The following is a 144,179-nucleotide window of genomic DNA, read 5'->3' on the forward strand; positions in this document are numbered from 1 at the left end:
GTGTGCGGCACCATTCCTGGGCAGGCTGCACTTTCTTTTGTGCTGGGTGGCTCTCCTTCCAGAGCACACTCCTTGCACGTGGGGCTCCCCTATGAGGGGGACACCCCTGCATGGCACAGCACTCCTTGCATGCATCAGCACTGCGCGTGGGCCAGCTCCACATGGGTCAAGGAGGCCTGGGGTTTGAACCGCAGATGTCCCATGTGGTAGATGGATGCCCTAACCACTGGGCCAAGTCTGCCACCTTCCCCACTCTTTTGACCCTTTCAGTTACTTTTATTGATATAATCTTCATTTATGGACTCTCTTCCAGGCTTCTCTCTCCTTTCTTTTCTTTTCAGGCTCTAGCACACCCTTTAGGATTTCCTGAAATTCTGGTCTCCTTGCTTAGAAATTCTCTCAGTTTCTGTTTTTCTGTGAATATCCTTTCACCCTCATTTTTAAAGACAGTCTTGCTGGATATAAGATTCTTGGCTGTAAGTTTTTCTCTTGTAGTATCTTAAATAAATCAGACCACTGTCTTTTTCCTCCATGGTTTCTGGTGAGAAATGTTCACTTAATCTTATTGGATATCCCTTATATGTTATGCATTGCTTTTCTCTTGCTGCTCTCGGAATTCTCTCTTTGTTTTGGCCTTTGACATTCTGATGAGTATGTGTCTTGGAGTTGGTCTATTTGGATTTTTTTTTGGATGGGAGTACATTGTGCTTCTATGTCCTTCAATAGGGTTGGGAAATTTTCTACTATTATTTCTTTAAATATTCCTTCTGCCAATTTTCCCTTCTTGTCTCCTTCTGGGACACCCATGACATATGTTTGCATGCCTTTTGCTGTCATTTAGTTCCCTGAGATCTTGTTCAATTGTTTCCATTCTTTTCTTCATCTCTTTTTTTGTATGTTCACTTTCAGAGGCCATTTCTTCAAGCTCACCAATCCTTTCTCCTGCCTCCACAAATATGCTATTTTATGATTCCAATATTTTTTTTTAGATTTCCTTGATTGCACTTTTCATTCCCATAAGATCTGTTATTTTGCTTTGTATGCTTTCAAATTCTTTTTTGTGCTCATCCAATGTCTTCTTAATATCCTTAATCTCTTTAGCCATCTCATTGAATTTATTAAGGAGATTTGTTTGAATATCTATAGTTAGTTGCCTCAACTCCTTTATGTCATCTGGAGGCTTATCTTGTTCCTTTAACTGGGCCATAGCTTCCTGTTTCTTGGTGCGGACTGTAATTTTTTGTTGGTGTCTTCGCATCTGGCTTACAAGAGTATTTTTTCTGGGTACAGTTTTTCTCTTTCAGTTTGGGGCTTCCTATCATTTCTCTGTTGCTGGTTGTGCAGTAGGAACCAAGCATGTAGTTGGTGCTGTAAGCTGTGGAGGCTCAAGCTGCCCTCATTGCATCAGCGACCAATGATGCTTCTTCCAACTTTCTCCTTTGCCAGGGGTAGGGACAAAGTCACAGTTATGTGGAATAATCCATGTTCAGGCCTAGACTGTAGTTGTCCAGAAAGACTGATGAAGCTTCACATTCCTTTCTCCCCTCCCTGGGGCAGGGATGGAGCTGCAGATGTGAGCAGCAATCTATGCAGTGTGGGTCCAAGATGACCCCAGTTGCCCTCATAGACTTCTGATTTTCAGTCAATGCCAGGCCAAGTTCTCTGCAGTTATTTGTATAGGCTGATGCAGGGCTCCTCAGCCTCCTCCGTACCATAGGCGGGGCTGAAGCCTTGGCTAGGGCTGTAGGCTGATCTGCGTGAAAGAACCTGGTTCCTGCCAGCACTGAGAGTTTCTGTCAGCCTGACTTCCCCTCAGGCTGGGGCAGTCAGAATGGTGGCTACTGGCCTCTTTCTGTCTTGGGCTGGTTCTCTCCCCAGCTGTTTCCTGGGTTATCTCTTAGCCAGTCAAGTCTCCCAATCAGTAGCTGAAATTGGCAACCAGCCATCTCCTCCTCCCCTGTTTCTGGGAAATGGAGCTTCCAATTCCCATCACAGAGCAGCTCCTAGGGTGGCTTGTGCTGCCAGAGTTGTATGGTCACTGGCCTTGGCAGCTTGGCTGGTAATTTCCCAGAGTGACTGCCACAGGTCCCTGCAGCTTCCTTCCTGCTGGAGGTGGCACTGGGGCTAGACTAGATCTGCAATATGATCTGGATGGGAAGAAACTAGTCCCCATCAGCACTGGGATCCTCAGTCCACCCCGCTTCTGCTCATGCCAGTGGCAGAGTTAAGATGGTGGCTTCCAGCTTTTTTCTAACATGGACAGGCTCAAACCTTAGCTGTTCTCTGGATCACACTGTAGCCCACTGAATTTCCTCATCAGTAGCTGAAGTTGGTGCCCAACCGTCTCTTCCTCCCCCATTTTGGGGAAGTGGAGCTTTCAATTCCAGCAGTGGAACAGTCCCGAGGTGGCTAGTGCCTCCAGTGGAGGATGGGCACCAGCCTTTGGGGTGTGGAGCCTCTACTTACAAGTCTTCTTTGCAGATGGGCAGTTTCCTCCTTCCCCTCCTTCAAAGACATTTCAGGATGCTGTTCTGGTCTCCTGGAGCCCCCAAACAGGTTCTTCGGCTAGTTCCAGAGAGCTCTGGGTGTTTGCTAACTGCCCTATAGCAGGAGCTGACTCTAGGAGATCCTTACTCTGCTGCCATCTTGCTGGTTCTCTTGGTCCTGGGCTTTTACTTAGTGTAAATTCTTGATGACTATTCCAAACTCCTTAATTGTGATGTTTGCTGAGGTCTTCTACTTCTTCTAGCATTAGTTTAAGCCTTACAAAGCATGGTAACTACAAGAAGGAAGTAGATATATGGGACCCCCTCAAAATTAAATACTTTGTGATTCAAAAGACTGTCTCAAGAAGGTAAAAAGGCAGGCTACTCAATGAGAGAAAATATTTGGGAACCACATATCTGACAAGGATTTGATACCCATATTATATAAAGAGATCATACAATTCAACAATAAAAAGACAAATGACCAATTGAAAAATGTCAAAAGTCTTGAATAGACATTTTTCCAAAGAGGAAACATAAATGAACAAAAATCACATGAAAAAAGTTCAACATCATTAGCAATTAGGGAAACGTGAATCAAAATTATAATGAGCTATTTCACACCTAGTTGAATGGATATTATTTTAAAAATCAGAAAACTATTTTAAATGCTAGAGAAGATTTGGAAAAAGAGTAACACTCCTTCCCTATTGGTTGGAATGTAGAATGGTATATCTTTTGTGGAAGACAGTTAGGCAGTTACTCAGGAAGCTATATATGGTTCTGGCATATAATCCAGCTGTTCTGAGACTAGGATTATATTTAGATGAAATAAAAGCAAGGTCCAATCTCATATTTGTGCACCAATATATTCTTAGTAGAATTATTTGCTGAACATAAAAGATGGGAGAAATTTCAAGTGTCCACCAACTGTTGAATGGATTAAAAAATGTTTTTTATATGTATGATGGAATACTGTTCAGCTGTAAGAATAAGTAAATTGGTTCAGTATGTGACAACAGGAATGAACCTTGAATACATTAAGTTGAATGAAGTAAACTAGATACCCAAGGAGAAATATTGTATGGTACCACTAATTTGAAATAAATAAAATGAGTAAACTCATGGAGTTAAAATCTAGAGTATAAGTTACTAGGAGATAGAATGAGGGTTTGGAAGGGGGAGCTGATGCTTAATATATCTAGAATATTGAATAAGTTTGACTTTAAAGGTGTGCAAATATATAGAGTGGATGGTATGACATTATAGTGAGTATAACTATCATTGCTGATTTATAAATGTGACTATGGCTGAAAGGGTAGGCTAGGGACATAAATGTCAGTTGAAAGGAAGATAAACTAGGCTCTTATAACGTAATGAAATTGGTGGTATGAAAGGATTGTGGTTAATAAATATACAAGAATGATCTTTTATGAAATAGAACAACTGTTTGTCCGTATTACAAAGTTTTAGAAATGCATTGATACATTGGAAAATGCAACAAATGGACTATAGTCAGTGGTAATATTTTAATATGCTTGCATCAGTGGCAAAGAAGGTACTTTATCACTGGGAAGGGTTAACAATAGGGGAGCATACGGAGTATGGATTTTTCTTTTGGAATGATAAAGTGTTCTAGAAATGACAGCACAACTGTGTGAGGAAACAGAACCACTGAATGTCCACTTTGATGGATTATTCAAAGCATGGGACTGCATTACACAGAGAACCCCATGGTGGATTATGAACTGTGGTTAACTGTGCAAATATGAGAATGTTCTATCATGAACCATAACAAATGCTCAGTATATGGTGCTCATAGTAGGGTAGTTTGTGGAAAATACACTGAATATAAGCTATAGACCATAAGAATTAGTAATATTTTGTTAATTTTCTTTCATCATTCATACCAAATGTTGCACAACAATCAAGGTACTGGTGGTGTGGCCATGAGTGGGGGTCCTGTATGTTATGCATAGTTGTTTTGTAAGCATACAACTTTTCTAATTAAATAATAATGAAAATAAAATTGTTATAAAGCCCTCATTTTTAAAAAAGAGTGTGGTACTGGCACAAGGGCAGACATATAGACTAATAGTATTGAATTGAGACCTCAGAAATCCAACCCCGCTTTTATGGTCAACTGATTTTTGACAAGGGGGCAAAGAACACTCAATTGGTATAGAAATGTCTATTCAATAAATGGTGCCAGAAAATGACATCTCCATTTACAGAAAAAAATAAAAGTATCCCTAAGTCATGAATTTATAAGAATATCAAGTCAAAATGGATCAAAGACCTAAATATAAAAGCCAGAACTATCTAATTCTTCCGAAAAGACAATTATAGGGAAGCATCTCCAGGACCTCCAGTCCTATTAATTTCTCTCTTATTACCTGCATAGCAAGTCTGCATTGACTACCAGCTTTTCTGTATATCTATTGACCTTTGGCCAAAGCTGTGTAATCTATTAACTAAACATAAATGGTTGTTAATCTCCACAGGCCCAGAGTTATTTCAGATGTTTAATCCTGTCTGCTTAGTTTTGTAGTTACAATAAGACTTTTGATTTGCACCTGATTTGGGAGAGCCTGGATTGGAGAGAAGGATTTGATGGTGCAGCCTGACCAAATAGAATGTGCTTACTTGACCAGCTCACCATAAGAGTTGTCCACACCCCAGCAGATTTTGGACTTATTGGCACCTCCCAATTTGTATACATTGTTGGTAACTTGAGACCTGAATTGAGCTTGTGTCCTCTGTGACTTGTGGTGGAAGTACAAAAATGTCCATGCCTGATATTGTCAGATCCTTGCAATGCGTAATGTTCTCCCCCTATTGCTTTGTTTTCTCCTTTTCCAGTTGTAAAGCTCTTACCTAAGTGTAAACTGCTTGACTCCTGTGAGTCCTTTCGGCAATCAAACACTTAAGGTGGGTGTGTGTAAACACATGACTTTAATAATCCTTATTTTTCCTCAAATCTAAATTCAATGTCCATTCCTGTATTTTCTTCATCATCAATTTTCAATTTCAAATGTCTTACACTCCTTTAATGTGCTCATAATTTTATCTCACAATTATTTCATGATCATTGACAGTATTTCTCATATATTCATCTCATCATTGTTCAATATAATCAGTTCATCTCACACTTCATTAACTACCCTTGCTCTTTGTGCCTGCTTTACTAATAAGGCAAAATCAAAACTCTGCCTATTCTGGACCCATCCTCACTGCTGAACATGGTTTCAGAATAAGGCATGATCTTGCTGACTGCTTTAACTTAAATTTATGGTCTAAGAGTGCAAGTGGGCCATCAATAACATCCCTTTATCTATAAGACTTGATTCCTTTTTCCCTCAAATTCCAGCAGCCTTACCCTTGCACTCTTAGTTTATAAATACTAATGCTATTTTAATTTCAAAGTAAGAGCATACATAAGCTAAGGTTAACAATTTCACACTATCAAATATATAAAACAAATATATCTGTACCTACAGACTGTCTTCCCTCCAAATATCTTGTTAAAATAGGTGAACTTCCATTGTTTCTACATAAAACCAATCTGTTCCCAGGATCATAAACTCAAAGACTTGGCTCCTTCAATTATTCTGACTCATCCATGGACCATAAATATTACTTCATCGTTCTCACTAGCCTATACACATCTTAACAATAAAGCATTATATTTCTCCAAATACATCTAAATTAATCTTCACTAATTTGTAGGAAACTTCTCATATGGATTGTCTATTCTCCTGCCACACCCTTGCAAATCCATTCACTGTGACATAGTGAACACAAGGTGTACACTGGAACAAATATGGACCTTTAAAAACCAAAAATAAATGTGATTGTGAATTTTGTCCACGCTGGGGGTTCCTTGCAGGACTGAGATAAAGATTGACATTCATTTCACCCATCTCAAGATAGAGCAGGTTTACAGGTGGCACTTGGTAAAAGCATTTGAAGACATACTCTACCTTCAGTAAGCAACACATAATTGTCAAGCAGCAGGGAAACTTACAAGCCTGGACAGGACAAGGCTGAGGAGTAAGATTCTTATTGGAGTAAGGGCCTTGTAGAGCTAACACAAACCCTGGGTTATCCAGGGTTCTTGTGCATGCCCAGTACTGGAGACATCACCCTAAGACTGCACTTCTGGCTGATCTTTAGGACCCACAAAAGAAGGAGGTCAAGCCAGAAGAGGAGACAGCCAGGCTTTTTAAGAAGGAGTGCTGCAGCTCAGAACCAATCTGCAAAGAATGGAAGAGGTTTTTTAGTATTTTTTTCAACTCCTGGCTTTGAAGGAAATATGTCACTCACTGACTGCTGAGATAGGGAAACAGGAACCTCAGAGATAGCACATGACGATGAATACAGTTTTCAAAAATAGTTGGAAATGTCATAAAACAGACAACTGCAACCACATGTACATACATGCAAACATATTTATGACAAAATAAGAACGATACTCATAACAATACATGCATTACTTCTGCAGCTAGACGCAAGGCCTTATTGGTATTTATAATTACTATTTTTTTTTCACTGCTCATTCCATATTCCCTTTGCCCTCAAAATAAACCTCAATTGGGTATGGTTATTAGTCTGGTGGGATAATCTAAATATTCATTTTTTCCTGTTTGTTTATCCTTCCTTTATTTTGCTTTTTAATTAGAGAGGTTGTAGGTTTACAAAAATGTCATGAATAAAATATAGAGTTATCATATGCCACCCTATTATTAACAACTTGCATTAGTTTAGTACATATTTTACACATCATGAAAGGTCATCAACTACAGAAGCATTCACAATTTGCATGGTGTAGTACTATGCTTGCTTGTTTTTATTTTCATTCTACTAATGCATATACAACCTAAACTTTCCCCTTTTTAACCATACTGACAACTACTGTTAAGTGCTATTAATTATCTTCACGTTGTATTACCATCATCACCATCCATTAACACAATTTATGATCAAACCAATTAGAAATTCTGTACAATTCAAGCATTAGCGCCTCATTTCCTCTGCTCATCCCATCCCTTGGTAACCGATATTCTAGATGCTGACTCTGAGTTTGCTTGCTCTAATTATTTAATAAAAGTGAGATTATATTAATACAATATATGTCCTTGTGTATCTGGTTTATTTCACTCAATTTGATGTCTTTAAGGTTCATCCAGTTATGGCGTGTATAAGAATTTCACTTCTTTTTACTCCTGAAAATATTCCATGGTATGTATATACTAAATGATATTCTCTTTTTGTTTGTTTGTTTGTTTTTCTTTAAAGTCACAAGAAAGCACAGATTTTTAAAAAATAGAAATCTATTGAAATGTACATCACTTTTGGGAAACCATATGAAAACTTGATTCCCCTCTCCCAATAAACTTTTCTCAGGCTCAAAAAACTAGAGATCACCTCCAGAAAAGCTGTGTATTAAATTCCCTGACGCCCCAAGATGTGCTTGTGGAAAAGTTTCACCGCAGACTTGATGGAACTGTGCTTTTACATTTGAAACAAGAGCGTATTTGTCAAAGGGGAGCTGTACAGTGTTTGAGCATGGAGCAGGGTAGGGTCAACGCCCCAGGACTACCGCCTCCACCTCTTGGGACTTGGGGGACGGGAGCAAAACTCCCCGGGCGCGGGTGCTTAGTTCTGCTAGTCCTGCGCGCAGCCGTCTGGCCTGGCTCCCAGGTCTGCCGGCTCCCACGCGTTCCCGCACAAGTGCGAGCGCGGGCGCGGTCCACCTGGCTCACGTGCGCTTCCGGCAGGTTCTCCAGGCTGTAGTCCTGTCGCTCGTGGTTACGGTAGGTGTGCTCCAGTAGTTCCTAGAAGGCGGCGGGGCGGCAGGGCAGGGGCACCAGGGCAGCTCCAGTCTGGGGTGGGCGACGCTTGGAGGGTCCCACGCCAAGCCCAAGGCGTGCTCAGACACTGGAGGCCTGCGGGGCCCTAGGCTGAGACTCAGCGCCCTGGGCCGCCCTGGACCCCCTCTCCCCCCCGGGGACTCACCGCCCCTCAGCAGGGGGAGGTCGTGCCCTCCCCCCCCCCCCCCCCCCCCCCCCCCGTCCCCGTTCCTTCCTTGACTTTGGGGAGCCCTGGAGCGCCCTGGCTCGGCCTTCCTGCTGCCTCAGGTCCCCGCATGGTCTTTGGCGGGCAAACAGCTCTCATTTCCCCGGGGCCAGGCGGCCGGTGGCTCGGTCTGGCAGCCACGGAGCAGGAAGAGGGGGTGGCCCAGGGGGTGGGCGGGGGTGGAGGGAGGACTCCGGTGAGGCCTGGCTCAGAAGGGCGACCTCTACAGGACGTCCCGGGGGCGGACTAGACAGACACACCCCCAGCCCAGGCTCCTGTGTGTGTTGGGGGAGGGGTCCCTTTAGTCCCCTGGTACCTGCGGAGATCCTGGAGAACCAAGGTCAACACTAGGGACAGCACCACCCCTCCCCTTCCCTGAAACCAACCAGAAACCAACTGTGGAGCTGTACCAGGGAGGCCTGCGTGCAGTAGGGCCATGGGGACCGAGCCTCAACCTCAGCCAACAAAGCCTTGCCTGCAGGAATGTCAGGTGGGTCTCCACCCACACCCCACTCCTCTCATGGAACGGAAGTCCGCTAGTAAAATAGGGACTCAATAGACGGATCTGGAACCTGCCAGAGTCCACATGGGCATCAATAACCCCCAAAATGGCTGCTGGAAGACCCATCACCCACAAGATCTTGCCATTCAGAACAAAGACTTCCTCTGGAAGCCAGAAGAAACCCTGGATATTCCCTAAGGACTTTATGGTTGGGCCCTTACAGGGAACTGATGGGTGGGATGATCACTCAGAACAGCAAGCAGCTGGAATCTCTCTCCTGCCATTAGCAAAGGGGTGGGATAATTTAGAGTTCAAAAGGCAGGCACAGAGCTAAGTGCTCTTGCTTTCCCACTCTCTTATCTCTGGTCCCATACCTGCCCTCTGTGCACTGCTCTCACCATTTTTCCTCTGACATGTGGCCATGCAAGTAAACCTGGGGATATATAATCTATAATGGGAAATTCTGTAAATCAGCCCTCTTTATCACTTTTCACCCCCTTCCTCTCTACCGGGGACCCCTGATCTGTTATTTTCTCCCATTACTCATCCCTCCCTACCTGAATAAATTACTGGCCTCACTCACGCAGCATGTTCTTGAAACTTATTTCTGCAGCATAGCCAAGAACCTAAACAAAATCTGGTAACGGAACCAAGAGGGTGGCATTTCACAGGCAGCACTGTGGCTTCTCGGTGGTGACCCTTTGGCTGCTGTGAGTGACCAGCCTCAGGGGCTCCCTGTGGGCTTTTTGCTCTCAAGACATCTTGGTCTCTGGACGCTGAGGCCAGGAGGCCCATGGCAGGAGAGGAGGCCACAGGGACAGGATCCTTCTGGGGGTAGAGGGGCCTGGGCAATCGGGAAAGCTGGCCACAGAGAAGGAGTTAGGGGTGCCACTCCTCTAGAATGCTTTCTTTGCAAGAATTTGAGAAGGGTTGGTGTTAATTTTTCTTTAAATACTAGGTAGTGCTCCAAAATGTATTCACCAAATGCAGTGCATGTCCCATGAAGATGAAAGAGGTTTTTGATATGGAAGGAGTGGGGTGAGGGGGTTGGAAGGTATATGGGGACTTCATATTTTTTTAATGTAACATTTTTAAAAAATAAAGAGAAAAAAAATGCTAGGTAGAATTCAGCAGTGAGGCCATCTGGTCCTGGGCTTTCTTAGATAGAAGGTGTTTGGCTATTGATTCCATCTCTTCTTATAAGCTTGCTGTGGTTTTCATTTTCTTCTTGAGTCAATTTAGGTAATTTGTGTATTTCCAGAAAAATTTCCATTTCATTTGGATTATATAATTTGTTGTGTATAGTTGTTCACAGTATTTGCTTATAATCCTTTTTATTTCTGTAAGATCAGTAGCAACATCACCATTTTCATTTCTGATTTTAGTTATTTGTCTTTCCTTTTTTTCCTTTGTGAGTCTAGATAGTCCTGTTAATATTATTGATTTTTAAAAATAACCAACTTTTTTATTGTTTATTCTCAAGTGTTTTTCTACTCTATTTTATTTATCTCTTTTCTAATCTTCCTTCCTTCTGATAACTTTGGGTATACTTTGCTCTTTTTCTAGTTTAACATGTCAAGTGAAGTTCTTAATTTGATATCTTTCTTCCTTTTTAATATAGGCATTCACAGCTATAAATTTCTGAGTATAACCTTCACTGCATCCCTTATATTATAATATGTTTTGTCTTGGTTTCATTCATCTCTTAAGTATTTTCTGATTTCCCTTGTAAAGAAGAAATTACTATGTGTTACTTACCCATTCATACACTGTTGAAACTTGTATTGCTTTTGGCATTTGTAAATAATGCTGCTATAATGCAAATATCTCTTCAAGACCTTGCTTTCAAAACTTTTGCATTTATACCTAGAAGTGAGCTTGCTGGGTCAAATGGTAACTGTGGTCTCTAAAAGCCTTTGTAAAAGAATATATCAGCTCCCTACTTCCATTTCATTTTCTGTAAAATGCTGGAGAGCTCCATGGACATTTCTAAAACTATTGTTGCTGGTAGGATAAATCTGATAAGAACTTGCTAATATTTGTGAGATTTCCTTAGCAAAGCCTAATAAAAATAGTATATCATTTTATTCATTATTTCTTTTTGTCACTTAAAGGTTTTAGACTCATTAAATGAGATTTCAAGATTCGAGTACTTTGCTCAGCTTTGTAAGGCAGAAATAAATGCAAAGTCCCTAGCTAGAAAGAAAGATTTCTTTGAATCCTGTTCTTTAATTGAACTGACACAAAAAACCTGTCCCAAATCAATGACAGAATGCTGAATCCAGATTTCTTATATATGTAATGTAAATAAAAGTATATTATAGGACATATACTGTTTTATATCCATCATGTCTTTATTATTATAATATTTGGTCCTTTAATAATGAGTTTTGTTCACACTGGAATAAAAACTAAAGAAATTTAGAGCTGATTTTTATTCTTAGCCCTTGTAATTTAGGTATGACAATATATTGTTTTCAATTTTATCTCTTCTGATTTTCTGAGCAACTGAATTTATCCAGAAAATTTTTACACATTTAAACCAGTAAGATCAATTTGAGAAATAACCAATATTGTTCTAATACTTTCCTTTTGTGTTATGGTAAGTACATAGGCTTTGCTAATAGAAATAAAATTCCACTTAATAATTCCTACATTAAAGAAAAGTAGCTAGCTCTTGATGGGACATCACATGGAGCTGGAACGTTTTTAAACACTTCACCCAAAGTGATTTATAGATTCAATGCAATCCCAATGAAAATTCCAACAGTTTTCTTTGCTGAAATGGAAAAGCCAGTCATCAAATTTGTATGGAAGGGTAAGGTTCTTCAATAGTCAAAACCATCTTGAAAAAGAAAAATGAAGTTGCTTGACTTGAACCTCCCAAATTTATAGATTATTACACAGCCATTGTAGTCAAAACAGTATGGTGCTGGCATAAGGAGAGACATACTGACCACTGAAATTGAATTGAGAGTTTCAGATGTCAACCCACATATTTATGGCCAACTGATGGATCACTGGGGATATAATAGTTTCTTTAAAAAATGGGCTTGAGAAAAATTGATGACCATGTACAAATGAATGCAGGTGTTTTTGTACTTCTCGCCATATACAACAATCAAATCAAACTGGAATGAAGACCTAGATATAAACCAGAATTGAAAGCTCCTGGAAGAAAAACACAGGGAAACAACTTCAGTATCTTTCATTAGGCAATAGTTTATTCACTTCTATACTCAAAGCACAAGAAAATATTAAAAAAAAAAAAAAAAAAGGTAAATGGGACCTCCTCAAACTTTAAAACTTTTGCACCACAATGGATTTTACCCTGAAAGGAAAAGACAACCTAGACAATGGGAGAAAATATTTGGAAACCACATATTGGGTAAGAGTTTAATATCCAGAATATATAAAGAAATTCCACATTGCAACAATAAAAAGGCATATGAGCCCATGGAAAAATGGGCAAAAGAATTGAACAGATGTTTTTCCAAGGAAGTTGTCCAAATGTCCAGATAGCCCATGAGAAGATGCTCTCAACAACATTAGCCATAAGGAAAATACAAATCAAAACATAATGTTTAGTCTTCTAATCCTTGAAGAAATATGTCCTGCCATTAACTTTAGGTCTTTCTTGATTTTTGCAGCAATGTTTTATAATTTTCTGTGGACAAGTCCTTTACATTGTTGGTTCAATTTGCTCCTAGATATTAAATTAATTTAGTGGCTATTGTAAATCATGTTTTTCTTGGTTTCTTTTTCTGATTATTAATTAATAGTATATAAAAACACTACTGAATTTTGAGTGTTGATCTTGTACCATACCATTTAGCTGAATTTATTTATTAGTTCCAGGACTTTTTTTTGTGTGAATTTTCCAAGAATTTCTGTATATTGGTTTATGTCATCTGCAAAGAGGGAAAGTGTTATTTTTCCCTTTCCAATTTTAATGCTTTTGATGTGGGCTATGGGTGGGAGGCTCTTTGTCTCTTCAGAGATAACCTAAGCTGTCTGTGACTTGTGGGTGTGAGATGGTAAGAGGCTGCAGTCCTGCCCTTAGTGACCATGGCAATGACTCCAGTCCCAGGAAACAGTTTAACAAAGCAAAGTCTATAAACTTTAAATATTCAGGGGAAATGCAAACCAAATGTTCTAAAAGCTTATCTAGAATGTATGAAGTCCATGCTAAAAGCTTACCTAGGATGTGGAAGATATATATGCTAATTCAAGCCTATTGAGAACTAAAACAAAAGAACCATTTAACCTTTCCTCTCTGTATAAAGGAAACTCAAAGTCTTGTTCGGGGCTTGGGTTTGCAACAGGAAGCTCCCAAACCCTGCCGGCCATCAATAAACCATTTTTCCTTCTCAAAATCATTCTTGAGTCCTGGCCTTTCTATATGCAAATAATTGAACCTCTCTCAAATTCTACAACATTTTTGGGGGCTCTCCCTGGATTGCAAATGAAGGCCAGAGATGGTAGCATTTTGCTGCCCCTTCCAAATCCCTGAGGAAGCTGGGAGGACTCGGGTGAACCCCAATCTGGGCACCCCTGGATTAAATTTAATCCAGAAAAGATGTGGGCTCCACCAGAATCTTCCCGACAGAAATCGAGGGCAATGGAAGATCTGAAGAGAAGGATTCTGGGAATGAAAAAGAACTCCAAACATGGAAGAAGGTAAGACTCCCCAGGTGAGCACAGTCTGGAAAGCCCTAGCTTTAATTGCTAGGAGAGGGAGGCTGATTACCTCCCGAGAGAATCCTAGTAGCCCCAGAAAATTGGGGTTAAGCCATTCTCTCTAGGTCTGGAAAAAAGAGGAAAACTGGGGAAAAGCCTGGGGTTTTGGGTTTGTCAAACTGCATGTTAGAATCTGGTACTGATCTTATATCCACTGAAAGAGTGGGGGCTTGATTATAATAGGAAGGACTGTTTATAGGTTCAAGTCCTAATGTCCTGGAAATTGGTCTGGATTTTTTAAAAAAACTTGGTTACAGAAAAATGGATCATCTTTTCTAGTGAAGCTTGGTCTGGGTGTAAAGTTAAACAGTGAAAAAGAACTAGCTGGAATCTTTCATTATGGTGCTGAATTGCAAATGAGTTGTCTTTATACTGAATATTAATGTTAAGTGTTCTCTCTAAGGTTTGTGATGGCTGTGAGGGCAACCGTGCTGGAAAAATATAGAGAGAGAAATTGTGGGTCAGATTAGTAACCATTGTGCTTCTGTCTGTGTCAGCTAAATGCTAGTGTTGAAGTTGTGTGGTTATGTAAAGTAGAATGTACTTAAGCTGGAACCCTCCCTTGCCATTGGCAAGGGGGTGAATTGATTATGGGACAAAACTGTGGAGTCTGGATGTTTGTGCATGCTCTGCTGTCTCATCTGAGTCTGCACCTTTGCCAGGGCTTGGAGGCCATCTGTGTCTGTGCCACGCATCCGGGTCTGTTGGGGCTGCCCCAGTCAGGGTGGCTGGGTCCCCATGAGGAGTGCCAAATTTGAGTAGGTTCTGTCTGCCCATTTTGGCAGAAAGCTGGAAAGGGGGGAGTGGCTTGCCCCTTTCCAATGAGTCCACACCTTCTATTCATAAGCCACATTCCTATTTGATTGTTGTGCACTGACTGCCTGGAAGGGGAAAGGTGAAGGAGATGAAAAGCAGAATCAAAATAAATGCAGTAAAGTTCCCTCCCTAGGGTGTCAAGGCCAAAAATTACATTTGCATTCTGCTCAGCTTCTTTACTTTTCCAAATCTCTTTCTGTGTAAGACTGTAAAAATACTTTGAAATGTTTTACATCTGTAAAGTTGTCTGAAAAAAAGAGGCTATCATTTGAAACAATAGACCTCTAAGCACTTAATAGTCTTTTCAATAGTCTGGCTAAGAACTTCAGGCTTGTGAGACTATAGAGGAAAAAAGGAAAAAAAAAGAATGAAGTGCCACTTTGAAATATATGTTTGGCTTTTGTCAGTTGCTGGCACCTAAGAATTCATGGTAAAAAGGTAAAAACATAGTTTAAAATGAATCTTTAAATGCCAGTGCTCTCTTGCTGGTGAATTAAATGCATACCTTGTAGATGAGAATTTGTTCCATTACTAAGAAAGGCAGGACTTCAAAGAATTGTTACTAATAAAATTCTTGTAGCTTAATAAAAGTATCCAATTCACCTTAAGGTTAAAAAAATTAATAAAAATTGTAACTAAGAGTTAAGATCATTAATAAATGCATTTATATTATAAAACAGTGGAAAGATAGTAACTGAAATTATAACTGGTTGAATATAGCCTGAAACTATTATTGTAAGTGTAAATTGTAAACTAACCTTACCTTTGTTTATGGTTACTTCAAGCCTAGCCTCACCCCTTGCCTTTCCCTATGGTTATTTCATAACAGCTCCTGTCCTACTGGTATTAGTAACCCTGCTTTTTCTCATGAATCCAAGTATAAATGAAATTGCTGCCTGGTGGAATTCTTAGCCCTTGGGTTTAAACGACCACTGGAGTTTTCTTATCTCCAAGGACTGGGGTGGAAAAAAAGGGGAGGGGGGAGTCTACTGCCTTGACGGTCAGTGTTCCTAAGAGTGACAATTCATGAGAGAAACAGTCTGTCTCCCTGAGGCTTCAAATAGCCTCAGTAAATATACATAGAATTAATCTTGTTGCTTATCCAAAATTCTGCTGAATTCAAGGTAAAATATAAAGTTCTGAAACAAAAGAAAATTGTGTTAAAACATTGGGAACATTTTGGTTACAAGCCATTAGTTAAGAAACAAAATTCTTGTGTAAAACTGCATGGTCATAGTGTAAAACTGCACAGTCATAGTGCAAATTAAGAAGAGTTTCAGGAGTCTTTGAAATGTTTTGCAGTCACATTTATTTTGTAAAAAATGAAAGTTTTAAGTAACTAAAGTTATGTTTTTGTGTCAAACTATTCATGTATGCCTATTTACTCAAATTGTTGAATTTAAATATGCAGTTATATAAGTAATATATATTTCTGAAACCCAAATTAAGCTAAACAGTATATAAAATAATGCAAATTATAAGTAACATCAATGAGTTGTGTTTCTGTGTCTAACTCTATTTGTGCCTACCATTTGCTCGGTGTATGTCTTCATATATCAGGATGATAGTATCAAATTAACAAGTGAGAATTCTTTTTTTTTTTTTAAGATTTGTTTATTTATTTAATCCCCCCCCCAGTTGTCTGTTCTCTGTGTCTATTTGCTGCGTCTTGTTTCTCTGTCCACTTCTGTTGTTGTCAGCGGCACAGGAAATGTGGGCGGCACCATTCCTGGACAGGCTGCACTTCCTTTCCTGCTGGGCAGCTCTCCTTACAGGGTGCACTCCTTGCGCATGGGGCTACCCTACGCGGGGGACACCCCTGCATGGTGCGGCACTCCTTGCGCACATCAGCACTGCGCATGGGCCAACCCCACATGGGTCAAGGAGGCCCTGGGTTTGAACCGCAGACCTCCCATGTGGTAGACGGATGCCCTAACCACTGGGCCAAGTCCATTTCCCTGAGAATTCTTAAAAGAGCTCTATTCTAATTGTTAAAAATTAAATATGCAGTTATATATGTGAATAAATATTCTTGGAGCCCAAATTAGACTAAGCAGGATGAAAAGGTCATATAAAAATCTGATTACAGAAACTATTGGGAAAGGGCCTCCTCTTTGCAAGGGCTTTGATGGCAAGACTAGGTGTGGCAGATTAAACCTATATACTAGGCTAAGGAATTAAGAATCAGTTTGCCCTGTAATTTCCAAGTTTAAGCCTTTTATCAGCCATAAAATGTAAAAAAAACAAAGATTAATTTAGTTTTCACATAAAGGAAGGAAATATTGATGAATGTAACCTGGCAGCCTACTGCCTTAGTCTCCCACTCCCAGGTTAAACAGCAACAAAAGAAACCAACTTAAGCCAGTCCTATAGGCAATAAAAGAGATGCCCAAGAAAGAGCTAAGTCAATACCGATTCAGCACTAAATTCCATTCCTTATTTGACAAAGGGGAGCAGGTAAAAACTAGAATAGTTGGAATGTGATAGAGGAAGCAGTTAAATCACAAACTTTTGCACAGGAAAGTTAGATCTTCTCAGATAGGCTGTAACTTCTGAAGTATCCAATCTATGGAAAAACAGAGGAAGAGCTTGTGTCCTAGGCTTAAAGGTATAAATTGTGTCATTTTTCTTTGTTTGGGGTGCCAGCCATATTTTCTGGTTCTGTGCCCCTTCTTACAAGATTGAGAATAAATTCTTTTCTTCTCCACAATCAGGTGAGCCTTATTTTCTTCCAGAAGATTTCTTTCCAACAAAAATAAAAATAATTAGTGGCTCTGTTGACAAATTTCAGTAAGTAAAGTCCATAAACTCTGTGGAGAGATGATTAAACTAATTAATTAATTGTGTAATGTGTTTTGAAACCTGGTAGTCAATGTGCTTTTTAAAAAAATTATTCATTTTCATAACTTAAAGAAAAAGTTTTAGCTTCCTGAAAAAATAAAAAGAGAACATTCCTTGCATAAACTATAATGGTTTCAATTTTATTTAGCTTAAGTGTAATCTCCCATAGTTAACTTATAAATGAAATTAACATATGTACAAAATCTTTAGAGTAATAAAAATTTAAGTTCATGTTAATAAAATTAGCTAAAAAAGATTGTAGATATGCTCTCAAAGAAATAAAGTAAATTTCTTTGATTAGTAAATATAGCTTAATAAGTTTATTGAAACATAAGGTAACTAGTCAATGTGGTTGTAGTCAATTATAAAAAGTTTGTAAAACATCTTCCAAACTGAAAATGTTTAAATAGTTCTAGTTCTAGAAGTCATTGTTAACTAAAACTTGAATTAGTATTTGTGGCAAGAAAAAAAAAATCTTCATGATAATAAAACCTGTCTGAAGGTGCATATTTAAATAAATGGTAATAAAAAATTATCTTGATTCTATTGGGAATCTTCAGTTTTCATTTTAACAATGAAAAATAGTTTTTCTCCCTCTATTACTAAAGTAAAATACCTACTATTATCTTCATGGTAAAATTGTATAAGTAAACAGTCATTTAATATGATGTGTTGCACTAACTTGTTTAAAATACATATATAAACAAGGAATAAACTTAAACATTGTCAAACTCTTTTGTGCATTCAAACCAGGCCTTGAATACATTGCAGGTTGCCTCTCCATGTGAGTTTTTGGCTAGGCTGGTCACTGACCCCTCAATTAAAAATATTTGCTATATCAGCCTCTGGTTCTGCTCCTGAAGTCAATGGAAACTATGTTGCTGTTTCAAGCTCCTGCAGCAGCCAATGCTAACTCAGTATGGATCAACAATGCTGCGACTTGCTCACTGTGTGAAGAACATGCTAAGTGGAGCCATGATACCAGGATACTGTAAGTAAAACTTAAGCACAATTGGCATTATGGCCTGCTCCAATGGAGAAATAACATGTAAAGTATTATAAAGCTGAAACTTAAAACTATTAATTGCAACTCTGAATCCTTATGCATTAAATGATACACTAGTTAATATTAAGTGCTGTACTTTTATTCTGCACTAAATATATGCCTAATAATTATGACGTTATCTTTTCTATTTTGGATCAAGTGTAAAAGTATATTAGACATGTTAAATTCCTAGTAAATTCATTTTCTAAACAGTTAATAAACATGTCTACAGAATAAAGTGGTAATCTCAGCCAGGGTCAATCAACTTACTACTCTACTGTACTCTACTGTGTAGCAAAAATGAAGCTTGCTTACTAATAATGAGTCACCTATTGAACAAGTCAAAATTACCAGAAATTGTACAATTAAAACCAAAATGTAAAAAAACAAAAACAACAAAAAAAAAAACCTTTATTCTGTAGTTCTGATCACTCCCACAGCTGAAAACTAAGAAAATTTCCAACTTGGTGTACTAATCCTGAATGAAACCAGTTGCCCAAAGGATGCCAGTTCACCAGGAGCATCTGACAGAGCACATGAGTGCCAATCATTAAACAGCTTGAAATGTGTCTTCAAACAAAGCTAAGTATCTATTGCAATTTCTCTCTGAAAATAAATAACTTAGAAATATATATATATACTGTTCCCACCAGCTTTTAAAAGGGGGTGCCATCTTTATAAGCACCTAACCTTGTCTACCTCTGTAATCCAATGTCCTCTTTTAAAAATGAGTATTCCAAAATTTTAATTGTTTGTTTCTTTCAGAGTGAACATCTTATTAACCATATGAAAACTTCATCCAACTTCATACAGAAGGCCAGATCTATCTTCCTTCAGTTAAAATAAGAGTTTTACACCTTGTTAGGCTATGACTACAGCCCATGGCCAGCAGGAAGCAGTTACAGAAAAGAGATCATCTCCCTTCAGCACCCCTTTAAGAATAAAGGTGTAAACTCTTTAAGAGTAAAACAAAATTAATAGATGGATCTGGAGCCTGACTAGAAGTCCACGTGAGTGCTGGTGGCCCCGGGATGACTGCAGGGGTCCCCCAACCCAGGATTCTGCTGTCCAGAATAAAAACTTCTAAACTTCTAAAAACAAGGTCCTGGATGCTACACTAAAGATTGATAAGTAATTAATCAAAACAACAAACAGCCATCCACCTCATAGCTCCAACAATAATTATGCCAAAGCTTAGCAAGGTAAACTTTGGCAAAGGGGGGAAATGATGTGGGCTATGGGAGGGAGGCTCTTTGTCTCTTCAGAAATAACCGAAGCTGTCTGTGACTTGTGGGTGTGAGACGGTAAGAGGCTGCAGTCCTGCCCTTGGTGACCATGGCAACAACTCCAGTCCCAGGAAACAGTTTAACAATGCAAAGTCTATAAACTTTAAATATTCAGGGGAAATGCAAACCAAATGTTCTAAAAGCTTATCTAGAATGTGTGAAGTCCATGCTAAAAGCTTACCTAGGATGTGGAAGATATATATGCTAATTCAAGCCTATTGAGAACTGAAACAAAAGGACCATTTAACCTTCCCTCTCTGTATAAAAGAAATTCAGAAGTCTTGTTCCGGGTTCAGGTTTGCAACAGGAAGCCCCCGAGTCCAGCCAACCATCAGTAAACCATTTTTCCTTCTCAAAATCATTCTTGAGTCCTGGTCTTTCTATACGCAAATAATTGAACCTCTCTCAAATTCTACAATTCTTTTTACTTGTTTCTCTTGCCTAATTTCTCTAGCTAAACTTCCAGGACAGTGTTGAATAAGAGTGGGGGCAGTGCAAATCATTGTCTTCTTCCTGATCTTAGAGAGAAAGCTTGTGTTTTTTCACCACAGAGTATGTTTTGTTAGCTTTGGGTTTTTCATAGATGTCTTTTAACATGTAGAGGAAGTCTCCTTCTATTCCTTATTTACTATGTGTTTTTATCAAGAAGGGTGCTGGATTTTGCCAAATGCCTCTTCTGCATCAATTGAGATGGTTGTGTTTTTTTTGTTTGTTTTTATCACACACACACACCCCCTTTGTGGCTTTTTGCATGCTGTCTGCTCTCTGTGTCCATTCACTGTGGGTTCTTCTGTGTCTGTATTTATTTATTTTTATTTCCCCTCCCCCCTTGAGGCTTGCTTGCTGTCTGCTCTCTGTCCATTTACTGCATGCTCTTCTGTGTTTTTTGCTTGTCTCCCTTTTTTTGTTGTGTCACCTCACTGAGTCAGCTCTCTGCAGCACTTTGGGCCAGGTGGCGCTCTGCAACACTTGTGGGCTGGGCAGCTCTCTGAAGCATGTGGATGAGCTTGCCTTCACAAGGAGGCCCTAGGACATGAACCCAAAGCCTCCCATATGGTAGAAGGGAGCCCAACTGATTGAGCCACAGCCACTTCCCAACTGAGTATTTTTTTTCTGTGTTGGTTTATTACATTTATTGATTACCTTATGTTAAACCACCCTTATATACTTGTGATGAATCAAATTTGATCACATGTGTAATTCTTTTTATGTCCTGTTGTATTCAGTTTGCTAGTATTTCAAGTATTTTTGCAGTTATTTTCATAAGGTGTATTATCTGTAGTTTTATTTTGGTATCTTTATCTGGTATTGATATGAGGAATATAAATGTATGCAGAGTAAAATATAGTCTTATGTAATTTTAATAACTATTATATAAAGAATAACCTTGGGGAATATGAATGTATGCTTTGGCCTGATAGAATGAGTTAAGGAGTGTTCCTTCCTATTCAATTTTTTTGAAAAGTTTGAGCAGGATAGGTATTAATTGTTATTGGACTGTTTGATAAAATTCCCCTTTGAAACCATCTGCTTCTGGGCTTTTCTGTGTTGGGAAAATCAACAGAGAAAGAAATGAGATGAATTTCTTTACTTTATTTACTTAACCTGTATCTCCTTAACCTTCTTTACCTAACATTTCATCAATACTGTGAAGAATGAATTTGTTAGAGAATCTCCTTATACCCTGAAGAGCTCTGGTTGCTCTTCTTTGTAGATTAGATATTACTGTGGGAACTTCTGCCATCAACTGGATCCCTCAGACCAATAGGAATGACCAAATCCTATATTGGCAGGAGCAAATCAGGGGCATTTATCACACACACACACACACACACACACACACACACACACACAAAGAGCTTGTCTACCATAATGGAGGGTAGAGTCAAAGTGGAAATCAGAATAGTCTGTCTTGAAGAGACCTATGGCATTGATTTGTTGATCATAGGGAACCTAGAAGTAAAATAGATACACTATATAGTAATTTCCTATTTGCTGTATGTAAGCAGAGGTATTCTAACTCAAGCAAATAAAAGTCTAACTTGAATTACACACAAAAAAAGTCATGATCCCTCAATCAATTTCCATACTTGACAAAGCTTACAAAACCAAAATCCTTTGAATGAAAGATTTATATAGTTTATTTTCTGGCTTTCCTATAGGAACATATCACTTTTTACCAGGGTGTCTGTGCATTGGGGAAATGAAAATGCTCAGACATTTGGGGTATTGATAAACACTGGCTCTGAATTGATTTTAAATCTTAAAGATCCAAAATATTACTGGAGTACAGTAGTCAGGGTAGGAACTAATGGACCCGAGGTGATCATTAGAATTTTAGATCAGGTGTGTCCAAAGTGGGTCTAGTGGGTCCCTGTACCCATTCTTTGGTTATATTCCCAATTCCAGAATGTAAAGTTAGAATAGACATACTCAACAACTGGCAGAATTCCCACATTGACTCCCTGATCTGTGGAGTATGAGCCTCTAACAAGGAACATATTAAACCAAAAGAAATACCACATTCTTTGAGGGATTGCAAATGGCAGTGTCCCCAGTCAGTGTCCATCAAGTCCTTTATGGGGACTTGATGGATGCAGGGTTGGGTGATTCCCACCATATTCCCATTTAGCTCCCCTACTTGACCTGCACAGAAAACAAAGGGGTCTTCTAGGATTACAATGGAGTATCATAAACTTAATCAGGTGGTGACTTCAATCACAGCTGCTGTTACAGTGTGATATCATTGCTTGAGACAAGACATTTCTGGGTACACTGTTATGAAGACTTTGAGCTGGCAAAAGCTTCCTCTCAATACCTATTAATAAAGACCAGTAGAAATAGTTTTATTTCAGCTGTCAAGACCAGAAATACACCTTCATCATCTATCTCAGAGGTATATTAACTCTCAAGCCCCATGGTATAATCTAGTCTGTGAGGACCTTGATCATCTTTCCCTTCCACAAGACACCATACTTCCCCATTATATTGATAACATAGTGCTCACTCACTGAACCTAGTGAGCAAGAAGTACCAATTACTATATACTTGCTGTTAAAGTCATTTGTGGGTAAGCTATCAATCTAACAAAAACTCAGCGCCCTTCCACCTTATTGAAATTCATAGGCATGTGGGACATGCAAAGATATCCTTTCTAAGGTGAAGCTTGATCTAACTGCACCTACAACCTGGTGAGCTGCAGAAATGAGGGGTCTAATGCTAATAAGAATTATTCCCTTTTATTATGAATATGTTTGTATATATACATACAGTAAATATATTTGTTTTATTCCTCCTCTGATCCCCTTGATATATAGCTTAAATTTTAATAACCTTGTGTTACAGTATTTAAGTTGAAGCACATCAAGGGTAAAATTGAATATCACCCAAGGACTTGTACCTTCTTCTGTAGAAATGGTGAGTATGCTTCTGGTTGAACACAAGACAATTTATTAATCAGGTTAGGTAAAAATATAACTTACTGTGCTTATGTAGAGATTAAGTACAGAATAAGGAGGGTGTCAGGGGGTTCCAAGAAGACATCAGATGGACCGTGTTAGATAATTTCATGCATCAGCTCTCTAGGTTACAGTGTCCATTGTTTTGTGAAGCAAGCACTGGCCTGCTTGTTACTGTTGCTGTAGTTCTTAGATTTAAATCATTTTTCAGTTTATGGTATCTGTGGCTGATTATATATACAACAGCAAAGGAAATTGCCTTCACCAATGAGAAGAATATCCTCATCCAATCAATTGGATTCCTTAAAGCAAGAATGGGGATTTCAGAAAAAAGAAAGAAAAACGTTTAATTCTCCTTCAGTAAACCCACTTCTAAGGAGTTCAACAGGACCTTCACTGAGTTTATCAACATTTGGCTGCCCTATGGAATTCATACCTGCAAATTTCCAGGGTTGAGTGAGCAAATTCCTATAATAAATATCTTAATATTTACATGTGTAATATATCATATTGTTTCTGTTTCTCTGGAGAATCCTAACTGATCCACCAGGTAAGTAAGAAGATAGTGGAATGGAATGCTAAAAGTATTTTCTTTAAACAATGCAGCCCATAATTTCCCTATCCAGTAATATAATCTTTTAAAATTGGAAGGAGTATTTAATACATTATCAGGCAAACAAAACCTGAGACATTTCATCACCAACAGAACTCATCAACAAATATTCAAATAAGTTTTTCATGGAGCAGGAAAATGATATAGGCCAGAAATTTGGATTAGCAACAGTAAAGTAACAGTGTCATAGAAGTAATAAATGTAGGTAAAATATTTTATTCTTTATTACTTGATATAAAATATAATTTTTATTTAAATTCATAAGCATATCAATGAATAATGATGATAGCTTATAAATAAATGAAATAATGGTGGCAATTTTACAGGCATTGGGAAGAAGTAATTCTGTTACATGGCCATGCACTTGGTATTTTTTTCTACTTTTTCCACTGGGTTGCACTGAGTTCCAGGTTTGGCTGCTTCCCATTTCTTCTTTCTCCACCTGAATTTTAAAACAAAATCTGTACAAAATATATATAGGAATGTATTCTGAAAACTACAAAACTGATGAAATAAACTAAATATTATATAAATTAATAGTGTCTTAGCATGTTCATGAATTGGGAGACTCCCCATGGTAAATAACCAGTCTTTCCCAAATTGATACAAGAAGTGATGTGATCCCTGTTAAATATCCATTAGATTTTCTGCATGTATAAAGAATATTATTCCAAAATTTATATGATTCATCAAGGGACCAAATTCCTCTACATCAGTATCTGCTTACAAAATACATGATGGAACAGGCTTAGTAAAATCTTTCCTTTCCAAAAGGGAAAAATTGGAGGGAAAATGAGTTCACACTACCAAGTACATCAGAAAACCAGCAGGGCAAATTCCTTTAGCTTTCAAGGTCTGGGAATACTCCTCTGTGGCTCAATGCTCTGTCCTCCTCCCCTACAAGGGTGGGTTCCCCACTCTCCCAGCCCAAAGTGGTCCCTTTGGCCCAGATTCCTGCAGCCATGGCTCTGTGCTTGGAGTCACTGTTCTTTCATTTCTTTCTGTCTTTCTCTCTTTCAGTCCTAGTGGGCAGCATATCTGCTGGTATACAATTCTCAAAACCTATTCAGTATCTGCAATTTATGGGAGTCCAAGTTATCAGACAAGAGTGTTCCCCACAGATCTTTCCTGGATAATAGCATGTTTGTTCCTAGATTCTCCTGAGAAGATGGAAGCCACATTTGAATCATCAATAGGAGGAGCCTCAGGTGACCCTGGACATGGCAGGTAAGATTGTTAATTTCTTAATTAACATGGGAGCCAATTACTTGGTGTAGCCAGCATGCTGGTCCTCTTTAGCCTCAGTTGTGCCTAATACGGGGAGGGAATGGGGAATCAAGATCTAGGCCATTTACTAAACCTGTCCTCTGCAGAATAAGAAACCTCCTCATGCACCATCAATTAAGATTAAAAAGTTCCTGGAGAATGCTTTCCATCAGGTCTTTCCCTATGCTAAGTAAGTGTGTAAAATAATCTCTTCTGTTCTAATCTGTGCTTACTTTACCTTTATCAATCTACTTGTGCCTAGGAACATGCAAATCAGATTTGGAGTTCACTTGTTACAAATGGGGTAATGATGAAATGTAATCTAAAAATGAGTCTTTAAATATCAGTACTATCTTGCAATTGAATTTGATGTAAATTCAATCACAAGTAGAATTAGCTTAACTGTTGGAAAAGCAGAAAAACTTAGCAACATTACTGTTAAACTAATAAAATATTTTTAATTGCTCAGTTAATAAATGAAAGTGTCCAACTTGTTTTTAAGTGGAAACGTACTAGAAAATGTAACTTATAAGATAATTTTATAGATGCCTTTATATTATAAAACAGCAAAAGCTGAAATTACTGCAACTGGGTGGATTTAGCCTAGACTTACTGTTGTGATGGTAATCTTAGACTAATTTACCTTTGTTAATGGTTACTTTTTCTAGCCTCTCCCTTGTGAATGTTTGGTATAGTAATTGTAATAATAAACTTACCTTTGTTTATGGTTACTTCAAGTCAAGCCTCTCACTCCTGTATGCTTGCTATTGTGATTATAATTCTAAACTGAGTTTGCCTTTGCTTATGGTTATTTCAGGACTGGCTTCACCCTTGTGGGTACTTGCCCACCATTGTAATGGTAACTACCCTATTCTCTCCGGTTTGAATCCACGGAAATTTCTGCTTACCATGGCTTGGAAAAGGCAAATTTGAGACACCCTGGTCTCCTGTCCTGCTACTGGTGTTAATAACCCTGCTTTCTTTCATCATTATCTGGGTGTGGGCTCCAATTTACCAAATGAGGCAAAAGCCCTGAAGGACCCCATGACCTTTGAGGATATTACCGTGTACTGGGAATCCTTGGCACTTGGGATTGGTGTCCACTATTGCAATCCAGTGGCTGCTTGAGTCCTATTATCTCCAAGGACTGGGGGTTGGGGTCTCCCACCATGAGTATCAAGAATTCTAAAAGCAGCAAGTCATAAGAAAAAAAACTTTCCTTGTGACATCAATGACATCAGTGAGTAATACTGGAATTAGTGTTGCTCATCCAAGTTCTGTCAAAGTCAAAGTGGGAAATAAGCAGATATCTGAAGTAAAGGAAAATGTGGTAGATTGTATTTTAAAGCATTGGGGATAATTTGGTTATAAGCCAATAACTAAAAAAAAAAAATCCTCATGTAAAACTGTGTGGTCACAGTGCAGATTAATTAGAAATAGGCTTCAAAGAGTTATTTTGAATATAATGTTACTTTGCAGTTGTTTGTTTTGTAAGAGAATGAAAATTATAAGTAACAGTGTTGTAGAGAAGTGGGGTGTGCATGGTATTGAAGGCCAGGACACAAGAACTCTGAGAAGAAAGTTGGTTTATTTTGACCAGCTGGACTTGGCGGACTCTTGTCCTAATAATAACAGAGTCCCAAATAGCACTGTTCAGTCCCTTTTATACAGAGGTTTAAGACTAGGGAGACAAAGGGTGATGGTATGCAAACAGAACTTTGGTTAGTTTCTTCAGTGTTTGATCTGAGTATCAGATAGGTTATTTCCTCCAGGTGAGCTGCATATTCCCCACATTCCAAGCCAGCTTGGATTTAGCATATCTTCCACAGCTTGGATTTAGCATATCTTTCATATTCCATCTGGATGCAACCTTGAATAAACCTTCAGTCTTACATCCTTTCTGAACATTCAAAGACTGTAGGACCTATATTACTTATTTGGACATTTTGGGGACTAGGTATACTTGGAAACAATTTTGAATTTATGCACAGGCTATATCATATTCCCCCTTTTGAGGCCAAGCTTAAGTTATTAAGCTTCGGCATCACTATTGTCTGAGTCCCTCTGGACTGACTGATATGTATATAGAGCCATGAGATGGGCGGCTGTTTGCCTTCTTACTATACCATTTATTAGGGTGCACATTCTGTTTATGATGAAAGGGAGGAGGCATGGAAGAATGGTACATGCTCCTATGAAGAAGGCAGTTATTCCCAGTAGAAGCTTGAAATTGTTTACTATTGACTGCTAGCTTCCAAAGGGATTATTTAAATTCCAACCATTCCAGGTTTGCACTGGGACATGAGCAATTTTTACTATTTTGCTTGTAATTTCATCAATAACCTTTCCAGTGCTATCTAATTCAAGGCAGCAGTTAGAGAGATTGAACTTTCCACAAACTCCCCCTTCAGCTGCCAAGAGATAGTCTAGGGCAAGACGATTTTGATAGATAGTATTTCTGAATTTAGTTTGCTGTTGGGCTAGTAAGTTTAGTGCATGGGCAGTTTCATTAGTTATTATCTCTACCACAGCTTGTAGGCAGATGGTTCAGTTTAACATATAGATAGGGGTTCGATAACCCCACATGCCATCCTCTGTCTAAGTTGCTGGCCCATAGTATTGGATTATATGCCCAGGGGGCCATTCTTCACCTCCCCAGTTAGTGACAGCCCTTTTTTCTCTTATGTTTTGATATACTGGCTGGCTTAGCTCTTTCCCTTCTGTTAAGAGAATGAGGAAGAAGGAGGGTTTTATTGTGCCAAGCATACAAGTTCCACACCAGTTTTGCAGAAGTTTTCAGAATGCAGCCTTCCCACAAATGCACTACAAACCATTTGGGGCAGTAAAGGGGCCCTTTGCATTGGAGTTCCACACTGTGATTAATTTGGGAAAAGAATGATTTATGAGAATGAGGTCAGATTCATTCCATGTTCCCCAAGGCTCTGCTGTATTTGTGATATAATTTTGGAATTTTCCCCCTGTACATGTTAGGTTTCCAACAGATATAGAAGAGCTTAGGCAGGCCCTTGAAGCACAATATTTTCCTATGACAGAAGTTTACAAGGGCCACATACTATCTTGGGGGACAGCTGGGAGGTCAGTTGCATTATATGGTTGGCTGTAATTGTATTCCCTGTTTTCCCAGGGCCATTGGTCTCCCATATTAGTACTTCCACATATGTAGCATGAGGAGACATTTAAGGCTGCCCCTACCACTTCAGCCAGGCTTATAAAGAGGTTTCTTGCTGCCTGTGGGATGGAAAAGGGCTTTTCCATTTCTTCATAGAAGGAGTGGAACACAGAATGGGCTTTATTTGTGAGTGGGTATTCCCAATACCCAACCCAGATGTAGGCTCCTGGGTCTATTCCTTTACCATCAATGCAGAGGCCCATTTGGACTCCCTGAGTCTGCCAGGATTCAGGTTTAAGGATAGTGAGATTTAAGGGGTTACATTGACCACGTGACAATTAGCCAGGGCCATATCCTTGGTGAGGATAGCCGTTTGTTTAGCTATGTCTGTGTTCCAGGTGGCCCAGGTGACACAAGACCAGTAGGGGCAGTAGTATGCACCTATGTATTTGCACCAAACCTCCCCCCCCCCTCCTTGGGCTGCACTTTTTATTTCTGGAGCACACATATGCTTATTGTTATGAATATACGTCTGCTCCCAGCTGAGCCCTCCACAATCTGTGTTCCATGGTATTCCGGAGTCTATAACTTGACATGCATCAAATAGGAGGGACACTCATTGGTTCTGGCTAGTGACTGAGGTGGAGGAAAGTAGCTCTCCATTTTGATCAAGCACTCTTATTTCTCATTTATGGGAGACTGTTGGGGGTCTAGGGTCATAGCAGGTTATTTGGCCAGATGTGTTACAGACACTATAGAAGATTTCCTGCAACTGACAGGTTGTTATCTGGTCCTTGCAGGTGTAATGACTATGATATATTAATGCGGTGTTGACATGGGCCCCTGTCCGCACCTTTTGAATACATGGCTCACACTCTGTGGTGTCAGCCTGGGACCAGGAGAGGGTTAGGGCTAGAAGTAGGAAAAATAGCCAAAGGGGCATTGTAACAGATTAAACCGGATTCCTAATTTTCAGCCGTGTGTAGACCAATCAGCTTCCAGGGTGTGACTGGAGCAAAGCTCAGTGTTCTGTCCTCAATCTTCAGTTGTGCGTGGACCAGTCAGCTTCCAGGGTGTGACTGGAGCAGGGCTTGGTGTTCCCCTTTTTTGCAAGATGAGTTTGGTTGAGCTGTGGGTATCTGAAATATAGGTCCAGGACTCTGGGGCAGCTTGCTTGACTCGGCTATGGTGTATCCACAGGGTGATTTCAGCTACTTTAACTGCAGTGGGGATGGATAAAATGACAAGATAGGGTCCTCGCCATTGAGGGATTAGTGGAGCTGACTTCCAGTCCTTGACCCAAACTGCATCTCCTGGCTTGTACAGGTGTACAGAGCTGTCTAAGCTAATGGGGGCCCTTTCTTGGATCCAGTGATGCAGGTTTTGTAGGGCTTTTCCTAAACTGATCATCTGCTGAGCTATTGATAAGTTTCCTTTTTCTCTGAGATCCCCTTCTATATTTCTGATTAAGGGAGGAGGCCTCCCAAAGAGGATTTCATAAGGGGTTAGGCTTAGTTTTCAGCTTGGGCTGGCTCTAACTTGTAGGAGAGCACTTGGAAGTACTTGCACCCATGTTAGCTCAGTTTCTTGGCAAATCTTGGCAATATAAGTCTTTGTTGTATGGTTCATTCACTCTACCTTTCCTGAGCTCTGAGGATGGTAAGCAGTGTGCAGTTTCCATTGGATGTGTAGTGCCTTTGCAATCTTTTGAGTGATTTCAGAGACGAAGGCAGGTCCGTTGCCAGAGCCAATTGAGAGTGGTAGCCCATAGCAAGGAATGATTTCCCTGAGGAGAACCTTTGCTACTTCTTCAGCTTTTTCTGTTCAAGTGGGAAAGGCTTCCACCCAGTCAGAAAACATGCAAACAAGGACTAGGAGATATTTATAGCCTCCAGATCGTGGCATTTCAGTGAAATCAACTACTAGATCTTCAAGAGGCATACTGCCTGTTCTCTGGACTCCTGGGGCTCCTGTGGGCCCCTGGCGAAGGTTATTCTTTGCACATGTCACACACCGTTGGCATACAGCATGGGTGATAGTGACTAGTCTTGGGATGTAGAAGAATCTTTCTAACACTTCCTTAAGATGGGTTTTTCCCAAGTGTGTGTTCTCATGGTAGTCTTGAACTACAGTTGCTGCTAATATTTGTGATATGCTAATAATGATTGTGATCAGGCAATGCCCACCATCCATTTTCTCCTTGTGTCCCACCCTCAGAGAGTATCCATTCTCTCTCAGCTTGAGTGTATTGTGGCTCTCGGTGACTCAGAGGCTGCGGGACAAGAGCAGGCAGTGTATACTGGAGGTTCTGATAATTAAGAGGTTGAGAAATGAGAGCAGTGGCCAGATTTTCAGATAGGGATCCTTCCCATGCCACTCTTTTTGCTTCAGCGTCTGCCCTCCAGTTTCCCTGGGCAATGGGGCTGTGGCTTGTCTGGTGTCACTTACAGTGCATTACAGCCACTTTGACAGGCTCCCAAATGGCTTCTAGTAGCTCCAGAATCTGTGTGCCACATTTAATGCTCTTCCCTCCCGAGTTAATGAGTCCCTTTTGCTTGTATAAGGCTCCATGTGCATGCAGGGTAAGAAAGGTGTATTTGGAGTCTGTGTAGATGTTAACTTTGGCTCCAGCTGCAAGTTGCAGGGCTTGGGTGAGGGCAGTGAGTTCAGCTTTATGTGCTGATGTGTTATCTGGGAGGCGTTGCACCTCTATTGTGGTTTCAGATGTTACTGCAGCATATCCTGCTCGTTGATTGCTGCCCTGCATAAAGCTACCCCCATCTGTGAAGAACTCCATGTCAGGATTTGCCAGTGGCTGGTCTTGGAGATCTGGCTGACTGGAATATACTTCTTGTAATATTTCCAGGTGGTTATGGGCTAGATCCCCTGGCTCCACAGGTAGCAGGGTGACTGGACTTAGGGTTTTTACAAGTTCCAGGTGGATGAATGGATTTTCACATAATAGGGTTTGATATTTAACCAGGCAGCTGTTAGTAAGCCAATGTGTTCCTTTGGCTTCTAAAATTGTGATTACTGCATGCGGAACCCGGACAATTATAGGTGCCCAAGAGTTAATTGTATAGCTTCCACTGTAAGCATGGCTGCAGCTGCTATGGCTTGCAAACATGAGGGCCATCCCTGGGCTACAGTGTCCAGTTGTTTGGATAGATACACTATAGGTCTTTGCCAGGAACCAAGGTATTGAATGAGTACTCCTACTGCGATGCTTTAGTGGTTGTGGTGGTAGAGGTAGAACAGCTTAGTGAGGTCTGGAAGTCCGAGGCTTGGTGCTTCCATTAGAGCTTGTTTGAGAGCAGTGAAAGCATTTTTTCTGTGGGCTTTCCCAGAGCAGGGGATCATGATTCCCTCCCCCTCTTTGTGGCTTCATATGAAGGGCGTGTGAGGACCCCAAAATTGGGGATCCAATTGCGGCAGAATCCAGCTGCCCCAAGGAACTCTCACAGCTTCTGGTGGGTATTAGGCTCAGAGAGACTACAGATCACTTTCTTTCTTTCAAGTCTCAATTCACGGTGCCCCTGCATTATTTTATAACCTAGATATTTGACCTGAGGTAGGAAGATTTGGGCTTTTTTCTTAGACACCTGATAGCCTTTTTGCTGTAGATGCTTCAAAAGAGCATGGGTTCCACCAGCGCAGTCTTGATAGGTGGGACTTCTGAGAATGAGGTCATCTACATATTGGAGAAGAAAACAGTTATGGCTTCCTGCTTTAAAGGATTTGAGATCACTGGCCAGGGCTTGTCCAAAAATAGTGGGTGCATTTTTAAATCCTTGAGGCAATCGCATCCATGTTTGCTGCCTTTCACCTGAGTTTGGAAAACTCAGCCAGCAAAAATTGGCTGGCTCCGGGGCGCTACCCAAATGCAGAAGAAGACAGCCTTAAGATCTAGGCATAAAAAGTAGATTGCCGATGAGGGTATTAAGCTGAGAAGAGTATTAGGGATTAGAAACCACAGAATGAAGGGTTATTACTGCTGAATTGACTGCTCATAAGTCCTGGACTGGGTGGTAATCCCCATCAGCTTTTTTAACTGGAAAGAGCGGAATGTTCCACGGAGACTCGCATGGCCTCAATATGCCCTCATTCAGTAATCTCTGAATATGTAGCTGGACCTTTTCTTGCACTTCGCGTGGAACTGGATATTGCCTCATGCTTACTGGACTGGCCATAGGCTTTATTTCAATAATAATCGGAGGAATGTCATGTGCCATCCCCATTGGGTTTTACCCTCTGCCCATACCTCAGGCACATCTTCAAAGGGAGCTGCATGGCCATGGATTGGCCAGTCTCACTGAGGCAAAACAGTCTCCATTCCTCCTGCAGATGAAGGGTTAGCACTATATTCGGAGGGTCTTGTGGCCCGTGTCAGTGTGGATTGCCCTGTGGCATCAAAGGTGGGGTTGAAGGGGTCCTCATATATTTTTTTGTAATGTAATATTTTTACAAAATCAATTTTAAAAAATTAAAAAAAAAAAAAAAAGGTAATTTGAGCCTGCAGTTTAGGCAGCAGGTCTGGACCCAGGAGGGGGACTAGGCACTCTGGAAGATAAAGGAATTCGTGAGTGACCTCCTTTCCCCCAATGTTGCAGTTCCTCACTTGAAGGAAGGGCTTTTGGGCACTTTTGCCAGTTGTCCCTATGATAGTGGCTTGTCTTTTTGATAGAGGCCCAACTGGCTTGGTCATTATAGAATGTTGAGCCCCAGTGTCAACCATCATATGTATGGTGTGGCCCCCAATTTGGACTCAAACCATAGGCTCTGTGGGGCTGAGAGAATAGGAGCCTGGTCTGTCCTAATAATCTCTATCAGAGTCCTCCATTCCTGCCAGCCCAATGATCTGATCGGCAGGGGTTTTTTTTTGAACCTCTTCGGACCCAGTGTTTGGGTTGTGATGCCCCACTGGCTTTTCTGGCTAATGTTTTGGCTGCAGAGGCCGGGTCAAGTGGCCAGCTGGGACACTCTCGCTTCCAGTGTCCATCTTCTTTGCAGTATGCACACTGATTTTGCCCTAGACATGGGTCTTTCCCTCTCCTTGGGGCTGGGGCTTGCCAGTTTACCTTCCTTGACACAGGAATGGATTTTTCCACAATAGCCACTGCCAGAAGATCTGCCTTTTTTTTTCATTTTTCTATTTTCTTCCCTTTTTGTTTCTATATCACGATTGACATAGACCTTAGTAGCTACTTCCATGAGCTGAGAGATATTCATTCCAGCAAATCCATCCAGTTTCTGCAGCTTTCTTTGGATGTCAGTCTGTGATTGGGCCACAAATGCTGCATTTACCATTGTTTGGCTCTCAGGAGCGTCTGGGTTAAAGGGCGTGTATACACAAAACGCTTCACACAGTCTCTCATAGAATTGAGCAGGACTCTCATCCAGAGCCTGTAGAATTTGACTGGTCTTTGCCGTATTCACTGCCTTGCAGCTCCCTGCCTAGAATCCTTCAACTAAAGCCCTATGGAACGTTTCTAGTCAGTTGAGCCCAATGGCGCTATTCAGATCCCACAGGGGATCCTTTCCTCTGGGAACTGCAAGCGGGCGTATTGATCACTGTCCAAAGTTCCCTCAGGTGGGTGCTCTCTAAGCCAGGTAGAGCTCCCTGCATGACATGCATTCTCTCTTCAAAGTTCAATAAAGTCATTATAAGTTGTTTACAATCAGCCCAGATGGGTTTGTGGGTTTGTATAATGGACTGGAAAAGGTCTGTCATGGCCTGAGGTTTCTCCAAGAATGGTAGGGTGTGGCTTTTCCAGTTAAAGAGATCCATTGTCATAAAGGACTGATAGATGAATGTCTGGTTTCTCCCCTGAACCTGGCCATCTGCATCGTAAAAGATTGGGGTCCGGGCTTCATGGAGAGGTAGCTGGAAGGCAGCCTTTCTCTTTGCTCCCTCTGCCCCCGGGGCTCCCTGTGGTTTGGGTTGCCCCCTCTCAGCATCTCCTTCCTGACTGATGGGCAGCACTGCAGTGGCATTGCCAGGGGCAACCGGCTGTAAAAGCAGCTAGTCTGCATTTTCCCTTGTGGAAGGTGCCAAAGACCACTGCAGAGATGGTAAAAGCTGCTGTGGGGATGACATAAGGCTCTCAGGTGCAGATGGCAATAAAGGCAACTGTGGGGATGGTATAGGTGCCCTCTCTGATGGCAACAAAAGCAGCGGCAGGGATGGTGTGGGTGTCACACTTCCCTGTGCAGATGATGATGACAGGGCACTGCTTAGGGAGACTAGCTCATTTTCATTCCTTAGTTTTGCCGGGGCGGGAGTCATTGCATAAGGTGGTGGAAATTCATGTTCGTATGACCCTTCAAAAATAAGTGGATTGGCACTGGACTTGGGATGCACTTTCTCTGGGCCTTTTGCACGATGATCGTTTGGTCTGGTCCCTGGGATGGCCCTCCTTGGTTTCTGCATTAAGCAAATTCTAGCTTCCTTAGTCACGCACTTCCCTAACCAAGGTGGGTTTTGGCTCACAGCATTTTCCCAAGCATTGATGTAGGGGAATTGGTCTGGATGCCCTGGATTTCCAGTTACTGCATCGTGGACTTTGTGGATGATCTGGGGGTCCAAAGTGCCCTCCTGGAGCCACCCCACATTGAAAGTTGGCCATTCTAACTCACAAAGCATCCTAAGCTTTCCTGGCTGAAACCTTATGCCATACACATCTTCACGGAATGCACAGGGGAAGCTTTTCAGCATACAACCTAACAGGGTTTTACTGTGTGTGTTTCCCATTTTCACCCTGTGCTGGCGGTGCACAATAGTCACTCAAGCCTTATGTTTTGTCCGTCTCTGGCTGCATCCCTCGCGGGAGCTTTTGGCACCTCTTGACCTTAGCAGATTGGTATAAGCCCCCAATACAGAAGAGGGTCCCTGCAAAGGACCCCAGACCGCCCTTGATCGTATGAGGTCACCATAGAACTGCGGATCAGGACTCTGCACTCGCCCCGCAAAAATGATTTTCTGCATCTCACTCAGGCGCCACAAGCACACGCACACAACCACCCCCCTTTCCTTTCCTCGGACCTGGAGAGGAGACAGCTTCCTCCTGTATTCTCAGGACTACTAGGGCCTCCCCTTTGAGAGTTGATCAGGCTCCCTCCTAATTTTAGAATTAGGCTTTTCCTGCACTATGCCCTCGGGGGTCTTACCAGTCCATCGTGGGGAGCTCCTTGCTTTGTTCTCAGGGATTCTCAAACCTTCTGGTGCCCCCAGGTCATCCGGGAGGGCTCCAGTAAAGACTGCAAACTCTTTCTGGACTCAAGTGGGGTGCCCAGGGGCACCCAGGGCTGGGTTTCACCCAGGCCCTCCCAGCCTCCCCGGAGACATCTGGGAGGGGCAAACAACTGTTGCCACCTCTGACCTCAGTGCAGTCCCATCTGGGTCACCAGAAATGTTGTAGAGAAATTGGGTGTGCACAGTATCAAAGGCCAGGACACAAGAACTCTGAGAAGGAAGTTGGTTTATTTTGACCTGCCGGACTCAGCAGACTCTTGTCCTAATAAAAAAACCAAGCCCCGAACAGCCTTTTTCAGACCCTTTTATACAGAGGAAATAGGATTAGGGAGACAAATGGTGATTGTATGCAAACAGACTTTTGGTTAGTTTCTTCAGTATTTTATCTGAGTATCCGATAGGTTATTTCCTCTAGGTAAGTTTGATTTAACACATATTCTCCACATTCCAAGCCAGCTTGGATTTAGCATATCTTCCACATTTGTATGGATGCAATCTTGAATACACCTTCAGTCTTACATCCTTTCTGAACATTCAAAGACTCTAGGGCCTATATTACTTATTTGGACTTTTAGGGACTAGGTACACTTGGAAACAATTTTGAATTTATGCACAGGCTATATCAACCCTGATTTCAATGATCAATATTAACTTTCATTTTTGTCTTTCTTTGGATGCAGATTGAGAGGCAGTTGAACTTTGTGTGGTTACATGTGTACTTGAATACTTGTGTAGGTGTTGAATCATACTTTAAAATGCCCTGAGGCACTTACTGCTCAAACCCAGTAAACTGGATGGTCCCTTATAATGTGAATATAATCACACCAAAGAATGCCTCAAATACAGTTTTTTATTTTTACAAATTAGATACATAACTAAAGGACAAAATGGGTCTAATCAGTGGTTGATTTTTCTTCCTGGGTTTGTTGCCTGATTGGATTTAATCTTTCCAAACATTTTCCTTTATTGCAGATCAACTCTGATATAACTTTGTATGCAAGTATGTGGGGCTCTAAACTTTACCAGACAAGCTTGCATATAACCCATCATTGATACTTTTGACTCTGTCTAGAATCATAGAAGAAATCTCTTAGAGTGAAGTATAGGAGCTAAATAACTACTAAGTGCTCAGGTTCACTTGGAGTGCTTTTACCTTGTAGATGAGAAGTCTTCTCACTTTGAATGGCAGTACAAAGGCTCGACGCAGACTGGTTTTCTTCAGTGCATCATCTATCTTTCTCAAGGGAAAAGAGTTCACTCTTGGGAAGCCTTCAGTGCCCAAAGGATAATCATACCACCTTGTAGGACTTCTTAGGCCCTATCCTTGGTTCCATTCCATTCTTTTTAGCCGCTGTCTTTATGGAACTTAGTTAAGCAGGAGCTCTTTACTATGACTGAACTGTCATCATTACTGGTCAGCCTCACAGTTTTAGTTCCTGGCCAGTCTCACAAAGTGGCATCTCCTCTAGCACCCCACTCTACAAATTGCTCTAGTTAGGCCACTTTCTGACTGAGTCCCAAAGGACAAATTGCCACCCTTGCAACTGACCTGTCATACTCTCTAGCTTCAGAAATAATCATTCATGACCATTTTGTTTCATCTGTATCCCCATCTACTTCCCTCCCTCCAAATTATTTGAACCATATCCCCAACAACCTATCATTTCCTCTTCAGTCCCAAATGTCAGTTTTGTAGGAAGTGGTTTTGAGTTAGGAACATGTACCTGAACAGAAGGTCCACTCTGGCCACAGACTTTGCTTCTAAAGAAGTAACAAATGAACCTCTGAAATTCTAATATTCTGTTCTGTAGAACATGGTCAAGATTATTATAATTTGTAAAATGTCTATGATTTGGATAGATTGGCTTGGCACAGAAATATATAACAGAATATTGGTTTTTTCTATTTTTTATTTAGGGCTGGTACTTCAGTTTATCATACAGATTCACAACCATGTAATAGTTCTCTCCCCTATACACACACACTAATTTTTCTCTTGAGACAAACTTTCACTTAGAAAGGGAAATTAGTTCCAATTTGCCTTATAGTGCAGAAAATTTCAGTATATTATTCTAAGATTCTTCTAGACTTTAAATAGGAGTAGCACAAAATGTAGTTCTGTTACCCTCTAGCAAAGTTTAAAAAATTATATTACCTTTACCTCAGTCAGGAATTTTATCCTCTCATGTTTATCTTCTAACCTCCTGCATTTGTCCCCTATTGTGTATTTTGGGTGTAAGGATTTGGGTCATTCCTTGGATGAGAAAAGGCTAATGGGCTAGAGAAGAGAAAAACCTTGAATCCTTTAGGTTGATATTTATATTAACTTGGAAATCATGTATTTATAAATGGAATTATATTTTCCATTTATTTGCAAAGTCTCATGGGTCTAGTACATTATTTTTAAGTCATGTTTAACAATATTTATGAGTTTTTTTAGGTTTAAAAGTAAAACAAAGTTACATACGCTTTAAATTTTAAATGAATGCACAATGAATGTAACTCCTCTCATTGTCTGCTAATAAATGTATTGTATTTTAATACCACAAGGGAAGAGATCTACAAAAACATCCATTTTTGAAAACTTTGATTGTTCTTCAATAGAGCGTTTTCTGGCTGTTATTCATTGTAGTAAAATCCCATTATTGGCACTAAGGTTTATTGACTAATGGTTTGCTGCCACAGTACAATGTAGCACAAGTAATGACAACTTCCAATCTAGCCTCTTATTGGAAGACTGTGAAGAAGCTTTTCTGAAAAACCCTGAAGGAAAACCACGATTAATTTATCATTGTTTGGAGGACGGGAAAGTTAGTTCCAACTCTGTCCAGCAATTGATTGATCAAGTTTCTAATCTGAACAAGACCAGCAAAGTCAAGGTAAAATTCAAAGGGTTTCCATTTTTAATCTTCTATGTGAAAATTGATAATAGAAATATCAAGAATAGTGGGATTTTAACAAAGACAAGGAAATTAGGTAAGGATATTTTCATGTAAATTGATATTTGCTTCCATGTCTTTAAGGAACTAAGAATGAATCAACTCATTCATTCATTCATTCATTCATTCATTCATTCATTCAACAAATGTATTGAGTACTACTTTGTGCCAGGCACTGTTTTGGTACTTGGGATACCAAATAAAATTGTAGACCTTTCTATTTCAGTGAGGAGAGACAGATAATAAATAAGTTTAATAAATAAGCAAAATATGTATTATGTTAAAAGGTAACAAGTGCTGTAGAAAAATGATTGTAAAAATATAGGCAGGTCCCTACCTCACACCATATTACAAAAATCAACTCAAAATGGATCACGGGCTTGGGAGCAGGTGTAGCTCAGTGGTTGAATGCCTACTTTGCATGTAATGAGGCCCTAATCCCCATTGCTCCTTTAAAAAAAAAAGGATCAAGGACCGATATGTAAGAGACAGAAGTATCAGACTCCTTGAAAAAAACATAGGAAAGCATCTTCAGGACTTTGTGTTTAGCAGTGGTTTCTTAGACTTTATACCTAAAGCAGAAGCAACAAAAGAAAAAATAGTTAAGTGGGACCTCATCAAAATGAAAAACTTTTGTGCCTCAAAGGACTTTATCATGAAAGTAAAAGAACATCTTACATAATAGGAGAAGATATTTGGAAACCACATATCTGATAGAAGGTCTTATATTTTTTTTATTTTACTTTTTAAAAAACATCAATTTTATTGATATACATTAATAAAGCATACAATTCATGCAAAGTATATAATCAGTGGTACTTTGTATAATCACATTCATCACTTCAGTCATTACTAGAGCATTTTCATTATTTCAATAATAATAAACAACAAGTGGACAAACAAGAAAATTCTTCACTTCTCAATTTTCTATGCTTTTCCTGCCGTACATAGCTGCTCTTTTCTGGATATCCCTGCACATTTATTTATTTTAAAGAAGTTTTATTGAGATATATTCCCATACCATACAATCTATCCGAAGTTTATAATCAATGGCTTTTAGTATAATCACAATGTTGTGAACTCATCATCACAGAAGATTTTGGAAATATTTCATTACTCCACAAAGAAAAACCCCACACTCCTTAGCAGTCACGTCTCAATCCCTCCATCCTTCCTCAGCCTTACATAACCACTGATCTAATTTCATCTTTATAAATTGATTTATATTTACATTTTATATAAATGGAATCATACAATATGTTGTACTTCGTGTTTGGTTTCTTTCATTTAGCACAATATTTTTTGTCTGATATTAACATCTTGTAATGTTAACATAGTTCAGTTTCAAAGAAAAATGGTTTTATATATGCAGTTTTACCCATATTCATAATTCACATGCAGTATTACCATACTATACATTCCCATGTTACATTTTTTAGCTTTCCTTTTAGTAATATGTGTGACCTTAGACATTCCCTTTAAACCACTGCCATGCCTACATAATAGTACTGCTAATTACAAACATGTTGTGCTTTCAGCTTTTCATTTCCAAAATTAACACACACCTGTTTTACAAATTCTGCACAAGTTACCCTCAGCTCTCCATTCTCTAAGCTCATTCTCTTTTCTGGTGACCCATACTCAAGTTATTAATTCCATGTACACAATATATTTAGTTCACAGTAGCACAATCATACAGCATTTGTCCTTTTGCATTTGGCTTGCTTTGCTCAACTTAATGTCCTCTAGCTCTATCCATGTTGTCATATGCTTTATGACTTCATTTCTTCTTACAGCTGCATAATATTCCATTGTGTGTATACATCACAGTTTGTTCATCCATCTATTGATGGACACCTGGGTTGCTTCTATCTCTTGGCAATCATGAATAATGCTGCTATGAACATCAGTGAGCAGATTTTCTGTTTGTGTCACTGCTCTCAGTTCTTCTGGGTATATACCTAGTAGTAGTATTGCTGGGTCATGTGGCAAATCTATAGTCAACTTCTTTAGGAACTACCAAAGATTCCTCCACAGTGATTGTACCACTCTACATTGCCACCAAAATTGAGTAAGTGTTCCTATCTCTCCATATCCTCTCCAGCACTCATAGTTCTCTTTTTAATAGTGGCCATTCTGATAGGTGTGAAATGATATCTCATGTAGTTTTTATTTTTTTAAAAAGAGACTTAATTTTATATTTTTTACAGTTTTCCTTTTTTCCCCTTATTCTCCCCTCCTCCCCCACTGCCCCATTGTCTCCTCTCTGTGTCCATTCACTGTGTGTTCTTCTATGTCTGTTGTATTCTCATTAGGTGGCTCAGGAAACACATCCTGGGACCTTCCAGAGTGGGAGAGAGGTGATTATTCTCTTGCTCCACCTCATCTCCCTAGTTCACTGTGTCTCTTATTGTCTCTTCTCTGTGTCTTTTTTTGTTGTGTAATCTTGCTGCGTCAGCTTTCTGTGTGGGTGGCTCCTCCTGTGCAGGGCTGCACTACTTGCATAGGGGACACCCCTGTGTGGGGCAACACTCCTTGTGCACAGCGCACTACGCTTTGGCCAGCTCGCCACATGGGCCAGGAGGCCCTGGGTATAGATTCCTGGACCTCCTAAACGAGAGGTGGAAGCTCTATCCATTGAGCCATATCCTCTTCCCTGTAGTTTTGATTTACATTTCCATAATCTCTAGTGATGTTAAACATTTTTTTCATGTGTTTTTTTGCCATTTGTATATCTTCTTTGGACAAAGGTATATTCAAGTCTTTTGATGTTTTTAATTGGATCATTTGTCTTTTTATTGTTAAGTTGTAGGATCTCTTTGTATGTCATGGATATTAAACCCTTACCAAATATGTGATTTCCAAATATTTTCTCCTATTGAGTCAGCTACCTTTTCATCCTTTTGACAAAATCCTTTGAGGTGTAAAAGTGTTTAATTTTGAGAAGGTCCCATTTATCTATCTTTTTCTTTTGTTGTGAATTCTTTGGGTATAAAGTCCAAGAAACCACAACCTATCACAAGGTCTTTAAGATGTTTCTCTACATTTTCTTCTAGTATTTTTACGGTCCTGGCTTTTACAATTAGGTCCTTCATCATTTTGGGTTGGTTTTTATATAGGGAGTGAGATAGGGGTCCTTTTTCATTCTTTTGATTATGGATATCCAGTTCTCCCAGAACCACATGTTGAAGAGACAGTTTTGGTCCATTAACATAGCATTGGTAGGTTTGTAGAATGCCAATTGGCTGTAGAGTTGAGGGTTTATTTCTGGGCTCTCAATTCTATCCCACTGATTAATGTGTATCTTTATGTTTCGACTAGTATGTTTCAAGGTTAGGCAGTGAAATTCCTCACACATTGCTTCTCTTTTTTAGAATGCTTTTGGCTATTCAGTGCACTTTCCCTTCCAAATGAATTTGGGTAATTACCTTTTCTATTTCCTTAATGTAGGCTGTTGGAATTATGAGTGGTATTGCATTGAATCTGTAAATCATTTGGGAAGGATTGAAATCTTGATATTTGATCTTCCAGTCCATGACCACAGAATGTCATTCCGTTTGTTTAGATCTTCACTGATTGCTTTTAGTACTGTTTTGTAGTTTTCTGCATATAGGTCCTATACTTCTTTGGTTAAATTGATTCCTATGTATTTGAGTCTTTTTGTTGCTATTGTAGATGGAATTTTTACCCTGATTTCCTCTTCAGATTGTTCAATACTAGTGTACAGAAACCCTGCTGATTTTTGCATGTTGATCTTTTATCCTGCCACTTTGCTGAACTCATTTATTAGCTCAAGTAGCTAGAATGTCAGCACTTGTTTAATAACCATGGTGACAGTGGGCATCCTTGTCTTTTCCTGATCTTAGAAGGAAATCTTTCAGTCTCCTTTATCATAATAAGGAATTTTCCTTCTATTCCTATCTTTTGAAGTGTTTTTATCAAGAAACACTGGATTTTGTTGAATGCTTTTTCTGCATCCATCAAGATAATCATGTAGTTTCTTCCTTCAATTTATTAATATGGGGAATTACATTAATTTATTTTCTCATGTTAAACCACTCTTGAAAAGCAGGGATAAATTTCACCTGGATGTGGTGTATAAGTCATGATATGCTGTTGAATTCTATTTTCAAATATTTTGTTGAGAATTTTTGCATCTATGTTCATTACAGATATTGAACTGTAATTTTCTTTTTTTATAGTATTTTTTAAAAAGATTTATTTATTTAATTATTTCTCTCCCCTCCCCCCCACCCCAATTGTCTCTTCTCTGTGTCTGTTTGCTGCATCTTCTTTGTCCACTTCTGTTATTGTCAGTGGCATGGGAATCTGTGTTTCTCTTTGTTGCGTCATCTTGTTATGTCACTTCTCCGTGTGTGTGGCACCATTCCTGGACAGGCTGCACTTTCTTTCGCACTGGGTGGCTCTCCTTATGGAGTGCACTCCTTGCACATAGGGCTCCCTATGCAGGGGACACCCCTGCATGGCAGGGCACTCCTTGTGCACATCAGCACTGCGCATGGGCCAGCTCCACACGGGTCAAGGAAGCCCGGGGTTTGAACTGCAGACCTCCCATGTGGTAGATGGATGCCCTAACCACTGGGCCAAGTCCACTGCCCTTTTATAGCATCTTTATCTGGCTGTGGCATTAGGGTAGTGTTAGCCTTCATAAAATGTTTTGGATAATTTTCCCTTCTCTTCAATATTTTGGAAGAGTTTAAACAGGATTGTTCCTGGAGTTTTCTTTGTTGGGAGATTTTTGATGATAGATTCAATCTTTTTAAAAGTGATTGGTTTGTTAAATTCTTTTATTTCTTGTAGTGTAGGGTTGTTTGTGTTTTTCTAGAATTTGTCCATTTCATCTAGGTGGTTTAGTTTGTTCCCAAACAGTTTCTCATAATATCCTCTTATAATCCTTTTTATTTTGTGGGGTCAATCGGAATTTCCCCCCTTTCATTTCTGATTTTATTTATTTGCATCTTCTCTCTTTTTTTCTTTGTTAGTCTAACTAAGGGTTTTTCAATTTTTATTGATCTCAAAGAACCAGATTTTGGTTTTGTTGATTTTCTCTATTTTTTGTTTCATTTATTTCGCTCTAATCTTTATTATTACTTTCCTTCTGATTTCTTTGGGAATGGTTTGTTGTTCTTTTTCTAATTTCTTCAGTTGTTCAGTTATATCTTTGATATTTAGTTCTTTTTTCTTTTTTTTGATATATGTGTTTAGGGCTATACATTTCCCTCTCAGCACTCCCTTTGCTGTATCCCATAAGTTTAGATAAGCTATGTTCTCATTTTCATTACTCATTTCACTTACTTCTTTGGCCCACTGATTATTTAGGAGTGTGTTTTTCAGCCTCCACACATTTGTGATTTTACTTCTATCCCATCTATTATTGATTTCCAGTTTAATTCCATTGCAACCTGAAAATGTGCTTTATATAATTTCATTCTCTTTGTTTTATTGAGACCTGGCTTGTGACCTAACATGTGGTATATCCTGGAGAAAGACCCATGAGCACTTGAGAAGAATGTATAACTTGCTGATTTGGGAGGCAATATTCTATATATGTCTGCTAGGTCTAGCTCATTTATCAGATTGTTCAAGTTCTCTGTTTTCTTGTTGATCTTCTATCTTGTTGTTCCATATAATGATATGAGTGGTGTGTTGAAGCCTCCAACTATTGTTGTGGGTATGTCTGTTTCTCCATTCAGTTTTGCCAGATTTTGCCTCATGTATTTTGGGGTACCCTGGTTAGGTAATAGACATTTATGATTAATTCTTCCTGGTGGATTGTCCCTTTTATTAATATATAAGGGCCTTTTGTATCTCTCATAACTTTTTTATATTTAAAGTCTGTTTTGTCCAAAATTAGTATAGCTACCCATGCTCTTTTTTGGCTACTGTTTGCATGAAGATCTCTTTTTCCAACCTTTCACTTTCAACCAGTTTGTATCCCTGTGTCTAAAGGAGTCTCTTGTAGGCAGCATGTGGATGACTCATGTATTTTTTTAAAAGATTTTATTTTATTTTATTTTATTTTATTTATTTATTTCTCTCCCCTTCCCTGTCGCCCCAGTTGTCTGCTCTTTGTTTTCATTCACTGTGTGTTCTTCCATGACCGCTTCTATCCTTGTTAACAGCACCCGGAATCTGTGTCTCTTTTTATTGCGTCATCTTTCTGCATCAGCTCTCCATGTATGCGGTGCCATTTCTGGGCAGGCTGCACTTTCTTTCACGCTGGGTGGCTCTCCTTACAGGGTGCACTCCTTGCGCACCGGGCTCCCCTACTTGGGGGACACACTTGCGCACATCAGCACTGCATATGGGCCAGCTCTACACAGGTCAAGGAGGCCTGGGGTTTGAACTACAGACCTCCCATATAGTAGGCTGATGCCCTATCCATTGGGCCAAGTCCGCTTCCCATGGCTCATTTATTTTTAATCCATTCTGTCAGCCTATATCTTTTGATTGGGAGTTTAAGACATTCACACTCAATGATATTCCTGTAAGTTAATTATTTTCTTCCACCATTTTATTCTTTGATTTTCATATGTCATCTTATTTTCCTCTGTCTTATTTACTCTTTGGTTATTCTTTTTGCTATTCTTGTCTTCTGTACTCTCCTGCAAGCTTCTCTCTCCTGTCTTTTTCTTTTAGTCTGTAAGGCTCCCTTTAATATTTCCTGCAAAGGTGGATTCTTTTTTATGAACTTTCTTAGTTTTTGTTCATTTTTGAATATTTTAAACTCACTTTCATATTTGAAGGACAGTTTTGCTTGATAAAGAATTTTTGGCTGGCAGTTTTTCTTTTTTCATCTCTTAATTGTATCATACCACTGTCTTCTAACCTCCCTGGTTTCTGATGAGAAATCTACAGTAAGTCTCATTTGGCATCCCTCACATGTGACGGATTGTTTCTCCCTTGCTGCTCTCAGAATTTTCTCTTTATCTTTGATGATTGATCTTCTGAGTAATATGTGTCTTGTGGTAGGTCTATTCAGATTTATTCTGATTGGGATACATTGTGCTTCTTGGACATGTAAATCCATTTCTTTCATGAGTGTTGGGAAATTTTCAGCTATTATTTCCTCAAACACTCTTTCTACCCCTTTTCCCTTCCCTTCTCATGACATATACATCATTGCATTTTTGTGTTACCATTCAACTTCCTGAGCCCCTGCTCATTTTTACCATTCTTTTCTCTCTGTGTTCTTTTCTGTCTTCAATTTTGTCTGTTGTGTCTTCTGTATCACTTATTCTTTCTTCTGTCATTTCGAATTTGCTGTTATATGTTGCTAATGTGTTTCTGATCTTATCTTTCATGTCTTTCCTTGCCATAAGCTCTCTTACTTTTCTGTTCGGTTTTTCTGATTCTTCTTTGTGCTTCATCCATGTTTTCTTGCTGTTATCTCTTTAGCCATATTGTCTTTCAATTCATTAATTTTCTTTTGGAAATTTGTGTACATCTCATTGACTAGTTGTCTCAGATTCAGTGTCTCTTTTGGGGCTTTGGTCTATTCCTTTCCCTGGGCCATTTCTTCCATTTTCTTAGTATGGCTTGTAATTTTTTGCTGATGTCTAGGAATCTGGTTAGGAAGGTGAGTTTACTCAGATGCTCAATCACTCTTTCATAGGAACTTAGTGGGAAAAACTGTGTGTTATTCCTGTTCTTTGATTCTTGGTTTAACCTGATCTGGGTCTTTAGGATTGGCCCTGTTAGTTGCTAAAATCTGGACCTGGACCCAGTAATGGGTTGCAGACCTGCTTCTAAGGGCCTTGGGAAAGGAGGTTGTAAAGGCTGGATAAAATTTTTTTTTACAGGTAGTAAGAAAAGGTGGAGAGGGGGCAAGATGGTGGCTGAGTGAACTTGCCTGGTAATGTCTCTGCAGGGGGCAGCTGGGCAGCGTTGAAGGCTCTTTGGGACCGCGCTGTTTCGGGGATTTTTGCTGGTTGGAAGGTGTCTGGACGTGGATTTGGTGGGAAGGTAACAGAGAGGATACTTCTATAATATATAAACGGAGGTCCCAGCTGGGCGCGGAAAGTTATCTCCTTGGGTGGGCGGAGCCGCGGTGTCGGGCGCTGCAGCAGCTCGGGAAGCCGCCGCGGCCAGGCTTGTTTTTTTGTTTGTTTTTTTCCTTATTTTGGAGGCTCTGTGGTGCTGAGGAATTCGTGGGTAATGGGCCGGCTGGTGGGGGGTTGATGGGACAGGACTCCTTTGCAGATCGATTTTGGGAGACAGACGGTGTTTTGTTGTGAAGCGGGGGACGTTTTGGTCGCCGGACGGGGGGGTAGCGCTTCCGCCTGGAGCCCCATCCCCACAGGTCCGGCTGCCAATCTGCAACGGAATTGGATTTTTGGCAATAAGGGGACACAATTGGGAGATTGTTGTAGGGTGCAGTGAGGGAGGGGGACACGTCTGGAAGCCGATTGGGGAATATTTTACAAAGTTTGGGACTTCCGGTCTTGGAGTCTGTTTTCGGCGTTTCCAGCTGAAGCCCAGCCCACCCGGCGGGGCTTGGGATCTGGGTCATTGAACTGGCTGTGGTGTAGAGGTGCCCTCAAGTGGCCGTTGTGTGGCAGCACAGGGAGGGAGCTGTCCAAAGGCTGAAACCCTGAGGAGTAGGTGAATTGCAGTGATCAGACATTAAATATAGAGTTTGCAGACCTGGCTTTTCCCACGGGGCTGGCACCAAGCTACGGGGATCGCTGAGGACTGTGTTGCACTACGGGGCTCCTAAGCTTCCTGTTGACCAGATTTGAGGTTGCCAGGTCTGGGTCCCCTGGACTCTGGCGGTCCACACCCCAGACTCACACCTCTTGAGTCTTCAGTGTCTCAGACTTTCCACTCCTGAATCCATCATGCCCTGGGGTCTACCTGGGGTCCTTGAGTGCCCTGGACCTTAACGTTTGCATTTTATCTTTATTGGTTCATATTGTTTTGTTTTTATTTTCACTTTATCTTATTTTTTACTCTTTTTGATGCCCTGATTGCTAATATTGCATTATCCCCTAGTCTTTTCTCCTAGCGTGTCCCCCAAAGTCCTTTTTTTATACAGTTATTTAGGGGTTTTTTTCATTGTTGGTTTAGATAGTGTTGCAATTGTGGCACGTGTATACCTGCATTTCCCTTCCCCCTACCTGTTCCCCACCATTTGCCCACCCTCTTTTTCTTTCTTCCTTTCTGCTCGTCTTTCTTTTTTTCTTTATTATAATTAGTTTTTCTTTTTCGGTTTTCTCTCTCCCTCTTGTCCCTCATTTTCCACTTATTTTATTTTAATTCAAGTATACAATAGGTGCTACAGGGAACACCTCACATTTGCTGGGTTTTCCCATCCTCCACTGCCTCATTTCTGTGTGAACTGATTTAGGCTACCTACACTATCCCCCTTCCCCTGCATCTTGATATCCGCTATCATCTACTGTCTCTCCTATATTCCACCCCCCACCTCCCGTTCTTTGATCCACAAAGTGTCTAACTCTTAATTTCTAATACCTTTCTTCTGTTTTCTGTCTGGTATCCACTCTTGAAACTATTACCTTTCTTTTCTTTTTCCCTCTCTCACAAAAACAATAGCTTTGTAGCTCATACTATATTCCTCCCATATTCAGTCATCTACCTCATAAAAGGTACTCTACCTACAGCTATAACTCTACACAATCTACATGAATCTAACCTCCATCCTCCCAGATCTCATATTCTTGCTTTGTTAACATATATCACCAATACTATTCTACACTTTTTCCTTGCTTACACAATTGCCTTTCCCTGGCACTAATACTTTCCTTTAAAGTGAACTTAACCAGCAACAAGAAATTAGAATAAGAAGAACAAAGTGACAAAAAGAAGATATAACACTTACACAAAAATGACTGCTAATTAATCTTCAAGACTAGACAAAGAAGCTAAGGAACTGATTAAACCCGTCAAGATAAAAGGATGACCAGGAAGCAACAAAAATCGACCAACCAAATCAGTAATCAGGAAACCATGGCTGAATCCAATCAACAAACTAAAACTCAGGAAGGGGAGCAGAACTTCACACAAGCAATGAAAGATCTCACAACATTTATCACCAACAAATTTGATGAAGTAATGAAAGAGGTTAACAACATGAAGACAACACTGGGAGGGGAAATTGCAGACATACGCAAAAACATAACAGACATGATGGGAATGAACACCACAGTTCAAGAAATCAAAAATGCACTTGCAGCAAATATCAACAAACTAGAAGAGGCAGAGCAGAGAATTAGTGATGTGGAAGACAGTACATCAGATAGTAGAAGGGGTCGATAAAAAGATAGAAAAAATCCAGCTAGGATTTAGGGACCTGAATGACAATGCAAAACGCTCAAATATACGTATTATAGGTATTCCAGAAGGAGAAGAGAAGGGAAAGGGGTCAGAAGGAGTGTTGCAGGAAATAATGGCTGAAAACTTCCCAAATCTACTGAAAGAGACAGACGTACATATCCAAGAAGCACAGCGCACTCCACTGGTCATAAACCCCAACAGACCCACCCCAAGACATATACTCATCAAATTATCCAATGCTCAACACAAAGAGAAAATCCTAAAAGCAGCAAGAGAAAAGAAAACCATCACATACAAGGGAAGCTCCATAAGATTAAGTGCTGATTTCTCTTCTGAAACCATGGAGGCAAGGAGGCAGTGGTATGATATACTCAAGGTACTAAAGGAAAAAAATTTCCAACCAAGAATACTATATCCAGCTAAACTAACATTCAAACATGATGGAGAGTTCAAAATATTCACAGACAAACAGAAACTGAAAGAGTATATCAACAAGAAACCTCCCCTTCAAGAAGTTCTAAAGGGAGTTCTGCAGGAAGAAAGGAAAAAACAGGACAGGCAGAGTTGGAGGAGAGTATAAGAGCAACAAAAAAAGACAAACTAGATGGGGGAAAAATACAAACAAAATATGACAAACACAAATCCAATAAAAATATGGCTAACACAAATAATTCCTTGAAAGTAATAACACTGAATGTCAACGGATTAAACTCACCTATCAAAAGATTCAGACTGGGACATTGGATAAGGAAATATGACCCATCTGTATGCTGTCTACAAGAGACACATCTTAGACCCAGAGACGCATGGAGATTGAAAGTGAATGGCTGGAAAACAATCATACAAGCAAACAATAACCAAAAAAAAAGGCAGGAGTAGCTATATTAATATCAGACAAAATAGACTTTAAATGTGAAACAATTGTGAGAGACAGAGAAGGATACTACATTTTTTAGTGAAAGGGAAAATTTGTCAAGAAGATCGAACAATCATAAATATTTATGCTCCTAACAAGGGTGCCTCTAAGTACGTGAGACAAACGCTGGAAAAACTAAGTGAAACAATAGATGCATCTACAATCATAGTGGGGGATTTTAATACACCACTATCTACCTTGGACAGAACATCTCAAAAGAGAATCACTAAAGAAACAAAACATTTGAACAGTATATTAGAGGAGCTGGAACTAATAGACATATATAGATCATTACACCCAAACACAGCAGGATATACATTCTTCTCAAGTGCAGATGGATCATTCTCCAAGATAGACCATATGCTAGGCCACAAAGAAAGGCTGAATGAATTCAGAAAGATTGAAATCATACAAAACAATATCTCTGACCACAGTGGAGTCAAGCTGGAAATTTGCAAGGGACAGAGGCCCAGGTTTCACACCACGATTTGGAAATTAAACAGCACACTCTTAGAAAAACAGTGGGTCAAAGAGGAAATCTCAAAAGAAATCAATGGCTACCTTGAAACAAATGATAATGATAACACAACATACCAAAATTTATGGGATACAGCAAAAGCAGTACTGAGAGGGAAATTTATAGCCATAAATTCATATATCAAAAAAGAAGAAAGAGCAAAAATTGAAGAATTAACTGCACATTTGAAGGAATTAGAAAAACAACAACAAAGTGACCCAACAGGAAGAAGAAGGAAGGAAATAAAGATAAGAGCAGAACTAAATGAAATAGAAAATAAGAAAGCACTTGAAAAGATAAACAAGACCAAGAGCTGGTTTTTTGAGAAGATCAACAAAATTGACAAACCTTTAGTGAGACTAACAAAGAAAAAAAGAGAGAAGATGCAAATACACAAAATAAGAAATGAGAAAGGCGACATCACCACTGACCCCACAGAAATAAAGACTATCATAAGAGGATACTTTGAAAAACTATATTCCAACAAAAATGACAATTTAGAGGAAATGAACAAATTCCTAGAAACACATAAGCAACCCATATTGACGAAAGAAGAAATTGATGATCTTAACAAACCAATCACAAGCAGAGAGATAGAATCAGTCATTAAAAATCTCCCAACTAAGAAGAGCCCAGGGCCAGACGGCTTCACAGGTGAATTCTACAAAACATTCTGGAAAGAACTAACACCAATCCTGCTGAAACTATTCCAAAAAATCGAAACAGATGGAACATTGCCGAACTCCTTCTATGACGCCAACATTACCCTAGTACCAAAGCCAAACAAAGACACCACAAAAAAGGAAAATTACAGACCAATTTCTCTAATGAACCTAGATGCAAAAATACTCAACAAAACACTTGCTAATCGTATTCAACAACACATTAATTGAATTATACACCATGACCAAGTGGGATTTATTCCAGGTATGCAAGGATGGTTCAACATAAGAAAATCAATCAACATAATACACCATATAAACAGATTGAAGGAAAAAAATCACATGATTATATCTATAGATGCAGAAAAAGCATTTGACAAAATACAGCACCCTTTCTTGATAAAAACACTCCAAAAGATTGGAATACAAGGAAATTTTTTGAACATGATAAAGAGTATATATGAAAAACCTACAGCCAACATTGTTTATAATGGAGAAATACTAAAATCCTTCCCTCTAAACTCAGGAACAAGACAAGGATGCCCATTGTCTCCACTCCTATTTAACATTGTCTTAGAAGTACTTGCTCGAGCACTGAGGCAAGAACCAGATATAAAAGGCATTCAAATTGGAAAGGAAGAAGTCAAAATTTCATTATTTGCAGATGACATGATCCTATACATAGAAAACCCTGAGAGATCTACAACAAAGCTTCTAGAACTCATAAATGAGTTTAGTAAAGTTGCAGGTTATAAGATCAATGCGCAAAAATCAGTAGCATTTCTGTACACCAATAATGAGCAAGATCAGGAGGAAATCAAGAAACAAATACCATTCACAATAGAAAATAAAAAAATCAAATACTTAGGAATAAATTTAACTAAAGAAGTAAAAAACTTATACACCGAGAACTATACAAGACTGTTCAAGGAAATTAAAGAAGACCTAAATAAATGGAAGAATATTCCTTGTTCATGGATAGGAAGACTGAATATTATCAAGATGTCTATCCTACCAAAACTGATCTACACATTCAATGCAATCCCAATAAAAATCAACACAGCCTTCTTTAAGGAACTAGAAAAACTAACTATGAAATTTATTTGGAATAGAAAGAGACCCCGAATAGCCAAAGACATACTGAAAAAGAAAAACGAAATTGGAGGAATCACACTACCTGACTTCAAAACATACTACAAAGCTACAGTAGTGAAAACAGCATGGTATTGGCACAAGGAGAGACACACAGACCAATGGAATCGAAATGAAAGCTCTGATATAGAACCTCACATATATAGCCATATAATATTCGATAAAGCCACCAAACCCTCTCAACTGGGAGAGAGTGGCCTATTCAACAAATGGTGCCTGGAGAACTGGATATCCATATGTAGAAGAATGAAAGAGGATTACCATCTCACACCTTATACAAAGATCAACTCAAGATGGATCAAAGACCTAAATATAAGAGCCAAGGCCATAAAAACCTTGGAAAGCAGTGTAGGGAAACATCTACAGGACCTAGTAATAGGAAATGGCTTCATGAATATCACACCAAAAGCACGAGCAGCAAAAGAACTAATAGATAAATGGGACTTCCTCAAAATTAAAGCCTTCTGCACCTCAAAGGAGTTTGGTAAGAAAGTAAAAAGGGAGCCTACACAATGGGAGAAAATATTTGGCAACCATATATCTGATAAAAAACTTATAACTTGCATATATAAAGAACTCCTATATCTTGAAAATAAAAAGATAAACAACCCATTTAAAAAATGGGAAAAAGATTTAAACAGACACTTCTCCAAAGAAGAAATACAAATGGCTAAAAAGCACGTGAAAAAATGCTCCAAATCTCTAGCTATCAGGGAAATGCAAATCAAAACTACAATGAGATACCATCTTACTCCCATAAGACTGGCAGCTATAAAAAAAAAAACAGAAGAATACAAATGCTGGAGAGGATGTGAAGAAAGGGGAACACTCATCCACTGCTGGTGGGAATGCAGAAGGATCCAACCATTCTGGAGGACAGTTTGGCGGTTTCTTAAAAAGCTAACCATAGATTTGCCATATGATCCAGCAATACCACTGCTGGGTATATACCCAGCAGAACTGAAAACAAGGACACAAACCGATATATGTACACCAATGTTCATAGCAGCATTGTTCACTATTGCCAAAAGTTGGAATCAACCCAAATGCCCATCAACAGATGAGTGGATCAATAAAATGTGGTATATACACACAATGGAATACTACAGGGCTGTAAGAACAAATACACTACAAACACACGTGATAACATGGATTAATCTTGAGAACCTTATGTTGAGTGAAGCAACCCAGGCATTGAAGGACAAATACTACATGACCTCAATGATATGAAATAAACAAGCTGCCTCAAAGAGCTAGAGACTGAACGATAGGCTTACAGGAAATCAGGGGGTGGAGGAAGGATGTGAGCCGACGTCTGCAGGGGTGGAATTTATGATGAGCTGGCGGTAAGTATGAACACAAAGAAGAGATAAAATGGGGGCAAGAGGCTGCCTTTGTAGGGGGATTTGCGGGTTTGAGGGGGGATGGGGATGGGCGGATGAGTAATATTGCCCAAAAAGTGGGGGGAGGGAGGGGTAGCATATGAACACAGGAGAGTGTCAGGTGTTGGTTGAGAGTAAAATGCTGAGAAAATCGTGTCAAAATATAATTAAGAGGGTTACCTGTTTAGGATGCTCGGAAGGGATGGTCCGATGCGGGACGGGCTCCTGGGGAATGTCTGAATGCTCATTTTGCCAGAGTGGGTGATACCATTGGGTAGAGACCCAAGTAGTGAGAGTGGGGGTGGACCCACATCCTGGAGAGGACTAATGCCATCAAATAGAGGGAACTGTATCTCTCTAGAGAAAGGGTGGCTCCCAGGGCATTGGGGCAGCTGAGCAATTTAGGACCTGAACACTGTTGCAAGTATCTCTGGACGTGGCTCCTCAGGAAACGTAGGTTGGCTGTCACTGTGGGCACCAAGGGGATGGGAAAATGGATGTTAAATGTGTGAAACCAACGTAAAGGTGGGGTAAGAGAGGAGTTTCATGAGAATACACAAGGATGGATATAAAATATGTAATATTACATCATAAACATATAGGGGATGACAGAATGACAATGTAAACCATAATGTAAAACATAGGATAACTAAAAATGTTAGAAAACTGTGTGTCCTATAGTATGCACCACAATGTAAGCACAGATGTCACCTGGTTTGAAAGCTATTGTCTCAGACTATGTACATCACTTTAAGTAAATATGTTGTGAATAGGTTGTAAGAGTATCGCTGTGGAAGGGAAAAGGTTTTGTAGTGGATGTGTGGGAGTGCTGTATATTGCATACATGAATTGCTGTGGTCTAGGGCTCTTGTGAAGAGAAGTTCAATAATTAGGGGAAAAAAAAAAGGAAAAGAAAAAGATAGGATGTAGAATTTTTCCAAGTCAACATGTATTCTATATCTAACCTTTAAACCCATCGCTATATTCCATTTTGCTAGTAAGAGATCCTGACATGATATTGGGGCTTCAATATTCAGGAAGTTCTGGATCCCAGAGTGGTCCAACAATGGCAGTGGAGAAATACTGGTATGGGATACTATTGACAGGGGATATATGGCTGACAGGGAGCTATACAGGGCATATGTCCAGGGTGCATGGTAATGTTTGGATATACTCATAGTGGCAACAATTAAAAACTAAAGCTGGGGGGGTACTGGGTCCCTGGCTGGGGGTGCTGTGCCGTGGTCCCTAGGGGAGCAGCGGCAGTCCCCCAAGTGCAGCGGCAAGGTCCGAGAAGGAATGAAGGTCCAACAGTAAGCCCCTGATACTAATGACTATGCTTGTGAGCCTATAGGCCTGAAATAAGAACAAGGCCTAGAGCAGCACTGTGTCTGGGAATTTCCTCCTGACAGCCTTCATGTTACTCAAATGTGGCCAGTCTCGAAGCCTAACTCAGCATCTAAATGCAAGGCCTTCCCCCCAGCGTGGGACATGACACCCGGGGATGAGCCTCCCTGGCACCGAGGGATCACTATCAACTAACAACTGATAATGCAACTGGAAAATGACCTTGAATTGAAGGTTCGATGCGGATCAGTAGAATATCCCTGTCTACATAGAATAATATGACTTTAAAATGCTGTTTGATCTAATGTAAGGGGGAAATAGAAAGGATAAATGAGTTTATATGGCTATGAGTCTCTAAAAAAAAAAGAGTCTGGAGGCTGTCAGAAGGATTTCCCTTATGCACAACTGAGCAGAGTCTAAGAGACAGATAAAGTAGATATAATCCCCAGGTATTGGTTCCTTTGAGGGCTAAAGGGATCCACGGGTTCTACGGTCATGGCAGATAGGGCTCACTGCCATGTCAGATGGCCCTTCTATGGAGCTGGTGTTTCTGCGTGATGAAACTGAACCCAGAGGGGATCTCTTTTCATAAGACTATCATGCTGCTTTACTGGAATTGTAGTTGGTATTGGGGTTCAAGATATATTTAGGGGATTGAATCTTTTTACTGACAATATGATAGCCAGGCCCTGAGCCTCAACAGACTCCAGCTCCTACAATCTGAATTACTGGACTCACCTCACTCAGCTAAGATGGAGTTGAAGAAGGGCAACCACCACACCATGGAGCCTAGAGTGCCTACAACTGAAAGCAGGAGGATTGTATCCAGTAACCATGTGGAATCTGAGCCTCCTCTTGACATAGAGGTGCAACAGACACAACCAATCCAAGGACCTCAGAGAAAAGGTGGCAATGGAGTGGGAAAAGTGGACATGGTGGCTGATGGGTATGGGGAATGGCAGGAAGAGATGAGATGTGGAGGTGCCTTTGGGACTTGGAATTGCCCTGGATGGTGCTTCAGGGGCAATCACCGGACATTGTAAATCCTCCCAGGGCTCACTGGATGGAATGGGGGAGAGTGTGGGCCATGATGTAGACCAATGACCATGAGGTGCAGAGATACCCAGAGATGTACTTACCAAAAGCAATGGATGTGTCACGATGATGGGAGTGAGTGTTGCTGGGGGGGGGGGGGAGGGGTGCGATGGGGGTGGTGGGGTCAAATGGGACCTCATATTTTTTTAATGTAATATTTTTACAAAATCAAAAAAAAAGAAAAGGTATATTTATTATTGCACAGTGTCTTTCAATACATTTGAAAAAGTCATTCATATTTATTATCATGCTATTTTTCTTAAGAAAAAAAATTGTTACCATTTCACAACTCTGCTAATACCACATAATGCCACAAATGTTTTAATTTCAATAATAAAAGCATTAAAAAAACTTTTTTCTCTCTTTTAATATGTTCTTCCTCCCAGTCCACATATTTTCCCCTAAAATCATTTGTAAGAATTTTGAAGATTAAACTTTGTCACAGTTGTGTCTTGGTGTGGAAGTATTAAACTATAAAAGTAAAACCTGCAGCATTAAAGAACAGATACAAATAAGAAATGTGGATCTGACAACATATCCAACTTCACTACTAATCAAAAACGGACAAAAGCAAGATTTTACTTCCAATTTTTAAATTGTAATAAATACACGCCAAAAATGCTTGTACATGGAGAATTGATCTACGTTCATGTCTTTCAGATGGATTCTCAAGTATCGAGATTGTAGTTCAAAACCTATGAACATTTGCAGACATTTGAAGAATATTTTCAAAGTATTTTACAGAAGGACAGCACCAAAGCCTATTTCTACCAGCTATGAATGAGAGCATCTCTCTTACTGCTGGCAAGCATGAAAATTGACAATTTAAAAATAGAAAGATTTTCCACCAAAGTTAATGGACAAAACATTTGAAATCATATTTGCTTTAATTTCCTCCCATGCACTTCCTTAGTTCTCCAGCAGAAGGCGATTGTTGGCAGCCTCATTTCAAATCCTGGTTGGAGTATGTTTGCTGCAACAGGGACCATATCAGTGTGATAGAGGATCCTGCCCGGAAGTTAAGAGCCTTATATTCAAAGTTCTCTGAGGCAGTTCTCCAGCCTTTGCTGGCAGTCCCATCCCTTTCCTGAGGTAGGGAATAAGTCCACTCCCCTCTGTCTTCAACCAGTCCAGGTCAGTAGAGAGGGAGATTGAGAGGGTCGGATCTCCTTAGCCCCTTGGTGGCTTCCAGGACAAACAATGGTGCGGCCCCACCTGTCCTGGACAGGTTCGTGGGCACAGCAGACCAGATTTGTGGGTCAGAAGCTGAGTCAGCCTTGGGCTGCATTCCTCTCTCCCCCCTTTCTGAGGAGCTGGATCTCTGGGGCCCCCTTTGTCTGTAGCTGCAAGCCCCAAGGCCTGGGAATTCAAGAGTGTCTATAGGATGGGGAAGTTGCCAGACTTGCTCCTTCTAACTTACAGTTTTACCAATGTGATTCTTTTCCTTTGCCCCTCTCTCTTCTGGGCAGGGTCCAGCCTTCTGGTATGCTAAGCCCTACAAGATATTTTTCCAGGCCATTTCTGCCTGTCCTCTAGCTATTTTTATGGAAGAGAAGAGAGTCCTATGTCTTTCTCCATCTTTCTCTGATAGAGCTTTAATTTCCAGAATATATAAAGAAATCTTGCAACTTAACAAAAAAGACATATAACCTAGTTTAAAAAAATAAGCAAAAGATTTGAATAGGCATTTCTCCAAAGAAAATATTTGAATGGCCAGAAAGCTCATGAAAAGATTCTCAACATCATTAGCCATCAGAGAAATCAAATCAAAATCACAATGAGATACCATTTCATACCCATTAGAATGACTGCTGTTAAACAGGTGGAAAATGGCAATTATTGGAAAGGATAAAGAGAAATAGGAACACTAATTCATTGCTGGTGGCAAAGTGAAATGGTGCAACTTCTGTGGAAGACAGTTCGGCAGTTCCTCAGACAATTAGGTGTAGAATTACTTGATGACCTGGCAATCCCACTACTAGGTATACAACCAAAAGAACTGAAAACTAGGATTTTTTCCACACTGATGTTCATAGCAGCCTTCTCCATAGTTGCCAAAAGATGAAAGTAAGCCAAGTGTCCATCAGCGGATGAATGGATCAACAAAATGTGGTGCGGATATATATATACAGTGGAACACTGTTCAGCCATTAAAAGGAGTGAAGTTCTGATGCATGAGACAACATGGATGACCTTGAAGACATCATGTTGAGTGAAAAAAGCCAGACATAAAGGACCAGTATTGTGTGATGTCACTGACATGAAATAATTTTAATAAGCAGACTCGTAGAGTCAGAATCTAGAATGTGGGTTACCAGGAAATGGGGTGGGAATAGGGAATGGAATATGAGGCATAAAATGTACAGGGTTTTATTTGAAACGATGGAAATGTTTTGGTATAATGCATGATGGTGATGGTAGCACAATATTGTGAATGTACTTAACAGCACTGAAATACATATCTGGATGTAATTAAAAGGGGGAAGACTAGGTTGTATATATGGTCGTAGAGTAACAATTTTTAAAAACTCTGTGGAACTGCACTACACAAACAGTGAGCCTTAAATTAAACCTTGAGCTATAGTTAATAGTACAATTATAAAAATTATCTGGTTCAGAACATACTTGGCAGAGGAAAGAGCAGGATCGGAGGAAATGGGAGTGAGCCTGGCACGTTTAGGGAGAGAACAGAGGCCAGTGTTGCTAGAGCAGAGTGACGGAGGAGAGCAGAGGAGGAGAGAGAGCCAGAGGCAGCAGGTGGCCTGATCGTGAAGAACCTTAGAGACCATTTAAATAACCTTGGCTTTTCGTTTTTGGAATGGCGTAGGAGCCGTTGGAGGACTTGAAGCAGTAGAATGACAGGATCTGACATGGTCGTGTGACAGTGATGTCTTAAGCTGCTGTGTTGAGAGTAGACCTTGGTTTGGAGGGTCGTGGGGGAAAGCAAAGTCAGGGAGCTATTGTAGTCTTCCAGGCAGGAGACGCTGGTGGCTTGGACCAGGGTGGTAGTAGAGGGGGTCATGAGAAGTGGCTGGATTCTGGATAAATTTTTGACAGTAGAGCCAACCAGGTTTCCTAATGGATTAGATGTGGATAGAGAGGAGAGAAATAAATAGCAATATATGACTACAGATATGCTCTGTGAGTGGTCATGACAGGTTCTTCTCTGTGCTTTTCTCGCAAGGACTGAGTCTTCTCTCTGCTCACTGAGAATTAGTGTAAAGAGAAGCCTTTTTATAGTGACCTTTCTAAGAACATTGGGAAAAACAAAAAACTGAGGATGGGTTTGAGAGATGCGTGGCAGGATTTTAGAACAAATTATAGGCTTTGCAATACTGTAGACTGAGATACCTTGATATATGTGTTTATAATTAGTGTTAAGAGTATATTGAAAACAACTCTAGGATTTCTGTGCCCAGCCAGAATTTTTCTTTGCATCTTTTAATGTGGAAAAGACAGCTTGAGACTAGCAGAGATTAAACCAAAGAACTTTAAGGATAAAAAGAAGTGTACTTTTATTATAGTTCATCTCCAGAACCATTTCATTCTTTGTTTTAATTATTTTAGTATCAAGCTACTCTTTCAGGTCCCATGAGAAAAGATATTAATTCCTATCACTTACCTTTATCCTATAAATACTGCTTTTTAAAAGCAATATACTAGAATGCTGAATTTATTTAATCAAAATAGGAGTAAAATAAGCTCTCTCTACCATGATTTATACTTGTAAATGTAAAATGAATTTCCATGACAATTCACTTGATAGGCTTTTTGAAACCATTCTAGTTTAATATTCTAATCTTATCAAATATTAATCATTTATTAACCATATGTATGTTCTTTATAGATAGGGCATTCTTCTTTCAGTAAACTCAGCAAAGTACCATTTTTATATAGCAAAGTATCATTTTGCTTTTTATATTTTGTAGAGTTATAACTGCTGGTATAAAATTTGATACTGGTGTATTTCAAAGGTTATTTATGTTGAGTGGTATGGAAATAACACAGAATTTGCACACATAGGCAAAAAAATGTAAACTTTTTGTTTTGTTGTAACATTGTCCAAATAAAATCCCCTATAACTGAATGCTCTGGAAAATATAAAAATACAGACTCCATGTGACCAATGTGTGACCTCAGACATATTACCGAACTTACCTAGTTTCCTTCTACATAAAGTGGGGATAATAATATTTTCCCTGTAGAGTTGTTGTGAGGATAAATGTAAAGTACTTAGAACAGTCCTGGTGCATAATCTAGCATTATAAAATTGTTTATCCCTATATGGGAACTCTGTATTTTATGCATGATTTTTCTGTAAACACACAACTTCCCTAATTAAAAAAATGTATAAAAAAGTGTTTACCACTACTACTCCCTCCCCCTTCTGTTATTCTTATTTTTGTGTATCTTACTTTCACACTTCTCTTTTTTTCCAGATCATTGATCACTCAGGAGATCCTGTAGAAGGAGTATATAAAACTTATGTTTATGTAGAAAACATTATTAAACAGGTACATATGCAAACCCTGTAAGATTTTCATCTAAAATATCTTAGACTGTTTTCCGTAAAATGGAGTTTTCCAGAGAAAACCACTTTTTTTTCAAACCACTTGTTATTTACAAACAATGCGGCTGTTTCTGTTGTCAGTTCGTCCTCACGATCTTACCATGATATTTCTCACACTAGACATCTTTCTTTCTCGTCTTTCTCACAGAGCTCTCTGGTGCTTGAATGCTTGTTATATGTAAAATATATTTCAAAAGTGCCCGTTCAAAGGTAAGTATTTGAGGAAAACTTTAGGTTTTTGCAATAGAGTCTCCTTAGCTTCCCTGTACACTTTGAATTTTTATGTATCAGAAAAGTCCTTCTCAAATGTTTCCACCACATGATCCCTGACAGCAGAGGAGGAGGACAGCTCACCTCTAGGGTCTGAGAACAGAGGACCACAGAGGTGTCTCAAGGTCAAACTTTCTTTGAAGCTTCAAGTATTATCTTGAGGTTTTATAAGAGTTATATATTCTGCTCAGTAGTATGCCTGTTTATATTTAATATAAAAATCAGCTTTAAAGTATACATTAGCAAACATGCTAATAATGATTATAAAACAAAATAGCCCCATCTTCAAGTGAAACGCATATTAAAGGAAAATATACCATGGTTAGCCCCTTGACCACCTCCCCAGGGTACTGGGGACCTATTGAAAAGTAGGGGATTAGATTATCTTTTCTGATTAATTTGCATTACCAGCATGGAGATTTGTTAGCTGAGAAGAGTAAGCTCCAAACCTAATGATACGAGTTCTGCCAACACTATTTGTGGAGTATTCTTTAGTCTAAAGGCTATTACCGATTTTGATCTTGTCGATAACATTGTGAATTTTAGGATCATGATAAGTAAAATGCATTGGGTAGAATGAATGGCCACAAGTAAAAATGAACTTATTAACCATCTTCTAATGCTTGAAGGACACACAACATATTTTCAGTCATCTAATATGAAGACTAGACATAACGGCAGAGGTATTTGATACCAAGAAACCCCATCTTAGTAATTAAATTCTTATAAAATGTAACACAATCTATTTCTCAGGCATTAATACAAATCTTTAAAATTTTTCATCCACCAGATATAACCAAAGATATTGTGAAACATTTTTCAGGAAACAAGTTCCATAAGATTCAAATACCCCCCTAGCTTTATTTTTAATAAAAGGAAAAGGTTTTCTTTTTTATTGTTTTTAGTATTTCCTTTTTTTCTCAATTGGTGTTTGTTTTTATAACTATAGACATATTTTTGTAGTTGTACAAAGGCCTCCTGGCTTGGATTTGCCTTCATAAGTAGGTAAAGCTCACTGCAGACCTGTGTGCTGTCCCACACTGCAAGGTTTTTATACTCATTCATTTTCATGTGCTTGTTCTTGGTGTTTAGGACATACTGGGCTTTGAGAACACAGACCTGGAGAGTAAGGATTTGGGCAGTGAAGATTCCATTCCAGAAGAAGATGATTTTGGTGATGTTCTGTGGGACATACATGATGAACAAGAGCAAATGGAAACTTTTCGACAGGCTTCTAATTCAACCCATGAGTTGGGATTTGAGAAAGTAAGCATGCTTGTTCCAACAGAGATCAGTCCCCATTTAATGGCTGTGTTGTGATTGTGTTCCCACCTAAACAGAGTCAAGGTGAAGACTGCCCTTATGTTTTGATTATCCATGTTGAGATGCAATTAAGTTTATTGTATAGTGAAAGAGTCAAATAAACTTATAAACATCAAACATTTTCATCTATAGATTACGATTTATAACCCACATGCTCATTATGCCACCATCTGTAACCACCCAGACCAAGATTAGGATTTTAGGAAGCCTGGTAGAAATAGTAAGGCAATTCTTAGAAGAATCAAATTATTAAAACATTCAGAAAACAAAGCACAGAAGTTTATCCAATAGGCAGATTAGTCCCTTTTTATTGGTCTAATCAACATCCTTAAATATCTGAACAAATTAGTAGAATTTGAAGTGCACAAGAATCTATGCCCAAGTTCAAAAAATACTTAATAATGTAAAAAATCTGTGTAAGAACTAATATGTTAAAGAATATTATAGTAGCTAACATCAACATCTGTGCTTTAATAATTTAGACTGCCTGGGTTTGTGTCCTGTCTCCACCGTTTCGTACCTGTGGATTTTGATCAAGTTACTCAACCACACTAAGCTTGGATTCTCTTGTCTGTAAAGTGAGAACTAACATAATACCTCAGAGGGCTACTGAAGATTTGATAAAACAATACATGCAAAGTTCTTAGCAGAATACTTACATAGTGAGTGATAGATTAGTCATTTTATTTATTTTATGAGAGAGGTATTATTACTATTATTAACTAAATGATGGAGGATGATTATAAGTCAACTGTATTTAGTATTCTGGGGCATGTGCATCATCACAATTTAAATTCCCTTTTGTTTCTAGTATTACCAAGGACTTAATGATCTAGTGGCAGCACCAGCACCAATTCCACCTCTTCTTGTATCTGGAGGACCAGGTTCTGGAAAGTCTTTTTCTTTTTATCCAAGTGGTATGATGCAGTGGAAACTGTTGTTGTTTTATGTTGTTGTTGTCTAAATTGCTGAATTCATTCAACTTCCTTATTGCATGTCTGGCTTCCTGTGTGACCTGTACAAAACATTAAAGAGAAAAGGAGTAAAGTAATAGGCTCATGCCGAAGTATATATATAATTTGGATATAAGAGAAAGATATAGGTTAACAAAGAAATAGGAATGGTGAGCATTTGTACTTACATACATAATTTATATAGAAGCACTAAGGGAATGCTGTGTAAGGAAGTAGGGCTGTGTGGTGTGGAATTAGGTGAATTATGGAGGTGATATGCTTTTGTTTTCAAACATTGACTTCATCTTAAAGGTTTCATTGAGATTTTAAATATTTGAAACCATAAGACAAATATGCGCTATTTAGAATGAAATCAATCTTAAAGAACACCAAAAGGCAGGATAACTGTTACCATGAATGCAATCTAATTCTTTTAATCATGAACTTCAAATAATATGAGAATAATTTTTTTTTCTTTCATTTTAGTTTATTACAATACTTAAAAATAAAAGAAATAGTAAGTATATTCTTTCACTCATAAATATCATTTACATTGAAGTGTTAGCATATGTTTCCTTTTTATAGCCCTTTTAAGTCATATTTGGGAAATAATATTTTTATACTTAATAATGAAAGATACATTCATTTTGCTAATGCCTTAATCTCCAGTACAGACTACTGTACTTAAATTAGTTTATGCCAATTTGTAATTAGAATGGATCTATAATTACTTTTAAAAGTTTATTTAAAGGATCAACAAATGGAGTAAAAATGTAAATCTCTGTATTTATGAAGGTGGCTGACCATGTGGTGCCTGAAGGTGGCATTTGATGTTTAGTGAATTGTGAGTTCTTTTTTGTTGTTGACAGTAAAGAGGCTTCATTAGTCTTCAAAAAAAGTCTTATCTTTTTCTTCCAGGATTCAGTTACAACAGAAGAATTCCCCTAACACACTAATTCTTTCTCATTTTGTGGGGAGGCCCATGTCAACTAGCTCAGAGTCTTCCTTAATTATTAAGCGACTCACTTTAAAGGTATAGTATGCCAGCTTTTAGAACATTTAGCATTTTAATTCAGATTCTGAGATTGTTGAGGTGGGTAAGTCCCTGATGATAAACCAATTTTCATTGGTATCCATTTGTTTTGATTTTGTAGAAGCTTTCAAATCAACACTTTATACACCTGGGTCATCCTGGCGACTCAATTTGGGTTTAAAAGTAGGGCTGGAATATTTCCCACTAGCTGTAATAAAGTGTCTCTCTCTTCATTGGCATGTGTTCTTATCTTGTAGTTGATGCAGTAAGCTTCTTGAGGAGTTTCCACGTTGGCTAGAAAAGCTCTCTAGGCCCACCATCAGGGCAGCAGCAGCATCATCATTGATTCTATAGATCAAGTTCAGGTACTGTTTTCACTTTGTAAACTACTAATATACTCAGGCAAAAATATTAGTAATGGCTGCAGCAGACTTTCAAATGATGTATTTGTGAGAAGAGGTTGATGTTGTTTATTTTATTTTTGCTTAACTCCTAGGGAGGAAGCATGTGGATAAAAGTATACCTTATGTCAGTAGACACTAGTATCTTTTTGGGAAAGTCCAACTGCATTAACACAATTAGCAAAGAATGGTCACTTTGGCATATTTTTAGAAGGCTTAATGTTTTCTTAAGTGTTCAGAATTCAGAGCAGTAATAACAGTGTTTTACTATTTGTTCTTTTAATGTTCTAAGAGAAATAATCCCAAAATAGGATATTATCCTTAATTAATAACAGAGTAAGAGAAACTTAATGAGAATTCCATTTTACTTGGGGAGCTTTTATTGGGTTGTCTAGTAGATTTTAAATGAATAGATTGATTTTGTTTTTATATTTTTAAGCAAGTTGAAAAACACATGGAATGGCTGATAGATCCACTGCCAGTGAATGTAAGAGTAATTGTTTCTGTGAATGTAGAAACTTGCCATCCTGCATGGAGGTAGGATGCTAACTTTTAGATTACGTAAAGTGTTTCAAGTGCAAATAAGGAAACTGTTTTTGATATGTGTTTGTTGTTTTCATATTTTTCATGTAAGTATCAGTGAGGATGGGAGAAATGGATGAATTAAAGTACAGATAGAATCTGTAGGATCTGGTGATGTTTAGATGTGACATGTGAGAGAGAAGGAAAAGATATACAAGTTTCTGACCTGAGAATTTAAGTAAATTGTGGTTCCATCTGCTGACATAGGAATCACAAAGAAGGCTCAGGTTTGTGGGGGAAAGATCCTGAGTTTAGTTTTTAGACATGATTAGTTTGAGCTGCCTATTGTAGCTCCAAGTAGCAATGTCCAGTGGGCAGTTTAATTTATGGATGAGGAGAACAGGGAGTGCCAGGCAGGGGTGATATCCTGGAGAACTGTTTTCCTGTTTAGACATTTTTCTCCTAATTGCCTCCTCCCCATGAAATGTTAATACCACACATATTCTGTATATCAGTGTATGTGTGTATGATATGTATGTATGTCTGTGCTTGTGCATAAAAAGAGTAAGATTTTTTCACACACACCACCCCCTCAACCAATTTGCACCATCCTTGTGAGAATGCATGCTATAGGAAAATTAAATTCAGACTGGATTATATGTACCTATGGAACATGCTGTGTCTTTTCTTCTTCTTAAAGGAACCAATACCTATGTTTCACTTTTCCTGATTGTATAGAACATAGAATTAGAATGGTTTACCACCTACTTGTATAATAGTAATACATATGGTCCTTATTTTATAATTTTTGTTGTGATTAATAGTTGAAAGTAATGATACTCATGTTAGGATGAATGAAATAAATTAGTATTACTATTAATATGATTAACAGAAATTAGCTTTGCTTACTTTATAAGGGTATTATTAAAATGTAAGTTCTTAATGAATTCTAACCTTTGTGAGTAGATTATAGCTTTTGTATTATGAGAAGAGAATTTCATTTTTTTTTTCCTTCAAATAAAAGATTGTGGCCTACACTTCATCTTGATCCTTTAAATCCAAAAGATGCAAAATCTGTTATAATTGCAGAATGTGACTCTGTAGACAATAAACTGAGTAAAGAGCAGGTAAGTGTTTTTCATTTTGATGCTGTCTTTCATTCTATCAGCTTTCCTGCCTTTCTTACATGAGACTCAAAATTAAAAATAAGAACTCTCTACTATTATAAGGTTATTTGGCATTGAGTAATTACCTTGTAAAATGCATTCCATCTTAAAAACTAATGACATTTATAGAATAGGCATTAAAAAGATTTTGGTCTTAAGATTTACTTTGATGTATAATAGAAAGTATCTTCAAAGCAAAACGCACTTGCACAGTGATGGCTTGTGCAACTTTGTGGCAGGAGGGCTGCCCACAGCCCGGCTTCCCCCGTGGCGATGCCACTGATGGGACGGCAGGGACGGTGTTGTGCTCGCCGGGGTATTTGTTGATGGCTCAGTTGTAAAGATTGCTCAATTCCAGGATGGTTTTGTATTTTTGTTTTGTTTTTTGGGAACCTGATGCAGGAGTTCTGCTACACTGTCGTTCTACTACAACCTGCTGTGCTCTTTATGTCACCCTTTTCAGCAAAATGGTTACATGGTAAGTGCTGGCTAATTTAAATGCTCTTCTGTGTGTTTTGCGTTTGCTGCAGACCCTTCCTCACCGTGTGGAACTGAGAACGGATCTCTCCAGCAGTCTCTTGGGCCACTCAGATTCTGTTTACTCTAACAGTGATACAAGCAACCTATGAGAATGTGACTACATTAATGACTGAAGATTGAGTAGGTCATGAATTGTCATGACTTGCTGGATATGTTTGCTCAGTTTTCATCATACTAACTCTCCCTACTGGGGATGGCAAAAGAAGGCCGTCTTCACCTTTGGGACCCACCCGTGAGTGCTCTGTATCACTTGCTCGAGGCCCCCGGCGCTGAGAAAGGGAGCATGTAGCCAAGGCACAAAAACGTTATTTTGTCATGTGTCCTTGAATGTAGGTAGATATGTATGTTGGTTGGAATTTTTTTCAATTTTATTGAGACGTATTAATAAAGCATAGTAATAGAATTCGTCCAAAGTGTACAACCAATGGTATTTTGTATAAGCGTGTAGTTGTGTGTTCATTGCTTCATCATTATTAGGGCATTTTCATTATTTCAATGATAATAATAAACAAAAACAGGCAAACAAACAAGAAAATGCCTCACCTCTCATCTCTCTATGCTTCCCCCACTCTACATAGCTGCTGCTTCTGGCTATTCTCTCCAAAGTGTATAATCAATGACTTTTAGGATAATCACAATGTTGTACATTCATCATCTCAAAAATTTTGGAACAATTTCATTACTCCAAAAAGGAAGATTCCACAACCCTTAACATTCCTTCCTCTGACCTACATGACCACTAATCTCACTTCATTTTTATAAACTGATTTATATTCACATTTTATATAAATGAAATCACACAATATGTAGTACTCCATGTCTGGTCTCCTTCACCTAGTATAGTGTTGTGGTTTTTTTTTTTTTTTGGCTGATATTAACATTTCATACTATTAACTTACATTTGTTCAATTTCGAAGAAAAAGAGTTGGAATTTGTAATTGTCTCCATTCTCAAAATCCTGATAAACTTTTCATTTTAAAATAGAAATTCTTCTTTTATACATATCCATTAGTATTTTGCCTTTCAGTAAGGCATTAGAATGTTCCACTCCTTTTTTCTTCCATACATCTTTATCCTTAGTCTATTCTAAACCAGAGTTTTTAAAAATTTAATATTTAGGTATCAATCACAATAGATAATAATCCTACCACAACTCGTATTTCTAGACACTGAATTGAGTACTTCTAGCATTTAATTCCATACTCTCATTGTAAGCACCAAATTTTAAATGAAAAAACAGTTTTGTAAAACTTTCAGTTACCCATATTTCTACCATCCTTTTCTACTGTCATCAGTTTTGTAGCACTGTATCTGGCAGCTGTCAACTTGAGTAGCTGGCATAAGTACAGTTTTAGAATGTGAGGCTTCTTCCATACATTTCATAATGCTTATTGAAATGATCTATTTTAAAAGGGACCGTGGACCACTTTTGTTTTTTGTGTTCTTTACACATCTTAATGTTTAACAAAGAGACTACTAGTAAGTATTGTGTCACTATTTTAAAACAAACCTTTTCTTTAATGATTGTTTTTAGCCTGTTGTTTTCCAAATTCTGGCTGTAAACAAATGTAGTTTGCATGGGTAACTAACTAATAAAACTTAACATACAATTATTTTCCTGTTTTCTGTATATATACAGGTGGCATGCTTCTGGATGATAGGACCCATGTCTTACTCATTTTTATAGTCATAATGAATAGCAGCATATATTCAATAATGCATAGTAAGTGCCAGCATATGATAATTGAATTGAATTAAATGGTACACCAAAATTAACTCAATGACTCTAGCAGCCCCATAAAACTGCATTTTCCTGCATCATGTTTTATTGAATTCCTGTTATCAATTGCAGTACAAAAAAATAGAAACAGTATTGTTTTATTTACCCCCAAACTTTCACAAATGTTGGTAGGCCATAAGAAATGAAATCTATTCTCAATTCCAACAGTGCTGGGCAGAGAGGAAATTTAGATAATGTACTTCATCAGTGTTTCCAATGTCAAGATACTGTTTCATTATATAGACTTGTTCTGCAATCTATACAGGAGTCCATGGCCAATGATACAGAACTAATGAAACAGGTAAAGTATAATTTAAAAAGTATGCAAAGACGATTACTTTATACATGAATTAAGGTAAAACATCTTTTAAAATTTGTGATTAAATATGTGAAATAAACATATACAGGTACATTTGCAACCATAGTGAGCTTGTTAGCCAGAAATGATGTCTTGGTAGAATTTGCCTTGTCATGATTACCACTAAGATTTATCATCTTTTTATATTCGTTGGCTATTCTTGTTTCCTCTTTTGTGAACTGAGTTCAAGTCCTTTACCCATTTTGTAAACATATTGTCTTACTCTCATGTGTAGGAGTTGTTTTTTTTAGTGGTAATACTGATATATATTTTAAATTAGAAAGATAACCTGTATTGATTACTTATTACAAAAATAAGGGAAAAAAATACCAAAAAACAAACCCATAAATTCATTTGAAGTAAAATGAAAAAGACAGTTGCGCATTGGGCTCATGTTTTCAAACTTTCTTATACTTCTGTATAGGTTTCAAATTACTTAATATCCCCATGATCAGGATTAACAAAAGTTTCTGGGTGAGAATTTAATAAATCTGACTAGATTTGTTTTATATTGAAGAAGAGAAAAGGTAAGGTAGCCATTCCTGCTTCTAGTGAGATTAATGCCAATCCTAACTGCACTGCAAGTAATAAAGTTTTTTGATCACAGTTTAGAACTGTCTTTTTGTAAAAAACAAACAAAAAACCCCTTCCTATAAAGTCATTATACATTTCAGCATATCTGAAGAAGTCAGCTCAGGAACGTGTAACTGCAGAGCATTGAAGATGGCGTGATGCAGCAGAGGCGCCTGCGCTGTGTGGCGCTCGGGCTGAGGCTGGGATTGGTCTTTCAGGTGGGAGTTTCCGGGGCATTGGGGTCGTCCTGAATGACGTTTCAGTGATGGACGCAGGCCATGGTATATCTTGTTGTAACTTACAAATTTGTGTGGGAGAGAGTGTGAATGATAATGTGGGCTACCGTCCACATTTGGTGGCGCACTCCGACGTGTGTATCCGTTGTGGCAGGCGTGCCACACTGATGAAGGTGGTTGTTGGCGTGGGGAGCGGGAGAGGGCTGGGGGTGGGGCTGATGGGCATCCCCTACATTTTCTATGTATCATTAACGTAATCTAGATATCTTAAAAAAAAAAGTATAAAACAAAACAAAACACCAGCAGAACCTTTCAGGCTCATTTCAAGAACCAGGTAATTCCCAAGCCATGGTGGAATTCACTTGGATTGTATAACCAAGATTGTAAATTACATTTTAGAATTCTTTATTTGTGTAAGGTGATTGAAATGACCAAGAAATAATAAAATCAAGGCAAAAGAACTGAAAGATTAGGTCATAAATACCAATTTTTTTCTTGTGACAAATTCTCATAGGTGTTTTGTTACAAACTATTTTCATTTTTAAGAATATGAAACGCATAGGAATTCTTAAACGTACTGCATACAAATCCTTTGTTATAGAGTTGGCAAATAAAAATGTACTGTTTGTTTCTTGTCTTTTAACTTTATTGTATCATTCATAATACAAAGTTTTATTTTGACAAGGTCAAAATTATCAACTCTTTTCCTTAACAGTTAATGCCTATTATTTCTTGTTTACAAAAAACTTAGCTCTCATAAAGTTACTTAGATATCATTTATGTAAGTGTATCTGCATGATAAATGTAAAGCCCCCTGTCAAGTAGCACACTAACATGTTACCATGGGCCTGTTTCTAGACTCTCCTGCTCCAGTTTTCTCTGCCCCTTGCCAATACCACACTGTCATGGTTAGTAGAACTCTAAAGTAAGTCCTGATATTTGCTTGGGCAGGTCCCCTTTCATTATTATTTTTCACAATTGTCTTGGCTAATTTGCCGTATATGAATTTAGAAATGGCTCAGCAAGTGTCATGAATTTTAATTGGAATTGCATTGAGTTTAAAGATTAAATTGGGGAAAATTATGTGAGTTTTCTCCTCCATGGAAACCTAAATAACCCTCCCTTTATTCAGTCAATTTTTAGTGTCTTTCAATAGTGTTTTGTCGTCTTCTCCGTAATGGTCCTGCACATCTTTTTAAAAATTTGTTTCCAAGTATCAGTATCATATAGTTAAAATTAACATTTTTAAATTGTTTGTTGCTTGTGTGTTTAATTCTTCTTTTTGAGTATTTTATCTCCAGCAACCTTGCTTTTAGAGTTTGAACTTGAATCCATTTTTATGTTAATTTCTCAGCTTGTAGGTTCCTGGGTTTTTTGTTTTTTTTTTTTAAGATTTTATTTATGTATTTCTCTCGCCCCCCTCCAATGGCCACTCTCTGTGTCGGCTTGTATTCTCGTCAGGCAGCACAGGGGATCAGTGTCTCTTTCTACTGTGTCATCTTGCTGCGTCAGCGCTCCTTGTGTGCGGCACCACTCCTGAGTGGGCTGTGGTTTTGTGCTGGGCGGCTCTCCTTGCACAGGGGCCACTCCTTGCATGGGGGGCACCTGTACACGGGGGCACCCCTGCGTGGGCCGGCACTCCTTGCATGAAGCAGCACTGCACATGGACCAGCTCCACATGGGTCAAGGAGGCCCTGGATATCGAACCCTTGGACCTCCTGTGTGGTAGGTGGGTGCTCTATCTGTTGAGCCACATCCGCTTCCCTCCTGGGGTTTTAACTTCTTGTCCCACCCTCACATCTATAAGCGTTCTTGTCATTGTCCTGTGCCTATGGGCACATGTTTTGCTCATGCACTTCCTAACTGGAGGTAGGGCCTTTCGGAGGTGCTGGTGTTGGCAAGCATTCCGTGTCCAGCTCCTCGCCTGGGCGTGCGAATCCCAGTTACTGGCCCTGCTGCCTGTCTTGTCACCTCAGCCATGCCTACGCCACCTTATCGCCCTCAGCCTCAGTTTTGGCACTCGGGGATGTCCCTTTCTTAATCTGCAAGTTCAGCTGAGCATTTAGAAATGTTTTGTTACATTGTCAGCTACTGTTAGGTGTTTGTTGTAGGAAGGTCATTTTCTTCCACCATCTTCCCAGAATTGGAACCCTGCATCGGTTTTAATAGTACATTTCATGCAGTTTTACTTTTCACTAAACTTTTTTCTGTGTGTGCTATATTTGGTGTGCTAAATCTTATATATGCACTCTTAGTTGATTAAGCCTTTTGGATGGTGTGTTTTATTGTCAGAAATCTTTTTTGGTTTAATACATCATTTTAATGATAAGTTTGAATAAAAAGTTAACAAAAGAATTATTGTAGAACTTTAAATGACTGCTGGTTACTTGCGGAGGTGCTGTATGATCATGTGGATTTGTTTTTCTCCCTAGATTCTCTGCCTTGTCAATATTAGTCACAATGGTGTGAGTGAATCAGAACTGATGGAACTATCCCGAGATGTCCTGCGCTGCCCTCACTTCCCTTCTTCACAGTTTACACAAGATGTGTTTGTTGACTCAAGTTTCAACATTTGCAAGTAAATATCATTTTAATAACTTCGTAATAAGGTTTTTTTCTTTTTTTTCTTTTTTTGCTTAGAAACATCAACATATCATTGCATGGTTTTACAATGTTGTTATTTTAAATGTTTCAAATATAAGACAAAATTGAAATTTGGTATTACAAAAGATTTTGTAATGATTTTAGGTTAGCTATAAAATTTGCTTATGTACTACCTTAAAGGGGTAGCTATTACTTTAAAAGTAGAATTTTTTTAGAAGAGAAAGAATACTGTTTTCACTTTTATGTTCCATTTAATTACACTATAGTAATGAGCTTGTCCTCTGTAGGTCAGTCTGCCTCCATTCACAGCCCAATTCTTCACAGCTTAATAGCTCCACAACCTTGGCAACTTTCAAGCTTATCCCAGGGACTGTAAAGAGACAGCCCTTGGTCCTTCTGAGATTTTAGACATGATGTCTGGCACAGAGCAGTAAATGCTTAGTAAATATTGGCTAATACTATATTATCATTTGCAGTTCTGTGGTTGATTTATAGATGTGTACAAATACAAATGAAGTCTTTTATTTGAGTATGCTTTATGGTATTTGTGGGTGTGACTGTCATTTCACTGATTTAACATTCTCCTTTATTGTGTATTTTTAAAATATGTTTTACTCTTTTTAGTACTTTTTCACTCCAAATTTATGGGATCTTTAATATATTAACTAAAATTTTGAATTCAATTTCATTTTGAATTCTTAAAATATTAGTACAGGAATCTTTATTCTAATTTATGTTTTTCACATGAATATATCCTGAATTTAAAAATATTCAAATGCCATTTCAATTACACAGGTATAAAATTGAAAAAATTATCAATTCTTTTTTAGTCATTCATTGTTATATGTATAGCAACTTAGAGAAAATAAGATGTATTATTTTTCCTTTTTTTCTCCAGGCTTGGGAAACAGTAAGATTGGAGTATATAGACAGTCCAAGCATTATTTCTTCATATAGGCAAAAGCTCATTAAGTATTTCACCATGCAGCTAAGGTATTCTAAATGTCCATGTTGTTCTTATGTAGCTTCTACAACACACTCTACCTTTGGGTCCTTAATATTTTTCCAAAGGTTTAAACTTAGGTGAAATCAAGTCAGGATTATTTTTATTATTTTTATTTAATTCTAGTTAAATAGTTTAAAATATGTGTGCCATTGTGTATCCAAGGGTGTATATTTAGATCCATTGAAGTTTTTTTTTTTTTTGGTAGTTCAATTTTAGGAAATGTCTTTAGAGTTTGGTTGGTTGGTGGTACTGAATTTTATTGAATTTATTTTCATAGTTTGGTAAAGTTTATGACTTTGAGCTAACTTTCTCAATATAGAGTATTCTTAAAGAGTCAGGGGCATATGATAAATATGTTTTCCTGAAGACTGTTTGAAGCAATCTCATTGTGGGAAGATATCATTGAGTACTGTCCCTTCTCTTGTAATAGTCAGGACAGAGTGACTTGGAGAAGTGCAGACGAACTCTCTTGGCTTTTTCAGCAGCAGGGAAGTAAGCAGAAATTGCAGCATTGCCTCCTCAATCTCTTTGTATCTGAAAACCTTTATAAAAGGTAAGAAACTTGTTGTAGAACATCTTTGTCCAGGGAAACAATAAAATGGATTTAAAATAGTTGTTCAGTTTAGCAAAGAGAACAATGGCATTTTCCATTTAAAAACTGGTCCAGTTTATAGTGGTACCTGAAGTACCGTGTGGGAGAAAGTTTAGGACAATTTGCAAATATGCCATGAAGTCTTCTTTTCCAAGAGAAAAAGTAAAATGATAGTGTAATTGTTGCAACATAAAATCAGAGCTGGAATGTCTTCTGGGGCAGGTTTATAGCTTACTGAATTTAAGCACCCAGAATTGTTCATATTGTCTGCCTCTCAGGACCTCAGACAACTCAAAGTGTGGCCTTTAAATCAGACTCTGGGCTCCAAATAGGATCTTACTTGTGTTGAAATTAAAGAAGGGGTTACCTTGTGAGTCATAAATTTATTTTGTTTGTCTCCTCCAGGTTGTTTGAATTTATCAGTGGCAGAACCACCTTTTTATGAGCCGTACTTCTGATCTCCTGAGCCTCATGAGGATTTTCCTGCCTCACTTAGAAATTTAGTCACTTCTCGTAACATAATTTGTTTTGCTCTTCAGTGAACAGTCAAATTTCTTCACTGAATTCCTTACATTATTTCTGATTTCCATCCCACTTTTCTGTGTTTGCTCGGAAATCAAATTCATTCTTAGGTCTACCAGCTCTGCCATCCTACTCAATATCATTTACAAATGAATAAGCTTACTTTCATCAATCTGTTTCTGGATGAAAATACAACATAGACACTGTGATAATTTGCTGTATTTCAATAGTTTCTTCTGTTCTAATTTCCATCATTTGAGATGATTTTGGGGTAAGTTCAGCAGTCAACTATATATATCATGAGATGTCTAAAAAGGATGCAGATAAATTTCTATTATTGAGTAATCATAATGTTGTTAGTGATAACAGCCAAGCTATGGAGGATTTACTATGTGCCATTGTCTAACACCTGAAGCACATAGTGTTGGTATCTCCATTTCTGCAGATAAGGACAATGAAGTGAAAAAGGTGGGACAACCTGCTCAAGGTCACATAGATTCAAGTCGAGATCATTCCAAGTTTATAGCCTTACCTTATTATACTATACTTACCTACTGATCAGTGTAACTAGCACAATATGAATTGTGGCATTTTCACTATTTTAAATTTTGTTTTTTTATGAAATTACTGTTATTTGTTAAAACAGAAGACACTTTGCTGAGTTGCTGAGTTATTGGCAGTTTGTTGACATAGACAAAAGCGCGATGGCAGCGGAATATTTTGATTCATTGAAGCAGTATGAGAAAGACTGTGAAGGCGAGGAGACCATGATTTGCTTAGCTGATCTTTCCGAAACTCTGGGGCGATTTCTCAAAGATCTAGGCCTTCTTAGTCAGGTAACTTCATCGGGGAGCCAGTGATGGTGTGGGATTTCATGAGGTCTGACACGTTTACTCTTCTTTCCTTGTAAGGGGTTAGTACAGCTTTTCATTTATTGTGCTAAGATTCTTAAGGGTTCATCAGATGACAGATCTTATAGTATTTCTTTTTTTAATTGCCCTTTAACCTTTTTATTTTCCCAGGCTGTGGTGCCGTTGCAGAGGTCTTTAGGAATTCGAGAAACAGCTTTAGATCCAGATCACCCAAGAGTTGCTCAGTCCCTCCACCAGCTAGCAAGTGTGTATGTGCAGTGGAAGAAGTTTGGCAATGCAGAACAGTTACATAAACAGGCATTGGAAATCTCAGAAAATGCTTATGGGGTGGACCATCCACATATTGCTCGGGAACTTGAGGCACTTGCAACTTTGTACCAGAAGCAGAATAAGTTAGATTTAGATCAGTCAAACTCTGGTTTTATGAGGGAGAGTTTCAGTTTTTAATGTACTTTTGTGATAGGCTTTGTTTGGTGGCTGTGTACTTTTCCTTGTTCTCTATTCTTTTGAATGCACCATGTTCAAATAATATTCATCTTTATTCATGGGGTTAACAAAATTAAAACTACAAGATTCATCTGTATTTGAAGATGCGTGGAGGGTGTAGTATAGACTTTGGAATCATAGAGGCCTGAGTTCGAGTCCTGTCTCATTCGCTGATTAGCTTTGTAATATTGAGACTATTAATTAGCATAATATGGAGGTCAGCAAACTATAGCCTGTGTGCCAAATTCAGCCAGCCACTGATTGGAATCTCTTCCTCTATCAGAAATCATTTCTTTTGTTCCATCATAAGTGATATACTAGAATTTTTTCTTCTAACTTATAGAAGTACTGTTTAACACAGATTTTGTAAGAATTTTGGATTTATATTTGACCAAAAATTACCTTGTATGGAAGGTGACATAAAACTCAAATTTTGGGTTTTCATTTAGTTAGCTTGCCCTGCTGAGTTAAACCCAGTTAAAAACAAATGCCAGCTGCTTGGAGGACTAATTCATTCCTATTCCATAAGATTTTGTTTTCTGAAGGTTTTTGTTAGAGTTTTATATTTCCATATGAATATCACTTCTAGAAATAATAATATATTTAATAGTCAAAAGCAATTTTTACACTAGGAGAGGAATATTTTCATTTCACTGAAGTATGATATTTAGAACATGTTTCTTTTGACTTATTTTGCCTTTTTTTTTTTAAAGATACGAACAAGCTGAAGATTTTAGGAAAAAATCCTTTAAAATTCATCAGAGAGCCATGAGAAGAAAAGGCAACTTGGTAATGAAAGATTTTTTGTATTGAGTTTGAACTAAAGAGGTAAAGAGCATTTTGGCATAACATAATATAGGCGCATAACTCTCACATTTAGGAGCTTTATTTTAAAATGACTTCTGAAACAGGATAAAAATTTTCTTATTTACTTATATGTATTTAAAGGATAGTATTATTGAGAACAAATTAGTAAAATTTTGAAGTTCATTTCAATGTTAAACTTTGGAAGATGGATTTTAAAGCTGGTTTGATTCTTTTTTTATAGAGTTGGAAAAGGGAATAAAAGAAATTTAGTTAACATTTTATCTTAGATGCAAATGTAGAGAAACTCTTTCTCTTGAAAGCAAGAAACATTATTCTTTAACTTGCTGGTAAAATCCAAACATCGCATGTTTCTTTGTTATGACTTAAAGTGCTAGGTGCAATTTTAAATACTTGTTTAAATGTTTAAGCATTGGGGCTGGTAAATATCTGCAAGTTAATTCTGTTTTCTAATCTTTTGAAACGCTTTGAGGTATATGTTCACTTTGCTAAAATATCTCATAATCCACAAACACACTACAAACACATGTGATAACATGGATGAATCTTGAGAACCTTATGTTGAGTGAAGCAACCCAGACATTGAAGGACAAATACTACATGACCTCAATGATATGAAATAAACAAGCTGCCCTAGATAGCAAGAGACTGAACGATAGGCTTACAGGAAATCGGAGGGTGGAGGAAGGATATGAGCCGATGTCTGCAGGGGTGGAATTTAAGACGAGATGGTGGTAAGTATGAACACAAAGAAGAGATAAAAGGGGGGCAAGGGGTTGCCTTTGGTTGGGGCTTTGCGGGTTTGAGGGTGGCTGGGGAGGGACGGATGGGTAACGTTGCCCAAAAGTGGGGGGAGGGAGGGGTAGCATACGAACACAGGAGAGGGTCAGGTGTTGGTGGAGAGTAAAATGCCGAGAAAATCATATCAAAATATAATAAAGAGGGTTACCTGTTTAGAATGCTCGGAGGGGAGGGTCTGATGCAGGACGGGCTCCTGGGGAATGTCTAAATGCTCATTCTGCCAGAGTGGGTGACACCATGGGGTAGAAACCCAAGTAGTGAGAGTGGGGGTGGACCCACATCCTGGGGAGGACTAATGCCATCAAATAGAGGGAACTGTATCCCTCGAGAGAAAGTGTGGCTCCCAGGGCATTGGGGCAGTTGAGCAAGTTAGGCCCTGAACACTATTCAATCTATCTCTGGAAGTGGCTCCTCAGGAAATGGAGGTTGGCTGTCACTGTGGGCACCAAGGTGGAAGGGAAAATGGACGTTAAATGTGTGGAACCAAAGTAAATGGGGGGTAAGAGAGGAGTTTCTTGAGAGTACACAAGGATGGATATAAAACATGTAATATTACACCATAACATATAGGAGATGACAGAATGATAATGTAAACCATAATGTAAAACATAGGATAACCAGAATTGTAAAGAACTGTGTATACTAAAGTATGCACCATAATGTAAGCACAGATGTCACCTTGTTAGAAAGCTAATGTCTCAGACTCTGTACATCACTTTAAGTAAATATGATATGAATAGGGAGTAAGAGTATCACTGTGGAAGGGAAAAGGTTTTCTGGTGGATGTGTGGGAGTGCTGTATATTATATATATACATTGCTGTGGTCTAGGACTCCTGTGAAGAAAAGCTGAATAATTAGGGGGGGGGGGGGGAAAGAAAAAGATAGGATGTGGAATTTTTTCAAGTCAACATTCTTTATCTAAGTTCTTTATCTAACTTTATCCAAGTTCTTTATCTATCCTTTAAACCCATCGCTATATGCCATTCCCTAGTAAGGGACCATGACATTATATTGGGCTTCAAATTTCGGGGAGTTCTGGATCACAGAGTGTTTCAACAATGGCAATGGAGGGATACTGGTATGGGATACCAATGACAGGTGATATATGGCTGACAGGGAGCTGTACAGAACATATGTCCAGGGTGCATGGTAATGTTTGGATATACTCATAGTGGCAACAATTAAAAACCACAGCAGGGGGGGTACTGGGTTCCTGGCCAGTGGTGCTCTGTCGTGGTCCCTAGGGGAGCAGCGACAGTCTCCCAGGTACAGTGGCGGGGACCGGGAGGGAGTGAGGGTTCAACAGTGAGCCCCTGATGCTAATGACTATTTTTGTGAGCTGATAAACCTAAAATAAGAACAAGGCCTAGAGCAACATTGTGCCTGGGAATTTCCTCCTGTCAGCCTTCATGTTACTCAAATGTGGCCAGTCTCGAAGCCAAACTCAGCATGTAAATGCAATGCCTTTCCCCCAGCGTGGGACATGACACCCGGGGATGAGCCTCCCTGGCAACGAGGGACCACTATCAACTACCAACTGATGATGCAACTGGAAAATGATCTTATACGGAAGGTTCAATGCGGATCAGCAGAATATCCATGTCTACATAAAATACCATGACTTTAAAATGCTGTTTGACCTAAAGTAAGGGGGAAATGGAAAGGAGAAATGAGTTTATATGGCTACGAGTTTCTAAAAAAGAGTCTGGAGGCTGGCAGAAGGATTGCCCTCATGCACAACTGAGCAGAGTCAGAGAGACAGATAAAGCAGATACAACCCCCAGATATTGGTTCCTTTGAGGGCTAAAGAGACCCATGGGAGTTATGGTCATGGCCGATGGGGTTAACTACCAGGGCAGATGGCCCCTCTTTGGAAATGGTGTTTATGTGTGATGAATCTGGACTCAGATGGGATCTCCCTTCATAAGACTTTCATGCTAATGTGCTGGAGGTGCAGTTAATGTTGGGGTTTAAGATATATTTAGGGGATTTGAATCTCTGGACTGACAATGTGATAGCCAGGTCCTGAGCCTCAACAGACTCCAGCACCTACAATCTGATCTATTGGACTTGCCACACTCAGCTAAGATGGAGTTGAAGAAGGACAACCACCACACCATGGAGCCTAGAGTGATTACAACTGAAAATGGGAGGATTGCATCCAGCATCCATGTGGAATCTGGGCCTCCTCTTGACATAGAGGTGCAATGGACACAACCAATCCAATGTCCACATAGAGGAGGTGGCATTGGATTGGGAAAAGTGGACATGGTGGACGATGGGTGTGGGGAAAGGCAGGAAGAGATGAGAGGTGGAGGCGTCTTTGGGACATGGAGCTGCCCTGGATGGTGCTTCAGAGGTAATCACCGGACATTGTAAATCTTCACAGGGCCCACTGGATGGAATGGAGGAGAGTATGGGCCATGATGTGAACAATTGTCTATGAGGTGCAGAGGTACCCAAAGATGTACTTACCAAATCCAATGGATGTGTCATGATGATGGGAACGAGTGTTGTTGGGGGGGGAGAGGGGGGGTGGGGGGGTGGGGTTGAATGGGACTTCACATATATATTTTTAATGTAATATTACAAAGTCAATAAAAAAAATAAAATAAAATAAAATGAGAAAAAAAAATATTCTTCTGAGAGAGATTACCAGTTAATTTATTTTATCGCTTAGAGTCATTGATGCGAAATGTTTTAATTTTCATTGTGTTATAGCTACCTTGTAATTTCCTTTGATTTTCTTTTTTGATCTCATATCAGTTGGATTCTTAATTCTCATACTATTAAAATTTGGGTGATTTAAAAAAATAAATAAATAAATAAAATATCTCATAATCCTTTCACACAAAAAGCTTTTATTTTTAGAATATGATGCCATGTGGAAATGTGTAGTCTTAGTAACCATTAGATTCAGTGTGACACTTAAAATAATGTGATTTACTTTTAAAAAGAAAACAGAAAAATATTTTTATTTTTCATTTTTTTACACTCAATATATTGTTCCAGAATCACAGATTATGCTTACTTGGTGATTGCTTTTCTTTCTGTGTTTGCTCCAGTATGAATTTGCCCTTTTACGTAGAAGGGTTCCACAGTTAGAAGAGCTCACTTTAGGTAAAGACACGGCTGATAATGCCTGGACGCTCAATGAGCTGGGCGTTCTCTACTATCTCCAAAATAACCTGGAGTGAGTACCACGGTGTCGGGTAATGAAAACGTGTATCCGTTTGTCTCTTAGAAGCAAAGCTATTTTCCATTTCTCTCAAATTTATCATAGAAAAAAATTGCTAAACGCTAGAAAAAACTGATAAAAACCATGCCAAATTTCATGTATTTTCTCTGCTTTCACAGTGTTTCCTTAGTACTTAGAAAGTTATTATGTAGCTTCTGTAGTTTGTTTTATGTGTTTATGAAAAGTGAAACTTGAGATTACTGGAGAGTAAAGACAAGAGTAAGGATGATTGCTGGTTTTATTCCTTCAGGTTCTTTGGATATAAAATACCAAAAATAGCATTTATGTGTACACTTTCTGAAAAAGTATTTTTGGACTTCTTTGAATGTCAGAAAAAAAGAACAGATTTGACATTTTGGATGTTAGAAAAAAATGTAAATATTTATCCCAACTTCACAGAGGTTCTTTTTTTAAAAAACTATTTAGTATTAACATCAAAGGGAGAGGGAGTAAGTAAAAGTCTTTTGTTTGAGTTAGGTCTAATATTAAAGTTTTAAGAAGTTTGTTTAGGAAAATATTTATGGGGTTTGTCTTTAGGAGAAGTGGATAATACATATTTTAGAATCTATATTTTAGGCCCTCAAATTTTGAGGGAAAGCATTTTTAGTTTTCGGAAAAGGGCAGGAAGGGATGGGGTGGGAAAGAGGGAGAGAGAGAATCTTGAACTTAATCCTTTAACTATCTTGGATTTAAGAATAAAAAATGTTGTATCATTTCTCTACATAACGACGAGTGATTCTGACCTCTAGAGTATAAATTAATTAAACCATTTTGGGTTTTGTTCATAGAACAGCTGAACAGTTTCTAAAGCGCTCCTTAGAAATGAGAGAGAGAGTGCTAGGACCAGACCACCCTGACTGTGCCCAGTCTTTGAATAATCTGTTGGCACTGAAGTGGACACTGCTATCATTGTTACCAATTCTGCCCAACTTTCAATAACAGGAAATACTTAAAAGAGTCTGGAAGGGGTTTAAAGGGAAAGAGATAAGTGGAAATGAGTTTTTATGATGCTATCTCTGAACTATGTACAGTAGCAACTGACTGACATTTCTCCACCACCAGGAACAGTGAGAAGTAAATTGGTGATCCTAAAGGGCTTTCTGAATCATCAGAGTATTTTCTTATTCATATAACTTTACCTTTATATTTTTTACCATATAATCTCTTCATATATTTTATTCTATTCTATAACTTTAGCAGTTGAACTGAGAAGAATGCTTTTACTGAGATTTTTTTTTCCCTCAAATAATTTAAAAGATTTATTTATTTCTACACACACACACACACACACACCATCTGCTGTGTCAATTCACTGTGTGTTCTTCTGTGTCTGCTTGTTAGAGAGGGCACCAGGAACCGAACCTGGAACCTTCCAGAGTGGGAGAGAGTTGTTCAATCTCTGGCGCCACTTGAGTTCCCTGGTCTGCTGTGTCTCTTATTTTCTCTCCTGTGTCATTTTGTTGCATCATCTTGCTGCACCAGCTTTCCGCGTGGGCTAACACTCCTGTGCAGGCCAGCCCTCCTGTGAGGGTCAGCATGCCACATGGGCTGGCTCTATGCAAGGTCCAGCTCTCCACTCAAGCCAGCTCACTGCACAGGCCAGCTTGCCTTTGACCAGGAGGCCCTGGGAATCGAACCCTGGGCCTCCTATATGGTAGACAGGAGCCCAATCACTTGAGCCACATCAGTTTCCCTCAAATAATTTAATACCATATTTTATCTTAATGGGAACAGCTTTCTGATCAGATAGTTTTTATTGCCTTAACATTTTTTCCCTCAGATTTCACTGTCATTTTTTAGGGGAAACTTGACAAGGCTATACCTTTGTATGAGTTGGCTGTTGAAATTCGACAGAAATCCTTTGGCCCAAAGCATCCTAGTGTGGCAACTGCCTTGGTGAATTTAGCTGTTCTTTATAGCCAAATGGTAAGTTCCCCCATTTTAATTCTTTACAAATGAATGATGTTTTGTTATAAACTAGAGAGAAACATGAGTTAGGTATGGCACATTACAAATGATTAAAGAAAATTTAGATTATTTATCCTCTAATGCTTCCTTTAATACTTGAGACTACTGAAGATGGTTCCTTCCTCTTCATGTAAAACACCAACTGAGTGTTTAGTTTAGGATATGAGCTTAATATTTAAATACTGGAGACTCCTAAGTCCTATATAAGAATGTCTTTAGGCTTGTGGCATTTTCCTCTGATAAGTAAAGAACAGATGTGTACTCACTGGGCAGTCAGGAGAGGTTTGTGCTTATGTTTACCGATTAAAGTCAAATGGTTACCAAGTCAGGTCTAAGGCTCAGATTTTTGGCTACTATACTGCATCTCATATTATGATTGTTTATAAATTAATCTATGGATATTAACTTAAGTGCTTACCACAGTAGGCCAGCTTAATCTCAAGTAATTTCAGAAACCCACTGTGTTCAAGTAAGCATTACTGCTTTTTTTTTTATAAGAAAAAACACATTGAAGCTTTGCCATTGTGTGCAAGGGCATTCAAGATTTATGAAGACAGCCTGGGTCGGATGCATCCTCGAGTTGGAGAAACATTAAAAAATTTAGCTGTGCTTAGGTAAGAATTTTTTTACTTTCCTTCTACAGCCCAACTCTCTTTTAGAGCAGCTTTGACTCCTCTTAGGACAACACAGAATATTTATTGCTGCATATCCAGAGGTGAAATAAAGGCTGCACGATGTTCTGTAGAGGAGTATATAATGGCAAATGGTGAAGGATGGTTTACATTTGTAACTAATTGGTTGTGGGAGCAAAATGGTCAATTTGACGTCCTCAGAGCTTATTTACCATGAATCGTGTTTGACTTTTGCTTCCTCATTTGTGTTTACATGAGGACAGAGGGAATACCTTACCTCCCCTTGCAAATTCCCTACATCCATTACTACACTGTCTTAATACTATCTATATAAAATACTGCAGTGTTCCACAGCAGTATAGATGGAAAGGAGAAGAGTTTGGATATTTTGTCTGCTGAAAAAAATGGTAACTTGTTTTTCTGTATCCTACAAGGTCCTTTAGAATTGTTAAGAGGTTATGTTAATTTTCATTTTAAGAATTTTTTAAAAAATCAAAGCTATGAAGGAGGAGATTTTGAAAAGGCTGCTGCACTATATAAAAGGGCAATGGAAATAAAAGAAGCAGAAGCATCACTTTTGGGTGAAAAAGCTCCTTTACGACACTCATCAAGTGGAGACGCATTTAGCTTAAAAACAACTCACTCTCCTAATGTTTTCCTTCAAGGACAAAGGTAACAGCAGCAATCCCAATTCAGTGCAAATGCACCTTAGGGTAAAAATTAAGAAACATTTAGAACACTAGAATTTAAAAACTGTAAGAAAAATGTTAGGTTTTTAAGAAAATTTAACTTTTACTAACTTTATGTGATTTGACATTTGTATGAAATTGTATTGGACTACACTGATGTTTGAATCATGATTGTGCCTGTTCTATTTAAAATTTTCCTAGTGTATGGAATGCAGGCGTATAGACACAATTCTAATGACATGAAGAAAGGATTAGTCTTCTCCATGAGCTGTCAGAACAGTTAGAGTCAAGTTCAAGAATTCCATGATTTTTTCCATCTCTCAAAAACTTTACACCTTGTTTTCTTGGTCATGCTTTTTAGCAGTAGTCTTTCACCTCTCTACCTTAAAGAAAAATTTTGAGGATTGAATGGACAATATTTATTTAAGATTTGGATTGTCTTAAAAACTAGTCACAGGAATCACTGATTGGTGCATTAAAAATAAAAAATTCTATGTTTTGTATTCTACACCTTTTCCTTGAGCAGACTGGGCCAGACCCTCTGCTTTTCCTTTGCTTTACATATTCTGTGTTATTACCGTGTAGTACATATCTGCATAAGGTCTACAGTCACATTGGTGCAGTAAAGGTCAAGTTCTTTGGCATTTATTGACCTTTCCCCAAAATTGGATGTGATATTCGTTATCTTCTTTCTTAAATAGTCTTAAGTCTGTGTCTTCATTTACTTCAAATGCAAATTACTTGGCCAATTTTATACTGAAAATTAAGTATTTTTTACAGATTTTATAAACGTTACATTTTAGATATTGTTTTGTACCAATTGCTGTATTTATATACAATAACTTTTATAATCAATAATTTTAATACATGTAACTTTCTGTGTTAATTATAAAGGTGAAAGATATAGCAGCCACACTTTACTGTGTGTGTGTTTTAAAACAAAAGTGCAATGTTAAGTCCACTTTTCCCTTCCAGTTTATAAAAGAGGGCTAAAGTTTGCATTATAACTTAAAAGTATATTGAACATTACAGAATACTTTTATGTGTCCAATACTTGCTGAGTAGCATCTTCAAGTTGAGGCGCTTGGGTGACTCTACAGGGTTTTGATTTTTCTTTTTAAAATTTTTATTTCAGTACCATATATACAACCTGAAATTTCCCCATTTAACCACATTCAAATATATAATCAATTGCTGTTAATTATATTCACAATATTGTGCTACCATTACCAAAAACATTTCTTGCATCCCAGATAAAACTCTGTATATTTTAAGCCTTAACTCCTTATTCCCTATTCTTCCCTGTCCTCTGGCAATCTATATTCAGAAAGTCAAGTATAGATTTGCTGTATGACCTGGCAATCCCACTTCTAGGTATGTACCCAAAAGAAAGCAGGGATTCGAAAAGATGTTTGCACACCAATGTTTATAGCAGCATTTTTCACAATTGACAAAAGATGGAACCAACCTAAGTGTCCATCAGCAGACGAATGGATAGAGACAAGGTAGTATATACACACAATGCAGTATAATTAAGCTGTGAAAAGGAACAGAATTTTGATATATGTGAAATGGATTAACCTTGAAGACATCATGTTGAGTGAAATAAACCAGACATAGGACAAATATTTTATGATCTTACAGGTGTGAAATAATTACACTAAGCAAATACATGGTATCAGAAACCTGAATACCAGGGGCTGATGTGTAGGGTTAGGGGGTGGGGAATTAAAGCTTAATTGACATAGTTTCTGTTTGGGGTGATAGAAAAGTTTTAGTAATTGATGGTGGTGACAGTAGCAAAGCATAAATATAATGAACACCATTGAATTATATATTCTGAATGTGGTTAAAAGGGGAAATTTTGGGTGGTGTCTGTTACCAGTATAAAAATTACATATTAATGTTAAAAAAAAAACATAGGCTTGTACTGCTCAGAGAACCTAGTGTAGACTGTGGGCTCTAGTTAATGTCACAATTACAATAGTGCCTCATCTGTAATACAATAGTGCCACACTAATGCAAAATGGGGGCAGGTATAAGGAAATTACTTCCATGATTTTTCTGTAAGCTTACAACTTCTGTAATTAAAAAAAAAATCTCTAAAACTAGAAAAAGTATTTCACAGGTGATGACAGCTGAATTTTAAAGAAATGGTAAAAGATAAATTTCAAGGGTAAGACAAACTATGCCCTTATTTTCTTAATGGTAAACACAAGAATCACAACAATATGATCTGATAACCTCAAGTGTATATTAAAAACACTTGATATTTGGGGCATTCTGATTAGTTTTTAGAACTTTATTTTACACATGGGGTGTCCTATTTTTTTTTAACATTTCTCCCCCTAGATATATAATTTAGACATTCAAATCTTCAAAACTAAAACTCACCAAAACAAAAGATTCAGAATAGAAACAGCCTGCTGGTAATGGTTATTTATTGGTTTCCAAAACATTAGGAGTTTTTTTCAACCAAGGATCCCAAAACATTAGGGATTTTTTTCAACCAAGGTTCTTTATGCTTTTGTTACGTTATCCCTCCAGAGAAAACCAGTTTTCTGGTCAGGATCAAGGGAAGATAGATACCTCTCCTGGGAAAAAATACACGTCAGTCATTGTGGAGGCTTAACTCTTGACAACATCTAGGAAATCTAAATTAAATGAAGTAAAATATTCAGAAGGTAGCCTATGTGATACGGATATCTTAAGAGCCTAAATTTTCTGTCTCTTGCTCCACAATTAATAGAGTGATTCCAGATATACCACAGATGCAATAATTTCTTTTCCTTGGTACAGTATAAAATATAATTTGTATTTCATAACAGAACCTTTATCTGTCTATCCATAATGATAGCTTTACAAACTATTACAATGACTACATTTTAACTTGTATTTCATCAGGAAACCTTTAAGGAGATAAGATGTCTTTATATTATAGGTTAATTTTAACTCATTGTAGGTCAAGTTAGTAGCAGTGGGCAACTTTCTTGTACAGAGCAATTCGAAAGACAATTGCAATTGCTAGCTCTATTGAATAGAGCTGCATTTGAGGATCACATACTACTTTATTATCCATGATCCTCAGGCAACACAAGACAAGGGGTTTTTGGAAAAGGAAGACTACAGCATCAGATCAATCCTGCCTCACCCTCTCACAAACCACCCCACCCCCCCAAATCAGTCAAAACATTTAACTGATGAAGTTTTTGGTAAAATTCATAAACACCTATAATAATCCTTTGATGTTTACTTATTAGAGTGGCACATGAGTTTCGGGAAAGTGATTTGGTTGGGGAAGGGAGCATGAAGCAACAAAATATTTTCAAAAAGTATAACAATTCAGTGAAAATTTATACATCAGTTGATGTTGCCTTAAGTTTTACTGATCTTAAAACAAATGTTTTTAACTGCAAGGGAATAAGCTTCAACATAGGAAATCAAATATTTGCCAGTCCATTATTTATATATTCTTCATCTTGGCCATGAGGTCTTCCAAGCTTTCACTAGAATCTTCCACTGTTATCCCAGGTACAGAATCTTCTTGCTGTCCACTAATGAAGGAAAGAAGCATGTAAAATTCTTGATTTAGGAGTATGTACTCAGTAAACCTAACCATTTTCAACAAGTTTATAAAGCAAATTTTCTTTAATAAATATGTCTTCTAATTTTTAGGAAAGAAAAAGTCCTTTATTATCCCTACCTGCCACTCAAAATAAGGCAGCAATTTGAATAGTTTTGAGATCTGTACTGAAGTAGTATTTTTAAATGGTGGTATGGCTAAAACTATCAATGTACAAATTGATTTTGATATTTTCATCAAAATCTAGAATACTCGATCTGTTAATGAGTAAATGAAACTATTTTATGTCTATGTTGTCAGTTTAAAACATGCTTTGTATATCACCATATTAGCACTGAATACTTCTCACATCTTAATGCTATATAGTGTAAAATATCAGAAACAAATACCGCATGGTGATGATAAATACAAAGTTTTTCTTATATGATATTTATTATGGATAAATCAGATTTTAAAATTACAGTTTTTGGAATTGTATAGGCCACTGTAATCCCTTCAGGTAAGTCAGGAATTGGACCCAAAGAGTTTTTCAGTTCCTCTTCTGAAACCTCAGATACCAGCTCAATACCTAGAGTTAAATTTGATCATATAATAATTTTAAGGATCTTAATTTAACAAGCAATAACCATTAAAAATTTGTAAGATATTTTAATAATTATATTCACTGCCATGGAAGATTTTGTTTTATGCTGCAATTTTAATTCATAAAGGAATACCTACCCCACTCATTATCTTCATGTATTATCTCTTTCTCTTCTTGAACAACCTCCTGTTTGGGTAGTGCTGCTACCTTTTTCTGTAGAAATCAAACAAGAGATGTTTTTATCCATTCTCAGTTCTCTGAGGCATTAATCAAGAATTCAGATAGGCTTTTTATACTAGCAAAAGCAAGTAAAGATTTTGTACATAAATTTACTTCCATTTTAGAAGTAAACAAATAAAAATTTAAAAATTGAGGAGGAATCTGTTTATCTTGTATTCCAAATCTAAATACTTGTTTCTATTTCTTGAGTTATTGTCCTGAGCACTATGATCCTTCATATATTCTCATAGACTGACATATACCTTATATTCGTTCTGTTGCTTCCTGCAATTTTTGTCTTCACACTGAGGATTTGGTTTCATGGACATGGTAGGAAAGAAATCCTGCATGGCATTGTATCCAAGGTAGAAACTAACAGTACCAAAACCTAACAGAAATCTGGAAAAATGAAGCAAAGTAGATTTATATAAATAAAACCATAAAAGTTCTAGAAGAAAGTATCTGAATATTTAAAAAAATGATTTGGAATAGGTAATGATTTTGTAGCATGATACCCAGAAAACTCTATCTTGCACACAGGGCCTGGCTCATAGGAGATGCTTAAAGAGTTACTGAATGAATGAAATAAAAGGTTATTTCACTAACTGTGGAACACACTCTTATTTTATGAATCACTAAAAAATATAAAAAAACCAATGACATGTCAACAACATTTAAGAAGCATCCTGATTTCAGAGGTTAAAACGTGGGAAAAGTGTGTCTTAAAAATTCCTGAAATATGATACCAAATCCTTAATTTTTAAACATTTTCATATATAATGTACACACACTAAAATATATAATCTTAAATGTACAGCTCAAAGAATTGTTACACAAATCTTCATCCAAGTAAGCATTACCAGATCAAGATATAGAATGTTTACAGTATCCCAGAAGTCAAATCTGACTCCTCTGAAAAGCTTCTGTATAGAGAAAAAAAATCACGTACAAAAGAAAGGATAAAAGGACAAACATTTTCAAGTGCATATTCTTAATATACAAGGTCTTACAGTATGTCACTAAGGAAAGACAAAAAACCGAGCAAAGAAGATGGGCAGAAAATTTACAGAAAAATGTACGTGCTCAGCCCTTGCCACAATTAAATGAAAATTACAATGAGATCCATTTTTCATCTATTAGATTGCCACTATTATCAAAGTGTTGGGGAAACGTACTCTTATACTGTAGTGAAATGTACATCCTTTGGAAGGGAAACTTCTATAATATCTGTGAAGATAAATACTGTACTGGGGCGAAGTAGCTCAAGGGGGTTGAGTGCCTGTTTCCCATGTACAAGGTCCTGGGTTCAATCCCTGGTACCTCCTAAAAAAACCAAACAAACTGCATTTACTCAAATTCCTCATCTAAAAGTTCACAGTACAAAAGTCTAGTACATAAAGATATACGCAAGATATATGCAGCATTGTTGATAATAGTAAAAATCTTTAAGTAGCCCAAATGTCCACCAACAGAGGGCTGGTTAAATATGATACATCCTTAAAAGAATACTTTGTAACCATGCATTTTCTCTCTCTCTCTCTCTCTCTCTCTTTTGTACCATGCTACAAAATGTTTCAGTTAGGGCTTACCGAAGCTTGTACAGGCTATTTTCTCTTACGTGCAACAGCCCTAGACTGTTACCTTGAAAGTTCTTATATACGCTTTCTACCATTTCTTTTCTGGCAGCGGATACTAAGATCAGGATGCCTCCTTGTTTCATGTTCCAGTTTGATCTTAATATATAGGAGGCTTAAGAAGCACATAAGAAGCTAATTAAAGTTGTAAAGTGAAATAAAAATTATGGACTGAAAAAAACCTAAAGGTATTCTGCCTTTAATAAAATGATTGTGAGTTGGTTCATAAACTCTTGGACATTAATTTTAGCTAATATGGTACCTTTTTCTTTCTTTTTAGTTACAGTTTAGATAGGTGTGGTTGCTAGATACGGTTTTTGGATAGCAGAAATGATACCCTGGTTAGTTTTTAATCACATTCAGATTATTTTTAGTAATAATTAAAGATAGTAGAAGCCCAGGGTTTTCATGTCTATGTCACTACCCTTTGGTCAAGCCTGCAGAGATTTAAATCTTTTTGCGACGGTTTGCTCGGTCGGTAGAGGTGGGGTCCCGCTGGGGACCAGGGGTCGGTCCCGCTGGGGACCAGGGGTCGGTCCCGCTGGGGACCAGGGGTCGGTCCCGCTGGGGACCAGGGGTCGGTCCCGCTGGGGACCAGGGGTCGGTCCCGCTGGGGACCAGGGGTCGGTCCCGCTGGGGTTGCGTGGTTAGGCTGACGGGGTCGCCCGGAGAAGCAGGAGACAAACTGAGGACAAGGGAGGCCAGGCCCTTGTCGGGGGCTCTCAGGACTGGAGGGCGCACGGCAGAAGAACTACCGCAGAGACAAGGTAAACATGCAAGTCCACTTTATTGAGGGAGAGGCAACAGTTTTATAGGGGCTGGGGAAGGCTGATTGGTCGAAGCCACGCCCTGTTTTGATTGGTTGCCGGAGAAAGGTCAGTGGGCGGTACTGGGCGGGGGAGGGGTGGTGATTAGGGATTGGCTGTTGCTGTTGCTGGGGGAAGTGGCAGGGTTTTGTGATTGGTGGCTGCTGTTGCTGGGGTGGAGGGCAGACTTGAGTTTCCTGCCCACGCCTGGCTGTTGCTGCTGTTGCTGCTGTCGGGGAGAGGGAAAAGGGCAGACTGGATTTTTCCGCCCAAGCCTGGCTGTTGCTGCTGTCGGGGGGAGGGAAAAGGGCAGACTGGATTTTTCCGCCCAAGCCTGGCTGTTGCTGCTGTCGGGGGGAGGGAAAAGGGCAGACTGGATTTTTCCGCCCAAGCCTGGCTGTTGCTGCTGTCGGGGGGAGGGAAAAGGGCAGACTGGATTTTTCCGCCCAAGCCTGGCTGTTGCTGCTGTCGGGGGGAGGGAAAAGGGCAGACTGGATTTTTCCGCCCTGCGCCTGCGCAGGGAGAAAGAAGGCATCGTGTGGCACTATCTGGGAGGAGGGGCAGCCACGGAAGCATGGCTGCCGAGAAGGGGAGACCCGAGGGCACTCTGCGCCCATGCCGAGCTTCCTTCAGGGGTGGCGGTGGGCCCGACCAACCACCCTATTACAGGGGCAGCGGTTTGGAGTAGGCCTACTGCGGCCGCCGCCCCCCACCAGGTCAGCAAACCACACTTCAGCCCGAGGGGTGACCGCATCTTTTGGTTAAATGCTTCATAAATATATCAATACCAACGTATACCACATAACATGAGCTCTTACAAATGCAGGGAGGAAATAATATTCTTATATATTCATATACACACACAATATGATTATATATAATAGACACACATGTATAAAACAAAATATTTAAAACAATTAAATACTTAGCTGGTTATTTAAAATTTTTAAATTCTTCAGGAAATATTTCTATCAAAAGCAGATAAGACTATTCTGAAAAATTAGCCCCCATTTACTTTAACACATTTTGTACTAAGATTCCAGCCACCACTCCCATCGTAGTAGGAAGGCTGGCTGCACAAACACCTTCCCGTTTCAGAGTCTTTTCATCAATATTTGCAGCAACGACAAGTGGTGGAGCACACTACATGAAAAGGAACAAAAGAAAACACGTTTCAAAGGAAGGAAGTATGAGATATTCTGAATAGCATTCTATCATATTCCAAGTGTTCTTTTTCCTGTAAAGTGTACTATATTTTTAATACCCCTAAGAAATTCAGTACCTAACAGTGAAAAATAGCCCAAAATGAATAATGTATACCGCAAAACAAGCAGATTCTCCAGGAATTAAGAGCTGTATATGTCCTGAAACTGCATTTTCACTGACCCCAGACGCCATCCATGTTTGTCCAAGTTCATTACAAGCCTTAGTAGAAATAGGTGAAAACAAAGGAAGAACGTAAGAGAGCAAGTAGTTCGTCACCAATTCTTCTCATGAAAAATTCAGGTCAACTAAATGAATTACCAAGGATTTTAAAAATTAATTTTCTGAATAAAAAAGGGGGAAGTTATATAAATGGAATTCTTAACAATTGCCATTGTTCATTTGAAGAATAAACTGACAGTATTCAAGCAAGCAATCAATAAATATCTGTTTAAATTGAACCATAGATTACTGGATTTCTTAAGTAAAAATTTATGTAAAAATTCACTTTTCTAAAATAATTTCAGCGACAAAAAAATCCAAAATTTCATTTGATAAGTTAAAATAATACAAAAGAATTGTTTTACTTTTGAGAAACTAAAATTTTATTTTTTAGAAACCAAAGTTTTTATTGGCAATTTGTACAGTTACAAATTTACTTTAAAATACCTAACAAAAGTTAAAACTAAAGCTGACCAAAAAAAGAGTAGTACAAAATATTAATCTATTTTTAAAAATTGTGTATCAGAAGTTATTGCTATTTTATACTTTCGTCTATCAGTATGAGAGATTAGGCTAATAATACAAAATATGCAACATCTGCAAGGCAAGACAAGTCCTATAGCTGTTGAAATAAATTTCAAAAGTAGCCTAAAAGCACACCAAAAATAACTAATATACAGGGGGAGCAGACACAGCTCAGTGGTTAAGTTCCTGCTTCCCATGTATGGGGTCCAGAGTTCAATTCCTGATACTCCTTAAAAAATATATATACATTATTAAAAGGTTTAAATTCAGGATTTTTAGGATGGATAATATATATTGACTATATAAGAAAATACATAAATCTATAAGTATAATATCTTATACAATAGGAATACTCACTGTGTTTATTGTCATTCGAGCTTCAAAATTGTCCACACAGCTAAGAACTAGGTCAACAGGTTTTCCTTCTTCTAACCCACCATTACTAGTCACAGAAAAATTTTATTTGAAAATCTCAAGACATAATGCATTCTAATTAGACTTTGTTCAGCCGCACAGTCTGAGTAAATGTTTATGTATCTTAGAAGCATTAGTTTATAGCAAGTACTGAATAACTATTATGAATAAAACATGTTACTGTAGTAATAATTCCTCTACAAAAATTGAAGGGAGTAGTCTCTTCACAAGAGTTAGCATTTCCCTATCAGCTTTTTCATAGACTTTTGTTCATTTTATACAGTCACTATAAATGTGAATGTAATAAAAATTAATTTAATACAGTTTACTATTTCAGTGATGTTATGCCAGTCTCTGTAGAGCTGATTTTATGTAGAAATAACATATGGAACACAGAACTTATATTTTGGATCTTTTGTTATAGCATTACAATTTACAGGGTTTGGTTTTTTGTTGTTTTTAGACAATATATACTTTTAATTGAGCTCCTAATACACAGAAATGGCACAAAAATTACAAGATTAAAATATATTAAAATATATATCGATGTATATCTACAACTCAGTATATTTTCTAATAAATATTTAACTGAACTGGAAGTTATACAAAAAATCATAAGTAAACATTTTCACCTTGTTCTCTCCATGAAATGCTGAAAGTTTTCCACTGTGGTGATATTGTAGTTGTGCACTTCAAAAAGAACATCAGGATTAATGTGTCTATGAGAGAAAAGGGGAACAAAGATAAAGATTACTAGTAGGAATAATAAGAGAAATCAAGAAGGAAAAAAGTGAAAAAAGCTAAAGAGCATTTAATAGAATAAAGAAAAATTCAAGCTATTTAAGGAAAATCCAAAGTCCTGTTCTATTTCATGTTGCATTTTCGAGGACTAGGTTCAAAAGCAAGTAGACTGATAAGAATTATAAAAATGTTCCTACCCCAATCTTGGTCAATCTATATGCTGGAAATTAAATCATTACCATCTCTGGTAGTTAAAGTTCAGCCTAACAAAAAGTTTTTCGTTCCTCGTTCAATTCAGTGCAAGTACCACAGAGGAACTTCTAGAGCAGGGCTTGGCAAATGACAACTCCAAGCCCATGGCCCAAATCTGGCCCACCATCTGTTTTTGTTACAGCCTGAAAGCTAAGAATGGTTTTTACTTTTTTTAAGGTTTAGAAAAAAATCAAAAGCAAAATAACATTTCATGACATGAGCATTATGAAATTCAAATTTCAGGGTCCATAAAAGCTTACCAATCCACCCCTCTAACAGGAAGCGAATTCTTTGTTAATGGAAACCTGCATTTGTATAGTGAAAAATTGGGGTCCATTTTACATATCAGGTTAACTCATACCCAAATATACAAGGATTTCACTTCATATGGTCCTTAACAGCTATTCCATTTACCTCAAAGTATGCTCAGCTGCTTGAACTTTACTTAATCCTGCTTGATGAGGTTGGAAGAAAAGTCTATTCATATTGGCCAGTTCCACCTTGTCATAGTCAAAGAGCAGCAACTAAAATAAAAATAGTGGTACTCTAGTGAAAATCTTATCGAAAAACTGACTAAAAAAATTAACTAGTGGACTTCACATTTGATGTGTTTAAAACAGTTTAACTAAAACACTAGATGGCCACATATTAATTCACTTAATGCTTCTAACAACAAACAAGGTAAGTACACAGGTATTATCATCTCCATTTCAGAAGTGAGGCAACTAGGGCACTTGCCCAACCACTTCTCAGCTAATATTCAGTAGAAGTGGGATTCAAATTCACACTTTCTCAATCCAGTGTCTGCACCCTAAACAGAATGCTCTCTTGCCCCTCTAAATCAGGAGATCTTAACCAGGGGTCAACAGATGCCCAAGAGTCTATGAAAAGATTTCAGGGGATCTGTGAACTTGAATGGAAAAAAAAAAAAAAATCAACTTATCTTTTATCTTTATTTCTCTTATTATCTTTATTTCTCTGATATCTGATGTTGAGTGTCATAAAACTATCTCCCATTACATTCTGAGAAGGGGTCTGTGGTTTTCACTTGACTGGCAAAAGGGTCCGTGGAACAAAAAAGGTTAAGAATCCCTATAGTAAATGAGTCACTGAAAATTAATTTTCATCTTATTCATTTGGATTTTTAAAAACTGCCAAAATCCTATTTTATTCTAAAATTTTAATATTATGCTAAAAACCAAGAACCTATTACATAAATGAACGCTTTAAATAAGATAAAAATGTTATAACTTACAACTATAGTATACCTGAATCCTTTTGTGAATATGACACTACATATACTCATGCCAGCAAACACCATTTCAAATAGGATTGTTCACATTACTATAGAAACCAATTGTTTCCAGCCATATACTTAGGCTTGTTTCAAACAGCATCTGTCTCTCTGTTACATCAACACACACGGTGTTTGCAAGGGTCACAGATCCCATACCTTATCAGTAAAAAGAGGTTGGCCCCAATGATCTCCAAGGTCCCTTCCTGATTTACAATTATGGGAGTCTGTAATACAACTTTCAGTATCTTAAATTTAATAATGAAAACAAATATGGGATTTTCTTCTTCTAAATACAGAAAGTATAAAGAAAAAAATTAATCCAACCCATATCAAAATCTAGATAACTCTTAACTGCTAGAAAAGATACCATTTATCCCTCTGTGGTAATTTTCTAATCATAGAAAATTTCTCCAAAACATGATTTAAGTTCATTTAACAAATACTTATTAGGTCTGGAAAGCTATTAAATTTGCGTTTGTCTCATAGGTTCTTATGAGTAGGTTGTAGGAAATACTAACTTGGGAATAGAAGGTGTGAATTGTAACTCAATTTCTGATGCTAATTTGCTAATTGTGGGTAAAAATAAATTCACATGTTAGGCTTGTAGCATCTATAGTAAAGCAGCTGATCTGGATCTGGTAATCTAGGGCACTCAAGGGTTTCCAGATACTATTAAGATGGAAAAGACTCTGGGTCTTCATCTTCCACTTCCTTACTTAAAACTCATGAATCAGCTTCTTATCTGTTTTATATATTAAAGAAAGACTTCCTGAAACTTATCTAGTTAGAGCCTTAGCTTCCAAACTCAAGTTCACATTGGAATCACTTGGAGAATTTAAAAAAAAGACAGGTAGCTGAGTCCCATCCCTAGAGATTCTGATTACAGTCTGACATCAGAATTTTTTTAAAATTCCCCAGGTAATTCTAATTACAGCAATATTTGAAAACCACTGATCTAGATCCTTACTGCTCAAAATGTGGCCTTAGACCAATAGCATCAGCATGGGAACTTGTTAGAAATACAGGCAAGCGCCCCAAACTTTAATGTGCATGTGAATCACTTGCGGATCTTATAATATAGTCTCTGGTTTAGTAGGTCTGGGTTAGGCTTCCAGTCTTCATTTCAAGTTCCTAAATGTTGGTGCTGGTGCCCCTGATGCTCCATGAATTTGACTTTGAATAACAAGAATATGGTGGTTCTGAAATTGTAATACCTGAATCAATAACATCCAGATCACCTGGGAACTTGGAAATGCAAATTCTTAGGCCACCCCAAACCTACAGAATTAAAACCACTGGGGTAAAGTCTGGCAATCTGTGTCTTAACCAGCCTTGTGATTCTGATGCAAATTTAAGAACCACTGATCTGGATGGTCTTTAGTATTCCTAGTCCAGGGGTTTTCTTAACCTTTTTTGTTCCATGGAACCCTCTGCCAGTTAGGTGAAAACCACAGACCCCTTCTCAGACTGTAGCAACTGATAGTTTTATGACAAACAACTAGTGTCAGGTCTGACAACAACCGTAATTTTGAATAATGGATGAGCATAAGTGATTTTTTGAGATATTCAATGACTATATGAAGACTACTATAATTTATTGCATACATTCAAAAGTGAAAGAAATGCTAGATTTCAGTTAGAGATCAGAAAAAATATAGTAAGTTGATTTTATTCAATTCAAGACCACAGACCCCCTGAAATCCCTGGTTAAGAACTCCTAACCTATTTAATCATCTAGAGTACTCAAGCTAAAATTGCTAAAAATTGCTAAAAGCAATTTTTGACTGGCTTTTTAAAACTTCTTGAGAGGTATTAAACATTTTAATAAACATTTTTATTATTGTGCTGTTTGGCTTTTCTATCTTGATAAAAGAGTGCCAATTTTAAAACCATCTTCTTTAAAGAATTTGGGACATACGTGAATCCACATGTTTAAAGCATTGGTACTTTGTAGGAGAATTCTTGCTTTATCGAAACGATAAACTAAAAGGTATATGATTGTGGAAAGCTTATCCAATTACCATGTATCTAACATTTAGCTTTATAAATGAAAGATAGGTAAACTTACCACCCACAATCCAAATAAATTTTATTAAAAAGTAAAATATGAATGGGTTAAAAAAAATCTGGATCATTCTCCAGTTCAAACTCAAAGTAATAAAGGCACATGCTGTAATCTATCTAGCATAAAGCATGTGTTTGGAATATTGGATGTTTTAGTGTTTTACTCACAGGCTATCAATTTAAAAGCTTCTTTCCTAAGTTTCTTTATCTAAAACCATGTAAGTCCAAATGGTCATATCACCCAAACTAAAAAGTTTCTGAACACAACTTAGTTCTTTCTTTAATTAGCAATAACATCAGCTTCCATTTGAGTGGGGATCTGTCTTAAACCCTCGGAAGAACGAGCGTCTGAATAAATATGCCACAAATCAATAAACCATTAGTAATGAGGAAAGAAACCTAACCTGTACCTCATTTACTCCAGGAGTTAGTATTTCTCTATATGATCGGTGAAGAGAAATGTTTTTACCTTACCAATGCCACATCTCGTCAGCATTTCAGCACTCACACTACCAACTCCACCAACACCTACTATTGCTACAGCACAAGTACGGATTTTCTGTAAAATGAAAAATTATGTATGTGTTGCTTAGTAACTTCATCAATATGTCACCAGAAATTTTCATTTATTCAAATCATCTTCAAAAATTTGGGAAGGTTTATCATACCTCATAATCATTTACAATTCCCATTCGCTTCAATGCCATCAGGCGGCTGAAAAAAAGGAAAAAAACATTTTAGACATTATTTCTGCTGAATTAAGAAGCCTTAGGAAAGGAAAGGGACAGGCAGGACTGGTGAAGTAGAATGGTCAGAGACGTTCCCGAGCACCTTATGAATGGTGCCAATCCTGGGCTCCTCTCCCCGGCCCCTGGTCTATGAACCTTTTAGAAAACTTGACGTTTATGCTTAAGGGATTTTACAGTGATCGTCACCTTCTGGAAGTTCACCAGCTGCAGGGTTTCCTCGAGACTGGCATGATTAAGGCCTCATGTGGAGGGAGGTGGCCTCGTGAGGCAGAGGCGAGAGAACTCTGGGTTCGTGTCCTCTGCCGGCACAGCAGCAGCACCATGTGGCTGACTCGCTTCGGTTTTTTAAAGAGAAAGGGCATCTGACCAGTATAGCACGTAGCCTTGCCCTTTGGGGAACGTAATTCCGATGAGGAACAGGGAAGCAGAGGGGCATCAACTGGGGACGCGCCGTTCACCTGTAGGGGTTGGAGTCCACCACCTCCGAGCTCATGTGCGCCACGCCGGGCCGGACGACCCCTCCGCGGGCGCCCCCCACGGCCTGCCGGCTGTTCTCCTCGACCAGGTGCCGCTCCAGGTCCTGCAGCTCCTGCTTCAGCCGCTCCACACACTCGGCCACCACGGCCGCGCCCGCTGCCGCCGAGGCCTTCATCCCGGCCTCCCCGCCGCCCGGCGCTGCCCACCAGGGTAAGTGAGGAGGCCCCCACCGGCCTCTCGGCTCAGTCAGGGGAGGGCCCAGCGCCCACAGACACGTCTCCACCTCCCCGCGGTTCCACTTGCGGTGCGTGGCTGCCTTTATACCGCTCAACGAGACCCCTCCCCGTGGCTGCTTCCGGTGCGCCGCCGCCGCCTGCCCCTCAAGGTGACCCCTCCCCTCTTTGGCTTCCGCTTCCCGGGGTCGTGGAGACCGATGGGCAGGGCCGGTGCGCGTGGCCCGCTGCTCGGGCAGGAGAAACGCCAGGCTCTTTTCTCCTGGGCCGGAGGTTCTGAGGAGCTTTTCTCTGACCCGCGCCCTCCAGGATCTTGCGCCGCCGGCGTCTTACATTTGGGGTGGTGGACGTCTCTCCCTTCTTGTTCCCCCTTAGCTTTGACCGCCACGTTGTTTTCTTACAAATTGAGGCCTCCAGCTCTGAGGCTGACTGGAAAACTCTCTGATGTCCGAACACACAGCCGGAACTTCTGGCTTTTCCCAGCGGAGCCGTAGTCACCGCACGCTGGGCAGCGGTGCCCGGAACGTGACTGGCTGGAACCACCGCCCGCAGATCAGCCCCCGCCCCGGCGGCCGGGCGGTCCAGTCGCTCCTGGGGCTGGAGGAAAGCTGACCCTGGAGCCTCGTGGCGGCCTGCGGCCTGCAGCGGCGACAGCCGTGGAGCCCGGGAATAGTGGCGAACCCGAAGCGGCCGAAGTGCTGCCGCAACACAGGTTGGATCGCCGATCCCTGGAGGACCACCAGAGCCGGCACCTGCCGGGCTTCAGGGCCGAGCCTGAGGCCGCCGTGACCGTTGCCCAATACAGGTGTATGCATTTATGTTTCTTTACTTATTTCAGTGAAAATAAAAAGTAGCAGTAAAGGAGATGGCTGGGAGAGAGCTTTGGGGTGTAGAATTATAAAGCACCGTACCCCAGTGGTTATTGAAATGCCAACGAGAAGGTGGAATAAAGGGGCAGTTGAGATTTCTTGCCTGGAATTATAATACAGGGTTTCTTGCCTTAAATTGTAAACAAAGTAAAACAAATCAAAGTTCAGACTACAGGTGTGCCACTTGCTGTGGTAATCCGGACTAGTTATTTAACCCTTTGAACATGAAATCTCACTTTGGTAAACTGTGATGGTTATATCTGCCCTACCTTTGTTGAAGAGCTACCTAACTGAAGGACACTTAATTCTGAATTAGCTTGGGTGCTAAATAACCAGAATCATGCTAGATAAATGAACTTAGCTGTGGCATAAACATTGCTCCCAGAAATGTTATATAATCTTAATTTAATATATGTATAGAAATATGCATCCACAGAGAATATATGCTCATTTTTTGGACCCAGGAAAAAGTTCATAAAAATTGAAGACATGTTAGGTCACAAAGAAGTTCTCTGATTCTAAAGTCTCAATCTTATAAAGACCATATTTTCAGAATATAAGTGCCCAAAGTTTAGAAAGCAATAGAGGAAAGCTAAAATACACATGTTTAGGAACTATTAATAATTCACGGGGAGCAGATAATGCTCAAGCAGTTGAGTGCAGACCTTACATATGAGGTTCAATCCCCAGGCCCTGGTCCCTCAAACAAACCAAAGAAACAAATTCATAAATAAAAGAACCAATAATCTAACTTGATAATAGAGTTGATCAAGGTTTAGTATATTAAAATCAATTAAATTTCTGTACCTCAACAATTGAAATTTAATTTTGAAGAAGGTATGATTAATAAGTGCATCAAAATGTAAAGTACCTAAATATAAATCTAAAAAAGACGTGTAAGACCTTTGTAGCAAAAATTATAAAACTGTATTAGACCTTAAACAAGACTTAAATAAATTGAGAGGCCATGTTCATGGATAGGAAAATTCAATATTGTAAAGTTTCTGTTTGTAATAGAGTGCATGAATCAACAGTATAGGTATAGGATGGAATATCATATTGTTGTAGAATTTGAGAGAGGCTCAATTATTTGTGTATAGAGAGGCCAGGACTCAGGAATGATTTTGAGAAGGAAAAATGGTTTATTGACGGCCAGCTGGACTCGGGAGCTTTCAGTTTGAATCCCGAGCCCCGAAAAAGATTTTCAAATGTCTTTTATACCGAAAGGAAAGGCCAAATGGTCGCTTTGTTTCAGTTCTCAATAGGCTTCAATTAGCAAATATATCTTCCACATCTTAGGTAAGCTTTTAGCATGGACTTCAGACTTTCTAGATAAGCCTTTAGCATATTCGATTTGCATTTCCCCTGAATACTTAAAGTTTATAGATCTTGCATTGTTAAACTGTTTCCTGCTCCCCAAGGGCAGGACTGCAGCCTTTCATCATCCCACACCCACAAGTCACAGATAGTTTAGATTATCTCTGAAGAGACAAAGAGCCTGCCACCCATAGCCCACATCAATATAGCTGTGAAAATGATTCAGCTATGTCTATACAGAAGAACATAGACTCTTAGGAACATGCGTGAGGAAAATAGGCAAATCAATATGATTTCCTTTTAGTAACGTTTAAAAACAGGGACAAATAAGTAAATTTTGGTTAAGGAGATAAATGTTACCGTAAAAGTATGAAGAAAAGCAAAATAATGATAAATACAAAATTGAGTTACTTCTGAGAACTTGAGAGATGTAATTTTCTCTTTCTTAAAGTGGGTAGTGAAAACACTGCTGTTTGTTATATTATTATTCCTTATGCCTTACAAATTTTGTAAATATTCTTTTTTACCTAATTAAAATTTACCAAAAAATTTGCAAAAGTGTAGAACAGATCTTATTGGAAATACAAACTATGTTAAATTAAAGCATTTCATTCTTTGATACAGCAAAACTTGTGATTTGCAGCGGTGTGCCTAGTATTTGTCTGGCACTGTTCCAACCACTGAGGCTATAACAAACAAACAAAAAATCCGTGTCTTATTGGAACTTCCATTTGGGAAAGACAGACAATAAAAAGACTTGAAGGAGGTGAGGATGTGAGCCATGTGGCTGTCTGGGGAGGGGAACTGCAAGAACACAGGCCCTGAGGGGGTGCATACCTGGTATGTGGAGGGAGGGAATACAGGCTTGGAGTAGTGTAAAGATGGGCAACGGTGACCCTTTCCACCATTGTGAGGACTTTGGCCTTTACTTTGAGCTGAGATGGGGTGGCAGAGATTTTTGAGAAGGAAAGGCACGTGATTTTCCTTTTATGAAAGAAATCTTTTTGCCTATTGTGTTGAGAGTTGACTGAAAGGGATCAAAAGCAAAAGAAGGCGGATCAGTTATTATGTCTATTTGCATCAATCCTGCAAAGAGATATTAGTGGCTTGGACAATAGTGTAGCATAGGTGAGAAGTGGTCATATTCGGGATATATTTTAAAGGACTGGCAGATCAGATGTGGGGTATATTAAAACAAACAAACAACTATTCCTTTTTTGCCTTAATAATTGGAAGTACAGGGTTATCATAAACTGAAATGGGCATGACCAGAGAAGCAGATTTGAGGGGCAATATAAGAGATGCAGTTTTGGAATGGTAAGTTTACAGGTTCTCTTTAGACATACAAAGGAATATGTATTAGTTTAGCATTCAGGGCAGAGGTCTAGACTAGACGTACATTTGGGAGTCATCAACACAGAGAAGGTATTTAACACTACAAGTGTAGAGAACGTACCTAGAAAATGAGTCTGCAAAGGGAAAGAGGAGGTCTAAAGACTGATTCTCAGGCATTCTCTAACTGAAATTGGAAAATTGAGGAGGAACCTGCAAGGGAGTCTGAAAAGGAGTGGCTTAGGTTGAAGAAAACCATGGTTTGGTAACAGTCATTAGTGACCCTGAAAAAAACAGTTTCAGTGGAAAGATAGGCAGAAAAGGTTGATTTAAGCAGTTTCAGAGAGAATTGGAAGAAAGGAATTAGAACAGGTGTAAACAACTCTGCCAAAGGGCTTTAGTTTTTCTGCCAAAGGGAAATAGAAATATTGTCATGAGAGAGGGGTGTTGGGTCAAGAGAAGGCTTTTTTATGCTTGAAATAATAGCATGCTTGTCTGCTGATGGCAGTAATCAGAAGAGAGAATAATTTGTGGAGGAGAGAGGGCCAGAATGTAGTCCTTGAGTAGACAAGAGTAGGCTGAGATCTAGTTCACAAAAGAAGGGGATGTCCTTAGATAGGAATATGAACATTTTGTCAACTCTGGTGGGAAGACAGAGAATGGATGTAGACGTTGGTATACAGTAGCTGTGGTAATCTGTGATCTTTTTCTCTGGCTTCTTCCACTTAATGTTTTCAAGGTTTATCCATGCTATAGCATATATCAGTATTTCATTCCCTTTTAATGGTTTAATAATATTCCATTGTATGAACATACCACATCTTGCTTACGCATTTATCAATTGACAGACACTTGGGTTGTTTCCACCTTTGGGATATTATGAATAATGCTGCTATGAACATCTGTGCATAATTTTTGGTGTGACCATATCTTTTCATTTCTCTTGGATATATGCGGAAGAGTGGAACTGATGGGTCATATGGTAACTATTTTTAGTTTTCACTTTATATTGCACCTGGTTCATTTCTTATCATGAAAGTTCCATACTTCATATATAAGTCAAGAAGTACATCATCAAAAATGCATCCAGTCAGACATTTGGCATAAAAAAAAAAAGTGCTTTAAGGTTCATTACAATTTGACTCTTTGCAACTTCTCCAATAAAATTGTCCCATGTCACCCCCCACACACATACACAGGATTAAGTGATGCCAAGTTCAGTGCCCTTTGATATGATTGGTGGGGAGGATGGGTCTGGCTTGTATGAGAAAGTTGTAGACACCAGAGCTGCTGCTGCATTCTGTCTGGCCTCACTCTTGTTCTTTGGAGATGGTGTTTTAGGCTGGGGAGAAATAGGATTGTATCAACCTTTGAGGTATTATGAATACAGCTACTATAAACGTTCATGTACAAGTGTTTTGGTGGATATCTGTTTTCAGTTATCTTTTATATATCTAGGATTGAAATTGCTATTATGAAATAGGTGTATATTTAGTATAGATGAAACTGCCAAGTAGTTTTCCAAAATGGTTCTACCATTTTAAACTTCCACCAGCTATATATGAGAGATCCAATTGCTTCCATCTTTGCCAGCCCCTGGTGGTGTTGGTGTTTTTAATTTTAGCTATTTTAGTGGATATCTTTCTCTCTTACATCCCACAACCAATCTATCAGCACACTTTGCTTGTTTTATTTTAACAGTGCACCCAACATAGAACCTTCACTACTATGGCTCTGGGCCAACCCACCATTCTCTTAGGCATATCCTCCTAGTTGACTTTCCTGCTTTTGCCTTTGTCCCCCTTCAATCTCTTCTCAACCGAGCAGTGAGAAGGACATTGAATAAACGTGTCAGGTCATGTTATTTCTGTGCTCAAAATCCTCCCAAACCTTCTGTCTTAGTTTCCCAGAGCTGCTATGAAAATACCCCATGCTAATTAGCTTAAACAACAGGAATTTATTGTCTTAGTTTTGGAAGCTACAAGTCCAAATCACAATGTTTCTAAACCATGCTTTCTCCCTGAGAAACTGGCTTTCCAGTTATCATTGGGGTTCCTTGGCTGTAGATGCATCTCTGTCTCCATTACATCCTGATCTCTCTCTTAGGGCTTTTGTCTCCTTGTGTAATTATTTTGCTTATAGCTAGAGACTTTAGCCATATGGGATTTAGACCCTCATTCAGTTTGGCAACACCTTAACAAATAACATTCAAAGGTTCTATTTACGAATGGGTTCACACCCACAGCACTGGGGAGTAGGACTTGAACATGTAATTTGCAGGGGCATGATTCAATGTAAGTTTCTTATCTCACTGAGACTACAAGCCAAAATCTTTAAGGGGCCTGCCAAGTTCTTTGTGTTCTGCTTCGACACCCCAACCCTGTCACCTCTTTGTCTTCCTCTCCACTCATTTTGTTCCAGGCACTCTGGCTTCTTTATTCCCCCTTGAAGATGCCAGGCCTGCCTAGGGCCTGTGCTCTTGCTGTTACTTCTGCCTGCGTTGTTCTTGCTCCAGAGGTACGTGGACTCTCCCTTGGCTTCTTCAGGACTTCACTTCAACGTCACTGCCCCCAGTGAGGCCTTTCATGATCACGATCTTAAAACTAAAATCCCACCTTCCTGCCTCATTTTCCCTCCATCGCATTATCATCCTCTAACCTACTACATATTTTACTTATGTTTTAAATTATTGTCTGGTTCCTACAAGTAGAATGTAAGCTCCATGAAGAGAAAGATATATAGAGCCCAGGGGAGTGCTTTGCACATGGTAGGCACACAGTAAATATTGAGTGAATGAATTACTCTTTCATTACAGATGAGAAGTCCGATACCAGAGCTGATATTTTATGGGCAACCTTTTCCCATCTTCGCAAGCTTGGAGTTTATACACTTCACCAGGGTGTGTCTAAATCTTCTCTTATTCATTATGCTGTAGTCCCTTCCTTCTGAAGATTTGAACTTTTCTTCAGCTTTGTATATTAAAAAGGTATTTTCCTACCTAAAGTTCTGTGTTCCCCTTTCCTAGAACTTATAATGGATGGATGTTGGAAATTTTGGATCTCTCTCTTTTTTTAAAAAATTTATTATTTATTTATTTCTCTACCCTTCCAACCCCCTTTGTCTGCTCTCTGTGTCCATTCACTGTGTGTTCTTCTTTGTCTGCTTGCATTCTTGTCAGTAGCACCAGGAATCTGTGACTCTTTTTGTTATGTCAGCTCTCCGTGTGTGTGATGCCAATCCTGGGCAGACTGCACTTTTTTTCATGTGGGGCAGCTCTCCTTACACGGCGTACTCCTTGTGTGGCAGGGCACTCCTTGCACACATCAGCACTGTACATGAACCAGCTCACCACACGGATCAGGAGGCCCTGGGTTTCAACCCTGAACCTCTCATGGTAGGTGGACGTCCTATCTGTTGAACCAAATCCACTTCCCTGGATCTCTCGATATTTCCTCTCATACTTCATGTTTTGTCCTTCTGGTTTGTGCTTGGACTTCCACACCTGGTATTTTACCTCACTAATTTGATCTTAAGTTGCTTTTATTCTGCTCTTTAGCTCTTCTCTTGATTTGATGGTGAGAGTAAATTGTTTCACCAAGTTTCTTTTTTCTCCCCACAGCTCAAAAATTTTTTTATGGCTTATGGTTCTTCTGTTTATTTTTATGGTGCAGGTCCTCCTTAAATCCCTCAAAGAATATTAATTCTGCTCACGTCACAGATTTTTTTTCACTTTTCCCTATTACTTGTTACCCAGGGGATTGATTCTTCTCTTTATTTAGTTTAGGGCCTCTCTTTCATGCTGTTGATTCTTTGAAAGTTGAGTGATTCTGACAAGTTTTTGTAGCTGGAGTGTATTTCCTTAGTCCATATGGGAATTTCTGCTCACCTGGTAGAGTAAGCTTGTGCCCTGGGGTCTGTGAGTAACCTGGGGCACTGCTGTTCTCCCCTGGGCCAGATACCCATGCCGGGGCCTCACTTATCAGAACTCCCATTGTAGAGAACTGTGTCAGCATGCTGGGCTTGGCAACACATTTGGGAGTTATCTGCTCCGAGAGCAGTGGAGGAGGCACTAACCCAGCGGTTCCAGCATCCTTTAATTAATTTTCTGGCTGATCACCTACTATCCCTTCTCCCAGCCTCTGTTTCCTTGGATCCAGGTATTGTCATAGGGACACTTCTGCTAAAACTCATGTTTTGTAGGTAATAGGGTCCTCTTCTATCTGTATGGATCATAGAGTCTCCAGCTGCCAGAATGTAGTTATCTGACTTGATATCACCTAGACACTGCTGTAAGGAGCTGCTAGTAGCACCCCTCTTGACTTTCCAGCATTGGAATGGATTTAATTTTCATTTCATGTTTCTCCTGACATTGCAGTAGGATTTGGGGAAGAAGGAAAGTACATCTTTGTATTTGGGTTTCTCTCTACTCTCATCCAAATCAGGACAGTCCAATCCAACCTTTGATCTGCAGAAGGTTTTTCAAGCACATGTACTCAGGGAAAAACCACCGGGTTTGCTTCTTCCTAAAGCATACAAGGTAAGGTATTCAAATACAGGTGCAGTGATACATAATTTTTTAAAAATTATTATTTTTTAATTAGAGAATTTATATGTTTAAAGAAATAACATGTAAGAAATACATTTCCATATACCCCCCACTGTTGTTACTTTGCATTAGTGTGTTTGCCTTTGTTACAATTGATGAAAGAATATTATCATTTAACTATTAACTCTAGAATATAGTTTACTCCCATTTACCACCTGTATTAGTCAGCCAAAGGGGTGCTGATGCAAAATACCAGAAATCTGTTGGTTTCATAAAGGGTATTTATTTGGCGTAGGAGCTTACAGATACCAGGCCGTAAAGCATAAGTTACTTCCCTCACCAAAGTCTATTTGGAGCAAGATGGCTGCTGACCTCTGTGAGGGTTCAGGCTTCCCAGGTTCCTGTGTTCCTGGGGCTTGCTTCTCTCTGGCTTCAAGGTTCCTTCCTTCCTGGGGCTGGCTTCTCTTTTCTCTGTGAGCTTACTGCCTTGGGCTCCAGCTTAAGTCTTCAGCATCAGACTCCAACATCAGAACTCCAACATCAGAAACCCTCAACTCTGTTCTTTGCCATGCCTTTTATCTGTGAGTCCCCACCCACTGAGGGGTGAAGACTCAGTGCCCTAATGATAACTCAGTCATGCCCAGGTACAGATCAGATTACAAACATAATCCAATATCTATTTTTGGAATTCATAACCATATCAAACTGCTATACCACCCTATTATTAACACCTTGCATTAGTGTGGTACATGTGTTATAATTCATGAAAGAATATTTTTATAAATGTACTATTAACTATATATAGTCCATCATTTGCAATATAGTACACTGTATTGTATAAGCCTATGTTTTTTCTTTTAATTTTTATTCTAATATATGACCTAGTTTCTCCTTTTAACCAAATATGTAATTCAGTGCTTTTAATTACACTTATAATGTTGTACTACCATCAGAACCATCTATTATAAAAAGTTTATAAAAATATATAAATCAGTGCTTTTAATTAAACTCACAATGTTGTACTACAGTCACCACCATCCATTACCAAAACTTTATAAAAAACAAGTACTGAGGAGGGGAGAGCAAGATGGCATCGATTTAAGTGTGCACTCACCACCTCTCTCACAAGAAACGGCTGAGTGGGAGCAAGATCCTGCCCTAGTGAGCTGTTTTGGGAACCCACGGAGCAGGAGGCTTCAGAGTACTGATCTAGAGAGATGGACAAAGAGGTAAATTGCTCAAGGTGTTGCTGGCTTGTTTCTTGTTTGCTGTGTTTCCTCTGCCTTGATTTCCCCTTTTCTGTATATACCGATTTTGTCTACCAGTGTTTATTTCTCCTTCCTTCAGCTTCTTGTCTTCGACTTTCGTCATGATTCTAACATCCCAACTCTCTGTTTAGTCCTCAGTTTTTCTGGTTTATATTTCTAATTCATCTATTCTGTTCACTTTCATTAACTTCATTTCTTTTTGTCCTTTCTTTTTTCTTTCCCTTTCTCATCATTCTGGCCTTTTAATTCATCCTATATATTTTCCTCTATTAAGGTTTCCATTTCATTGTAGGTACTCCACTTTATTATTCCTGTTACTCTACACTGTTTATATGAGTTAAATATTCATTTTCCTAGGTCTATTATAGTTCCTCTTTTAACTTTTACTATTATTATTACTATTATCCTTTTTCTTTTCTTACATCTTTCGCTTCCTCTAGCCTCAATCTTTTTCTTTCTAGGGAACATAGAAATCAGCAAAGAAACAGAACAAGAAGAACAAAGTGTCAAAGAGAAAACACACACACACAAAAACAGCAGCTAAATAAAATACTAGAGCAGAGAGAGAAGCTAATCAACAGAATAAACCCTTCAAGTTAAAAAGATGACCAGACAGCAACAAAATATTACAAACCTTACCAAAAAACAGGAAGACATAGCCTAGTCCAATGAACAAACTAAAAACCAGGAAGAGATGCAGACCAATGAACAACTAATCAAAGCTGTCCAAAAAAATATAATAGACCAACTTATTGAAGTGGAGGAAGAGATTAAAGGTATTAAGAAGACACTGGGAGAACATACTGAAGAAATTGTAAACATACATAAAAAGATAATGAATATGATGGTGATGAAAGGCATAATCCAAGAAGACAAGAATACACTGGAAGTACATAATAGCAGATTTGAACAGGCAGAGGAAAGAATTCGCTGTGTGGAAAGAGTACATATGAAATCAAATAGATAGTATTACAGCTAGATAAAAAGACAGAAGAAATCCAGCAGGGACTTAGGGATGTAAATGACAACACAAAATGCACAAACATACACATTATAGGCATCCCAGAAGGAGAAGAGAAGGGAAAGGGGACAGAAGGGGTGTTTGAGGAAATAATGGCTGAAAACTTCCCAAATCTCTTGAGGGAGATGCATGTACATGTCCAGGAAGTGCAACACGCCCAAACAGCATTAATCCTAACAGGCCTATGCCAAGACATATACTTGTCAAGTTATCCAATGTTCAAGACAAAGATAAAATACTGAAGGCAGCATGAGTAAAGAGAACCATCACATACAAGGGAAGCTCAATAAGATTAAGTGCTGATTTCTCATCTGAAACCATGGGAGGTGAGAAGGCAGTGATACGACATAGTCAAGGTACTAAAAAAAAATTTCCAGCCAAGAATACCCTATCCAGCAAAGCTGGCATTCAAAAATGATGGCGGATTCAAAATATTCACAGATAAACAGAAACTAAGAGAGTGTGCCAACAAGACACCTGCCCCTCAAGAGATACTAAAGGGAGTTCTGCAGAAAAAAAAACAGGAGAGACAGAGCTGGAGGAGAGTGTAAGAACAACTAAAAAGACAGAGAAATAAAAACAACATGACATACATAAATCCAAAGAAAATATGGTCCGTGTAAGTAATTCCTTGAGAATAAGAACACTGAATGTTAATGGATTAAGCTCACCTGTCAAGAGATACAGATTGGCAGAGTGGATAAGGAAATATGACCCATCTATATGCTGTCTACAAGAAACCCATCTTAGACCCCGGGATTCAAGGAGGTTGAAAATGAATGGCTGGAAAACACTCTTACAAACAAACAATAACCAAAAAGGGGCAGGAGTACTTATACTAATATCAGACAAAAGAGACTTTAAATGCAAAACTATTGTGAGAGACAAAGATGGACACTATGTATTAGTGAAAGGGATAATCTTTCAAGAATAAAGAACAATCATTTGTACTCCTAACCAAGGCATCTCCAAATATGTGAGGCAAACACTGGAAAAACTAAATGAAGGAATAGATGCCTCTACAGTTATACTGGTGGAGTTTAATACACCATATCACCATTAGATGGAACATCTCAACAAAGACTTTGAATAATATATTAGAGAATCTGGACTTAATAGACATATACAGAACATTACACCCAGATACAGCAGGATATACATTCTTATCAGTGCACATGGATCATTCTCCAAGATCAACCACATCCTAGGCCACAGAGAAAGTCTCATTGAATTCAGAAAGATTGAAGTCATACAAAATAATTTCTCTGACCACAACGGAATGAAGCTGGAAATCTGCAAGGGCCAGAGAACAAGATTAGGCACAAAGATATGGAAGTTAAGCAACATACTCTTAGACAAACAGTGGGTCAAGGAGGAAATCTCAAAAGAAATCAGTAACTACCTTGAAACCAATGAAAGTGACAACACAACATATCAAAACTTATGGGATGCAGCAAAAGCATTACTGAGGGGGAAATTCATAGCCATAAATTCATAAATCCAAAAAGAAGAAAGCTAAAATTGAAGAACTGACTGCACACTTGGAGGAATTAGTAAAAAAAAAAAAAAAAAAAAAAGGATAAAGTAACTCCAAAGGAAGAAGAAAGAAATAACAAAGATCAGAGCAGAACTAAATAAAATAGAAAATAAGAAGGCACTAGAAAAAATAAAACAAAGAGCTGATTCTTTGAGAAGATAAAGAAATTGGCAAACCCTTATCTAGTCTAACAAAGAAAAAAAGAGAAGATGCAAATACACAAAATAGAAAATGAGAAAGGGAATATCACCACTCACCCCATAGAAATAAAATCTATCATAAGAGGATACTTTGAAAAGCTATATGCTGACAAGAAGGACAATTTACAGAAAATGGGCTAATTCCTAGAAACACATAAGCAGCCTACATTGATGAAAGAAGAAATTGATGATCTCAACAAACCAATCACAAAAAAAGAGATAGAATCAGTCATTAAAAACCTTCCAACTAAGAAGAGCCCCAGGCCAGACCGCTTCAAGATGAGTTCTACCAAATGTTCTGGAAAGAACTAACACCAATCTTGCTTAAACTCTTTCAAAAAACTGAAATAGAAAGAACATTGCCTAACTAATTCTATGATGCCAACATTACCCTAATGTCAAAGCCAAACAAAGACACAGTAAGAAAGGACAATTACAGACCAAACTCTCTAATGAACCTAGATGCTAAAATCCTCAACAAAGCTCCTGCTAATTGTATTCAACAACACATCAGATGAATTATGCACCATGACCAATTGGGTTTCATCCCTGGTGTACAAGGATGGTTCAACGTAAGAAAATCAACCAATGTCATACACCACATAAACAGATCTAAAGAAAAAAATCACATGATCCTATTTAGAGATGCAGAAAAGGCATTTGACAAAATACAGTACCCTTTCCTGATAAAAACACTGCAAAAGATAGGAATAGAAGGAAACATTCTGAACATGAGAAAGGGTATATATGAAAAACCCAAAGCTAACATCATTTACAATGGTGAAATCCTAAAATCTTTCCCTCTAAGATAAGGAACAAGACAAGGATACTCACTATCACCTCTCCTATTTAACATTGCATTAGAAGTACTTGCTTGAGCACTGAGGCAAGAACCAGATGTAAAAGGCATTGGAATTGGAAAGGATGAAGTAAACATTTCACTATTTGCAGACAACATGATCCTATACATAGAAAGCCCTGAGAAATCTACAACAAAGCTTCTAGAACTTATAAATGAGTTCAGTAAATTTGCAGATTATTAGATCAGTGTGCAAAAGTCAGTAGCATTTCTGTACACCAATAATGAACAATCTGAGGAGGAACTCCAGAAACAAATACCAGTTACAATAGTAAATTTTAAAAAATCAAATACTTAGGAATAAATTTAACTAAAGATGTAAAAGACTTATACACAGAAAACTACACAACACTGTTAAAGGAAATCAAAGAAGACTTAAATAAATGGAAGAATATTCCCTGTTTGTGCATAGGAAGACTAAATATCATTAAGATGTCTATCTTACCCAAACTGATCTACAGATTTAATGCAATCCCAACAAAAATCAACATAGCATTTTTTACTGAACTGGAATAAATAACCTATGAAAGTTATTCAGAAAGGAAAGAGGCCCCAAATAGCCAAAGACATATTGAAAAAGAAAAAATATACGATGTGATATTAAAGCTTTAAATCTTTACAGATAGATTCACCAAATCTTACTCAACTTTACCCATAAAAATTCCTTTTCCATGAACCTCTGCACTTTCTATAGTCTTTCAGGTTTTGTTCCACATTTTACTCTTTCTTAATAACCAGTCATTTTTTCTCAGGACAAAAGTACTGTCTTTTTTTTCTTAATAATAAGCACACTTTTTTTACATCCTACATACATAATTTACTAAAATGATTTTGGAAACTGTTTCCGAGCAAACCTTTTACAACATACAATTACCATGGTTGCATTAATTAACAGGTATTTTATTTGAGCAGTACAGGAAAGTTTACTTTTTCCATTTTATGAAAACCTAAGATTTCCGATGCCATCAAGATAATCTTCTCCCTACCACCACTTTAATATGCAGATTGAGGTGGCATCTGATAGGTTTTCCTGTTATGAAGTTACTTTTTATTATTATCAATTCAGTTTTTGTTTAATAATGATTTCCTGGAATTAGTTTATTTAAACATTTCAGTTTAAACAATGCTTTTACAAATTTCTTATTATTATCCATAATCATATGGACTATAGTTACTTTAAGGCATTTCACCTTCATAAAACACATTCACTTACTTAATGCTACCTTCCATAATACTTTCTATACGTTTTGTCTTACATAACACTCCCACAAACTTTTTACTTCTTTCTATATCCATTAAGTTTCACATTTTTCATCCCATATTGTGAAGAAAAATAAGCTATTCATTTCAATTTAGGAGCAAACAGACTAGCACAAAAGAATTAAGAGAAACTAACAGAAACATAAAGCTTACTAATTTTATTTATAATTCTTACTCCATTAGTATGGCTGTTTCTAAGCTTTTCATTATTTCACATCTCTGATTTTACTGCTTCTAAGATTTCTTCTGGAATTCTTGTTGCTTGTAATATGCAAGCTTGTTATTGGGAACACTTTTATTAGTAATCAGCAACCAGGTACTTGAGCAGTATAAATGCAGTTGAGCACTAATTCAGCAGTTCAGATAGACATTCAATACATGTATTTCGGATTACTGTTCTTTAGGAGTACACTTAGACTTAAAGTTCAGGAGTAAGCTAAAGGCTTACTTGTAAGAGGTAATTGTAGGTTTGATACTTTGCTGGGCATCAGGAGGGACAGGATGTTGAGGTTTGAATGGGATGTGGGTAGGACTTGTGAGTTGAACCTTGGCTAGTTGTGATGGACAGCAATGAAAGGAATTTCAGTGTCCCAGATGTCCAGATTGACTGAGCTTGACAGAAAAAAGGAGAGCAGAGGAAGGGGGTTTGAGGATAGGCCTATTAGCCAGAGAAAGAAGATGCCATGTGGGCTCTGAAGAGAAGGAATGAGTATTTGTGCGTTGAGCCTGGTTAAAATGTTTCTTTTAAGGATTGGAGTTAGACAGCGGGAATGTGTTAAGATGAGTGAGTGAACAGGTGTTTTTTTAGTGAGTATGGCAAAGAGGGGTTGTGAGGGGTTGTGAAACTGTTTCATTTACCATCAGTGTTGATCCCAAGGAGAGAGCTAAGGGTTCAGGGAATTTGGGAAGGGCAGAGTAAGTGGTTTTAATATCAATAAGAAATGAAATTGGCTTACCTGCCACTGTCAGAGTTGCCAGAGGTTTTGTTTTGGATATGGGCATGGGGGCCTGTATGGTCCTGGGCACCTTTAATCATCTGTTGCCAGTCCCAGAAGTTCTGAGAGGATGAAGCCAGGGGTGGGGTCTGACTGGGTAACTGATGCCCTCTTGCCTTGAGAGGCCTGGGGACAATCAGACCTCCAGTGGATTCCCTGCTTGCACAGCAGGCATGGCCCCAGAGGGAATTGTGGATTTGGGCACTGCTTGGACCAGTGGCCAGGCTTTTTACATTTGAAGCACGGCCCTGGAGGGTGCTTTCCTACTTGCCTGGAGTGGGGTGGCTGCTGGGAATTTGGAAGAGCAATGGATTTATGGGTAGGTTTTTTGGGTGGGCTGCCTTGGCTCTGACAGGGCTATTGGCAGCATTTTGTTGGCTTAGGGTATTTGCGTTGGTCTGGGCTGCAAGCCGACACATCCCTTTTCTTCTGGGGACAGACAGGTAGAAAGAATGATATAGAGGTCTCAACATGTAAGATTATAAGAGACAGTTAGGTATTGAAATTCTTTGATAAAATGAGAGGATCAGAAAAATAGGGTCTGAGACTGCGCTTGATTTGAGAGAGATCAGGGAGGGGGAAGGGTGCATGGCCACACACAGGGTTTGGTGAATCTGACCTGGAAGTGGAGTTAGGAGCCAGGGGAGTTTCTGGACAAGGGAGAAAAGTAGGATTGGGCAGGGGGGCTTAGAGCAGCAGGCAGAATGGCACATAGGGAGGGGGAACTGAGTTGTTTACCAGATCTAAGGATGTTTTTGATGAGGCATCAGGAGGATAGCAAGGGTTTTTTGGGAGAGGAGAGTGAAGAATGTGAAAAGTGGGACAGAACTGACAGAGGGAGGAGTGGCCTGCACAGTTCAAAAATGGCCTGGACATATGGGATTTTGCTCCACTTGTTTAAGCACTGACAATACTTATTGAGGTGTGTGAGAATTTGGGTTCTAAGGTCCCATTTTTTGGCCAGACAGATTTACTGTTGAGTGGATAATGAGGCCAAGCAGTGTTACTGTAAAAAATGGGCCTTTTTGGACAGAGATCAAATTCCAGACTGAGGTCTTTTAAGACTTCAGAAGACGGGAAGTGGGCTTGGCCCAATGGGTAGGGTGTCCGCCTACCACATGGGAGGTCCGCGGCTCAAACCCAGGGCCTCCTTGACCCATGTGGGGCTGGCCCACGTGCAGTGCTGATGCGTGCAAGGAGTGCCCTGCCATGCAGGGTGTCCCCCACGTAGGGGAGCCCCATGCACAAGGAGTGTGCCCTGTAAGGAGAGCCACCCGGTGTGAAAGAAGGTGCAGCCTGCCCAAGAATGGCGCCGCACACATGGAGAGCTGACACAAGATGACACAACAAAAGAGACGCAGATTCCTGGTGCCACTGTTAAGGATAGAAGCGGTCACAGAAGAACACACAGCAGATGGACACAGAGAGCAGACAATTGGGGGGGGCGGGGAGAGAAATAAATAAATAAAATGCTTTCTCACTGAAAGTTAAAAAAAAAAAGACTTCAGAAGAGGCACTCCTTGTTTTTAAGGGTGTGGATTGACTGTTGCCCATGAGTTTAAGGAGATTTTACTGAGTCCCTGAGATGACAACAGATCACAGGGGATGTCTTTCCTTGTGTCTTGTCATGCCAGGTACAGAGGAGAGGACCAGAGGAGGCATCCCTCAGGCTAGTTGCTCCACGCAACAGAGTCCAGGACCCAACACAGCCCTCTCCCCAGTGTCCTGGGCCATGTAGAACAGAACAGGATTTTATCATGAAAGTAAAATATCAACTAACACAATTGGAGAAAACATTTGGAAATCATCCATCCAATATAACAAATTGCAGAAAATGTTTGGAAATCAAATAACCAATAAACATTCATCATGAAAGTAAAATGTCAGCCTACACAATTAGATAAAGTATTTGGAATTCATATCCAATAAATATTTAATATCCAAAGAAGATATACAAATAGCTAGAAATCCCATGAAAAGATCCTCAACTTCATTAGCCATCAGAATAATGCAAATCACAAGCACATTCCTCTTCACACCTGTTATAATGATTGCCATTTAACAATGAAAATAAGTGTTGGAGAGGATGTGGAGAAGTTGGAACAGTCATTCACTGCTGGTGACAATGTGAAATGATGCAGCCACCATTGAAGAAATTTGGTGGTTCCTCAGAAAGCTAAATACAAAACAACCATAGGACTTACCAATCCCACCACTATGCATATACCACAAAAAAAATTGAATACAGGGATTCAAACAGATATTTTCGCACTGATGTATATAGCAACAGTATTGAAATTGCCAAAAGACGGAATGAAATCAAGTGTCCCTCAGCTGATGAATGGATAAAGAAAATTTCATGTATATTTAAAATATAATATTATTCAGCCATAAAAAGTTTTATCCAAAGTGGATAAAACTTGAGGACAGCATTTGCAATGAAATAAGCCAAATGCAAAAGGAGAACTATTGTATGATCTCACTGACTTATAATAATTAAAATAAACAAGCTCAGAGTCAAAATTTAGGAAATGTTCCCAGGGCATAGGATGAGGATATGGAATAAGAATTTAAGGTTACTATTTGGAATGATGGAAATGGATGGTTTTGCTGATAGCCCAGTATTATGAACATAATAAGAGCACTGACATATATTTCTGAATTTGGCTAAAGCTGAAATGTTATATGCTATGTATGGTAACAGTATAAGATTTTTTAAAACATCCATAGAATTACATGATATAAACAGTGAACCCTAAATTAAACCATAGATAATAATGGTGCAATTTAAGAATAAAAAAGTCAGTTTATCTCTTTAGGTGAGGGGATCTCCATCTTTTAAGGACAGGTTTAGGATAGGTGACTTTTATTTTTATAGGGTCAAATGTAATGAAATAGGGCCTTGATTGGAAGTCTATGTCAGTTGCCCTGTTGGGAATTTCAAATTTCAAGAGATGAAGAGGAAACACAACAGGAATTTTTAAATGTGTGTTTCTGAAAGGTCCCATGGTCTTTCTCTCTACAATTTTATCAGCACACGAAGAGCACAGATTATATTACTCCAGACTGAATAGGAGTCTTCTGGGCAGCAGATGCCAAGAAGGCTAAACAAAAACATGCTTGTGAACAAAAATAGGATAGAGCCTAGAAGGCTGGAAAAGCTGGCAAGCACAATGCAAGGCTGACTCCAAGTGAAGGAGAAAGGGAGGAAATGTTCCTAGAGGGAGAAAGTGTCCTAGACTACTGGGGAAGTCAAGCAAAGCTATCAGGAATTCTGGGCCGAAGTGTCAGCAAACAAGATCCCCAATGTCTCTGCCTTAACATTGATGGATAGGAAGAGTGTGGGGCGGAGTGTCAGTGCCCATGGATAGTTTTAGAGCAGTTATTTGGAGGGAATTCTCCAGCCACAGACCACCTTTAATACAATAACAGCTCTGGTCAACATCTTGTCTGTAAATTCATGAAAGACTCATTCAAAATCACATAGGTAAGCCACTCCAATGTCCTCCATAGAATGTGGAAGAAAATAAATTTTGTTGTTGTTTAAAACCCGTTCAGTAGGTCAGGGACCATTTGATGTGCAGCAAAATGCCTTTTAATAATATCTAATTACAACCCCGGGTAGTGGTGCTCTTGAGGGCTACGGAGACACACCGGTTCTGTGGTCATGACAGATCACTCTGGAATTCAGTGCATTGTCAGTGGACCCTACTTTGGATTTTGTGCTCCTGAGTGTGATAGAGTTGGACTCAGATGTGACCTTGATACAATGCCTCTTCTGTCACTTTTACTGAACCTGTGGTTGGTCCTGGGGTTGGTATATGTCAGGAGACTTGAATCTCTGGACTGTCCATGTGCCAGCTGGGCCCTGAGCCTGAGCAGAGTTGTGGCTCCTACTCTTTGGTTCATTGGACTTACCCAGGTCAGCTAACAAGGAGGTGAAGATGGTCAACCACAACAGGGAACTAAGAGTGCCTACAACTGCAAGCAGGAGAACCACCTCCATCAACCATGTGGGATCTAAGCCCCCTCTCGATATAGAGGTGGAGTGGACATCACCATCCCAGGGTCCACTGGGTGGAGGAATAAAATATGAATTAGAATGGACTTACTGGTATTCTACTGTAGAACTATTGTGACTAGTAATGGGAGAAATGGTAGCATTGATGTGGAGAAAGTGGTCATGTTAGTTGCTGAGGGCAGGGAGAAGGAAGAAGAGATGTGATGTGGGGGCATTTTTGTGACTTGGAGTTGTCCTAAATGATATTGCAGGGACAGATGCTGGGCATTATATATCCTGCCATAACCCACTGGGGCAGAGTGTAAACTACAATGTAAACTATTATCCATGTGGTGCAGCAGTGCTCCAAAATGTATTCGCCAAATGCAATGAAAGTACCACAATGATGTAAGAGGTTGTTGATGTGGGAGGAGTGGGGTGGGGTATATGGGAAACTCTTATGTTTTTTAATGTAACATTTTTTGTGATCTATGTATCTTAAAAAAACACAATTAAAAAATAAAAAATAAATAATATCTAATATCACATGTGGTATTGTCAATTGGGACTGTACCTGATGAATATGTGGCAATTGTGGGTTAGTTTTATTTGTTTTCTTTTAATGAAAATAATTTTATTTAAATATATTCATGTATACAAGAGGAGTTTCCAAGTAAGCTAATGATTTTCCTGGAAATGAAGTAAATTTTACTATAGAAAATATATTGACCTACAAAATATCATTTTTGATCAAACCACAAATAACACATTGGATTTCTGCTGCTTTAACTTTGAAATATTTTTGTAATAACCTTGTGTCGCAGTGTGGGCTTGCCCAGAGGGCCACTGCAGGGGCGGTGTGGGCTCGGGCGGAGGGCTGCAACACATGGAGGGGCCTTCCGAGAAGGCACTCTGGGGCCAGCAAGGTGCGGAGGACGCGCGGTAGGAAGACTACCGAGGAGACCAGGATCTGTGCGCAAGTCTGATTCATTCAGGAAGTACAGAGGTTAATATAGGGCAAAGATGGGGGAGGGGCAGGGGGCGTGGCCAGGGTGGGGCAGACAGCTGATAGGTTCGTGCAGGGGTGCATCACTGGTTGCGGGCAGAAGATGGGGTAGCCAGGGTTCTCGGCGGCAGCGAGGCGGGGCTGTCATGGCGTGGTGGTGGCCCTCGGGGGAGAGGTGGGGTTAGGCCACCGAGGGGGAAGCGGGCACAGCTGGGCAGAGGGGCGGGCAGTATGCCTGAACCCCAAGCGGAGGGCCTTAATGCTCGTTCCTGCCACCCGGGTCTGACTCGCACCGGCACCTGGAGAAGAGCCGACCCTTGCTGTCGCCGCGCTCCCACACGGTGCCACCCTACATTTCCCCCTTTTCTTTTATTAAGCGCTGAAGAAGGTGGAAGAGGAAGGGCCAGCGCTCATTTTGTTGGGGGGGGCCGTCGCCATTCAGTGCATTTGAGAAGCCTGTCTTGGGGGGGTGAAGGTGGGTGGCGGCGGCCGCCGGGCCCTTTCAGCTTGGGCTAGGTGGAGTAGCCGCAGAACTTGTTGGCAGAGAGGGTCGGGCTTGGCATTCAGGGTCATCATGGCCATCTGAGGGGCGAGGTGTCACTGGCGACGTTTCTCTCTCTGGGTCAGGCGGTTCAGCTGTGGCGGGCCGAATGAGGCGTCCTGGGATCCAGATGGGCTGGGCAGCGTCATCTGGAAAGACACAAGCAAAACCCCTTCCCTGGGCAAGGAGGGGGGCAGGCCCTGACCAGATGTTAGTCTTGGGGTCTTTTCACTGAACAAGGGGGGCCTGTGTGGGCCGGTAGGATGGGCCCCAATGAGCATGTACTGGGGAAAGGCCATCCTCATCAAAGCAGAGGAGGTTGTGGTGGATTAAGGCAGAGGTGACAATTTCTCCAGGTGTTTGGCAGGGATGGTTGCTCCTTTCCTTTTGAATAAGATGCTTGAGGAAGAGATGAGTGCGTTCAACCATGCCTTGACCTTGGGGGTTGAACGGAATTCCAAAGTGATGAGTGATGTTGTATAGCCTCAGGAACGCGGCGAAGGAAGCGCTGCGATATGCTGGTCCATTGTCGGTTTTCAGGTCCCATGGGACTCCCATGAAGAGGATGGCTTGTCTGAGGGCCTGAATGCAGTGCTTGGCTGTTTCTCCTGGGAGGGGAACGGCATAGCACAGGTGGGAGTTGGTGTCAATGGCCACATGGAGATACTTGAGCCTGCCGAACTGGGGCACGTGGGTGACGTCCATTTGCCATCGGGCATTGGGGCGTAGCCCACGCGGATTAACTCCTTGCGGCTGTAGCGGCCCAAGAGGCAGAAGGGGTGCACAGGTTCGGCAGCATCTGACCATGCGCTTGCAGGCCTGGATGGAAAGTTCTGGGAACAACTTGTGAAGGCTCCTGGCAGAGAAGTGAAATCGAGAGTGGAGTAGCTTGGCTTGGTTGAGGAGGTTGCCAGGTGGAGGGGCGGGTGGTCGGCCTCCCGAGTGCTCTACTGAGGCTGGGAGGGCTTGGACGGCTTGATCGGCGAGGTTATTGCCAGCAGCAATAGGTCCAGGAAGGCCAGAATGGCTCCTCACATGGGCGATGTACCAGGGCGCCGTGCGGTTTTCCAAGAGACTCTGGAGAGTTAGGAGTGCTTGGTCGATAGGCCTTTTGGCAGGAAAAAACGTGGCGAAAGCCAAGACTTGGCAGACTTGCAAGGTGTACAGGCTGTCGGTGAAGATGTTGAGGGGTCTGTCGGGACAGGCGCGGAGAGCTAGGACGACGGCTTGGAGCTCTCCTACCTGGACAGAGTTCACGTTGATGTGGATGAGTATTTGAGGCTCTGACGTACCAGGCGAGTAGATGACAGCTGCGAACTTATGCTTGGAGGCGTCAGTGAAGGCGGTGGTGGCATGTGGGTAGGGGCGGCGAGACGGGAAGGGGTGGTGCGGTGGAGGGATGAAGGATAACTGGGAGATGCCCTGAAGCAGCCGATGGCTGGGGTAGTTGTTGTCAAATTCGCCATGGAAGAGTTCCACAAGGACTTGCATGTCTGGACTGGACAGAAGCAGCGCGGTGGTTTTCTTGGCATCAAGCGGCCACACAATGGTGTCAGGGGGAGTACCATATGTGTGGGTGCATTGCCGGACGAGGTCAATGGCCAAGGAGATCCAGAGGGTGACTTGCGGGCCGATTTTTCTGAGCTTGCTTTTGGCGGTATGGAGCCAGAGAAGGGGCCCCTTCTGCCAGAGGAGCCCGGTGGGCGTACCCGTGGTAGGCAGGATCAGCGCCAAGATGGCTCGGTTGGGGTCGTGACGCTGCAGTTGGCATTCTTGCAGGGCATCATTGACAGCTCGGATGGCCTCCTGCGCAGCCGAGGTAATAGCGATTTTCTTTGTTACGGCCTGCGGAGGGTCTTGGTTGGTTTGAAGGAGGGCAAAGAGGGGTTGTAGTTGAGCGGTGGTGATCGGGAGAGCCGAACGGAGCCAATTGATGTGCCCACAGATTTGCTGTAGCTCTGTCAGAGATAGCTTCTGCGGAATGGCCAGTTGGGGGGCCACAGGCGTGATGGTATTGTGGATGTTGAAGCCTAGAAAGGTGAAGGGGAGCTCCATGCGTACCTTATCTTATTGGACTTGTAGGCCAAGGTCGTTGAGATGGCGCAGTAATGCCGTGACGATGGCTTGGAGGCCTCCGGGGGTTTCATGCGCCGCGAGAAGGTCGTCCATGTAATGAACAATGTATGCAAAGTTTTTTAATGGCTGAGTTGCCTTCTTGACATAAAGCTGGCAGATGGCCGGGCTGTTTCACATTTTTTGTGGGAGGACTCGCCATTGGTAACGCTCAGCTACTTCTTGGTGATTGGTGCATGGGAGCGTGAAGGCGAATTTTGGATGGTCTTTTGGGTGCAGTGGAATGGAGAAGAAACAGTCCTTGATGTCGATGGTGGCGGCGCACCAGTGTCTAGGTATAGCCGTGGGGTGGGGGCACCCCGTTTGGGGGGAGCCCATTGGGCGGATGAGCTTGTTGATCTCATGCAGGTCGTGGAGGAGCCGGTACTTGCCTGACTTCTTCTGAATGACGAAGACGGGTGAGTTGTACGGACTGGTGGATGGCTCAATGTGTCCTGTGTCAAGCTGGTCATAGACAAGAGCTCGGAGAACTAACAGTTTCTGGGATGAGATGGGCCACTGCTCCACCCAAATGGGCTCCTCAGTATCCCATTCAAGAGGAGTGGGTGCTGGAGGTGTAATGCGAGCAGTGGCATATATCATTGGGGGGGAGCCGTGGATAGAATGGCTCCACAGTTCGAGAGGACATCCCGGCCCCAGAGGATATTGTCAATGCTGGGCAGGACAAGGGGGTGGAAGGTGCCTTGGTGGCCTTCCTTGTCCTTCCAAATAAGATCTCGGCTGGTTTGGAATGAGGGAGCTGTTCCGGTGGCTCCAATAACGCGGGGGCCGGGGAGCACACCCCAGTTGTGTGTGGCTGTTTCTGGGAAGCAGGATATTTCTGCCCCGGTGTCAAGGATTCCCTCGAACGATTGGCCTTCAACCTCTAACTCCATTATTGGTTTCTTGGGTCCCAGTGGAACGGTCCACATTACGGCAGGGGGTGGCGGCGTGGGTGAGCGGCCTCTTGCTGGTGGGGCTGAGGCCTGCCCCCTCTCGTGTTTAAAGGCTGCCGTTGGCTGTTGTCGGTGCGGCAGTCACGAGCCCAATGGTATCCTTTGCTGCAGCAGGGATATGGGGTGGGAGGCGCACGTGGTCTGGCTCCTCCGGTGTCTCGAGGCGTGTTCGTGGATGGTCGTGGTCGGGCGGCATGAGGGCATTCGCGGGCAAAATGTCCGGTTTCTCTGCATTTGAAGCAGTCGGAGGAGAGGGACATGGCCGTGGCTATGGCCTGAGCCAGTGCGGTGGCCTGCGGGTCTATGTGGGAGCAGGCCAGGATCCAGTCGTGTACTCCCCTTTCCTTCATTGGTAGGATGGCTTGTTGGCAGGCATTGGTGGCCCCTTCCAGAATGTGTTCCCGGGCGAGGACTTGTTGCGCACGCTCGCCAGGGACCTTGCGCTTGCAGGCCTCCTGAACCTGGGATACGAAGTCAGCGAAGTCTTCGTCTTTTCGTTGGACTAGCTTGGCAAGTGGCTCAGGTCTGGTGGCGGAGCAGCTGCAGAAAGCGCGTAAAGCCAGCTCGCAAAGTTGGTGCCAGAACTCGGGGGGGGGGGTGTTGTGATATTGGGCCAGATTGGCAAATTGGCCCGTGCCTGTGTAAGCGTCCGGGGGATGGCGAGCCCCGACACAGGCATTGTGTGCCACTTGCTTTTCTGCCTCTGATGTAAAGTGAGCATGCCAGTCGATGAATTGGCCGGGGGTTAGAATGGCCTGAGCGAGGGAAACCCAGTCATACGGAACCGCGAGCTGAGTGCTAAGCTCCTCAAGCAAATGTTGGACGTATGGGCTACCGAGGCCGTCCTCTCTAACAGCCTTGCGGAGGTTTTTTATTTCATCGGCTGTAAAGGGGTACCAATCCTGCGGACGGTGCCGCGAGGGGGCGGCATTCAGCGGGTATAAGAGTGGCGTCTGATGCGCGGGGGCCTCTGCCCGTGGGGGCCAAGTACCCATGGGCCCTCTGGTGGATGAGGGATCCGTGGCAGGGGGTGCCCAGGGGGTGGGGCGAGAACGTGGCTCGTCCCAAGATGGCGGCGCCTCACAAGATGGCGGACTGCCCCAGGGGGTAGGCGGCTTGTAAGATGGCGGCCGCTCCTCTTCCGGCGGGGGCCAAGATGGCGCCATGGCCAGAGGGGGCAGGTATAGGGGGAGGGACTTCCCTTTATCCTCCCAAGAAGAAGGCGGAAGTTCACCATCTTGGGGCAAGGTAGGCGCGTCTGGTTTGGGCGGGCAAGAGTCCAGGGCGTTGTTGAGGCAGCTGGACAAGGACTCGGTGTCGGAATCACTGTCTGACTGAGACCCCTCTCCCTTGCTCTTACCGCAGGTGCAGTGGAAAGTGTCCCGATTGACGGGGGTGCCCTGGAGGCACGAGCAAATGGCGATGAGCGTGGGGAGAAGGCTGGGGGGAAAACGCTTGTTCTCATACTCCATAGCCGCCGTGACGCGGTCAATGAGGTTAGTGTACGTGTCCGGGTCCCACAGCTGGCAAGTGGAGAGCCAGGGGTTGAAAGGCAGCAAAAGGTCCCAGTACGTTTGGAGCTGCTTTACTGAGACATTCATATGATTGGTGTCTAAAAGGCCGGCAAGGGCCCTAACCTGAGGCGCCTGGCGGGAGGAAAGACGGCCGCCCATGGCGCCGACGGTGGGGCCTAGCGAAGACGGGGGTCCTTACCTTGCAGGTGAGTCGGGTGGGGGTCGGGCCGGGAAGTTGTTGCCCCCACGTTGGACGCCAAATGTCACAGTGTGGGCTCGCCCGGAGGGCCGCTGCAGGGGCGGTGTGGGCTCGGGCGGAGGGCTGCAACACATGGAGGGTCCTTCCAAGAAGGCGCTCCGGGGCCGGCAAGGTGCGGAGGACACGCGGTAGGAAGAAGACTACCGAGGAGACCAGGATCTGTGCGCAAGTCTGATTTATTCAGGAAGTACAGCGGTTAATATAGGGCGAAGATGGGGGAGGGGCAGGGGGCGTGGCCGGGGTGCAGCAGACGGCTGATAGGTTCATGCAGGGGTGCATCATTGGTTGCGGGCAGAAGACAGGGTAGCCAGGGTTCTCAGCAGCAGCGAGGTGGGGCTGTCATGGTGCGGCGGTGGCCCTCGGGGGAGAGGCGGGGTTCGGCCACTGAGGGGGAAGCAGGTGCAGCTGGGCAGAGGGGCGGGCAGTACACCTGAACCCCAAGCGGAGGGCCTTAACGCCCGTTGCCGCCACCCGGGTCCGACTCGCACCGGCGCCTGGAGACGAGCCGACCCTTGCTGTCGCCACACTCCCACTTGGTGCCACCCTACCACCTTGAAAGTCTTTCATAATTATGAATGATTAAACTTGCTTAAGAAGGCAGGGCAAAAGTCAAGAAAGGCCAAAAGCTAGGTCTCTTGTACCAACAGCCAAATTGTGAATGCAAAGAAAAGTTCTTAAAGGAAATTCAAAGTTCTACTCCAGTGATCACATGAAAGATGAGAGAGGGAAGCAGCTTTATTGCTGATGTGGGAAAAGTTTTAGATTTCTGGGTATATCAACTGCTACATTCCCTTAAGTCAAACCCTAATCCATAGAATGTCCCTAACTCTCTTCAATTCTAAGAGCACTGAGAGAGGTGATGAAGGTGCAGAACATGCACCTTGATGCTAGCATGCGGGCAGCGGCGGACCTCCGGGAGGGTCGGCGGTTGGCCGGGCAGGCTCTCTGGATGGGGGCTGCCTCGTGGTCGAAGGAGAGGAGGGGGTTTGGCACGAAGCCGTTGGGCCCTCGCTCTCTCCGCTCAGGCACGGGGGACACGCGGTGCAAGCAAAAACACCACGGAGACAAGGTCTAGGCACAAGTCTGCTTTATTGTTGAAGGGGACATGGTTTTATAGGGTCTAGGGATACGTAAAGGGACTTGATTGGTGCCGGCGGGTGCTGTTGCTTGCGTAGACGGTTACTGGACAGTAGGTGGTTATTGGACAGTAGGCGGTTACTGGACAGTAAGCTGGCTAAGAGGTTAGGAGCAAGGGAGGGGAAGGGGAAAGTGTGGGCTTTCTAGATAACGGCTAGGCGGTAGACGGAGAAGGGGAGAAGGAGGGGCAGTGCCGGCTGCCAATACTGGGTGGGAAGGAGACGGGGACAATTGCTCCCTTTTGTTTAAAAGTATGTGCTTCAGGGGAGGTGAACTGGTGGCAGCAGGGGCAGTATGGGACGGGGTACTGGGGTAAGATGAGGGGAGGAGGGAGACCACGAGGACTGGCTGGCGGTGAGAAGCAGAGGGCCCTCCCAGCTGCTCTCAGCTGCAGAGGACACAGCATCTGGCCAGGACGCATGTGCCTGCTGCTGGGGTCGGCGCACGCCGGCGCCTGGCGCGCGCCGAGCTCTGCCAGCAAAACGGAGTCGTGATGTTCCTGAACCCCTCGCCCGATTGGGGGAGGAGGAGGGAGATGAGTGAGGAAAGGGAGACAGGAGGTTACAGGCGTGCGGTTCGGTGTTTGCGGCGGGGGCGGGAGGAGCGCGGCGGATGGCTTGGTGGTGGCTCTTTAGTGGCAAGGCATTGATAATGAACCTGCACGAAGGAGCTGAATACCGCGTTGGCTTGGTCTTTGGCGAGGCAGACTATTTTTTTGATGGCCCAGGGTCCTACAGTGAGGGCTAAGATGATGATGATGAGTGGGCCTAAAAATGGAAGGAGGTATGGGAGGAGGGTATGGAGAACACTGGAAAAATAGTTCGCATTTTCTCGCTCTTTGCGGCGCTTATCCAATACCTCCTGGACCTTTCTCAGGTTGTCCTCGACTAAGCCGGTGGAGTTGGCGTATACGCAGCACTCCTCTCCAAGGGTGGCACAGAGACCCCCTTCCTTAAGGAGGAGGAGGTCGAGGAGGCTGCAGCGGTTCTGGAGGACTACCTCAGAGAGAGAATTGAGAGAATTTTTTAGATGTTTTACAGCATTTTGAAGGTAGGTGATATCTTCGTCGACGGCCTGTCTGAGAGAGGAGAGGGCAGAGGACTGTGTGGCAAGGGCGGCGATCCCTGTGCCTGCCCCTGCAAGACCTAGAAGGGTAGCGACTGTTAGGACTGCGGTGACAGGCTCTCTCCTTTGTAAGTGGAGGGAGGTTTGTCTGCTCAGCATGCAGCGGAAAAATTCGTGGTCAGAATGGTAAACGACTCGAGGAGCGAGAAGGATGAGCAGGCAAGTCTCATGGGTAGCGTTGAGGGTGGCGACATTGAGGCAGGGGGTTAGCCCGGTGGAGGTGCAAAGCCATTGGGAGGTGTTAAGGGGGATTAAGAACTTGGCGGAAGTACTGGGAGAGGAGTAGTTAGAGCAAGCACTAAGGGAGGGGTGGGAACCTTGACGAGAATAAACACAGCGTCCTGTGGAGGAAACAGATTGAAAGGTTAGGGGGATGGAGGAAGTGTTCCAGTTGCACTCGGCTGGGTATATTGAAGTGGATTCGTTGAACGTGAAGTTAACGGCGACAGGCTCATAGATAGGAAGGGAGGGGGAGAGGCAGAGCCAACAGTTCTTGGTGAGATTGGGGTGAGAAGTATTTAGAGATAAGTAGGATGCATAGATTAACGCGAGAAGGGTACTGGAATACTTGGTAGGGGGGGCCATGGCTGGAGAGCGATGGACGAGGGGGGGTTGCCACTGGAAGGGGGGGAGGCGGGGGGATTGAGGACTTTATTGGGGCCAACGGCGAGGGGTGGGGATTCAGGCGTGGGCAGTAGTTTTCTGATGATGAGGAAGGCTTCCTCTTGCCAGTGCTGGAGGGTCCAATTGGAGCGTTGATGGGCCGAGTTGACAACGGCCGGGGAGATGAAGGGAAGCATGACGATGAGAGCAATGGGAAGAACGGAACTACCCACGTGGCGGCGAATCATCTGTGGAGACAAAAGAGAGAGAGAAAACTACAAAGGAAACAGCGATGGGAAGGAGGCAAGTTAGGTAGGCAACTCGTTAGGAGGATCATTGGTGTCAGCGTTAGCGGAAGCCTTGGCGGTGTGGGGCTTGATGAGACGTCCTGGGACCCAGATGGGCTGCGGCTCTGATTCAGGGAAAATGCAGGCGAATCCCCGTCCTTGGGCTAAGACAGGGGCAGGTCCATGCCATTGGGTAGTTTGCGGGTCATGCCAGAGGACAAGCGGTGCAGGGGTGGGCCGGAAGGTAGGCCCCCAGTGCATGTGGACTGGTGAAAAGACTTGGGCATTGAAGGTCATCAGGTTGTGTCGGATCAGGGCCTCTGTGACGACGTCGCGAGGGGTGCGACGCGGCTGGTCGGCAGATGTCTTGAGAATGAGGGTTTTGAGAGACTGGTGAGCACGCTCTACTAGGCCTTGTCCCTGTGGATTGTAGGGAATGCCGAAGTGATGGGTGATGTCGTAGAGCTTGAGGAATTCGGCAAAGGAGGCGCTCCGGTAGGCAGGTCCGTTGTCTGTCTTGATGTCCCATGGAACGCCCATGAAAAGAATAGATTCTCTGAGCGCTTGGATGGCGTGCTTGGCCGTTTCTCCGGTGAGCGCGGTTGCGTAGCAGAGATGAGAGAAGGTGTCGATGGCTACGTGGAGGTATTTCCATCGGCCAAACTGGGGGACGTGAGTGACATCCAGTTGCCATCTGGAATTGGGGCGGAGCCCACAAGGGTTAACTCCCTGCGGTTGGAGCGGCCCCAAGGGCAGCAATGGAGCGCACGTTCGGCATGACCACACAAGGTGTTTGCAGGTATGGATTGGGAGGTCTGGAAAGAGTTTGTGGAGGCCAGCTGCTGAGAAGTGAAATCTGGCATGCAGCAGCTTGGCCTGATTGATGAGGTCTCCGACTGCGACGGTGGTCTCGGCTGGAAGCAGGTGAATGGCCTGATCAGCAAGGTGGTTGCCGTGGGCCAGGGGCCCGGGAAGGCCGGAATGGCTGCGGATGTGAGCGATGAACCAAGGCTGTTGGCGGTTCTCTATGAGCTCTTGAAGGTCCAGGAGAGCGACGTTGATGCTTTCACTCGCTGAGTTGTCGGGCGGAAAAAACACAGAAAAGGCGATGACTTGGCAGACTTGTAGGCAGTAGAGGCTGTCTGTAAAGATGTTCAGTGGACAGTGGGGATGGGTTTGGAGTGCTAAGATGACAGCACGCAGTTCGGCCACTTGCACAGAGGATTGATGGATGCGCACATGTGAACGTGGCTGGTGCTCGCTGGGTGCGAAGACAACGGCGGCAAACTTAGTCTTGGAGGCTGTCTGTGAAGATGATGGTGGTGTCTGGAAGAGGCTTGCTGGATGGAAAAGGGAAATGGCGGGGGGCGGCGATTTCTTGCAGGGGAAGGCCCTGCAGTAACCGATGCTGTGGAAAGTGGTTATCGAAGTTGCCATGATAAAGCTCCATAAGAGTCTGCATATCAACGGAGCTGCGTAGCAGGGTGGTGACTTGCCCGGCGGTGAAGGGCCACACAATGGTGTCAGGTGGGCACCCATAATGATGGGTGGCTTGTGTGACTAGGGCGGTGGCGAGCTGAACGAGTAGGGTGGTTTGAGGTCCAATCTTTCGGATCTTGCTCTTTGCCATATGGACCCAGAGGAGCGGTCCGTCTTGCCAAAGAAGGCCAGTAGGTGTTCCCCGAGTGGGTAAGACTAGGCCTAACAATGGTTTCCCAGGCTCATGTCGCTGGAGTTGGCACTGTTCGATGGCTCTATTTACCCGGGCCAGGGCATTTTTGGCCTTGTTGGTGAGGCGAATCCTCTTTCTGGGTGCGGATGATGGCGGAGCGTTGGAGCAGAGTAGCCAGTACAGGGGCTGGAGTTGCTCTGTGGTAAGCGGCAGTGCTGGGCGCAACCAATTGCTCTGTCCGCAGAGTTGTTGCAATTCGAGGAGCGTAAGCAGGTCAGGAATTCTGATGTGTGGCGTTTGGGGCGCAACGGTGGAAGTGATGGAGAACCCTAGGAACTGGTAGGGTGGATGAACCGTTAGCTTCTGTGTATTGACTTTGAGATCTAGGTCTCGAAGGTGGCGCAGCAGTTGCTCCAGGACTGCGTGCAGACCTGACTCTGAGGGATGGGCCACGAGCAAGTCATCCATATAGTGGATGATGTTAGCGTACTTCACGAGTGGCTGGATGGCTTCGCGTACATACATCTGGCAAATGGCAGGGCTGTTTCGCATGCCCTGAGGCAGAACACGCCAGTGGTATCGCAGTGCCGGTTCCCGATGGTTGGTCTGAGGAACCGTGAAGGTGAATTTCGGTCGGTCATCCGGGTGCAACGGGATGGAGAAAAAGCAGTCTTTAATATCTATCACTGCAACAAACCAATGCCGGGGCACCGCGGTAGGGTGGGGGAGGCCGGGCTGCAGCGATCCCATAGGCTTGATGTGTTTGTTGATTTCTCTTAAGTCTTGAAGTAGACGGGACTTCCCATTCTTCTTTTGAATGAAGAAAATTGGCGAGTTGTATGGGCTGGTGGAGGGCTCGATGTGGCTCGCGTGAAGCTGCTCATCAACAAGCCCCTTAAGAATGTCCAGTTTAGGGATTGGGAAAGGCCATTGCTCCACCCAAATGGGCTCCTCTGTATCCCATTGCAGAGGAACGGGTGCTGGAGGTCGAATGCGAGCAATGGCCGAAACTATTGGGGGGGCAGCTGCGGTGGCGTGGCAGTGAGAACGGCTCCCGACTGATGCAGGATATCACGGCCCCAAAGAACTTGCGAGATTTCCTTCAGAACGAGGGGGCGGAAGGTTCCCTGTCGACCTTCTGCGTCTCTCCAGACGATGTCCTGGGCAACTTGCTGGGAGGGCGCTTGGCCGGTGGCTCCCACCACTAGGGGGCCATCGGTCAGAGGGAGGTGCCCGGCCTGGTCGAGTGGGATGCAGGAAATTTCTGCTCCTGTGTCGAGTAGCCCTGTGAGCCAGTGGCTGGAGACTTGGATAGAGAGAAGAGGCCTGGTGGAGGGTGCGATGGGAACAGACCAGAGTACTTTCATGGGCGGGGGCGCTGAGTCATTGCGGCCTCTTTGTTGTGGGGCTGAGGCCTGCCCCCATGGCCGTTTAAAGGCTTGCGGCTGGTGTTAGGGACACGGCAGTCGCAGGCCCAGTGGTATCCTTTTCCACACTGCAGGCACGGAGTGGAAGGAGGCCGTGGTGGATGGCCTATGTTGGGCACGTCCGGCGGCGGCCGTGGCTTGTTGGGGCAGTCTCGAGCGAAGTGGCCGAGTTCGCCACAGCGGAAGCATTCGTTGGAGGCCGAGACGGCAGCGAGGACAGCCTGGGCCACGGCGGAGGCCTGGGCGTTGACTCCGGAGCAGGCGAGGACCCAGTCGTGGAGGGGCTTGTCTCTCAGCGGCCTGATGATTGCCTTGCAAGTTGGGTTTGCGCCCTCCTGAACAATGTCCTTGATGAAGGAGGTCTGGGCCTGCGTGCCAACGACCTTGCGCTCGGCCATGGCCTGGACACGCGCCATGAAGTCAGGGAACGGTTCCTCTGGTTTCTGGAAAAGTCTGGTGAGTGGCTCGGGCGTGGAGGTGGCGCAGTTGCAGAAGGCACGGAGGGCACACTGCTTTAGCTGGAGGAAGAAGCCTTGAGGGAGGGCGACATAGCTCTGTGGCATGGCGTAGCATCCCAGTCCGAGGAACGCATTGGCAGGATATCGGGTGCTGTCGTGGGCATTCTCGGCGATTTGTTTTCCGTTCTCGGCAGCGAAATGTGCGTGCCAGTCAATAAACTGCCGCGAGGGAAGTATGCCTCTCACGAGGGATATCCAGTCATAGGGGAGACAGCGGGCAAAGGTCATACGTTCAAGGAGGTCTTGAGCATGGGGGCTGGCGAGACCATCCTCTCGGATAGCGCTGCGGAGGGTTTGCACGTCTTTCGGGGAGAAGGGAACCCATATTTGGGGGTTCGCACGAGAATGATTGGGATTTAGCGGATACATATCAGCGATTGGAGCAGTGGGGGGCTCAAAGAGAAGATTATTAGAGCGCGGGAGGGGGTGTCTATTCGGCGGCACATAAGATGGCGGGCGCTCGTACGCATCATCTAGGTCGTCATCAGAAGATGGCGGATGAAGCGCTTCCAGTTCCGGGTAAGGGCAAGATGACGCCAGTTCCGGGTAGGGGCAAGATGGAGCTGAGGCAGGAAGGGGAGGGTACAACGGCGGATAGTCCTTCCGTGAAGAAGCAGGAAGGGGCGGGGAGTGCGGCTTCTTCCTCTTTTGGGAGGAAGAAGGAGGGAGTGCGCCCTCTTGGGTGGGCTTTCCTTTGTTTCGTGAGGAAGAAGGCGGAAGTGCGCCATCCTGGTTGGAGTCAGAATCAGCGGCGCAAGGGGGGTCAAGCTCAAGCGCGGCCTCCAACTGAGCCGAGAGCGATTCGGCATCAGAGTCGCTACCGGGAGCGCCGTCTTGGCGGCCGCGCCCTTCCCCTGACTCATCCACGGTATCGCACGGGAAGGCCTTGGCCTCGGGAGTGGGCACGCCTTGCAAACAAGCACGAATGGCCACAAGAGCGGGGAGGAGGCCGGGGGGAAAGACCCGGCCCTCATATTCCATGGCTGAGGCTACTCGTTCGATCAGCCGGGCATAAGTCTGAGGACTCCAGAGCGGGCAGGTGATGAGCCAGGGATTGAACGGGAGAAGTAAGTCCCAGTAGCGCTGAAGCTGGCGGATGGAAACTCTAACCTGGTTAGTTTCCAGGAGGGCAGCCAGGGCCCGAACCTGCGGGACCTGATGGGAGGAGAGCGAAGCACCCATTCTGGTTTGAATGGAAGACGCCGAAGAGTCCCTACCTTAAGCGAAGCATGGGGGGTAGGCGTCAGAGTGGGCCCCACCCACGTTGGGCGCCAAATCCGGGCAGCGGCGGGCCTCCGGGAGGGTCAGCGGTTGGCCGGGCGGGCTCTCCGGACGGGGGCTGCCTCGCGGTCGAAGGAGAGGAGGGGGTTCGGCACGAAGCCGTTGGGCCCTCGCTCTCTCCGCTCAGGCACGGGGGACACGCGGTGCAAGCAAAAACACCACAGAGAAAAGGTCTAGGCACAAGTCTGCTTTATTGTTGAAGGGGACATGGTTTTATAGGGTCTAGGGATACGTAAAGGGACTTGATTGGTGCCGGCGGGTGCTGTTGCTTGCGTAGATGGTTACTGGACAGTAGGAGGTTACTGGACACTAGCAGAGTTTGATTCACGAGGTTTAGGTAAAGAGGCAATCTCTATAACATTAAGTGCAAGATGAAGCAGCAGCAAATGTTTATGTAAAAGCTGCAGCAAGTTATTTAGAAGCCATAGCTAAGATAATGGATGAAGGCCGTGACACAAAACAACATAATTTCAATGTTAGACAATACAGCCTTACATTGGAAAAAGATGCCATCTGGGATTTTCATAGCAAGAGACACACCACCACCTAGATTCAAAGATTTAAAGGAGTGGTTAAGTCTCTTGTTAAGGGCTAATGCAGCTGGTGAATTTATTTTATTTTATTTTATTTTTTAAGGTTTATTTTCTATTTCTCTCCCCTTCCCCCACCCCAACCCCACTGTCTGCTCTCTGTGTCCGCTGGGATTCTTGTCAGTGGCACCAGGAATCTTTGTCTCTTTTTGTTGTGTCATCTTGCTGTGTCAGCTCTCTGTGTGTGTGGCGCCACTCCTGGGCAGGCTGAGCTTTTCTGGCATGGGACGGCTCTCCTTAAGGGGTGCACTCCTTGTGCGTGGGGCTCCCCTACGCAGGGGACACCCCTATGTGGCACGGCACTCCTTGCGTGCATTAGCACTGTGCATGGACCTGCTTACCACATGGGTCAGGAGGCCCTGGGTTTGAACCCTGGACCTCCCATATGGTAGGCGGACGCCCTGTCAGTTGAGCCAAATCCACTTCCCTCACTGGTGCATTTAAGTTGCACCTGATACTCATTCACCATTCTGAAAAATCTTAGGATCTTTAAGAATTATACTAAATCTATTCTGTCTGTGCTCTATAAAGGCAACAACAAATCCTGATGATAGCACATTTCTTTACAACATGGTTTACTAAATATTTTCACCTGCTGTTGAAAACAACTGCTCAAAAAAGATTCCTTTCAAAATATTGTTCAGTGGCAATGCACCTTTGTACCCAAGATCTTTGATAGAGATGTGCAATCAGATGAATGTTATCATGCTTGCTAACACCTCACCATTCTAGATGCTATTAAGAGCATAGGCTCTCCCCTATTGAGATTCAGTTTTCTCATATTTTGGGACAGATTTCTTTGGAACACATAGTATTGGTCCAGAACATGGGATCCTTTATTGCTTCCTCCTCTTGGTGGCAGATCTCAGCAGTGAACTTCTCGGTTTTAGGAATAGTATTATTAAGATCAGGCCTATGAAGTGGGTGACTCAGAGTGTTTCTTGTTTCCAGGTGTCCTGTCATAGGTTTAGCTGCAGCAATCATTTCCAGGACTGCTGAAGTCCTCTCAAACCCTTTCTCCCACCTGCTTGATCTTTGAGTTCTTCACCACAGTCCATGATTACTGCTGGAACTGGATCCCCCAAGTCCCCAAAATGGTGCTGCAGAAGGTGGGATGCTTCAGTGCTGCTGGTGGCTCATTATATACTTTCTCTCTGTAGCTGACTCTCCATCTCAGAAACATCTCAAAGAGCCAGTTCTGCAGCTCTGAGACTGTGGAGAATATGCCTGGGCATTACTGTGGGGGACAGAGTGAGGGGAGTACAAGGTGAGCTCATGAAAACCTTCCCTTCAGGCAGGCAGAAGGCTGGATGTCAGCGGGATGGCCAGGACACTCCAAGCCCAGGAAAGCATCTCCAAACATCAGGGATCAAGTTCTGGGGAAGGGTGGGGACAATTTTGAGGTTTTCTATTTCTGAAGAACAGACATTTTATTAAGAGCTTCTAAAAACCTTCTATTATGTATCTATATTCCCATATTTATCTGAATTTCAGTCACAGTGCAGAATTTGTGAAATCAGATATTTCTTTAACTTTTATTTTCCTTGATTGCAGTAAAGGAATATGACATTTTGATATTAACTATACTGTTTGCTGTGGGATCTTTGCAGGTGCCATTTGTCATTTTTTGAATGCTCCCATCAATTTCTTGTTTGATGGGTCTGTCTGATGAATGGATGTTGAATTTGACAAAGCCTCTTTCTGCATCTTTTGAGAATAGGAACTAATTCCACATTATTCTATGAACTTTGAAAGCTTTTAAAAATGTATTTTAAAATGCTTTCTGAGCTATGAATTCACAGAAATTAACCTTATTTAATATGAATCAATCTGTTTTTTTTAGTATCCCCCACACCCTGTGGCTTTTTGCATGCTCTCTGCTCTCAGTGTCCATTATTCTTCTGTGTCTGTATTTTTTTTTAAATTTTCCCTCCCCCCCTTGTGGCTTGCTTGCTGTCTGCTCTGTGTCCATTTGCTGCATGCTCTTCTGCATTTTTTTGCTTGTCTCCCTTTTTGTTGCATCACCTGCTGAGTTGGCTCTCCATAGCACTTGCAGGCTGGCACCTGCGCTTGTGGGCCGGGCAGCACTCTGCCACACCTGGGCCAGTGCCTCTCCACAATGTGCAGGCGAGCCTGCCTTCACAAGGAGGTCCCGGGATGCAAACCCAGGACCTCCCATATGATAGCTGGGAGCCCAACTGATTGAACCACAGCCGCTTCCCAAATCGATCTGTTTCTATATGTTCCTGAATTTGAATTGATAATTCAATTGAATTGATAATATTACATCAAGTATCCTTTTCTTATAAATTTATTAATATTTAGTCATATTTTTATAGTGGTGTCACTTTGAATTATTAGGAATATTCAATCCTTATAAAATTGTTAGGCTGTTCTCCCTCATTTTGTATTTTCAGATAGATTTCATGTAAATTTTATATTATTTTTAAAGGACATGAACGTATTTAACAAGTAAACAGATAAAACCTATTGCTTATTGTTTGGTGAGAATTTTCTAAATACATAGTTCAATTATTTATTAATAATGGAAATATTGCCATTGGCAAATTGTGAGTGAGTTTTGGTACTGAGTTATTTCTAAGAATGTATGCATTCCATTTAACTGTCCATTCTTTTAGCTTAAGCTTTATATAATGTTACCTTTTTTCTTTTTTCTTGCCTGTTATAAAAAGGCATCATCTTTTTCCATTGTCTATACTGTCTACTGTGACAATCTGGTTTCAATCACAATGATAATTCATGTTCTAGTCCCTTCATCATTTGATAAAGTTGTTTGCCAATTTGCTTTACATCATTAAATGATCTCTTTCATTCTTTTTAAAATTTACACTATCTGTTCCATTTTTTTCTTTTCTGTTCCAATCTTTATTATTTTTTATTGTGATTGATTGGATTCCATATTTATTAAATATAATAATAATATAAAACAGATACTATTCATCCTATAGCCTGTTTGGTTACATCCCAAACAACATATTTTAGAATATTATCAATATCATGTATTTTCCATGTTTTTATCAGCAATTCTTCTAGTTTTTAAAAAATATTTTATTATAGCCATTCTAGTGAGTGTGAAGTGGTTATAATTTGCATTTCTTTAAGGATTGCAGATGTTCACTTTCTATTCTTGAGATAATTAGGCATTCAAAAATATTCTTGGGTGAGATGAACATTAAAAATTTATATAATTTTTAAATATATCTTTATTCTTTCTTTTTATTGAAGAGAAAGTGAACTTTATATAGAACTATAGAACTTCATCATAAATGTTACTTGTAAATACTTTCTCTTGATTTGTGGCATGACTTTCCATTTAGCTAGTTATTTTAGTAATTTTTAATTTATAATGGCTTTTAATTTGAATGAAATCCTTCTGTTGTGGAAGCCTGTGATCTACAAAATTGAGATTCTCTGACCCATGGACAACACTGAAGTGACAGAACAGGGACACTTTGCCATACAATATCCCCTTTCAAGAGGGGAGGACCAGGAGGCCATCAGACACTGGGCAACAGGGAATCTGACCTCCAGCCAACCTCATGTTCTTGGGGCCTTTTCCTTGACCAGTGCCTGTTTCTGGTCCTGGGAGGGATGCCTTGTCCAGGAGTCTCCCTGGCTTCACCACTAGGGCTCTGAGTCCACTGAGAACCACCAATAACCACTGTTTCCTGGGCTGTTTGTCCAGGGTGTCCTCCCAACCATCTAGGGTGGGTCCGTGTTGGCTTGAGTGACTGACATGGATCAGCCATATGTTCCTGACCACTGGAGAGAAGTCCTGGCTTCCTGTCATGGGGCCACCTTCAGGACCCTGAGACAATGCAGGGAAAGGCAAACCTAAGGCATTCACTACCCAAGTCTCAGATTGCTCATGTTAGCTTTTGTTCTGTTTGCAGAAGGAAGACACATATGCAAGCCGAATATCAGCATAGGGGCAGTACCAATGAGCTGGGCATAGGGAAGGACACATTTGGAGTCCATTGTTGCAAATAGATACAGCATATGTATGTGTGTGTGCTTGTTTGGGTGTGCATGTGTGCAGATATGTACATGTATGTGTATATGCACACACCTGTATGTTTACTTGTTAGTTTGGGTGTATTATTGGAATAGCAGATATGTGCATGTGTATATATATTTAATGTGTGTATGTTTGTCTTTTCTGTGTGGTGTGTGTATGTTTGTCTTTATAGTTCTGTATGTGTATAATGTGTATAGCAAATGTGTGAATGTATGTATAATGAGTGCATGTGTGTCTGTGTGTGCATATGTGTGTCCATATGCATGTGTTGTGAGTATAGTAATTGTGTGAATTGCCTTTCAGCTCTGTGGTTCTGTAGGTAGCCAGTGTTCTCTGATGTGTTCTCTAACTAGAGGAGTACAAAGGAATTAAGAGACCTTCTAAAAGTCCCCAAATAGCTCTGGATTCGCTGTTCATGGGACTGTTCGAGAGCATGTGACAGGATCCTTCAGGGTGATGCTGCTGATTTAATAGAATCCTGCATTTGGTCTCCATGAAGAGTATGCCAGTTTACTAAAGACAATTCATTGTGAAGACAAGGTATCAACAGTGTGAAGTACCTCTAAAAAGCAGTCCAAAACCATGGGCAGAGCCTGGTAACACTGTGACGGAAATGCCCTGTAGGCCAACAGGAGCCTCTCTGGAAGTCACAGCTGGTCCCAGGGGGTACTCAGGACCCACTTAGTACAGGGCCCAGGGCAGGAGCGATGGGCAAATGGTAGGGGTTTCCTCTCAGGGGGAAAGTTTTCCTTTTTCACAAAATAAACTAAAATGATTATTTAGCTAAGAATGTTGGCATCTAATAATATTCTACTCCATTGGGAGCATTTACCTAACTCAATAAGACAACAAGAAGCACATGTGAAAGGAGGGTATCGAGGTCTTCTATTTGCCTTAGTAGTATCTGGGGGACAGGGTTGCTTTATTAATTCAGTGGGTCCAGAACTGTGGGAGACTCACAGAGTGTCTCATAGTTGCTGCAATTTTTCTTTACAATTCATGCTTCATTTGTCACAAATGACTTTAGTAATGAACCTCCATTATCATCCAGTATCTGGACTCAATTTCTGTAAGTTCACATTCCATTCGTAGCTCCCACTATTTACATTCTCTGGTGGAAATAAAAAGCAAGCATCAGTTGTACTTTCCCCTTCTACAAATTAACCCCACCCACATCTTACCCTCACTCTGATCATGGTACCTACCTTTTCCAGTATCTTCATCACTGGTAATCTTCGATCTAACTTAAATATGTACTGCCTGCTCTTTGTATTGAAAATTAGTCATTTCCATTGGTTCTTCCCACAAAGATGTGAAAAGTCTGGCTTTGGTGTCCAGCCACAGCTTTCTTTACTAATATCCACAAGTGCTGACATCTTTTTTGTCTCTTTCTTTGGGTGAGCACAATCTAGCACTCATCCTCACCCACATATTGGATTTTCTTCTCTGTTAGCAAGAATTTGTTCCAGTCTCCCTTCAAGCCCATTAGTCCCCAAAGATGAGGACACTCAATTCTGCCAATGTGCAATCCTATGTGACCACCTGATGAAACCAGGTGTACCTGCTTCTGGATGTTGGGTGCTCTTCCTCTCTCCTCTTTCACACAGTGGGTCAGTCCACTTGTCCTGCTCTTTTAAAGAAATTTCTGATTTGTCCTGTTAATTGGCTCATCTTACTTCTGTTTATTTTCCTATTAACTTCTTTCAGGAATGGAGGTTATTTATTATATAATCATTTGACTACTATTGAATATCTTGGTTGCCATTTACTAAATTCAATGCTGTGTTCCTGAAAAGATAAGGTATAAGGAATTTTCAGAAACAATGGGATCTAAATTAGTCAGTATTCAGGTGGGGGCACTGAGGGTGATAGGAATGACCTACTAAAGTCAAGTAGGTGTGATAAGTCAGGAACAGAACCAGAGGAGCAGTCCCTTGTGAAACTGGAGATCAGAGGTGAGGGCTCACATGATAACACAAATAAGTGTGAATAAAAGTAAATAGATCTGGGTTCCTTCTATAAAATACACAAATGTTCTCCTTTAATCCCCAATTAGTGGCTTGTCAGACTGAAGCTCATGGGGTGATGTCACATCCTTAGGGTCACACAGCAGGAGGGGATGGGGATGGGCTGGGCTCCCTGTCACTACTAGGATCTCAGCCACAATCACAGGATTCAGTGCCATTGGCCTCAGGAGGGCAGCTCTTAGTTCATTTTCAAGGGACTGGGTTCCTGGGCAGGGAGATACCATCTAGTTATTTTGAGCTCCTCCCTTCTGCAAACCATTCACTGTGTGGCTATACTGACAAGAATCTGTTTTATGTTCCTTAATGTAGAGTTAACTATTTTCATTGAATTAAAAAGTCTCTAGAATTGATGGAGAAAGTAGGAATTGGGTTTTCTAGGATTCATGAATGGATATATGAATGGATCCCTATCACAAATTATGGGGCAGGACCAGGCAAGGCATGTATGCAGAAGGCTAGCACAGGGGCAGGTCAACATGGCAGTGACCAAGTTCCCAGGTGCAGGGCTGGAGAAATAACTTCCAGCCTGGCCACAGGCTGTGGCACCTGAACCAGAACCAGGGGCCCCCAATTACCCTCACTTTGTGGAGTCTGTGTGTGGCATGAACACCAGTTTGTGGAGCACTTTATGCATCCCACCAGCATTCCAAAGCCCCAAGGCACAAACACATCCCATTGCCAGTGACTGGCAGCACTCCCTCCCAGTCTCCACCCAACCTGCCCTGTTTTGTGGGGCGCTCTCAGATGAACAACACTCCTGTCTACAGGGACATCAGATATGGCAACTGTCAGATAACAGTGATCGAGAAGTTAGAAGGGTACATTGAAGCCCTGCAGAAGGATGTGGAGGATTTTCTGAGCCCACATCTGGGGAAGGCACCTTTTAGCCAGGTCAGTGGGGTGACACGTGCCCTGTTGGATCAAGGACTTCTGAAGTCCCGCTGATCAGCTGGTATGAGAGCATCTCCAACAGACTAGTGACCTTGTGAGAAGGATGGGATTTTTGGAGTCAAGGGACAGGGTGTAACAAGAAACTAGGGCTAGGGGTTTTAACAGGGCAGGGTGAGGTATAAAGGCTTCAGAGGCAGGTCTGGCTTACATAAATTAAGATATGGGTCTCTGCTCAGGTCAGCGCTGGAGGGTAGATCTCTACATTGCAGATGCAGAGGAAACAACTGAGCTAGTGGGAGGCCTGAGCTGCCGCTCTTTCCATTCACTGGTGCTCCTTGGCCTCAGCTATTCATATTCTGGGGTTGGCAGCTGCCCCTCTGGTAGAAGCAATATCCCAAACAAGGATTTGGGGAGGGCAGCACAAGGCAGACTCTTTGGGCACATCTTTCCTCTGCCCTCTGGCCCTCCTGAGCTCACTTCTGCCTACGTTTCTGAGCACCCGCTCTAGATCACAGCTGATTTGGTTGCACAATGCCGAAGAAGACTTGGGCCTATATCCTGCAGGTCTTAGCGTAGCAGGGCATGGGGACACTTAAGTACCTCTCTCAACCTCTGGGCTTTTTCTACGTGGTGGAGAGGTAAGAGGCCTATCTGTGGTCCCTGTTCCTTGCCAGACCAAATTGGGCCTGAAAAGCTTTCCAAAGGTCTGAAAATGGAAGCTCAAGAAATTAAGTGCTTACTTTGGTTAGCCTGACCACAAGGGAGATTTGGGGAGCACCCAGCACAGAGCCCCCACCCTCAGCCCTGTGGCCTGGTGTCAAGGCTGGGCAGGGAGTTTGCAGGCAGGAAGACATGGATTTTCAACCCTGCCACCCCATCCCATCCCATCCTGTGCCAAGTAACTTTGACACTTGCCCTTTCCTTGGACTCTCAGGGCCTGAAACCTAAGTCCTCTGTCCTTCTTCACCCCACCTGACCCCACCATCCGTGGCTAAGGCACTGCTACGTCTCTGACCTAAACAAGGTCCTCGACCTCTCTGGAGCTCACTGTCTTCCTAAGAGTCCAATAAGTCAGCACTGCCCAAGGATGGGTCTGGCCTGTATGTTTGACATTCACTCCTGGGTGCTCCAGGCCATTCTCTCCTCTATAGCATCAGCCAGGTAAAGGATCCTGACACATTAACCTGATGACATACCCCACTGATTGTCAATCCTAGGTTTGATTTGGCCATATATACAATTTAAGCTATTAAAATTTATACAATATTTACGAATTAAATAATTATCTGAAAAAAGATATCACAAATCAGATGGCTTAACACAATAGAAATATACTGACTTCCAGTTCTGGAGGCTGCATATCTGAAGTCTGTAGGGAAGAATCCTTCCCTTCCTCTTCTTACCCACTGTTATCTTCCCTGGAATCCTTAGACTTTAATTCCTAACTCATTCATCACATGGTGTTCTTCTTGAATCAGTCTGCCTGTGTCAAGTAAACCAGTAATGTTGGATTGGGGCCAGATCTAATCCAATGTGCCCATATATCTTACCAAACATCTTCAAAGACCCCCATTTCCAAATAAGGTCATCCACAGTACAAGGTTTATGACTTGAATATGGGATTTGGGGAGACAGAATTCAATGAATAACATTGATCTAACATTAAGATGAGTTGTTGACCTTCCACTAGCTTACTGGCACTGTCCATTTGCAGCTCAGAGGAGGGTTTATATTCCTTAAGACGTCCCTCTTAAAGGAGAGTGTCTTGAAGTGGAGGGTGTCCCTCCTGCAGACTCAACTGATTACAGGTTTAGGAACCTGTTTCTTTGTAATTATATCTAGTAGAAGTGTCTATTCTCTGCTAAAAATAAACTGCATGAAATATTTGTCTTGAATAAGTTCAGGCTACAGTAATTTTTGAATATACATTAGAGAATGTATATTCAAAATGTTCAGAAAAGTTAATTGAGTCAAACAATGTCATTCTGAATTATGACACGTACTGGATTAGACCTTGTTTCTCTGAATTCAATTTATTTATATAATTAGCTTCTGCCTTAGAACTCTAAAATATCCAACAAAAATCAGGTAAAAGAGGAGATGAATGGATCATTACTTTTTTTTGAGGTATCAGGACAAGCGTTTGAACCCAGGTCCTCATATGTGGGAAGCTGACACTCAACCACTGAGCCACATTGGCTCCCTTGAATTGGTTTTTCTATTTATTTGCTTTTTTGTTGTTGTTTTTTCTCTCTAGGAGGCACCAGGAACAGAACCTGGGAACTCCTTTGTGGGAGATGGGTGCTCAACTGCTTGAGCCACATCTGCTTAGGATCATAACTTTTGTTGGGAAGATTGGAGGGCTTTGTATTTGTGTCATGTATTATATATTATATGTGTATATATATATATATATATATATATAGAGAGAGAGAGAGAGAGAGAGAGAGAGAGAGAGATAGGCACATTTCCTATATTGCTGAAGACATCCTTCTTCCTTGGCTACATTTGGCTCCCTTACCAGCTCCTTCTGCAAGTGCTATGGGCTAGAAATAGAAACCCCTGTACATGGAGAAGTGAGATTCCAGGAAGAGTCCTATTGCCCTTGACTCAGCCAGCACTGTCCTCCCTGAGGAGCCTGAGATAGAGAACTCCCATGGGCCCTTGGACCTTCCCTTATAAAGATATATCCAAATGGAAATCACCACGTAGCTCAACAGATGAAGCCTCAGCACACATTGGCTTAAATGCAGGATCCTCCTCAACCAGGAAGATGTTGTCTACAAGTCATGGGCCTCATCCACGGAACATGAAACCCTTGTGGTCTTCCTCTTTCTGATGGCAGCTCTCAGATGTGAGTGCCTCAGAGATCAGCCGCAATCCCTGTGGTTCTCCTTTTCCCCAGGTTCCCCTCCAGGTGAAGCTGCAGGAGTCAGGCCCAGGAAGAGTGATGTCCACCAAGACCCTGCCACTCACTTGCTCTGTCTCTGATTCTCCATCACAACCAGTGGTTTTGGCTATTTGGATCCAGGGATGGGGCCACAGTGGTTGTATATAAAGTTATAATGGTGACACAATACAATCTGTCCCTCAAGGGCTTACTCTCCACCTCCAGATGCAGGTCTAAGAACAAGTTCTTAGTGAATCTGAGCTCCATGAGTGCTGAAGACGTGGCCATTTTTACTTTTTGAGATATGCAGCAAGAAGTAGTCAGGTACAAATCTCCCCAAACGGTCATGTGCTGGGTGGCAGGGCTTGTTTGGGATCCACCCAGAGCAGGGACCAAGCCCAGGTTCATCTTCACAGAAGTAGGAGATTACTTCATAATACAGGGTTTCCTGTTCTTGCTAAAAAGCATTTACTCCCATGGGATTCTCCACTGTATCTGATCTAAGTAGTGCCATAATATATCCAAGTTTCAAACTCAGAAAATATATATGTATTGCTAGTACATGTATTCTTTTACATTATAAACACACACACACATATATATTAGGTTTCTTCATATTGTTTTTCTGGATTAGACTGAAAGTATGAACAAACTTGATTTCAACTGATACTTTACGAGAGTGCACTTAATTCTCTGGAATTAATCTCTACTCAGACTGCAACCAGGCAAAATATATTCATCATCATCATCATCACAAATAAAAACTGCATGATTGTTTAGTCACCATAAAGACAGATTATTCCATGGCAGTTTAATTTTATCTGGATTGGAAATTAAAGCCCCTACTTTCTGTTCCATCATTGTGAACATGTGTATCTTTCTTCTACTAGGCTCTTCAGGATTCTTGGTCCCCAGGCTTAGGTTCCCCCACCGTACAGAGGCCCATGACTCAGGACACAGAGCAGAAGGAGCAGTTTATCATGACCTTAGGCACAGTCCAAATGCCTCAACTTGTTATCCCTTCATGGATGGGCTCCTTCACTTAAGACTATACATGGTCATCCAAACACAGCAGGCTTTTCCTGATGGGGACAGTTCTCACTGGGAGCCTCATGGTGTGGTCAAAATCTAATCTGATGTCAGGAAACCTGAGAGTTCTTCCTGAGGTATGACCTCTGGGGAAGGGACTCTGATTTCAGAAGAAATATGGTGGGTCTGAGAACATGTTTCTGCAAAGACAGTCTGGCCTCTCCCTTAAGAGAGGTTCATGCTCACCTGCCTCACTTGTTCCCAGGA

The 144,179-nt window shown here is 40.8% G+C and overlaps 2 protein-coding genes and 1 long non-coding RNA gene across 4 annotated transcripts; 2 read left to right on the top strand and 1 right to left on the bottom strand.

Moving 5' to 3' along the window:
* The first annotated feature begins 31,358 nt into the window (after positions 1–31,358).
* Positions 31,359–81,452, top strand: LOC131276393 (nephrocystin-3-like). Its single transcript, XM_071212456.1, is given in 24 exon segments — positions 31,359–31,459; positions 31,656–31,731; positions 31,885–32,032; positions 38,199–38,392; positions 60,280–60,354; positions 61,773–61,946; positions 62,815–62,901; positions 62,904–62,920; positions 63,875–63,989; positions 64,209–64,298; positions 64,301–64,354; positions 64,830–64,927; positions 65,937–66,043; positions 66,481–66,556; positions 68,567–68,699; positions 71,998–72,056; positions 72,058–72,111; positions 73,022–73,162; positions 73,606–73,728; positions 74,936–75,125; positions 75,312–75,553; positions 76,361–76,436; positions 80,341–80,468; positions 81,302–81,452. Coding segments are annotated over 24 exon segments (2,709 nt in total).
* An 848-nt stretch (positions 81,453–82,300) lies between these two features.
* LOC139437781 (uncharacterized) lies at positions 82,301–83,682 on the top strand. Its single transcript, XR_011647685.1, has 3 exons — positions 82,301–82,439; positions 82,980–83,095; positions 83,612–83,682. It is a non-coding gene; the product is annotated as an uncharacterized lncRNA (long non-coding RNA).
* A 1,737-nt stretch (positions 83,683–85,419) lies between these two features.
* Positions 85,420–98,922, bottom strand: LOC131276369 (ubiquitin-like modifier-activating enzyme 5). 2 transcript variants are annotated; one of them, XM_071212477.1, is made up of 12 exons: positions 98,553–98,922; positions 98,014–98,059; positions 97,815–97,904; positions 94,399–94,508; positions 93,624–93,710; positions 92,935–93,019; positions 91,948–92,052; positions 91,643–91,770; positions 88,451–88,586; positions 88,106–88,181; positions 87,847–87,953; positions 85,420–87,349 (listed from the first exon to the last, which is right to left on the bottom strand). In XM_071212477.1, exons 1-12 carry the CDS (start codon positions 98,744–98,746, stop codon positions 87,266–87,268), a joined length of 1,248 nt encoding a protein of 415 aa, XP_071068578.1. In that variant the 5' UTR covers positions 98,747–98,922; the 3' UTR covers positions 85,420–87,265. The 2 variants fall into 2 exon arrangements, with proteins under 2 accessions (XP_071068578.1, XP_058145544.2); XM_058289561.2 differs by lacking the exon at positions 87,847–87,953 and having other exon boundaries at positions 85,420–87,356; positions 98,553–98,919.
* Between the last annotated feature and the right edge of the window lie 45,257 nt (positions 98,923–144,179).

Source organism: Dasypus novemcinctus, chromosome 28 (assembly GCF_030445035.2).
Source record: "Dasypus novemcinctus isolate mDasNov1 chromosome 28, mDasNov1.1.hap2, whole genome shotgun sequence".
NCBI classification, from domain to species: domain Eukaryota; kingdom Metazoa; phylum Chordata; class Mammalia; order Cingulata; family Dasypodidae; genus Dasypus; species Dasypus novemcinctus.

What these genes read in the sequence shown, in the direction of transcription:
- LOC131276369 (XM_071212477.1), bottom strand. Translation starts at nt 98,746, where the DNA reads ATGAAGGCCTCGGCGGCAGCGGGCGCGGCCGTGGTGGCCGAGTGTGTG. An exon ending in GCAGCTGAGCATACTTTGAG is followed by an intron (nt 93,711 to 94,398) that starts GTAAATGGAATA and finishes TTTCTCTCATAG; the next exon opens with ACACATTAATCCTGATGTTC. An exon ending in CATTTCATGGAGAGAACAAG is followed by an intron (nt 93,020 to 93,623) that starts GTGAAAATGTTT and finishes TTCTGTGACTAG; the next exon opens with TAATGGTGGGTTAGAAGAAG.